The 144,179-nt window shown below is 39.2% G+C and overlaps 1 protein-coding gene across 1 annotated transcript; it reads left to right on the top strand.

Moving 5' to 3' along the window:
• Positions 1–48,421: 48,421 nt before the first annotated feature.
• On the top strand, positions 48,422–128,008 carry LOC105943777 (synaptonemal complex protein 3-like). Its single transcript, XM_045139935.1, has 7 exons — positions 48,422–48,438; positions 49,881–50,011; positions 50,632–50,761; positions 58,235–58,334; positions 63,729–63,827; positions 65,385–65,489; positions 127,997–128,008. The coding sequence occupies exons 1-7, from the start codon at positions 48,422–48,424 to the stop codon at positions 128,006–128,008; spliced, it is 594 nt and encodes a 197-aa protein (XP_044995870.1).
• The last annotated feature ends 16,171 nt before the right edge of the window (positions 128,009–144,179 follow it).

Below are 144,179 nucleotides of genomic sequence, written 5' to 3'. Positions count from 1 at the left end.
GGAGATGTTAAAAAAGAATAATTATCCAATATGACCTCATAGATTTGTAAATTCTTCTTTATGAAGAAGCAATTAATGAAATATAAAGCAATATAGACAAACCATTTTGTATTTTAAGCTCTTTATTTTTTTACCAGAATGGGTCCTACTCTAGCCCAGTCTGGCCTGGAGTTCACTCTAGTCCCAGGCTGACCTCAAATTCGCAGTTATCCTCCTATGTCTGCCTCCCAAATGCTGGGATCAAAGGTTTATACCTTCACGCTCTGCTAACCTGTGATTTCAAAACCACCAATTTGTTACCATGGGATATATGTTATAATCATGGAAAATGTTATTAAAAATTTTTTTAAAAAATTTAAAAAAACCCACCAATTTGCTTTGTTTATTGCAACAAGGTCCCAGGATGCCATCCAGGGTGACAATACTTTCTCCTTCAGTATCCAGAGTGTTGGTATTTCAAGTGTTTGCCACATGTACAGCTCATTGCTACTATAGCTATAGTTCTTTTCCCATGTGTGTTCTTTCTACTCTTTGTATGTTCATCTGGATTCTTTCAGTTCTCTGTATATGTGTAGTGGGCAGTGTATCTAACACAAGATGGCAACTCCACATAGTATAATGTAGTGCAGCACCTTTCAACGACAAAGGAATGAAGGAGTGACAGGAGGGGCTTGTGCCTGTAGCATTTTTGTTTACTTGCTTCATATGTCTCATATTCCCAGGGACACCACTCCCTCTTTATTTAGATTATTCTGTGTCATAAATAGTGTTTCCTGGACCCTGGAAGTTGAACCTTATTTTCAAGAAAATTGGTTTGCAAAATTTTGATGATGTGAACAAAATAATAACCATTCAAGCTGAATAACAAGGCAACCTCTGGAATCCCACTACCCTTCAGGAGCATCAGGGACCAAGGAGGCAAGACCCAACTACAGTTCAGGAAATAACCCCAGGTTAATCTCTAGAAGGGCACCTTCAAGACAGTTCCTATTTTCCTTTTCTATATTTTCTTTGCCCTTTTGGCCCCTTCTGTCATCTTTATTTCTATCTTCCTATATTATTGAGATGAGGTGTTATAATACAGGTGTTCTTGAACTTGCCCTCATCCTCCTGCCTCAGGTTGATGAAAGTGGAGCCAACTGCTACTTTTTTGGACCATGAGATATAAATTCTCAAGAAGATAAAAAATTGACATCAGGTAAGAATAGCCATTTATTCATTAATTATATGCAGCACAAAGGGGAAGGAGACCAACACAGAGAAAAATCAACTCCTACCAAATCAGAGAGGCAGAGCCTCAGAGGCCCCCAACACCTCAGCACTGAAGCAGACCAAAAATGAACCCAACATGGCTCAGGGAAATTTTGCGGAAAAGGGGGCGGAAAGAATGTCAGAGTCACATGTTGGGTCATGATATGCAGAGACATTTATCATACCAATAACTGTGGACTAACTCCACAATGCACGACCCATTTACATCAACAAGGAGGGTCCATTTGGAGGGGGTAGATCATGGATGAACCTAAACAATGGTACCAAACTGCCTGTATTTACTGAAAAGAAAACTAATAAATTAAATTTTTTTAAAAAAGAATGCAATATAAAGGAAACTGGACAGGCAAGGTTAAGTAAATACAGTACAACTCAAGGGGCAAAAAGGAGGAAGTGATATGAAAAGTACAACAAATCACACCAAATCACAAAGAACCTAACTTCCAGGTAATGGACAGTGACAAAACCTAGATTTGAAGAACCATCCCAACCCGTAATCACTCACATCATTTCCAACAGGAAAAAAAGAAAAAAAGAAAAGAAAAACAGTAAGGAAAGTAAGAGACAAGGTGATTCATACTGAAGTGGGTCACCTGACTGAAACACTGGTTGCATTCCGGGCATTCACAGGGCATCTCCCACATGGGGAATGCACTGGTGCTCACAGAGGTTTGGCCCTTAGAACGATGCTTTCCCACACTTGAGGCGAATGGGAACTTGCTCTCGTGCATGGATTTTCAGGTTAAGAACATGAGCACATGGGCAAAACAATTACAACAAAGAGGTTTCTCGGTGGAAGTTTTCTGCATGTGGGCTGTTGGGCTGAGAGACAACTTCTGGTTGGAGCTCTTGGGTGTGTCTCCTGGGTAGGTACTCAGCCCCCAGGCTCACTGCAATCAGCCAGCAGCTCCTCTGGGGGTTCTTCACCAGAAGGTTCCAGCTGTTCATACCCTTTGGAAAAATTGGGATCTACAAATGAAACAGAAAATGGAAATCTACTAATCAGTGTTTTTTTTGTGTGTGCTAAGGCATATTATTGATTTCCTCACATAACATCAAAAACTGAGAGAAATGGAAATGATGGATGTTTTGTGAAGCAATGGGAGAGAGGGAGGGAGTGAATGAGGGAGTCAAAGAGGGAGAGAGCAGGAAGAGGAGAGAAGAGAGAAAGAGAGAGAGAGAGAGAGAGAGAGAGAGAGAGAGAGAGAGAGAAAGATATTTATTCCCAGAGGGATGGTGCAAGATCCCAAGTGGCACTGCTACCATCTTTTCCCTGATGCAGGCTGACTCTTCTTCATGTTTGTATGGGGGTTGGAGGGCATTCCTTGAACCCTCACCTACCTGTGTTGGAGTCCAGTGGTTGTGCTATGTGTATGAAATTCAGCAGTAATTCCATTTAGGGCTATACCTACCTCTGGGGACACTCTGCCATGAGGCTTTGGTATTGCATGTCCTTGTTCCATAGAGGATGGTGAGAAAGTGTTTACGTTACCACATTCTGCCTCACTCAGGATGTAGTTATGGACATGGGACTTCTCCATATCTCCCTCATCCTCATTTAGGCTTGTGTCAACAGGATACGCATACAAATGCAGTCTGGTTTCCTTAGTAACTCCAAGAACATGAGACACTAAAGCAAAGAGCCCATTGTGACCAAATCAATGATATTCTCCTCTGATCAGTGGTGCTGGTAGTATCCCAACCAGAACTGAGGTCAATGAACTGAAAAGGGTTTCATGGAAAAAATTCATCTACCTGAGAAGAAATTCACCAAGGAAATCTACCCATATGGTTGGTAAATGGAGGCTGGGTGTCTCTCCTATTGATTGACAAAACTCAGGATGGAGGAGGCTAAGTGAAGAGAGATCAAGGAGAGAGAGAGAGAGGGAAAGCATGCACATGCACTGGGAAACTGCTTACTAAAATAATTTCTGCAAGAGTTGCTCAAATTCAAATGGCAACCGGATTGGATTGGTAACCAGCTAACATTAGCTCTACTTATTAGTTTCAGCTGAAGTCAAGGGTGGAGTTCTTGAAAAACAAGGCATTTAACTATCAGATAATGTTTCTGCCTGACAACCTGAAAAACATCCAGATAATGCTACAAGCACACTATCAATGCATTTGCTCATCCCCATTCCCTGACCAGAAGCCACTTAAAGAGGACAGGTTCCATTAGGCTTAACATTTTAGGCTGATGTCCAACATGGCAGGGATGGCATGATGACATTATCTTATTTTTTATTCAGTCTAGGCCCCAACAAATAGAAAAGGTGCCTCCAGTTATGGAGTGTCTTCCCTCAAAAGTAATCCAATCTAACAAACTCCTTCACACACATGCCCAGACATGGGTCACCTAGACAAGTCCAGATCTAATCAAGTTGAAAATCTATTACATGTGCATCTCTTGACAACTTGACATACCAACATATCACTTTAAGGCCATAAGCATCCATCCTCTGGCCCCACAGTCTCATGGCCATCTCATGATGCTAAAATGTATTCAGTCTAACATCAATTGTTCCCAAAGTAATTAACAATCCCAATGGTATTCTGAAATATAACATCTAAATTCCATTCTGAGACTCTACTGAATTGCATAACTGAGATAACCTATAAAATAATCAGGTTAAGTGCTTCTGATATACAATTGCACAGTAAACATTCAAAATCCAAACAAGAAGAATTGGGTCATAGAACCAAAAAAAATGAGACCAAAATAAGACTGCACTTGTATCCTACACCCCCAGCACATGTAATTCTACACAGTGGTCCCAACAACCCAACCAGACTTTAAGCTCCAACGATTGTGGCTGGAGCTGATTTTCTGCCTTGTGTACCACTAAATGTCCAGAGTCTATCAAGGGTCTTGCATCAGCACATGTGCTTACAATGTTAGCTGAATTAATGAGGGACAAGCTGACATTGGGGCAGAGATTGTAAGACCTGGATCTGTTCTAGTTGGGCTTACATAGAACAGTATTATTTTGTAACATGGAGACTTCTCCCAAATTTCCTTTTTGTTACTTTGATGTCACAGTAGTACTCAGCATTACCACTGTTGTATTGTGTATTCAGGATGAAGAAAGAGGATCTTGCCCATGGCTGGAGTACATCTTTCACTAGGGTGAGGGAAGCTGGAATAGAGAGCATAGGAAAAAATGTAGGAGGACTCCAAATGAACAGACATGTAGGGTCACATGTGTTACATGGTTCAGCTGTCTTTGTATATTGGATGAGCTCCTTCTAGAACTCACTTTGTCCTTTCAGGGACAGAGGGTCTCCATAAGTATCTGCAGCACTCACCTGGAGAGCTTGAGAAACAAACACCCATGGTGTTGCTTCGTTGGGAGTGCCATATCTTCTGAATACACTGTAAGAGGCTGTTCTCTGATAGGAATAAATGAGATATCCATTGCCCTCAACACTTTTAAGGCATCAAAGCATGTCCAAGGGGTTAAAGAGAGAGTGTTTAAGTATTCCGTGTGAGTGAGGTTTTTATGTACTAAAAGAAACAGCGGATCTTAGTATCGACGTCACAGTTCAAAAGTTAGTGGGCAATTCAGCCCTCACCAGAGGATTCAAGCACTCACAAGAGACTTTCCCATATAACACTCTTGGTGAAAAGCCCCAGGAGTAAGGCAATTACATTTACCAGTCCCCAATGACCTTCTGTTCAAAGATTATTATTATTATTTTAAATTTTCTTTACTTTTTATTTATTTGAGAGTGATATACAGAGAGGAAGAGGAAGAGGAAGAGAGAGAGAGAGAGAGAGAGAGAGAGAGAGAGAGAGAGAGAGAGAGAGAGGGAGGTAGAGAGAGAAAATGGGCGATCTAGGGCCTCCAGCCACTGCAAACAAACTCCAGATGCATGCACTCCCTTGTGCATCTGGCTAACGTGGGTCCTGAGTAATAGAATCTCGAACTGATGTCCTTACGCTTTACAGGCAAGCACTTAAACGCTAAGCCATCTCTCCAGCCCCAAATATTATTATTTTTATGCCTCTGCCTAGAACTATTTTCTCCTTCTTCCCCTAACCTTTTCTCTTCTTGATCTCAAGTATCTACTGTCCCAAGGAATTGGAGCCTCCTAGAGGGGATATATGGTTGATGGGTGCTATAGCCACTTTCCTCTTGACAGTATTTAGTACACATTCCTGCTGCTGTTGTCAACCTGATGTTGGTTGTGGGTGATGTCCATCCTCTGCCCATGGCATCATTTCCCCTGCTACAATGAAGCTTACCCTTAAGTCTATAAGCTAATATAAATTATTTCCCCACAAGCTGCTTTTGGTCAGGTGTTTTGTCCCTCAAACTTGAAACTAAGTAAAATAGTATAATTGTTAGAAGCAAGACTTCTGCTTTTGGCCTGCTAGAGCTGATTTGTGAGGGGAATGTGGAAGGATTTGAAACCTTGGCCCAACAGATACCTTGTAGTGCTGTTACATATGGACTGATGGACTATTCTGGTCAGAGTGGAAATACCTGAATGCAGTAGGACCTAAGGACTGTGCAGCTTGTATTATAAGAGAAAGAAAGAACTTTCTTTGCCTGAACTAAGATAGAAGCAGTTTGTGTATGATGGTAGCTGTTATGCCAATGTCCTGAAAACTTATGTAGCCTTGCTGTTGCAGTCAGGTTCTCATTGCTGGCAGAAATCACCTGACCAAGAGAATCTTGTGAGAAAAAATGTTTATTTTGGCTTACAGACTTGAGGAGAATCTCCAAATTTTCAGGGAAAATGATGCCATGAGTAGAGGGTGGACATCACCACCTGGCCAATATAAGCTGGACAATAGCAACAGGGGAGTGTGCCAAACAATGGCAAGGGGAAATTGGCTATAATACCCATAAGCTGGCAAACAACAGTACACTGCCTCCAAGAGACATTAATTTTAAAATCTTCATCAGCTTGGAACCTAGCATCCAGAACACCTAACTTTGTGGGGGACTCCTAAATAAAACCACCACATTTTGCCACTGACCCCTATAAACAGATATGATATATCATATGAAATACAGTGCATCCAGTCTAATTTTAAATGTCCTCATAGTTTTTATCAATCCCAATGATGTTCAAATATCCCCATAATCCAAGGTCTTTTAACTGATCCATAATACCCCCCCCCACAAAAAAAAACCCAACAATGGCACAGAGCAAACACTCAACTGCAAAAGATTGCATTGGGTATAGCAAAGAAATATTCAACCAATACAAGATTTTAAACAACAAGGGGAAACATGAAACTCCGTAGTTCCAAGTCCAATGACTCTAGTCAGTGACAAGTATCCAAGTTCCAACCAGCAACAAGTCTCTGGAGTTCCAATTACATTTCTCCAGCTAGGCTGTTCATAGTCCTAGACAACTTCATCTGGGGCCAGCAGCTATCCTTAGCAGCCACCTCATTGTCCCAGCATCTCCACTGGGTCTCCAGTGCCACCCACTCTCTATTCTCTTGGCTCCATCATGTCTCCATGCAGGCGTACAGCAAACCTGCTTTACACTGCCTATGGCCATTTACAAAACACAAGACCATATTGCAAATTCAATGGCTCACTCTATCCTGCATTTCTTATACTCCACAATACCAGGTAGGGTGTGAATTTGTTAATCCAGGGAGAATAAATAAAACTTTGAAGAAAAGGACACTCTTTGAGCACTCAGGCTCCTTCAAAAGAGTCTACATTCTTGATCTTGCCCCAGGAAAGCTCAGCTGGGCCCAACCAGAAATGTTGTAATCTCCCAATTGCAGCTGAAATGGCAGCAATTTTGATCTAAAGATTACTTTTTGTACCATATCCCTCTGCTCACACCAGTCCATTTGTATGCAATGCAATCCTGCACAAATTTTCAGGACATGGGTATAGCAGCAAGTCTCTCACAAACTGCTTCTAGCCCAGTCCAGGAAAGCTCTTTCTCACACTCATAAGCCAAACCTCACAGTCCATAGTTCTTACTGCATTCAGGTATGTCAACTCTGACCAGCATAATTCATCAAGCTGTACTTACAGCACTGCAAGGCATCTCTTAGGCCAAGGTTTCAAATCCTTTCACATTACTCTTGAAAATCAGCTCCAAAAGAATAAAGCCACACATTAAGTTGTCTAACAGCAATTCCACTCCTCGGTGCCACTTTACTGTTGCAGTCAGGTTCACATTGATAGTAGAAATCACATGAGCAGATTGTAGAGGAAAAAGTTTATTTTGGGCTTATAGACTCATGGGAAAGCTCCATGATGGCAGGGGAAAATGATGTCATGAGAAGAGGTTGTATATTATCCCCTGGAACAGACTAAAAGACAATTTTGGGCCAAAACTACTGCCCAATCAGTTTTCAGTTGTTTGTGAGAGTATATACTTTGAGGCTGGGACACCTGACCAGCATTGGGATAGCAAGTTGAATGCTGACTCACTTGAAAGCAGAGGACCTTAATACTGAAGGAATGTCCTGTTCTTCAAAGTCTGCTTTATGCCTCCCTCCACCCAAATTAACAAGTTTGTAGCTCACCTGGTCCTATGGAGTATAACTAATGCAGGAAAGAGAGGGTCACTGAATTTGCAACATGGTTTGTACTTTGGAAATGGCCATGGGTAATGTGAATCAGGCTTGTTGGGTTACCTGTGTGGAGGCCCAGTGGAGCCTTTAGAATGAACAGTGGGCTACAGTGGAGACCAAATATAGATGTCAGGACTATGAAATGGCTGCCAAGGATAGCTAATGGTACAGGATGCCACTGGTCTATGATTAGCCAAGCTGGAGGGGTAGAATTAAGCTCCAAATCTTGCCCCTCTTCAGCCTTGGGGGTTGTCACTAGATAGAGTTGTCAGACTTGGAGCTACACAGTTTCATGTTTGCCCTGTTTGTTTTAAATCTTCTATTGCTTCAATCTTCCTTTGTGGTGCCCAATGCCATATTTTGCAGTATGAATGTTTATTCTATGCTATTATAGTTCTTCTGTTTTGATATTATGGCTCAGTTAAAAGACCTTGGATTATGAGGATGATGGAATATCTTTAGGATTCATAAAATTAAGGGAACTTTTAAAGTAGGACTGAATGTATTGCATTTTACATCATGGAAGGTTGTCAGTTTATGGGATCCATGGTTGAAATATGCTGGTTTGATGCAGGTGTCCCCCATAAACTTAGGTGTTCCCAAAGTTAGGTCCCCAGCTGGCAGCAATTTTTAAATTGGATCCTTCTGGAGGCAATATACTGTTGGGGACAGACTTAAGTGTTATAGCCAGGTTCCTCTCACCAATGTTTGTTGCTATTGTCCACCTGATGTTGGCCAGCAGGAGTCATCCACCATCTGGCCATCATTTCTCATGACATCATTTTCTCCTGCCATCATGGACCTTCCCCTTGTGTCTGTAGTCCAAAATAAACCCTGTACTCCCACAAGTTGTTCTGGATGAGGTGTTTCTTGCCATTAATGCAAAACTAATTGCAACAAAGTATAAAGGGAAATATTTTATCTTCCTGGCCTTAAGGATATCATCATGTTTTCAGATACCCAGTGAGAGCTGAAAGTGGACTCCCAAAGCTCTACTCCACATGGAGGGCTCCCAAATAAAGCATATACCTCTGTTGTCAGAAACAGATAAACCAGAATCCAAATGCTGTACTTGTCCCTGGCTCTATTGACCTGTAAGAATTCTGTGTGTTGAGCCATTTCTGATTTGTAGAGGTTCATGCAGCACAGAAGGCCTCATTCCTTGCAGCCTGCAAAATCAGAGTTCAGATCATAATACATGGAGAGAGAAAGAGAGAGAGAGAGAGAGAGAGAGAGAGAGAGAGAGAGAGAGAGAGATTCCTATAGTAATACAGATATCTCCGTTGACAGCCATGCAACAAATGTTAACAAATAGGAGGCAACTTGATCCAATGAGCCCCTCCATACCCTTTTCTGTCTGGTGAATTGGAGGACTTTGAGTTTCTTTGTGAGATTCCTTGAACTTAGTGAGACACATTATTTTCAGAGTGAATGTGACAGCTCAGTTGTACTGTAGATTTTCACTCATTCTAGGATGGGGGAGTCAGTAAGACACTAGGAGACTAGTTGTTGCAATGAGGATACTGTCTCATTGGAATATTTATGTCTACACAAGAGGCATTTGCTGAGGATCATGGAGCATAGAGGGCCGTGGAACTTGCAGGGTGACAAACTCCAGGTGGACTGCAGAAGCACTACTCTGGGTAGAGGATTCTCAAGTAATATAGTTATGTCCCTAGGCCAATGCTGAACCAAACAGGAATTGCCTTGATAGAATAAATCTTTTCCTAAGACCTCCTCCATGAACAATGTGGGAGTTACTTTTGGTGGTTGTCAGAGAGGAGTGAACCAGGGCTCTTTTTTGTTAAGATCAGAGCTGGGAGTGTGGTTACTGAAGTCCCATCCTATTTATAAATTCAAGGTGAGTGTTTGTGGGAAAGATGAAGAACTTCCAAGCTACATAGGACCTGAAATACCCACATTCATGTTCCCCTGTTTTCCAATATGCACTAGAAAAATAAAATGGTTGGTAAAAATGGTACCCCATCCCAAGGGTACTCTGCAATTTGGGTCCATTTCTCTTACTTTGCCCTTAGAGGAGATAAGGCCTGGGCTTTTCAAGGTGAATGAAAAGAGCCTGAGGGTAAACTGAGGGAAGAAGTATATGCCCCTATATGTTACTTGGACCCTTGATTCTCCCCCAGATGGGGAAGCATAAGAATAACTGGCAATTATCTACCAGGGGAGTGCCAGTGTTAGCTCTACATACTGCTCAGCTTGCGAACAATGAAGGAGCAGGGGCAAGAGCTGATGCTGCTGTGTTGCTCCTGGGATCTTCAGGCAATGGATGGCTGTGATCATGGGCTAAGGACATTCTGGAGCTCCAGTGAAGCTTTCCTATTAGCCAACAGCCGAGATGCTAGTATACTTACAGACTCCACCACCTCCACATCTGTAGATATAATGCCATTCCACTCCAATACAGCAGAAACCCAAAACAGAGCACACACTGAAGATCCTACAAGAGTCACTACTGGATTCCTCATTAATGAAATAAATAATTTCACCCTCAGATGGTAAACCATAATGCCCCCCCCCAAAAAAAGGATGCAAGAGAACAGGTGAGATAACTCAAAAAGGATTGCCTAGCCCCACAATGGAAGTCTCTAAAGTCTCTAGAGGATCCATCAGAAATAGAATCCCAAAATGAAGGCACAATAAGTTTACTAAATAAATTCATTGAGACCATGGCCAAATAAATGATGGAAATGGAAGCAAATCATAAAGAAACTAACAGTTGCATAAATTATATGCAACCTATTGTAACAAACTGCTTTCATCACTTGGCTTACCATTGTTGAATAAAACCGGAGAGATCTCAAAAGAGAAAAATATGAATTAAATGTAAGTCAACACATACAGGATCTCAATAAACAGCTGATTAAGCTTAATGAAGACTCAGTCGAATGCAAGATAGAATACCAAGAAGCATCAATAAAATACAAACAACCTGAAATTGGAAATCCACAAAGGGATGGATATGATGCAGAAAAATGCAACAGAAAACAAATTTCAAGTAGAGCTTTTAAAAGCTTCTCTAAAACAGGTGTGTTACATGCACACAATGGAGTTCTATTCAGTGGTAAATAAAAATGAAATTTGCAGGGAAATGCATGATCTGGAAAGGATTATACTAAGTGAGGTAACTCAGGCCTACAAAGCCAAACTTCTCATGTTCTCTCTTATATGTGGATCCTAGCTACAAATGTACAGACTTCTGTGTGATCTGGAACCAAAAATCAGTAGCAGAGGCCCATAAGCTATAAAAAGGCTAGAAGGGAGGGAGGAGAGGGAAGGTCTTAAGAGGCTGGTATTGTATATACATAAGAAGAAGAACAGATTACAAGGAGGGGAAAGGCCTAAGAGAGGTCAGGGGAAGAGATTGTTTAAAAGAAAGATGGGGGGGGGGGACCAATCAAAATTCAAGATATTCTGAATAAGACATATGAAAATATACTTTTTAAATTAATGGCACATCCAGAAGCCATAGATTGTTACTAGAAAATTTTCAGTGCCTGGAATGGGATACCTCCCAGTGAGTCATTGGCCATGGAGGTCTACGTTGCCTCCAAGACATTACAGGCTGTTGTAAAGACCCTTGGTTCCCCATGAGAAAGAGATGGTAAGACCCTGTTGCTGAAGATGTCACATGCCTGAGTGGCAAAGTCACTGAAAAATCAAGATGGTGCTGAGCAGAAAACTTTCTCCCTGTAGCCCAGTCAACTGAAAGCTGGAAAAAGCTGCAATGTATGAAGTCTTATGGGAGACAGAAGTCATCAGTGGTGAAAACAGTGGACAATGGAAACCTCAAGTTTGGCCAGACAAGCCACATTTCTGAATGAGTGCAATAGTGGCATGTCTGTTCTGGGGGAAGCCAGCTGCTCTCCAATTGGACTGAAGGCCCACTCTATGAAAGGGAATACATTCCTGGCACTGAAAACCTAATCAAAAACCTATGGCAGGAGAGGTCATAAGCCTTAGGGCTCTTGTCTGGATAAATGTATATATTACTCTCACCAAATTGCCCTGAAATCACTACACTTAATGTTTATACTCATATATTAATGTTACTCTCACTTCTGGTTAGGAAAGTTTTTCTTTTCAGATGGCGATGACCACTGGGATGGCCCACAAGGCAATAGAGTGCTGAGAGGAAGCGATGGAGGAGTATCCACCACTGAAACATCTCACACCCCCCAAGGCTCAGTGTCCATTGCAGAAGAGGTGGAGGAAAGAACGTAAGAGCCAAAGGAAGGGTACCACTTCCTACATACAACTGTCCAGGCAGAATTTGGCCTCGATAACCAAGACCTCACAGTGCCTAGCAATGCCCACACAAGACCCTCATAATAGGAGAAAAAGATGATGACATCAAATTAAAAGAGAGACTAATGCACAGAGGGGGGAGGATATGACAGAGAGCAGAGCTATGTAGGAGAAAGTGGGGCAGGAGAGGGAAGAGAAATACCATGGTTTGTTGTCTGTAAGTATAGTAGTTCATACACACACACACACACACACACACTAAAGGGCATGAAATGACTTAAGTAAGGCCAGGGGAAGAGATTGAGTAAAAGAAGCATAGGAAGAAGTCCAATCAAAATTCAAGATATTCTGAATAAGACATATAAAAACTTACTTTTTTGGATAATGGCACATTCAGAAGCCATAGATTATTGCTAGAAAATACTTTCCAGTGAGTAGTTGGCCAGGGAGTCCCCTCTTGCCTCCAAAACACTACAGGCTATTGCCAAGGCCCTTCATTTCCCACAAAAAACAGGTGGTAAGCCCCTATACATCAAGACACTTCACATGCCTGGGCAGCAAGGTCACTGAAAAATAAAGCTGGGGCTGAGTTGAATATCTCCTCCCTGTAGACCAACCAACTGAAAGCTGGAAAAAGATGCACTGCATGTAGCCCTATGGTAGACAGAAGTAATCAGCTGTGAAAACAATGGACACTGCAAGCCTCAAGTTGGGCCAGCCAAGCCAAATAACCTAATGGTTGCAATAGTGGCTTGTATACTATAGGGGAAAACAACTGCTCTCTAATTAGAGTGGAGGCCTGCTCTATGAAAGGGAGCTCATCCCTGGTACTGAAAACCTAATCAAAAGCCTATGGCAGAGGAGGTCATGAGATTTAGGAGTATAAAGCCTGCTCTTGTCTGGTTAAATGCATATGTTATTGTCACCAAACTGCCCAGTAAGCACTACGCTTAATGTTCATATTCATATATTAATCCTACTCTCACTGTTGGTTAGAGATGCTTCTCACTTCAGAAGGTGGTGACCAGTGTGATGACTCAAAAGGCTACATAGTGCTGAGAAGAAGTGACAGAGTTGTGTCCAGCACTGAAACATCTCTATCACACCCTCCAATGCTCAGGATCCATTGCAAAAGAGGTAGTGGAAAGAATGTAAGAGCCAAAGGAAAGGTGGGACTTCTTACAATGCAACTGTCCAGTCATAAATTGGCCTCAATATCCATGACCTCGCCGTGCCTAGCAATACCTTCACAAGAACCTCATAACAGGAGTAAAAGTCAAATTGCATCAAAATAAAAGAGAGACTAAGGAAGAGAGGGAGGGGGATATGATGGAGAGTGGAATTGTGAAGGGAAAAGTGGAGAAAGGGAGGAAATTGTCATGGTTTATTGTCTGTAAGTATGGAAGTTGTCAATAATAAAATTATACATTAAAAAAAGAGTATAAAAATTTAAACAGATAGTTTGTGAGGAAAAAGTTGCATCTTAGCTGTAAATGAAAACTGTGTTTGTGCCAATTAAGTAAATACAGAAAAGAAAACAAAAAAATAATTTTCATTAAATATTCCCTAACTACTTGATCTGGGGCAGACTCTTGAGTAGTCTATAACGAGGAGTTATATGGTCAGTGTGGTATTAAGAGATATAAGCAAGAAATTAAGTCAATATGTTCAGTGACCTAAGAAGTAAAAGGTGAGTTCAAGAACAGTGATTATGTTGTGGGTACTTAGGGATGTGAAAGGTGGCCATGGAATGGACTTCATATTTGAGTGCCATTGTTACCACGTTTAGAGAGTGAGTTATTAGATAAAGGAAAAGGAGAAGCTATAGTATTAACAGCACTTCTGGACCACATTCAGCTGTAAGGTAAAATGTCCACATGGAGAAGTCAGGAAGACAGTAAGCTCTGCCATCTCTGAATGCCTCTTATATTCAGATATCCTTTTAATATGCTCCAATGATAAAGCCCATCAGCTCCTTCACTAACATTACTTGTTTCGTGGATCTTTGTCATTCTTCCTTAAGACAATGAAAGCGTTCTTGGTTTGAAGGCAGGAAGTCCTCAGGGAGATAAGCAATATGAGACCTCTCACTGTTACAGTATCACAATGCAAGGACATGGGGTGAGGAGGACAGACTCTCCTAGGAAGGTAAAATATGTCAACTGATAGTATGACCTTTGCTCCCATCATGGCTTTTCTTTATGAGCTCTAGGCTTCCTGAGAGTGTCTGGGTGGAAGGACTGTAGGATACAGGAGGTTTAGATATCTTGACACTTAATCAGCAACTATGGATCCCACAAATCTCCAGGAAGAATCATATGCTCATGCGATATGGAGTAGGGTAGTAGAATTGTTTTACTGCTTTATTCCAGAGCATACTGCCAGTGCCTGAGTGAGGGATCCCATAACTTCTCCTCAGATCCACTTGTGCATGACTAAAACCCAGCACAGAAGAAGCACTTAGTAGCTACCAAATAAATAGACATATGAACTAATCACTCAGATGAATTATATGAAAAGAAAGACATGTGTGAGCATTCTTATTTCTGCAGTGGCTACTATCTGGATCTTGATTAAAACCAATGTGAGAGTGTCCTGTGTAAGCAAGTCATAAAGACACACAAACTGACAAGTTATTCTCTTCTCCAGTGCAAATAATTGAAACCAATTTTATGTTTTAAAGTCTGTTCTGTGAGTAGCTGATGAACTCTGATTTCTCCCCCTAAAGCTATTATTTTATTGGGACAAAAAACAAGGCTTTCTAAGCATGTCTATGAAGTACAGATATTGAACATGGTAACAATAGTAGTGTTATTCCTGAAAACCATAGTACTCTCTACTTCATTGGGTCTATTGAGTAGAATGTCATCCAAAATTAAAGGACACAATGAAGCCCAAATTGCTACTTCTAACAAGGTGACATAATTCTATGGCTTAAAACCATAACTCTCCTTGTGTGCACTGAAAGCCTTTTGGATAGAGGAAGACACACCTACCCCAACAGTGTTTTAAGATTCTTTTTGCTGTTTTGTTCTTTTATTATTAGTAGTACTTATGTACATAGTGTGTATACAGCCATGTAGGTACGATTGTCAGCCTCCTCCCTGTTGTCCCTCTCCAGAGTGATTCTCCTTGTTGACAAATGTAGGTTGTGCATTGTGGAGGTAACCATCAGTTACCATATTGTCCAGTCCTCTAGATGCTTATTAGGTTTGTCAGCATATCAGGCAGATTCAGGTTAGGAGCCACATATGAGTGAGTTCACTAAGAATAATCTGTTCCAAGTTCTACCATTTTTCTTCAAATTTTATTGTGTTAATTTTCCTTACTGCTGTGTAGAATTCCATAATGTAGATATAACCCATTGTGGTTATCCATTAGTCTAATGATAGGCATGTGGGCTGATTCCAGCTCTTAGCTATTATAAATTGAGCAACTATAAACATGGTTGGGCAAATCTCTCTGAACAGCGGCATGGAGCTTTTAGGGTAAATGCTCAGTGAGGGAATAACTGGGTATGTTGGTAACTATACTCAAGCTTTTTAGGAGTCTCCAAATTCCTCTAAATGGTTGTTGTACCATCTCACATTCCCACCAACAGTGAATGAGAGTACCTATTTCTCCACAACCTCGCCTCACCAGCATTTGTTTTCATTAGATATTTTAATGCTTTTTCTACTTACTCAGGTAAGGTATACCCTCATAGTTATTTTAATTTGAATTTATCTGATGATTAGGGATATTGAATATTTTCTTAAGTGTGTGTTTGCCATTTGTATTTCTTCCTCTGAGAACTCGGTGTACAGTACTCTGCCCTATTTTGTGAGTTGCTTGTTTGACTTTTTATTGTGTAGATTTTTGTGTTCTTTGTAGATTCTAGAAATTATGTCTCTGTCAGTTGTATAGCCAGCAAATTTTTTTTTCCCATTCTGGGATAATCTATTGGCCCTGCTTCTTTTGTTTATCTGTGAAAAGAAAAAAAAAAGACATTTAAGATTCATGATATCCCAATACTTAAGTGATTCTTTAAGTTCTTGAGATACTGGGGTTTTGTTCTTTAAAGGCCTTAATTAAAGTCAGGTATGGAGTACAGCACACTTAGGAGGAAACAATGAACCTCCTGGAACAATGTAAAAGTTGTTCTATGACTAATTTTTCTAAATAGTGGCATTTACAGCAAACTATGACTCTTTAACATGAATCCTTACAGAAAAACAACCGAAGTCAGAAAGAGTTCAATTGGGGAGAGCAAAGTCTAAGTATTGGAGAGAAATGAAAAGGAAAATTCAAAATAAATGATTAAAGGATAGCCATTTATCTACTGGATCAGAGAAGGAAAAGCACACATGTAAGGAACCTGGAAAAAACAAGCAATACTCAAATACTAGTTAACACAAGAAAGCACAGGTAGAACTGGAACCACACACACACAAAAAGGCAAACATAAATACAAACCTTTCAATATCTCTTAATATCAACGGCCTCAATGCCCCAACCAAAAGACATAGGTTTGCAGACTGGGTTAAAAAGAAGGATCCTACAATTTGTTGTCTCCAAGAAACTCACCTTTCTACAAAGTATGGACATTATCTTAGGGTGAAAGGTTGGAAAACGGTGTTTCAAGCAAATGGGCTAAGGAAACAAGCAGAGGTTGCTATCCTAATATCTGACAAGATAGACTTCAGTCCAATGTTAATCAAGAAAGATAAGGAAGATCAGTTTATATTGATTAAGGGCACACTCCAACAGGAGGACATTACCATCCTAAACTTATATGCACCTAACAGGGGGCTCCCAAATTCATCAAACAAACACTATTAGAACTATGGTCACAGATAACACCAAACACAGTGGTAGTGGGTGACTTCAACACACCACTCTCATCAATTGGCAGGTCATCCTGGGAAAAAATAAACAGAGAGGCATCTGGACTAAATGAGGTCATAGAAGGAATGGACCTAAGAGATGTATACAGGACATTTCATCCAAATGCTGTAGAATATACATTCTTTTCAGTAGCGCATGAAACATTCTCTAAAATAGACTGTATATTAGGACACAAAGCAAATGTTAACAAATTCAGGAAAATAGAAATAATTCCTTGCATTTTATCTGACCACAATGGAATTAAACTACAAATCAATAGCAAGAAAGGCTATAGAGCATAAACAAAATCATGGAAACTATACAATACGCTACTAAATGATGAATGGGTCAATGAAGAAATCAAGAAGGAAATCAAAAAGTTTATACAGTCAAACAATAATGAGAACACAACATACCAAAATCTCTGGGACACAATGAAGGCATTTCTAAGAGGTAAATTTATAGCTTTAAGTGCCTATGTTAAGAAATTAGAAAGGTCGCAAGTAAACGACCTAATGCTTCACCTTAAAGCCTTGGAAAAACAAGAACAAGGCAAACCAAAAATCAGTAGACGGGAAGAAATAATAAAGATTAGGGCAGAAATTAATGAAATACAAACCCAAAAAAAAAAAATCTAAAGAATTAATGAAACCCAGAGTTGGTTCTTTGAAAGGATAAACAAGATTGATAAACCCTTAGCAAATCTGACCAAAAGAAAGAGAGAAGGGACACAAATTAACAAAATTAGAGATGAAAAATGTAACATCACAACAGATACCAGAGAAATTCAAAAAATCATAGGGACATACTATCAAAGCGTATACTCCACAAAGTATGAAAATCTGAAAGAAAACAAAGACTTCCTTGATTTATATGACCTACATAAATTAAAGCAAGATCAGATTAATCACTTAAATAGACCTATAACAAGCATGGAGATCTGAACAGTTATCAAAAGTCTCCCAACTAAAAAATTTCCAGACCCAGATGGATTCACTGCTGAATTTTACCAGTCTTTCAAGGAAGAGCTAACACCATTGCTTCTTAAGCTTTTCCATAAAATAGAAAAAGAAGGAATTCTACCAAACTCCTTCTATGAAGCCAGCATCACCCTGATACCAAAAGCAGGCAAATATATAACAAACAAAATGAAATTTACACACCAATCTCCCTCATGAACATAGATGCAAAAATTCTCAACAAAATATTGGCAAGCAGAATACAAGAATATATCAGAAAGATCATTCACCCTGACCAAATAGACTTTATCCCAGAGATGCAGGGATGGTTCAATATACACAAATCAGGGCTGGAAAGATGGCTTAGTGGTTAAGAGCTTGCCTGTGAAGCCTAAGGACCCCGGTTCAAGGCTCAATTCCCCAGGACCCATGTTAGCCAGATGCACAAGGGGGCACATGCGTCTGGATTTCATTTGCAAGGCTGGAAGCCTTGGCACGCCCATTCTCTCTCTCTCTCTCTCTCTCTCTCTCTCTCTCCCTCTCTCTCTCTGCCTTGTTCTCTGTCTGTTGCTCTCAAATAAATAAACAAAAATAAACCAAAAAATTTAAATATATATATATGCAAATTGATAAATGCAATACATTATATAAATGGATTGAAGGACAAACATCACATGATCATCTAATGAGATGGAGAGAAAGCATTTGACAAAATCCAATATCCCTTCATGATAAAAGTCCTACAGAGACTGGGACTAGAAGGAACATACCTCAATATAATAAAGGCTATTTATGACAAGCCTACAGCCAACATATTATTAAATGGGGAAAAAGTGGAAGCTTTTCCACTAAAATCACGAACAAGACAAGGGTTTCCACTGTCCCCACTCTTATTTAATATAGTTCTGGAAGTCTTAGCCATAGCAATAAGGCAAGAGACACACATAAAAGGGATACAAATTGGAAAAGAAGAGATCAAGTTATCATTATTTACAGATGACATGATTCTATACATAAAGGATCCTAAAGATTCTATTAGCAAACTGTTAGAGCTGATCAAAACCTACAGTCATGTAGCAGGATACAAAATAAATATACAGAAATCAGTAGCCTTCATCTATGGTAACAACAAACACACAGAGGATGAAATCAGAGAATCACTCCCATTCACAATTGCATCAAAAAATAGTAAATAAATAAATAAATAAATAAATAAATAAATAAATAAAGTACCTTGGAATAAACCTAAGCAAGGAAGTGAAGAATCTCTACAATGAGAACTTTGAAACACTCAAGCGAGAAATTGCAGAAGACTAGGAAGTGGAAAAACATCCCTAGTTCCTGGATTGGAAGAATCAATATTGTGAAACTGGCAATCTTACCAAAAGCAATCTACACATTTAATGCAATCCCCATTAAAACTCCAAAGGCATTCTTTATGGAAATAGAAAAAAACAATCCAAAAATTCATTTGGAATCACAAAAAACCTTGAATAGCGAAAATAATACTGAGCAACAAAAATAAGGCTGGTGGTATCACCATACCTGATTTTAACCAATACTATAGAGCCATAGTAACAAAAACAGCGTGGTACTGGCACAAAAACAGACATGTAGATCAGTGGAACAGAACAGAGGACCCAGATGTAAGTCCAGGTAGCTATAGTCATCTGATATTCGATAAAAATGCCAAAAATAAACATTGGAGAAAATATAGCCTCTTCAACAAATGATGTTGGGAAAACTGGATATATATCTGCAGAAGGATGAAAATAGATTCTTCTCTCTGTCCATGCACAAGAATTAAATTCAAATGGGTTAAAGACCTTAACATCAGAGGGGAAACTCTAAAACCGCTAGAGGAAAAAGTAGGGTAAACCCTTCAACATATTGGTCTTGGCAAAGTCTTTTTGAATACAACCCCAATTGCTCAGGCAATAAAACCACAGATTAACCACTGGGACCTCATGAAATTACAAAGATTTTGCACTGCAAAGGACACTGTAAATAAAGCAAAGTGGCAACCTACAGAATGGGAAAAAAAATCATCGCCAGCTATATATCTGATAGAGGATTAATATCTAGGATATATAAAGAACTCAAAAAGTTAAATAATAAGAAATCAAATAAGCCAATTAAAAAATGGGCTATGGAACTAAATAAAGAGTTCTCAAAGGAAGAAATACGGATGGCATATAAGCATCTAAAAAATGTTCTACATCCCTAGTCATAAGGTAAATGCAGATTAAAACTACATTGAGATTTCATCTCACTCCCGTTATATTGGCTACCATCATGAAAATAAATAATCATAAATGCTAGTGGGGATGTGGAAAAAGAGGAACCCTTCTACACTGTTGGTGGGAATGCAATCTGGTCCAGACATTGTGGAAATAAGTGTGGAGGTTCTTAAAACAGCTAAAGATTGATCTACCATATGACCCAGCTATAGCACTCCTAGGCATATATCCTAAGGAGTCATCTCATTTCCTTAGAAGTATGTGCTCAACCATGTTTATTGCTGCTCAATTTATAATAGCTGGGAAATGGAACCAGCCTAGATGTCCCTCGACTGATGAGTGGATAATGAAGATATGACACATTTATACAATGGACTCCTACTCAGCAGTAAAGAAAAATGAAGTTATGAAATTTGCAGAAAAATGGATGGATCTGGGAAAGATTATACTAAGTGAGGTAACCCAGGCCCACAAAGCCAAGTGCCACATGTTCTCCCTCATATGTGGATCCTAGCTACAGGGCTTCTGCGTGAGAAGGAAAAAACTAAGTAGCTGAGGCCAGTAAGTTAAAAAGGAGATATAAAGGGAAGAGAAAGGAAGAGAGAAGGGTACTTAATAGGTTGGTATTGTGTATATATAAGTAGAATTATTGAGATGGAGAAGGGATATGACGGAGAATGGAATTTGAAAGGGGAAAGTTGGGGGAGGGAGGGTATTACCATGGGATATTTTTTTATAATTATGGAAAATGTTAATTAAATAAAAGAAGTTCAGGATATCACTAGTGCTTGACTGCACATACATTATAGGTTCCTGATGACTCTACTTGAGGTGAATAATTATGGAATTGTTTGATGAAAGGGAATAACAAAATTTTGATGAATTCTGTGAAACTGTACCTTTCTTGAAGTTTTCTTGCATGACGTGATCAGAAAATAAAAGTCTGAGGCTAACAGCTGTAGCAATAGAGAAGCAGAGAAGTATGGAAGCAGGTAAGAACAGAAAACAAAAAAACAGACATAAAATAGAAAAAGAAAAAAACAAAAAAAAGAGAAAAAGAAAAAAAATAGAAACAGAGAAGGAGAGGGAAAGGGAAAGATGGAAAAACTCAGCTTCCTTCAGCATTAGCCTGTCTGCTTGCACCAGAACTTGACTTTGAGTCATTATTGCGCTGTTCCTTTTCACACCTCTCTTCGGAGACCCTCCTTCAAGCCAGGGCTGGACCCTGCCATCCTATATCATGGAAAGTTCCTCCTGCTTTTTCTTGCGGTGTTAGCAGAGATTCTGGTCTTATATTAAGGTCTTGATCCATTTGGACTTGATTTTTATGCATGGAGAGATGAATGGATCAATTTTCATTCTCCTACATGTGGTTATCCAGTTTGTCCAGCACCATCCATTTATTGAAGATGTTGCCTTTTGCTCCAGTCCACATCATTACAGCCTTTGCCAAATATCAAGTATCTGAAATTACTTGACCCAAATTTCAGGTCCTCAATTCTGTTCCATTGATGTATAGCCCTCTTTTTATGGCTTTGTAATATTGCTTTAGATCAGGTATGGTGATGCCTCCAGAAGTGTTTCTTTTGTTAAGGATATGCTTGGATACCTGAGGCCTGCTATCATTCCATATAAATTTTGAGATCATATTTTTCTATCTCTGTGAAGAACAATATTTGGATTTTGATTGGCATTTCATTAAATCTGCATATTGCTTTTGGTATGATTGCCGTTTTCACAGTATCAGTTATGCCTATCTTGGTGCATGGGAGCTCTTTCCATTTTCTCAAGTCCTCAATTTCTTTCTTGAGTGTTTTTATGCTTTCATTGTATAGGTGTTGCTCATTCTTGGTTAATGTTATCGCAAGGTTTTGTCATTTGTTGCTATTGAAAATTGTACAGTGTTGCTTATTTCTTTCTCTGTATCTTTGTCTTTTGCATGTAGAAAGGCTACTGATTATGTGCATTGATTTTGCAGCCTGATACTTTGCTGAAGGAATTAGTCAACTTTAAGTGTCTTGAGATGGAAGTTCTCAGCTCTCTTATGTATGGAATCATGTGACCTGCAAATAGGGCTAACATAACTTCTTCCTTTCCAATTTGTATCACTTTTATTTCTTTCTCCTCTCTTATTGATTGAGCTAGGACTCCCAGTACTTTGTTCAAGAGCAGAGGAGAGATTGGACACCCATGTCTTGTACCTGATCTCAGTGGGAATTCTTTCAGTCTCTCCACATTTTAAATTATTTGATCTTTAGGAGCTTTATATATAGTCTTTATTATGTTGATATATAAACCTACCATGCCGATTCTCTCCAATGTTTTGATCATGCAGTGATGTTGTGTTTTGTCAAAGGTCTTTTCTGCATCTAGACAAATGATCATGAGGTTTTTGTTTTTTAACTTACTTATGTGGTGTATTCCAGTGATAGATTTCCATATGTTGTTCCACCCCTACATTCCTGGGGTAAAGCCTACTTAATCAAAATTGGTAATGCTCTTGATGTGTTGTTGGATTCACATGTGGATCTCCATGGTGGTGAGAAAGCTTAGGGAGGGGAAATTGCTAGCCTGCTGGCCTGGTTCCACTCCCTGGGAGGGTGAGGGGCCAGCAGAGATTGGGACCACACTTGCACATGGAGCTCTATGGTGGCAGGAAATCCTGGGCTGCGGGGAACAATAGTCTCTTGGCCTGGTTCCACTTAGCCTGGGGTTAGTGCACGAGGAACCTGTGGGTGGGACTGTAGCTAGGGTGGCTGCTTAAGGGGATTGGGGGACTGGTGGGATACCTGAGTGTGTGGAAATCAGCAGATACCCTACTTTGCTCCTCTGTACCCTCCCACTGGAGGTCTGCTGGAATCTGCAAACCCTAAAATCCCCAATGAACCCTAAATGTCTTGCCTTTCCTTACCCTCAAGGTGAGGCATTGTTAGGCAGATGCCATCTTTACCAGAAGTCTGACTCAGGTCAGATCAATTTTATTTTTGGCTCTCTGCCTTGTGGCCTTCATGCTCTTGGTTGTTTGTAGAATTGATTTACTGATATGCTTTTGCACTCCTACACTTAGACCCTCTGTGTGCATGTTATATTTTTTTCGAATTTAATTCATTATTAAAGTAAACTTGGGCTGGAGAGATGGCTTAGCAGTTAAATGCTTGCCTGTGAAGCCTAAGGAATCTGGTTGGAGACTCGATTCCCCAGGGCCCAAGTCAGCCAGATGCACAATGTGGGACATGCATCTGGAGTTCGTTTGCCATGGCTGGAGGGCTGGCGTGCCCATTCTGTCTGTCTGTCCTTCTCTCTCTCTCTCTCCCTCCCTCCCTTCCTCCCTCTTTCTCTTTCTGTCTGTTGCTCTCAAATAAATAAAAATAAACAAAAATATTTTAAAAATAAACTATGTACCCTTCTAGCACATTGTAGAATTCAGCTCTGCTTTTAAAATTAATAAGTATATTTTATTTTTTATTTATTCATTTGAGTAAAAGAAAGATAAAAAGAGAGATAGATGATGGATAGATAGATAGATATGAAGGTAGATGATAGAGAATGGGCATACCAGGGCCTCCAGCCACTGCAAGTGAACTCCATATGCATGTGATCTGACTTACATGAGTCCAGAGAAAATAAACCTGGGTCTTTTGGCTTTTCAGAAAAATGCATTTACAGCTGAGATATCTCTCCAGCCTTACAAACATATTTTTATTCATTTATTTGAATACACAGAGAGACAGAGAGAAGAAAGGCAGAAACAGAGAATAGGCATGCCAGGGCCTCCAGCTGCTGCAGACAAACTCCAAATGCATGTGTCACTGTGTATCTGGGTTTATTTGGGTACTAGGGAATTGTACCATATCCTTGGGCTTTGTAGGCAAGCCTCTAGCCATCATCTCAGCTTTTTAAGCTACAAGCAGATTCAGCACAATCAGGGATCCCTATGTTACTGCTTCATGACATAGTCTCCGCTAAGAGTTCTCAGGGGCCTTGACAATTGCAGAAGGACCTGAGGGTATGCCTATGGTCTCCATAAACCACAACTATGACATTTTTGCTTTCCTTGGAAACCCTGAATTTTTCATTTATTTATGTGTCTGTTTTAGTGCCAGTACTGTGCTCTTTTTATTACTATGGCTATGTAGTATAACTTAAAATCAAGTATGGTGATAACTCTGGCAGTATTCTTTTTTACCTGTAGGTAATTTTGGCTATCTGGTTTCTTCATTGCTTCCATATGAATTTTATCATTATTTTTCTCTTTCTCTGAGTAATGATACTGAAATTTTTATTGTGATTGCACTGAATATGTATGAAGAAGAATAGGGGATGCAGGCTTAAGTCCATGTATTGAAAACCATCTGATATTTGACAGAGACGCCAAAAATACAAATACCCAATAGAGAAAAGGCAGCATTTTCAACAAATGGTGGTGGTAGAATTATATATCTGCATTCCAAATAATTAAACTAGACTCTTATCTCTCACCCTGCACAAAAATCTACTCTAAATGAAAGAGTGAAATTAACAAGAGACCTGAAACTTTGAAATGGATAGAAAAAACAAGTAGGAAGTATACTTCAGGATATAAATATAGGGAAGAAATTTCTTAAAAGTATTCTCATTACTCAACAAATAAGACAAACAATCAACAAATGGGAACTCAAGAATCTACAAAACCATTTACAACAAAGAAATCCATCAACTTAGTGAAGAGGAAGCCTATAGAATGGGAGAAAGTTTTTGCAAGTTATTCATCTGAGAGAGGATTAATACTTAGAATATATATATATATATATATATATATATATATATATATATATATATATATGCATATATATATATATATATTCTCATAAAGGTAAACATTAATAAAAGGAACAAACTAATTAAAACATCTTATGAACAGATATCACTAGAAAATGCTATGTAAGCTCCTGGGAGGTAATGGTCACCAACAATATGAATAAGCTGGAGACTCCTGCAATCTATAAAATCAACCAGCTTAGCAAGAAATACATGCCTGTGCAAGTGACATGCAGCCAGCCTGGAAAGATAGCTTAAAGGTTTAAGGCATTGCCTGCGAAGCCTAAAGTCCCAAGTTAGAGTCTCTAGGTCCCACATAAGCCGGATGCGCATGGTGGTGCATGTGTCTGGAGTTCATTTGCATTGGCTGGAAGCCCTGGTGTGCCCATTCTCTCTCTCTGTATCTAATAAAAATAAATTTTAAAAAATAATGACACACAGCCAAGATGGATAACCAGCTGTTCTCAGAATAGACATGAATTCCATTCACAGGAAAGAACTTATGTCTGGTATTGGGAACCAAGTCAAAATCCCATGGATATAAACTCATTGACTCTAGAGAGAACTTTCATAGATATGAAACTCCTAGACTCAAGAAAAAACCTCCATTGCTCTTTGGCCAAGAAGAGTGAGCATTCATATCAAAATGTCTCTCAAATAAGTATGTTTATCCCCTTATTAAATTGGATCACCAAGTTGCTCTCACTTTTGAAGGGAAAATCTGTTTTATCTTACAGATGATAGAGAATATTGGGGAGATTCAGATTCTATCAATACAAGAAGAAAATATAGCTGACTGTTTATCATATGATATGTCACTTCTGCTACATTAGTTGACAGCCGAGGTGGCATTGCAGTGGAAGTGGAAATTTTAACATGAATACTGCTCTCTTTGCTACCTTGACAACCAGTTCTAGGGACATGGTGACAGATACTGTATTTACTCAAAACTCAACAAATCAAAAATCCACACTCTACAGAGAACTCAACAATAAATCAGATTTCTAATGCCTTTTCCAAGGGTCAGGATACATTGTGGAAGAGGAAGTTGAAAGATTTGAAAAACTACAGGGTGGGTCAGAATATTCTGAGGTATAGTACCACCCCAATAGAAACTGATTGAGGCCTTCAGAACCCCACAGTGAATATCAATGATGCCACTGAGGTGGGCCCTTAGCTGAATGGGGATGAGGGAGAGGAGATATGAGTATGACCTTGAAATTAATTAATCAGTTCATTAATTAGTAATGAAATTGGGTATGGAACTAAATAGAGTTCTCCAAATTTCAGTGCCAGGATTTGGATACTTTCCAGTAAGTTCTTGGTCAGGGAGACCACACATTTATGGACACATTTTTCTGTGTGTGATTGATTTATGTTTCCATGTACCTGCTTTGTGATGTCTTAATTATTGTTTTTAAAGTATAAATCTTCAAGTCAGGTGAAGTGGCCCAGACCTTTGACCTCAGCTTTGGGGTTGCCCACTTGAATTATTGCTAAAGACTCCACATGCTTGGGCTGCAGGTCACTGAGAAATCAAGCTGGAGCTGAGATGGAGGCCTCCTTCTGGTTGACTAGCTGTCACAGTGCTGGAAAGAGCTATGTAGCATGTAGCCTTTGGGGAGAGAGAAGTCACCAATGGTGTTGACTTACAGTGGACCCTAAAGCCTAATGTTGTTGTCCAGAAGTGGGCCTACAAGTTTATGGCTGACAAGCTAGGCCAAATATGTTAACTGGTATAATAGTAGCATGTGTACTATGGGGAAAACCAACTGCTCTCTGATTGGACTGGAGGTCAGCTCCATTGGAGGTAGTTAAGCCCTGGTACAAAACCTATTAAAAGCTTATGGTTGGGAATGTGTAGGGTGGAAACTACTGTTATTCTCTGCCTAAATGCATACACTATGTTCACCAAACTATTCTTTATATGGTTATGCTTATGCCCATATATTAATTCTGCTCTCACTTTTGAGTGAGAAGCTTCTCTTTTCACATGGTGGTGACCACTGTTGTGAATCAAAGCTCACAACAGTGCTGAGAAGTAACAGTGGCATGTTCAAGATTAAGTGAGACATCTCCATCACATCCTTTAAGGCTCCAGGGCCTATTGAGAAAAAAGGTGACAGAAAGAATGTAAAATCCAAAGGAAGGGTAGAACTGCTTATAATGCCGTATTTCAGATACAAAATATCTTTGATATCATTACCACATAATGCCCGGCACTACCTACACAAGATTGTCATAATAAAAAAAAAAAAGTCATCAGAATAAAAGGGTTACTGTTGCAGTACGGTTCACATTGCTGTTAGAAATCACCCAACCAAGAGCAGATTCTGGGAAAAAGAGATTTATTTTGGCTTATAGGCTCGAGGGGAAGCTTCATGATGGCAGGGGAAAACGACGGCATGAGCAGAGGGTGGACATCACCCCCTGGCCAACATAAGGTGGACTACAGTAACAGGAGGGTGTGCCAAACACTGGCAAGGGGAAACTGGCTTTAATACCCATAAGCTGGCCCCCAACAATACACTCCCTCCAGGAGGCATTAATTCCCAACTCTCCATCAGCTGGGAACCTAGCATTCAGAACACCTAAGTTTATGGGGGACACCTGAATCAAACCACCACATTCCACCCCTGGCCCCCATAAACTGATATCCATATATGATGTAAAATACAATGCATTCAGTCTGACTTTAAAAGTCCCCATAGTTTTTATCAATTCCAATGATGTTCATACATCCCCATAGTCCAAGATCTTTTAACTGAGCCATAATACCAAAAAAAACAACCTCAAAAAACCCATAATGGCACAGAATAAATATTCACACTGCAAAAGATGGCATTGGGCATAGCAAAGAAACATTCCACCAATACAAGATTTAAAACAACCAGGGCAAATATCAAACTCTGTAGCTTCAATTCCAGCAACTCTAGCCAGTGACAAATCTCCAAGTCCGATAATTCTAACCAGCAACAAGTCTCTGGCATTCCAATTCCGCCCCTCCAGCTAGGCTACTCACAGTCCTGGGAAACTTCATTGGGGCCGGCAGTTCCTCAGCAGCCATCTCATGGTCCTGGCATCTCCACTGGGTCTCCACTGCAAGCCACGTTTCATCCTCATGGCCCCATGGGGTCTCTATGCAGGCAACCAGCAAACCCACTTCTCACTGCCCATGGCCATTTCCAAAACACAAGACTGTGTTGCAAACTCAATGACCCTCTTTCCAGCATTTCTTATTGTGGTGGTTTGATTCAGGAGTCCCCGATAAACTTAGGTGTTCTGAATGCTAGGTTCCCAGCTGATGGGTATTTGGGAATTAATGCCTCCTGGAGCGAGTGTATTGTTGGGGGACGGGCTTATGGGCTTTATAGCCAGTTTCCCCATGCCAGTGTTTGGCACACCCTCCTGTTGCTGTAGTCCACCTTATGTTGGCCAGGGGGTGATGTCCACCCTCTGCTCATGCTGTCATTTTCCCCTGCCATCATGGAGCTTCCCTTCGAGCCTGTAAGCCAAAATAAATCTCTTTTTCCCAGAAGCTGCTCTTGGTTGGGTGATTTCTAACAGCAATGCGAACCGGACTGCAACAATACCGGGAGTGGGGTTGCTGCTAAACACCTGACTGTGTGGCTTCAGCCTTTTTGGAGCTGATTTTCAAGAGGAATGTGGAAGGAGTTGAAACCTTGGCCTAAGAGATGCCTTGCAGTGCTGTAGGTACAGCTTGATGGACTATTCTGGTCAGAGCTTAAAGACCTGAAGGCAGTAAGAACTATGGACTGTGAAGTTTGGCTTATGAGGGTGAGAAAGAGCTTTGCCTGGACTGGGCTAGCAGTTTGTGTGAGAAGCTTGCTCTTATGCCCATGTGCTGAGAAGTTGTGCAGGGTTGCTTTGAGTAGAAATGAACTGGTGTGTGCAGAGGGATATAGTACAGAAAGAAAAATCTTTGGGTGAACTGCTGCCCGTTCAGCTGCAACTGATAGATTACAACCTTTGAGACTGTGCTTGCTGACCTGCGCAGGGGCAACAAGACGAATGTAGACTCTTTTGAAGGGGCCTGAGTGCTCAAGAAGTGTCCTGTTCTTCAAAGTCTGCTTTATTCCCCCCTGGATTAACAAATTGGCACCCTACCTGGTATCGTGGAGTATAAGAAATGCTGGAAAGAGGGTCATTGAGTTTGCAACATGGTCTTGTGGTTTGGAAATGGCCATGGGCAGTGTGAAGCAGGTTTGCTGGTTGCCTGCATAGAGACCCCATGGGGCCATGAGGATGAACCGTGGCTTGCAGTAGAGACCCAGTGGAGATGTCGGGACCATGAGATGGCTGCCGAGGAGCTGCCGGCCCCGATGAAGTTCCCAGGACTGTGAGTAGCCTAGCTGGAGGGGCGGAATTGGAATGCGAGAGACTTGTTGCTGGTTAGAATTATCGGACTTGGAGATTTGTCACTGGCTAGAGTTGCTGGACTTGAAGCTACAGAGTTTGATATTTGCCCTGGTTGTTTTAAATCTTGTATTGGTTGAATGTTTCTTTGCTATGCCCAATGCCATCTTTTGCAGTGTGAATATTTATTCTGTGCCATTATGGGTTTTTTGAGTTTTTTTTTTTTTTTTTTGGTATTATGGCTCAGTTAAAAGATCTTGGACTATGGGGATGTATGAACATCTTTGGGATTGATAAAAACTATGGGGATTTTTAAAGTCAGACTGAATGCATTGTATTTTACATCATGTATGGATATCAGTTTATGGGGGCCAGGGGCGGAATGTGGTGATTTGATTCAGATGTCCCCCATAAACTTAGGTGTTCTGAATGCTAGGTTCCCAGCTGATGGGTATTTGGGAATTCATGCCTCCTGGAGGGAGTGTATTGTTGGGGGCGGGCTTATGGGCTTTATAGCCAGTTTCCCCTTGCCAGTGTTTGGCACACCCTCCTGTTGCTGTGTTCCACCTTATGTTGGCCAGAGGGTGATGTCCACCCTCTGCTCATGCCGTCGTTTTCCCCTGCCATCGTGGAGCTTCCCTTCGAGCCTGTAAGCCAAAATAAATCTCTTTTTCCCAGAAGCTGCTCTTGGTTGGGTGATTTCTACCAGCAATGTGAACCGGACTGCAACACTTATATTCCATGATACCAGGTAGGGTGTCAATTTGTTAATCCAGGGGGGAATAAAGCTGACTTTGAAGAACAGGACACTCCTTGAGCACTCAGGCCCTTTCAAAAGAGTCGACATTCTTCTTGTTGCCCCAGCGCAGGTCAGCTGGCCCAGTCTCAAAGGTTGTCATCTCTCAGTTGCAGCTGAACGGGCAACAGTTCACCCAAAGATTTTTCTTTCTGTGCCATATTCCTCTGCTCACACCAGTTCATTTCTACGCAAAGCAACCCTGCACAACTTCTCAGGACATGGGCATAAGAGCAAGCTTCTCACACAAACTGCTAGCCCAGTCCAGGCACAGCTCTTTCTCACCCTCATAAGCCAAAAATCACAGTCCATAGTTCTTACTGCCTTCAGGTCTTTCAGCTCTGATCAGGATAGACCATCAAGCTGTACTTAGAGCACTGCAAAGCATCTCTTAGGCCAAAGTTTCAACTTCTTCCACTTTCCTCTTGAAAATCAGCTCCAAAAAGGCTGAAGCCACAGTCAGGTGTCTAGCAGCAACCCCACTTCTGGTACCACTTTACTGTTGCAGTCCAGTTCGCATTGCTGTTAGAAATCACCCAACCAAGAGCAGATTCTGGGAAAAAGAGATTTATTTTGGCTTACAGGCTCGAGGGGAAGTTTCATGATGACAGGGGAAATCGATGGCATGAGCAGAGGGTGGACATCACCCCCTGGCCAACATAAGGTGGACTACAGCAACAGGAGGGTGTGCCATACACTGGCAAGGGGAAACTGGCTTTAAAACCCATAAGCTCGCCCCCAACAATACACTCCCTCCAGGAGGTGTTAATTCCCAACTCTCCATCAGCTGGGAACCTAGCATTCAGAACACCTAAGTTTATGGGGGACACCTGAATCAAACCACCACAGTTACTAATTGGAAAGGAGAAGGAATTAAGTGGAGGGTGGACTTAGGAGTGGGAAGATGAGGGTTATTGAAGGGTATTATCACTATTTACTGTCTATACTTATGGAAGTTGTCAATAAACAGTTAGAAATGAAATACAACCGAAAAATATCATCCTAACAGAATATGAGGGAATTTTGGGATAACTTAAAACAACAAAACATCCAGATCACAGATATACCAGAAAGGGATGAATTTTGGGTGAAAGGCGCAGAGAACATATTCAACAAAATTATTGGGGAAAATTTACCCACTCTAGCAAAAGAGAAACCCATTAAGCTGCAGGAAGCTCACAGTATACCAAACAGTCAGGACTAAAGAAGAAACTCTTCAAGGCATATCATACTTTGAAAAGCAGTCATTGTTGGTGGATCTTGGAGTCCAGCCCTAATACTTGTGTTGAGCACAGCTTGAGCTCTGGCAATTTTTCACATGCTGGTATTGTGTTTGCTTGCTATATTTGTTTTGCTCTTCTTGGATCTATGGTATAATCAGACTATTTTGCCATTGATGGAACTTCCTGTGTACATAAACCCCTTTCCTCCTATAAGCTGTGTCCATTTGGCTGTTTGTCCCAGCAGTGAAGAACTAACCACAAAAGTAATTTGGTACCACAGAAGTCTGTGTGGTGTTACTGAGATGAATCTAATCATGTAGATTTTTATATTTTGGAACCAGCATGCTGGAGGAATGTGGATGGACTTGGTACTCAAGACTGCAGAAACACTACAAAGCAGTAAGCCACATTTTATGGGCTATTATAATGATAGTTTTAAAATATTAAATGCAGAGAGATCTATATGCATGGCTTAAGAACATCAAAGGGAAAGAAATACAGCAGAGAACTTTGTAGGAACTGGGATACTGGCATAAAATCAGACTGAATTATTCTGCTCAAGCCCTATGATCTTTATCAATGTTGAATTTATAAGTAATACACAGTACTGGACATTCCCCAATACTCATGTAAGCCAAATGCACAAGTGGTGCATACATTCTGGAGTTCATTTGCAGCAGCTGGTAGCCCTGGAAAGCCCATTCTTCCTCTCTCTGTCTCTTTCTCTGACCCTTTATGTCTCTATCCCTCCCTCTCTCTCTCTCTCAAATAATTGAATAAATAATAGTTAAAAGCAATGGACTGATGCTTATTTGAAGGTATAATTTAAAGTTTTAAAAATATAAGTTTAAAGTTATAGGCACAGAGACTGGTTTTTAACAATTGTTAAAAATATAACCATCATTAAGTGTGGACCAACTTCATTGCTTTGAAACAATTCAAGACCTGTCTGAGATTGAAACCTACCCAGGAAAATATGAATGAGTAGTAATGTAACTCTTTTACAAGGAAGTGAGTTACAGGAAAAATTCTACAGAAGCATCCTGATTTTCAAGGCTGAATTCTGGTGGTTCTTTGTTTGCTTGATGCCTTGTTTTCTCTCTGCTGTAATCTATGGAATAACAAGCTCCTTCTGCCCTTGATGGAATTGCCCCTTTATTTTGGAAGCCTGAGAGAAACCCCTTTCTCCCATAAGCTGTGTCTGGTTGGATGCTTGTCCCAGGAGCAAGGAGATGGCTGCAAAAAGACAGAATGTCAATATGTTGCATATCTTTACATTCAACTCTCTCTGTAACTCAGGTGTATATTAACTACATGATGATTCTCATTCAGCATCCAGAATAGCTGACATGACAGGGCTACAACACCAGGCCCACAAAAATTTGGGTTTTTATTTCTTTCAGAAAAGTTATCATGGTTTACAGCATTCCTTGAACATGATGGCCTGCTGTCTCTGCCTCTCTCTGCAGTAGTGGTTTATATACATCAGTCATCACAAACAGTATTGTTTAATTTTTATTTTGTTAATTACAGATCTAATATTTGTTGTCTCTATAATACTTCCTTTCTTGTTGCTTGTTAACTTTTAGTTTTGAGGTAATAGCTTATTTAATTTACCTTTTTTTTTCTTTTATTGAAAACTTCTATGATTGTAAACAATATCCCATGGTAATTCCCTCTCTCCCTTCACTTTCCCCTTTGAAACTCCACTCTGCATCATATATTCTCTCCCCCTCTCAATCAGTCTCTTTTATTTTGATGTCATCATCTTTTCCTCCTATTATGATGGTCTTGTGTAGGTCATGTCAGGCACTTTGAGGTCAAGAATATCCAGGCTGTTTTTTATGTGGAGGAACACTTTATAAGGAGTCCTCCCCTTCCTTTGGCTCTTAATTCTTTCTGCCACATATTCTGAAATGGACCCATTTGCTGAAGAGGCTGTGTTTTCTCCATGAGTATTTTTGACAATTTTTTGGTCAAATATCAAGTGGCTATATGACCCAGACTTACATCTGGGTTGTCTATTTGTTACATTGATCAACATGTCTGCTTTTGTGCCAGTACCATGCTGTTTTGTTACTATGGCTTTGTAGTATAGGTTAACATCAGATATGGTGATACCACCAGGCTTATTTTTGTTTCTTAAAGTTGTTTTATATATTTGAGGTTTTTTGTGTTTTTGTGTTTTTATATATTTGAGGTTTTATTTGAGCAAGAGAGAGGAAACTAGAAAGAGAATGGGCTTTCCAGGTCTACCAGCTACTGAAAAACAACTCCAGATGTATACACCACTTGTGCACTTGGCTTACATGGTCACTGGGGAATTAAACCTGGGTCCTTAAGCTTTTCAGGGTAGCACATTAACCAGTAATCCATCTCTACAGTCCATTCCATTACTTTTAAATCCAACCTTGATTAAGTTCTTGGGCCTTGAACAGAGGAACACAGCATGCCTTTGTCAGTATCTCACTTCCAGAAAATTTCTCTAATGCCTTTCTTTCCCTTCGAAGTTCTTAAGCCAAGCCTACAATTCTCTCATCCTTTATATTTTCAAACTCTCACCAGAATAGCCCGTAAAATGTGGCTATCTACTCTGTAAGGTTTCTGCAGACTTGAGTACCAAGTTCACCAACATTCCTCCAGCATACAGGTTCCAAAATATCAAAATCTACATGATTAGATTCATCTCAATATCTCCAACCATAATTGTGTGGTACCAAATTACTGTTGTGGTTAGTTCCTCATTGCTGGGACAAAGACCTCATACTCAGTCCCTACCAGTGTGGCTCTTATAGCAGGCTCTCACATGTACCACAGGCTGGTGAAGACCAGGGGGGGTATGCAGAACACTGTTCATCCTATCTCCTGCTGCCAGTACTCCAGCCATTGATCCTAGGTTGCTGTGCAAACCTCTTGCTAGGGATAGCTAGAGGACACATGAACCTCAGGTTCTTTGTTCAAAGAACCATATCTTCATATTTTCAAGTGTTAAATTTGTTTTCTTAGTTCACAAACCATTGCTTTCTGCTCTGATCTTAATTATTTCTTTCTGTCTGTAGCTCTTAGTGTTGGTTTGTTCTTGCATTTCCAATGCCTTTATATGGATGGTTAAGTTATTAATTTGAGATTTCTCTGTCTTTTTTATGACAGTGTTCAGTGCTATAAAATTTCCCCTTAGAACTAACTTTATTGTGTCCCATAAGTTTTGGTATATTGTGTTTCACTATCATTAACTTCTAGGAATTTAACAATTTCTTCTTTTTTTTTGATTTTTTTCTGTGACCCATGTATTGTTTAATAGTGTGTTGTTCAGTCTCCATGAACTGGTGTTTTTTCAGTTGTTTCTTCTGTTGTTAATTTCTAGCTATAATGGTTATGATCAGATATGATGCCAGAAGTTTCCTGAATTTAGGGAAAAGGTTTCACTCTGGAAGGACTTCCTCCTTTAGTTGATCCTTCCTGGAAGCAACCTCCGAGACCCACCAGAAAGGGATTTCTCTGGATTACTAAACAGATCAAGTTGACAACACCTTAACTATCACACTTAGTTTTCATTATTTAGAGTTTTAACTATGATGTGCCTTGGAGAGCGTTTTCTTTAGTGCTGTCAGTTTGGTGTGCTGTGAGCTTCCTGCACCTTAACAGGTTTCACTTTTGCAAAATTGGACTATTCAATAATTTGTTGAATATGTTCTCTGTGTATTTCATCTAAATTTCTTCCCCTTCTGTTATATCCATGATCACAATGTTTGGTTGTTTTAGTTTATCCCCCAATTCCTTCATTCTGTTACAATGAGATTTTGAACTAGTCAGTGTTTTGGTATTCTATTTCAGAGGGTTCCTATTTGTTTTCTTTGCAGAGCTAAGCAATCGTATTTGAAATACCTCAAGTATTATCTTGCATTCTTTTTTGGGGGGGGTTACCCATCTTGTGGTAAATTTTTTGTTTTATTAAGCAGGAATGCAATCATGGCTCTTGTAAGAACTTTAGTGTGTGCTCTGTTTTGGGTTTCTAATGTACTGAAGTGGGATGGCCTTATATCTATAGAAGTGGAGCTTGTAGAGTCTGAAAGTGTACTAGCAGCTCTGGGCTGGTTGCTGATATTAAAGTTGCCTTGGAGCTCCAAAATCTCTTCATCCCCAAATCACAGCCACCCATTGCCTATGAAGCTCAGGAGTAATTTTGCAGCATCAGTGTTTGCTCCTGTTCCAGTTTGTGGAGGTCACACTGGTACTCCCCTGGAATGTACTTGCAAGTTAGTCCTGTTCTTCCCCATATGTGGCAGGAGCAAGGGGCCAAGGAACATATAGGAACATATAGGTTTTTCCTCAGTTTACCCTCAAGGTTTTGCCCTTCACCATGAAAACCTCAGGCCCTGCCTCCTTCAAGAACAAAGGAAAATAAATGGACTCAAATTGCAGACTACTCCTGGAATAGGAGACCATTCTTACCAATCAGTCTTTTTTAGTGCAGAGTAGAAAATAGGGGAAAAAAAACCTGGGTGATTTTAGGTCCTATGTAGCTTGGAGCTTCTTCAGCCTTCCTATACTCACCTTTAATTTGTAAATAGGATGGTACTTAAATAACCCCACTCTCAGCTCTGGCTTTAACCAAAAAGAGCCCTGGTCCACTACTCTCTGAGAACCACCAAAAGTAACTCCCACACTGTTCATGGAGGAGGTCTTGGGAAAGGACTCATTCTAACAATTGAATTTCTGTTTGCTACAGCACTGACCATAGGTACATAACTATATTACTTGAGAGTTCTATACCTGGAGTTGTGCTTCTGCAGACTACTTGGAGGTTTTCACCATGCAGGTTCCAGAGTTCTCTATGCTCCATTATTCTCAGAACATACCTGTTATATAGACATAAGGGACATTACCCTCATTGCAACAACTAGCCTTCTAGTGTGTTAGTGACTAGAATGGTTTAACTGTATTATTTGTCACCTCCCGGTCCTAGAGTGAGTGGACATCTACAGTCCAAGTGAGCTTCCACATTCGCTCTGAAAATAATGGGTGTCCCACTAAGATCATGGAATCTCACAAAAATCCTCTAACTCTACCAAATTACCAGATAGATAAAGGTATAGAGGGGCTCATTGGAATAGGTAGATCCCCATTTGTTGACATTTGTTGCATGACCATCAACAGGGGTCTATTTATATTTCTGGAGGACTCAATCCTTCTAATGTAATCTGTATGTATTAAATCTGAACTCTGACTTTGCTGTCTGCAAGGAATGTTGCCTTCTGGCTGTATGAACCTTCAGACATTAGAAATGGCTCAACATACAGAATTCTTACAGGTCAATAGAGACAAAGGCTTGCATTAGCATTTGAATACTAGTTGATCTAGTGCTGACAACAGAGGTATATGATTTATTTGGGAGCCCTACACATGAAGTAGTGCTTCAGGAGTCCACTTTCATCTCTCATAGGGTGTCTGAAAGAATGACAGTAATGAAAGAATGACTAAGGCTAGGAAGATAATATTTTCCCCTTGACAGTTTCTTGAAACCTCCTTTGCATTGTTGGCAGGAAACACCTGATCAAGAACAGCTTGTGGGAGGAAAGGGTTTATTTTTCCCTACAGACACAAGGGGAAGGTCCATGACTGCAGAAGCAAATGATGGCATGAGAAATGATGGCCAGAGTGTGTATAGCACCTGCTAGCCAACATCAGGTGGACAAGCACAGCAAACATTGGTGATGAAACCTGCTATAACACTCAAAAGTCTGCCCCCAACAATGCATCACCTGCTGGACCATCCAATTTACAAATTGCTACCAGCTGGGAAGCTAGCTTTTAGAGCATCTAAGTTTCTGGGTGACACCTGCATCAAACCACCATGTTACATCCCTGGATTCCATAAACTGAAAACCTTCCACAATGTAAACTGCAATATACTCAATCAAACTTTAAAAGTACCCTTAGATTTATCAACCCCCCCCAACAGATGCATCATACCCATAGTCCAAGGTCTTTAACTGAGCCATAATATCAAAAAAGAAAAATCATAATACCACAGAATAAACATTCACACTGAAAAATATGGTGTTGTGCATCACAAAGAAAGACTGAACCAACAAAAGATTGAAAGAAAACAGGGCAAACATAAAAATCTGTGCCTCCATGTCTGACAGCTCTAACAAGTGGCAAGTCTCCAAGGCTGAAAATTCTGAAGAGAGCATGTCTCTGGAGATTCAATTCTACCTGCCTATCAAGGACACTTTCATCCCAGTGGCATCCTGTACCAGCAGCTCTCCATGGCTGCCATCCTATATTCCTGGCACCTACATTTGGTTTCCACTGAAACCCACTGTTCATCGTCAAGGCTACATTTGGTCTCCACATATGTAATCCAACAGTCCTACTTCACATTGCCCATCGCCATTTCCAAAATGCATATTCTTCTGCTCACACCAGTCTGATTCTATGCAAAGCAAGACTGCACATGTTTTCATGACACAGGCATAATAGCAAGCCTCTCACACAACCTGCTTCTAGCTTAGTACAGGCAAAGAAAGCTCTTTCTTCCCCTTATAATCTAAATTTCACAGTCCTTAGTTCAGACTTCATTCAGGTCTTTAAACCCTGACCAGAGTAATCCATCAAGGTGTACTTACAGCACTGCAAGGTGTGTTTCAGGCCAAGGTTTCAATTCCTTCCATATTCCTCTTGCAAATAAGCTCCAAAAAGTCAAAACCCACTGTCATGTTTCCAGCAACAATAATCCCATCAAATAGGACCAATTTTACTGTTGCAGTTATCTTCAAGTTGATGGCCAAAAGCTTCTGTCAAAGACCAGGTTGTGGGAAGAAACTGTTTATTTTGGTTTAAAGATTTGAGTAGAAGTTCCATGATGGAAGGGAAAAACTATGGAATGAGGAGATGGTAAACATTACCTTCTGGCCAAAACCAGGTGGAAAATAGCAACAGGAGAAAGCATGCTAAACACTGGCAAGGGGAATCTGGCTGTAGTACCCTTAAGACCACTTCCAACCATATATCCCCCTCTGTTCTGACTCAATTTCAAAACTGCCAACAATTGGAGGCATTTAGGACACCTAAGTTTATGTGGGACACCTGAATTAAGCCATCATACTTGTAAATTACAGTATAGTCATTATCACCCTTTAGCAGAAGTCAGATGCTCTTGGATTTCCAAAGATGCACAGGTGACTGAAAGAACAATACTATTTAATATAGGAGGTTCTAGGACAAGTGTCAGTCATCCTAGTAGAGTGCCACATTGGCTTCCTGGGCCTTTTGGTATTTAAAACCATTTTATAAGGTATTTGGGGCTTAATGGATTCTGTCAAAAATTCTGACTCAAGGAAAGTGCTGATGGTCAATGCAACAACCACATTAAAGATAGTGTTTTCCCAATAATGCATCTTCATTTCTGTGGTCGAAATTTCTGGAGTCTCACTAATGTTGAAATAACCCCCTTGTCCAGTGTGTCATAGGGGATTCTGTTGTAACAATTTTGAAATGTTCCTGGAGCTTAAAGGACACCCTTGCTCTTAGGGTGACTCTAAGATCTGGAAGTGGATTGCAGAAACCCCTCTTAAATTTAAATGATACTTTGATAATATAACTATACCTTTGGAAGTAATGCTGTAAAAGAGGATTCCAGATCCTGACTGAGAATGATATACATGAGATCTCCACCTCTTGGGACCATGTGTAAAAGTATTCTTGTAAGGGGTGGGTGTTCTTGACCAGAGATGAGCTAGTTGCTAGTAAATTGCAGAAAGCATACTCTAGATGAAAAGGTTCCATGCAAAAGTACATAGGATACAGCTACCCGACCCCAGATTCCTGAAACATTATCTTAAAGCCCCTGCAGAGGCTGGTAGTCAAAGACGGGTAAGATTCTCTCAAGTTAGGTCAACCTAAGACCGATGACGGGTAAGGCCTAAATTTCATAGCGGACAACCTAAGACAGACAGTCTTTCTGCCCTGAGGCCCAGAAGGGCCAGGTTCATAAAAAATAAAAAGGGGAAGGAATTATCTGAAGCCATTTGGCTGACCTTATATCCGTAGCTCTGGGCCATTTGACAGCAAGACTTTAGCACCTACATGTAAGCAAAATTATACACATTCAGTGTTACTGATAAGAGCTGGCCATTCCTTAAGATTTATGTTTGTATTGCTGAGATCAAAGAGTTTGTTTGTTTCCCAACCTTGGGATAATCTGTTGTACTGAGAAGTGATTGAAGTACAAAAACTCTATAACAGAAAGGAGTTTTTTAATAGAAATGTATGTGAAGCTCATGGAATTTTTGTCCATGGAAAAACTTTGTAAAAAGAAAAAGACCCATTTGGTTACCAGTGAGAGACCTAAATAATCTGGGTCTCTCCAGCTGCTTGCTCAGCCACCTTCCCCATCCCCATCCAGCTTTTCCCAATGTTTCCTCTGGAGCTTACATTTGGGCCTCACCTTCCCCTAATAATTCCAGTATAGATGTGGGGTACATTCATCCTTCCTTATGTACTTTTAACACAACTGAACCCAGTGCTCAACGCTGCCCACCTTCTGGAATGGTTTATGTTTGTGGAGGTGGGATGGCCTATAACTTTCTGCCCACCAATTGGATGGGCCTTTGTGCCCCAGCCACCTTAATCCCAAATGTAAATATCATTCCTGGAAGCCAGACTCCCTGGCTGAGGTAGTCCTACAAAACAGGAGGGGACTAGACCTACTAATGGCCAAAAAGGGAGGCAGATGCTTGTTTTTACAGGAAAAATGCTGCTTTTATGCCAATAAATCAGGAATCGTCCAGGACAAGATTAAGAGGCTCCAGGAAGACTTGGAGAGGAGGCATTTGTTTCTGCCCAAATATTTCTTTTTAGACTGTAGTCTATCCTTCTGCTCACACCAGTCTGATTCTATGTAAGGCAAAGCTACACAAGTTTTCAGGGCATGGATATAACAATAAACCTCTCATACAAACTGCTTCTAGCTGAGTCCAGACAAAGAAAATTCTTTCTTCCCCTTATAATGCAAATCTCAAAGTCCTTAGTTCCTACTACAATCAGGTCTTTCAACTCTGACCAGAATAATCCATCAAGCTGTACTTTCAGCACTGCAAGTTATGTGTTGGGCCAAAGTTTCAAATCCTTCCACATTCCCCTCATAAATCAGCTTCTGAAGGCCAAAAGCCACAATCATGTTTCTAGCAGCAACACCCCCAAACATAGTACCAATTTATGGTTGCAGTTACACTCAAGTTGATTGCTGAAAATACATGAAAACTAGCAACTTGTGGGAAGAAAGTGTTTATTTTGGCTTAAAGACTTGAGGAGAGGCTCCATGATGGCAGAGGAAAATGAAGGCATGAGCAGATGGTGGACATCACCTCCTGGCCAAAACTAAGTGGAAAACAGCAACAGGAGGGCATGTCAAACACGGGCAAAGGGGAAGCTGTCTGTAATACCCATAAGCCCTTCCACACCCATATAACCCCTCTAGGATTTCTCAATTTCCAAACTTACAACAGCTGGGAGCCTCGCATTTTGCAAACCTAAGTTTATGTGGGACACCTGAATGAAATAACCAAATCTAGCCAAGATAGTGTACTCATCATCACCCCTTAGCAGAAAGCTGATGCTCTTGTGTTGCCATAGATGTACAGGTGACTGAAAGAATAATACTACTTACTATAGGAGCTTCTATGATAAGTGTCAGTAATCTTAGTAGAGAGACACATTGGCATCCTGGGACTTGTGTGAGTTAAAGCCATTTTATTAGGTATTTGGGGCATAGAGGATTCTGTCAAGCATTCAGTCTCCAAATAAGTACTGAGGGTCAATGTAACAGCCACAGAAAAGGTAGAGTTCATCCCTATTGTTGAGATTTCCTGAGTCTCACTCTTGTTGAAATTACCCTTTTGTCCAGCATGTCTTGGGGAATTCTGTTGTGACCATTTTGAAATATTCCTGGAGCTTTAAGGGTATCCTTGCCTTCAAGGTGAATCTAAGGTCTGGAAGTAGATGGCAGAATCCTCTCTACAGATGAAAGCATACTTTAATAATGTAATTTCTCCTCTGTGAGGAACGCTGTACACAAAGGGTACCAGATCCTCATTGGGAATGATCCACTTGAGATCTCCATATCTTGCATCCATGAATAGGAGCAATTTCATGGGGAGAGTGTTGGCCGGGGTGGGGGGAGGGGGCTAGTTTCTTGTAGGGTGAAAATTCAAAGACTACAGACTGAATTTCAGAAGCCATACTCTAGATGAATAGGTCCCTTACAACTGGGCCTCTATTGGGATAGCTGTACTAATGGGTTTTTGTGCAGATCTGATTATATGCTTCCATCTTTGGAGACTGTGTGTGCAGGAGCTATTCCAAGGAATTCTGGAGCAAAGCAGGTAGGATAGCTTTCTGAGTCTAGATAGTAACTGAAACTGGGTGACACAAGGCCCACCACACATAGACAAGTCCCTTGCCATCAAGCTATGTCCCGGTTGAGGGTCTTGCAATAAAGAGGGAGCGAACTGATGGGAAAGAGTCCTGCTCTACCTATGAGAACCTGTATCTGAGATTTGGAGGATGTTGAGCATCATTTTGATGTTCTAGAGTCTAAAGTAGCACACTATGCTTTCAGAGGCAAGAAGATTTGACTGTGGACTACACAAACACCAGGACAAGTTATAATGACTTAAGTAATGAATCTTCATCACTGTGGTCATTTTGGCATGAAGTAAATGCATCCTGTAGCCCTGAGGCCTGCATTTCCTCTGAATTAGGTGTTCTATACCAAGATCATGTGCCATTTCCATGAGAACAAGCATTCACATTGTTTATAGGGTGAAAAGTAAAATTTCTTTGAGTGGAATGAAGAAGCTTCACTCAAGGTGAATGTATGTATTTTATTTTTATTTACTTATTTGCAAGCCGAGAGAGATAAGGAATAGAGACAGGAAGAGAGAATGAGAATGCTAAGGATTGCTGCTACTGCAAATGAAGCCTAGATGCATATGACCCTGTGTATATCTAGATTTTCATAGTTACTGGGGAATCGAACTCATGTTGTAAGGCTGTGCATTCAAGTGCCTTAACCACTGATCCATCTCGTCAGCCCCTCACTCCAGATAAAGATGCCCCTTAATTATAGAGCTGGACCTCTGTGGAGAATGCTGCCATATCTGAGTACTCACTTGGAATGGTTCAATTGATTTTTCCATCTGAGGACTGTATGTCAGAGCCATTTTCATAAGTTACAGAGCAGAGAAATCCAATTTACTTTCTGAGTCAACATGGAAGAGTAGCTCTAGTCCCACAATCCCACAAAAAATAGGTCATAATGGAGCTATAATGCTGCTTAGGTTATTGCAACAAACAGGGTAGGACTTGTCAGAATAAGCCTCTCTCCACACTTCCACATCAATATCCAGAGACTAAGGGTAGGGCTTTTCTGATGTTTTTGGAGCTCAGGGACACTGCCCCACTTTCAGATCTAAGGTAAAATCTCAAAGTGGACTGCAAATAGCATACTTCATGGAGATGGTCCCCGAAAAATTCAGCATCAGCTCTGTGATCAGCCTAGCACAAGATGGTGCCCAGACAGTAGGAACAAATGACTTCCCTATTGACCTCAGGCAGCCTTTGCATAGGAGCCAACTTTGGACATAATAAGAATAGAGAAGGCTATGGATATGAATTATAGAGTAGAAGGAAATCCTGAATGTGGAATGTGGAAGCTACACTGTAGAGATATGATCAATAAACCTGTTGATACCTCTATAACACAGTAGTCTGAATTGACTCAATGGGCTATTCAGACAAATTTACATCTGGGGACTTGGAAGAATTAAATATATTGTGTGAGGCTCTAATGTAGAAGTTACCAACATGCATTCAGAATAGAGGTGAGAGCTGAGTGTATGCTGTAACAGCTACCCCCCCCCACATTCAGGGACCTCCAATACTGCATCTCCACCCCAGTGGCATCTTGACACCAAAAGGGTTCTATTTGTTTTAAGGAGTCAGCTATTTCCCACTAACTCCAGGTATCCCTTCATAGGAATCATTTTCAGACTTTCTGGGTCTAAGAGGGCCAGTTCAACAATTGAGTCAAGATGGGATCTTCAGCTTGGTCACTCCAGCCCCATCTCCAAGGGCAAGCCCCAATACTTGTATTATAACCACTCCAGGGCCCTGTGCTAATTGGGGATAAGCTCTCTATGGCCTTCTTGCGTAACCATCCTGGGCAAGGGGAATGTAGTAGGGACATTTTGGGAGGTTCTCGGAATTTAGCACTAGCTGAGAGCTGAAGGGCTGAAGGTGCCCCACTCCAGAGTATGTAGCAGTACATCCTCTAATTCAGGGAAACAAAGTCCCAATTAATGTGATGAACCCCTTTCCTGCTTGAGGTCCATGTTTGGCTGCATGGGAGAAATTTTCAGAGGTTATGCATCACAGGGCCAGGTCACATTGTAAATATCTATGGGTAATGGCAGAGTGTCATTGCCTGCTAGCATTTCTAAAAGACTCCATGGGAGAGATGGTAGTAGCATCTCCTCAAAACTACCTTGTGACTCCGCCTCCATTTAGGCAAGACATACCTGAGCACAGGGAGGTGGTCCTGGGAAGAGACAGAATGATTTTCCATCTGGGATTCATGATTTCTGAGATTTGGGATATGGGCTACTTTCAATGAACTACTGGCTTCAGAGCAGATGTAGCCTATACAGGAATGGGCCAAAGTTTCCTGACTCTCTAAAAGGCCTGAGTCAGTGGTTCCCTTCCTTTCTCTGTTTGCCTGATTTGTTGACTATTATCTTCAAGTGTCTAGACACATTCTGCCCTCTACAGGAACCATGAGCCACTCGTGGTTTTTGAGCACTTGGAATGTGACCAACATTACAAGAAAATGGCTGTGTGTGTAAAAATGTGCAACTTCTGAAGAAGGCTATCTTTCAAGAGAAAAATGGCTTGAACATGTCATGGCTAGTTCTTATATGGAGCTTGGGCTTAAATATTGGCAGTTTATATATGTTAGAATAAATATCACATGCTATTAAAATGTAGCATACCTCTGTCTTCTCTTTTATTCTTTCTTTCTTTTTTTTTAAATTTATTTATTTATTTATTTGAGAGTGACAGACACAGAGAGAAAGACAGATAGAGGAAGAGAGAGAGATTGGGCGTGCCAGGGCTTCCAGCCACTGCAAACGAACTCCAGATGCGTGCGCCCCCTTGTGCATCTGGTTAATGTGGGACCTGGGGAACCGAGCCTCGAACCAGGGTCCTTAGGCTTCACAGGCAAGCGCTTAACCGCTAAGCCATCTCTCCAGCCCTCTTTTATTCTTTCTATTGGCTCAAGAGACTCCCAGGGCTTTGTGTAAAACTGGGACTGTTGGGATCAAGAAGAAGAGTAATGGTGTGAGGAGGAAGGGGAGAATAGTTCTGGACAGAGGAATGAAAACAATAATCTTTAAACAGAAGACCAATGGGAACCAGTAAATGTAAGTGCCTTACTCCTAGGGCATTTCACCAAGAGTGTTATGTGGGAAAATCTCTTGGGAGTCTTTGAATCCTCTGGTGAGGACTGAATTGCCCACCATGTTTTGAGCTATCAGGTGGACACCAAGACCTCCCATTTCCTCTACGACATGAAAACCTCATTCACATGGAATGCCCTAAAACATTCTCTCTTTAGTGCCTGTCATATGTTTTGATCCCTTACAAGGGCTGAGGGCAATGTGTGTTTCATTCATTCCCATGAAAGAAGAGCCTCCCACACTGTAGTCAGAATACATGGCACCCACAACTGAACAAAGTCATGGATGCCATTTTTTCTCAGGCTCTCCAAGTGAGTTCTGCAGATGTGTGTAGAGACCCTCTGCCCTAGAAAGGACAAAGCAAGTTCTGGAAGGAGCTCATCCAGTATAGAAATGCAGCTGTACTATGTAGCAAGTGTGACCCTGCATGTCTTTTCATTTGTGGGTCTCCTACATTGTGTCTTAGTCTCGCTTTCCCAGTTATCCATCCCCCTAGTGAGAGATTTGCTCAAGCCATTTGTAGGATCTTTGCCTTCATCGCACAGGCTCAGCATGAACACATCAGCATTTGATTAAGCTGATTAGTACCATGACATCAATGTAACAAAATAGAAATCAGGAAGAATGCTCCATGTTACAAAATGAAACTGTTACATGAATGCCCAACTAGAACAGACCAAGTCTTACAATTTCTGTCCCTATTTCAACTTGATACTGATTAATTCAGCTAATATTGTGAGTACCTGTGCTGACACAAAACCCTAGCTAGACTCATAAAATTCAGTGATACAAGAGGCAAAAAAAAAAAAAAAAAGGAGTGCCAGCCAGCAGGAGAGCTTACTGTTTGGTTGGTGGTTGAGAACACTGTTTGGACCTGCATGTGCTGGGGGCATAGGCTACTAATGCAGTTTTATTTTGGCCTCATTTTCTTTTCTTTACTTATTTTTGTTATATGGCCCAGTTTCTCCCATTTGGATTTGGTATGTTTACTATGCCATTGTGAGTTGGAAGCATTTAACCTACTTATTTCATATACTCTCACATTAGCAATTCAATGAAGTCTCAGAATGGAGTTTAGATGTTAGTTTTCTGGATATGGTTGGGATTGGTAAGGACTCTAGATACATTTTTGTTACACTAAATACATTTTTGCATCATGAGTTGGCTGTGAGATGATGGAGCCAAATAATGGATGCTTATGGCCTAGAAGTGGCATATTTGGATGTCAAATTGTTAAGAGGTGAACAAGTGATAGATTGTCACCTTGATTATATCTGGACTTGTCTAGGTAACCCATGTTTGGGCACATGTGTGAACGAGTTTGTTAGATTGTGTTACTTTTGGGGAAAGATCCTCCTTAACTGTATGTGGCACCATTTTCATTGGCTTGGACCCTAGTCAGAACGAAAGCTAATATCAGCTGAGTGCCATTACTTGTGACTCTGTACTTCTTGACTACAGATTTGAGGAGAACTATTATCCAGCTCTACCTCCATGCTGTCCCGGCCATGTTGCACTTCAGCCTAAAATTTCAAGCCTACTGAAACCTTCCCCCATTATGGTGTTTCTGGTCAGTTCATGGGGATGAGTAAATGAACTAATAGTGTGCTATAAATGTTATCTGTTTATTTTTTTTTTTTTTTATTTTTTTAGGTTGTGAGGCAGACATTATCTGATAGTTAAATTCCTTGTGTGTAAAGTATTCCAGACTCGACTTCAGCGGAAACTAATAGTTGCAGACAATGTTAGCTGATTATTACCAATCCAATCCAGTTGCCATTTGAATTTAAGTAACACTTGCTGAAATTATTCTAGTAAGAACTTTCCCAGAGTCTGTGGATTTTCTCATGGGGAAGCTTCATGATGGAAGTGTGAAGCATGGCATAAGTGGAGGCTGGTCATTAACTATGCCAAAACAGGTGGAAAACACCAAGAGGAAAATTTGCTGAATCTGGCAAAGGGCCTCTGTCTTTAACACACCTAAGTTGATCCCCAACAATAAGCCTACTGCAGGATGGCTCAAACTCCCAAATTGCCATTAGCTGGGACCAAGTGTTCCAGGCACATCAGTTTATGGAAGTGGGTGTGGGACAGGTATGAAATTCAATGCATTACACTATTCTACATGAAATCACTAGTTCCACAAGTTTCACAGGAGAATTATGCTAATCCCTGAAGACCTAATACATGGAATACTGCATATATTCACAGAATAGGAAATGAATAAAATGAGAAAAAAAAAAACAATCCTGGGCTACAAGAGGGCCTACACCTACTAAATTCTTTATAAAGAAGTAAGGGTTATCTCATTTGTCTGGTGCTAACTCCCTTTCCTTGGAGAATGTGCTTTTCTTTTTCAGATAGATGTAGATCCTAAGGAGAGAGCCACCCTATCATACCTCAAAGGGCCCCTGCTGAAACTAAGAACAATTGACGAAACAAACAAGGGTGCTTTTTTCTTGGTGATCTGGGTACCAGCACAAGGGTGAAGGAGATCAACACAGAGAAAAATCAACTCTTACCAAATCAGAGATCCAGAGACCCAGAGGCCCCTATCACCTCATCACCTTAGCAGATCAAAAATGAACCCAACATGCCTCAGGGAAATTTTGCAGAAGAGAAAGAATGTCAGAGACACACATTGGGTCATGATATGCAGAGACATTTATCCTACCCATAACTGTGTGCTAACTCCAGAATGATGGCCCATATACTTCAACAAGGAGGGGCCAAGAGGAAGGGGTAGGTAATGGATGAGCCTAAAAATGGTACCAAATTGACTGTATTTGCTGAGTACAAAACTAATTAATTAAAAAATTCCCTGTATCTGATCATTTTATTACATCAAAAAAAGATAATGGCCACTATCCTTGATATACCCTAATGCTTGACTAATGAACAGACTTCAACACTGAAACAGGAAAGGACCTTAGGATGTTCAAGTGTATGTAGTGCAGGTATAAAACATAGTTTGAAATCGGCAAATCCTTTAAAATAAGCTATCATAGAAATAGGAATAAGGAAAAATGTACAGTTCGAGAGAGATTGCTTAGGTGTTAAACAGCTTTCCTGCAAAGCCTAAAGACCCATGTTTGCTCTCTCCTGATGCTACCTAAGCCAGATGCAGGAACGTGATGCAACTGCAAGTTTGCACACGTTCAGTAGGTGGCCTAAGCATCTGGAGTTTGATTGCCATGGCTGAGGCCCTGGGCCTCAATTCCCCCCCCTTTCTCTCTCTCTCTCTCTCTCTCTCTCTCTCTCTCTCTCTCTCTCTCTCTCTCTCTCTCTCTCTCTGTTTTTCTCAAGAATTGAAAAATGAAAATGAAACAGCCTTGCACTAATGTGTTTCTTAGCATAGTAGCTGTTCTGATACAGACACAGGCTGTCCAAGGGTCACACTTTGCACCTGCCTAGTTGCTCCTCATAGCTCATGCACGCATGTGCAGGGCAGGAGCCAATCAGCGAGGTTCCCGGCTGAGGAGGGGGAGGAGCAACTGGCTTCTTCCGCTCTCTTGTAATTTCCGTTGCATCAGGAACACTGCCATGGCGGCTGAAGACCGGTAACACTGCTTCTTCACTCATTGGGGTTTTGTTCCGGAGGAAGCTCAGGACACAGGCAACTCCTCACCCTGACCCTGACACTGACACTGTCACTGACCCATAAACAAACCATTCCTCCTGGACTTGGCTTGGGCCTGTGCCAGGAAAATGATGATGGTGAACCCTGATGACGGCAGGGCCTGAACAGAATGGGGACCCATGCTAACCGGTCAGAAAGGGTCTAGAGGGTTTGGGGGGCAGTGGGACAATGGAGTCCCACTGTGGAAGGTTGAAGGCGAGAGTGGCAACTTTCCCAGTGAACTTGGCTGGTTCCTGTGATAGGAAAGTGTGGTGCCGGACCTGGTGATGGCAGGGTGTGAACAGCCTAGGGGCCTGTGGGGAAGTGGGCCTGATGGGTCCAACGGTTTTACTGGAGGGAGTGGGCACGGGGTAGGAAGTGGGTGAGGGTTCTCTTAGGACATTGTGCAAGGTTTAAGGTCAAAGTAGCTGTGGCATTTCACCACACTTCTCCTGAGGTCCTGTACACATCTGCAGCTCCAAGAATCTGAGGACCTATGGGGTTTACACCCATATACTATTGAAGCTAGTATGACATTATTCTTATGCAACCAGGGTAGACCATCATAGTAATGAACTACATACTGTACATTGACATGTGATGAAATGATCATGAAAGTTATGGTTAGATTTAAATAGTATTCAAAGACATAATTGCTTAATCATGTAAAAACAACTTGAAAGTATAAAAATTAAATATATTAGCAATAATGTAAAGATGATAATTTCATAAGCTAATAATTACTAGATTGTTTATAATATTAAAACATAATTGCAATTGTAAATGAATCTATATTGATACTTTATGTATAACATTGGTATATATTTGAATATAAACATATAAACTATGTATATATAAAAAATATATAAAATATATATAAAAATGTGATGTGCATATATATAAATGTATTGTGTGAGTCCAGAACAAATGGACTTCATAGATATAAATTTTCACGATCCTCATTATAGAAAACATGCATTTGCTTATATATCATACATACATTTATATGTCTTTATGTAAATAATACACATTTTATCATTCTTATATGCTTTGCATATGATTATATTCAAAATATATACTATCTTTAATAACATATGCCTATATTATAAGACAATATGTAATGAAATGAATTATATATGGGAACATATACATATACTTTGTTCACATCTTCTTCCTTTTTCATTTGGAAATAAAAGGGATTGTTAGTTTGGGGTTCAATAACAGAAATAAGAAAACTGATCAACTGTTATTCACCCAAAATCATTTCTATTTGATGTTACCATATACTTTAAATCTTGTGCAAATCTTACTGTTTTATTTAAGTGATGTCTTTGAGAGCAGATAATTTGACAGTTGTGTTTTCCTGTATGTGTTGTGAATCAGAAACCATCACAATATGGTTCCCCATGGGAGAAAGCATCCTGTGAAATCTGTGAAGCCACCAATGGAGGATCCAGCCGTCACAATCTGTGCCTTAGATGAAGAAGATGGAAACCTGAATGTTCTCACTAAAGGTATGAAGTATCCAACGTTGGACATGGAAGGTGTATTGTAGCTCATTTGTTTTTCAATTAGTCATATAAAATACAAAAATGCTTTACATACGTTTACATGTAATTTGTTTCTTTTTAAAAAAAATTTATTTAATTAGTTTTGTAATCAGAGAATGCAGTCAATTTGGTACCATTATTAGGCACATCCATTACCTACACCCTCACCTTGGACCCTCCTTGTTGAAGTATATGGGTCATTCATTCTGGAGTTAGCCCGCAGTTATGGGTAGGATAAATGTCTGCATATCATGACCCAACATGTAATTTGTTTCTTATGGGATTTTCATACTCCTGGAGCAGAGTTCTAGAAACACACATAGTGTCTCTTGTCATTGAAGGCCAGCATAAGGATGAATTATACTTAATATAATATGATCATCCCTCAGTGAAACTTGAAGAATTGGTCTTATAAAATGCCACAAATTATCCCTTGAATTCATTTAGACTTCAAAAGACTGTATTTCTATATTTGCTTTTAAAACAAAGGTTGAAAATGTCTGATAGGAATGAACATTAAGATCCTATCATTTCAAAATTTACAAAACCAAGATACTTATTTTAAATGTATTCCTTTGTGATAGGCAATCCAGAAAATAGTTCAGATTTAGATAAGCTTTGCAAGAAAGTGCCTGATTCGGTGGAAGGTGAGGATACAATATCTGAGGAACATCAAAAGCAACAGCCTTCTACAGGAATATTTGAAGATATAAGGTAACATATGCAAAAAATATTTTCCTGTTCTATAATGACATTCAAACATGTTTCAGGAGGTGTATACCAATATTTCCAGGACTGGAGTGATGGAAGTAGGAATGTTAGACTTTGAGGTCATTCATTCTCAACTGCATAGCTTTCTTGAGACAGGTGAAGGATACTTGACTCTGTCTCAGAAATGCAAAAAAGAAAAAATTACTTCACTTGGCAAACAAGTAATGAGTGTAGATTATTTCACATGGGGTACTTCTTCCAAATCAAGTATTACACATTATAAACAAGTAAAGTAGCAACAAGAAAGATTTCTTATTGGTTGAGGCACTTACCTGCCATGCCCAAAGACCTAGGTTCCATTCTCCAGTACCCATTTCAAGTCAGATGCACAAGGTGACACAGGTGTCTGGAATTCTGTTGCAGTTGTTAGAAGTCCTGGCATGACTACTCTCGATACATGATACTTTGTACACCTGACTCTCTGTGGGTACTGGACCATCAAACCTAGGCCATAAAACATTAAAAGCAAGCAATTCTAACCTCTGATTAACTCTCAAACACTAAAGTTCAAGGTATTAAATTATTCTTTGGAAGCCTAAAATATCAGCAATTTATTCTTTCACACCGTTGTAGGACAGAATTTCAAAGCAATTGTAGGATTTCTTTATTGCAGAGGCTCAGGGGGATAATTTGCTCTGTGTGTCCCAACTCAAATGAATCCTGGCAGTTACCAATGTTCCCTGGCTAATAGAAGTATCTTTCTGCTTTCTGACACTTCTTCACACATGGTCATCTTCCCTGTAAATATGGTTGTCCTGGTGAACATCTGTACATGGACTTCTAAGTTTTGCACTGATATGAATCACAGTCATCCCCTGGACATGCTAAGCCAGCATTTTACTGGTCATCTATTGTTAGAGGCCAATGTGATCTTCTTTTGAATAAACCAGCAGTTGGACTTAAGTGCTGTCCAAATCCAATGTGATTGATTAGATCTGGAAAAATAACATTTACCAATATGGTTCTCTCTAGCCAGATTTCACATCATGGCACAGTTCAACCATTAGAAATGTCAGATTTCCCTCAAGTAATACCTGGATTTAGAGCAATACTTCAAAATCCTGGTGCCTTTAGTGTAGCAATGATAGATGGATCCTAAGCTTTATGGGTAGATTTATTGATCCCTGAATGGCCATTAGAATCTTGGAAAATAAGATCAAAAGTGAAGATCTCATATTTCTCTATATCCAGACTTTACCATAAAGCTGTAATAATCATTACAATGTATTAAATTGTTACACTAGTCATGCGGACTGATAGACAATTGTAAGTAAATAAATATAAATGAATAAATAAAGGCAGAGAAAAAGGGTGAGAGAGAGAGACAGAGAGCGAATCGGCACAACAGGATCTCTAGACACTGCAAAGACATTCTAGACGCATACACATTCTTGTGCATCTTGCTTCCGTGGGACATGGAGAATTGAACTTGGAACCTTAGGGATGACAGGCTAGGACCTTAAACCCATCTCTCCAGCCCCATGTGCAACTTTGAGTGTGGGAGAGAGTGAGGGAGAAAGAGAGAAATAGAGAAAGGGCACACTAGGGCCTCCTGCCACTACAAATGAACTGCAGTCTCATGTTACATTTTGTGAATCTGACTTAATGTGGGTACTGGGCCATCAAACCTCCTCCACAAAGCATTACAAACAAGCACTTCTAACTTCTGATTCACTTTTAAAACACTAAAGTTTAAGTTATTAAGCTGTTTTGTGAGTGTAAAGCTTCAGTGAATATTTATTCTTTCATTATAATGTCATAGTCATAACACTATACCAGCACACTGATGGATATTACAGTGGAGAAAACGCCCTCACAATACCTGCCTGAAAATATCACAACAAAATAATGCAGATGAGTAGCTTAAACTTTGATAAATTGATTTTCCTATATGTCTGATGCTAGAAGTCAAAGACAATGTTAGAATTGGTTTCTGATGAGCCTTTTCTTACTGAACTGTTGATATTAATCTTCTCACTGTGTCTGCCCACATAGCCTTCCTGTGCTCATAGTTAGAAAACCATAAAAAATAAACTTGTGCTTTAGGAATGGATCCGCAGTTAAGGCATTTTTCTGTGAAGCCAAATGGCCCAATTGTTATTCCTCAGGAGTCACATAACCCAGATATACAAGGTGACCAAAGAGTTTGGATTTCATTTTAAGTGGCTGAAGACCTGGGCAAGCCCATTCTCTCTATCTGCTTTCTCTCGCTCTCCTTCTCTCAAATAAATAAAACAATAAATGTTACTGAAAAAATAAAAAGAGAATGATCTGTGCTATCTCTTAGTCCTACAAAGATATCAGTCTTGTTTAGGGTCTTATCTATATTTACTCATGTAAACTTTGTGCACCTTCCTCTTCAGCCTGTCTTTAAGTAGTTGCATTGCAATGTGAGGTTTCAGTATGTCCATTCCTTGGTAGCACAGATAAGTATTGAAGACTCAAGAGAAGATTCTTCTTACGGACATACATGTCAAAATCATAATGAGATATCATTTCCCACATTGGGATGTTATTAGGGAAGTAAAGATTAAACTCACCATGCCATTACATAGAATGTCCTACAGACTAGAGTCAGCATGTGAGACAATAACAGATGATGCAACTTAGATGTATCTTAAAAGTGTTTTGTTAATGGATGGAAGTCAACCAGGAAAAGGTTACATAATTTAGATTTTATTTATATAAAATATTCACAATAGACACATATATACTGAAAGTTTATTGTTTTTGTGGAACTAGAGAAAATAGCTGACTACAAAGTGAGTTTGAAAAGTTGTGCAGTATATTCTTGAGGTGGTGAAAATGAAATTGGTTAGTAGTGATTGTTGTACATTTCTGTTTGTATATGAAAGTCAACTTCATTGAACATGAAATGAGTAAATGTTACTGAAAGTGAGCAATACCTTGGTAAAATTATTCTATGAAAAGGAAAATCCTTAGATATACAATGGAAGGTGTGGTTACCATGTACTTACTAATATAACTTCTTTACAGAGCTGAAATACAGGATGCTATGGATAAATTTGAAGGTATGTTATTGGAGAAATTTGTAGTAAACGAAAATTTTTTAAATTCATATAGTCATTTGCATAAAGGGAAATGGCATTGCACTATGTGGTTTTCTTTTAATGCTTGGATCTGGTTTCTAAGGATTTTACATAAATAATTAGCAGCAAAAAATTCCCTACATAGCCGGACGTGGTGGTGCACCCCTTTAATCCCAGCAATCTGGAGCCAGAGGTAGGAGGATTGCCGTGAGTACTAGGCCACCCTGAGACTACATAGTGAATTCCAGGTCAGCCTGGGCTAGAGTGAGACCCTACCTCGAAAAACAAAACCAAAAAAAAAAAAATTCCCTACATAACCTTGTCTATGAAACTAATAGGAAAAATGATGCTTTCATATGTGTAAATGTCAATGCATCTTAGAATAAAATATGATGGGAAAACTTTGTTTTCACAGACTTTATTTTTTTGAGGTAGGGTCTCACTGTAGTTCAGGCTGACATAGAATTCACTATGTAGTCTCAGGGTGGCCTCAAAATCAAAGCAATCATCCTACCTCTGCCTCCCAAGTGCTAGGATTAAAGGTGTGTGCCACCATGCCCAAATATGGATGTATTTCTTTGTTAGTAATCTTCCTTAATTTTTTCCCTATGCAGGACAATGCATAATTGATGTCCCTAGGATAAGTCTTTCTTCCATGTTTTTATACTAAGAAGTTACATAATTGAGAGGAAATGACAACTTTACAAACCAGTATTAGATGTATAATCAGAGCCAAAAAGACGATGACGTTTTAAATACGGAATCAGTTCTATGGATTAGTTAGTACACAGCAGACATTTTTTGCTTTTTGTTCACTTGCTTATGTGTTATTGAGACACATTCTCACTCCACATCTGAGGCTGAAATAGATCCTCCAGTGCAGTCCAGGTTGGTTTTAATCTCATGATCTCCTAGCTCAGCATCGTTGGTTCTGGAATTGCAGGCATGAGCCACTTTGGTGGTTGAGGGACTGATAGTCTTTTAAAAATAATTTCTTTTTTCCTTTGTAGAAATTACCCATTTGATCAGCTCATTCTAGAGATTTTTGGAGGACAAAAAGTGCATTTAAATTTTATTTTCATTGAGCAATTTAGACTAGGAACCTATTACATTTTGGTCATACTTGCATCAGGTTACAATATTCTGTCCCTTCTCCCCAGTCCCCGTTTCACTGAGGGACCTGTTCATGGGGTTATTCGTAATCACTGTGGGATAATTAAGGCACCAGGCAATCTCTGAGGGAGGGAAAATGCCTGAGAGTTTACTTTTTTGTTAGTAAAGATGCCGAAGGGATAACTGTTCAAAGACTACTACAGTTTCATTTTAGTTGCTGAAAGGTATCATACAAAGTTTTATATTTAGCAAAAATAATTTTGAATACTTGAAAATTTAATCCCACATTTTATTCCTTTTTATTGTGTGCATTTCCACATGTACATATATTTTGATCTTATTAACCTTCCCATTAACGCTGTAACTCCCCACACTAACACCTTGTTCCCAACAACTCGTTTTCCTAATGCCATGTCAGTTTAGAGTGTGGAGGGCAGCTCCCAGAATGGCCTTAGGCTTGCTTGCTTGAACAGAGCTGGCAGCATGGCATAGTACTCATGGTTACACCTCTGAAAAATGTGACTCTCCCACTCCGTGCAGAATCCACTAGCTGCCAGTGGCTACTCAGTGAGCCTGTCCTTGATCCTTGCTGGAATATTAAAGGGATCAGTCTTGTGCAGGAAATGATGGGTGCTTTGGATTCATGAGTTTATTAGCCATGCAGCCTGTAGACGCCAGAATTCCATGGCACTTCTCCTTGCATGCTAGCTCTTCAATTCTTCCATCCACCTCTAGTGCAAAACTAACTGAGCCTTAGTATTAGATGGGTTTGATTACCTGTTTAGGGTTGTGCACTCAGCAGTCACTTATTCTTAACCCTGTCACCAGCTATACATCTCTGCATTAGGTTTGCCTGCCCATTGCAATAATAAACTGAGATCAAGGGTGACCTCACAATGAATCTATTGGTACAAACACAGACATTTTGAAGGCAGATTGACAAGCTGTCCATTAAATAGTATGAATTTTTGAACTGCTGTACTTACTGCTCAAAGAGTCCTTTAAAATGCTCTATGATAGCAGGGCATGATGGCACGTGCCTTTAATCCCAGCACTAGGAAGGATCTATGAGAACAATTTGATTTGTTCCAAATTAATTTTCTACTTACATGAACTAAGATGTTTTCCTGACTTGTTGTGTGTGTGTTTTTTTAAAGTTTGAAACCTTACAATTGACTGTATTTTTTACAATTTTTTTCACATTATTAGATTTAACACTGTATTTCCAAGGTTCTTACATTTTTATCTCTATCTATCTATCTATCTATCTACCTACCTACCTACCTACCTATCAGTATATACATGTATACAAATATATGAATTAATTATATTTATTATTTGTTACATTTATATTATATAATATAGATATATATACTCTATTATATTTATTATTTATTTATTATATTTATATTTAAAATTAATTTTATTTATTTATGAGAGACAGAAAAATAGAGAATGAGTTGGCCAGCTCCTCAAGCAACTGGAAGTGAATTACAAATGGATCCATCCCCTTGTGCATCTGGGTTATGTGGGTTCTGGGGAATTGAACTTGGGTCCTTTGGATTTGCAGGCAAATGACTTAACTATTATTATTGTTAATCTAGTAATATCATTATTACACCAGCACTGACTATTTTTAAATAGAATATTTTGTGTCCTTTATAAAATTTATTATAAAAATAATTCAGCTGAATGTATCTTCTCATTGGAGCATATTTTATAAGGTTAGACATAATTGCCTAGTATTCCAGGATTTCCAAGTGGTGAAATTAAGGTTTATCAATGTTCTGTTTTGTTTGTTTGTTTTTGTTAGTTATCACTTCTTTCTTTTATATAGGTTTGGACATAGGATCTTGCTGTAGTTGAGGCTGACCTGGAATTCATAATGTAGTCCCAGTTTGGCCTTGAACTCATGACAATCTTCTTCTGCTTCCCAAGTCCTGGGATGTAAGGCATATGCCACCATACTCAACGTCAGTTTTTTTTTTTTGTTTGTTTGTTTTTTGTCAAACATGAATTTATAACTTATCTGCACTTAGGAAACACATAGTTAAGATCAGGTCAGGTATTTCTTATTCAAAATTTTTGGGACCAGATCATTATTAGATTTCAGAATTGTCTGCAAGTGGAAAAGTGCATAGTCCCCATTGTTTGAGCTCTCCTAGTTGTATGATCTGAACTTTGAGGTGCTTCTTAATATCAAAAATTTGGTATGCAGTGTTAATGCCATCATAATGTCACTGATATTCTTTAATGAACTTTTCTCAAACTGATTTTTTCTTGCATATGAAGTTACAACTGAATTTTCTTCAACATATACTTGAATGATTATTTATTTTGAATGTAGCTGACATAAACAAGACTCTCCTTGCACAAAAACGAAGAAGAGAAACATGTGTCAATACTTTTTCTGAATGCAGTGTCCAGGAAGCAGAGCAACTTTGGAAGTCTAAACAAGACCAAATGTAAGGAGGGTAGTTTGAGACCCTTGATTGTTTCATTTCTTAGCATATATCGGCACAGTTATAAAATTTGTATCACGTCCTGTCTATTGCAGTCTGTAGTAAAATGTTGTGCTTCATTCTTCTGTAAGCACATGCTCCTGGACCTTCTTTCCTTCACTCAATTGCAGTATATGTTTTATAATTTAGTGGAGATTAACTTGTGTTCTTTGGAAATACTTCTAGAGTTACTATTGAAAGGAAAGATATGCTCATTTTAGAAATATACTATTTGAGAAATGGTGGCTGTCCTTGAAATGGTGAGCAGTATGATAGTTAACTATATGGACAGCGTACAAAAGTGTAAGTTCGTTATCATAAGTAGGTTATTCACTTAGCTTACATAACCACTTCTTCAGAATAACATCTGGATTATGTCAAAACTGGGAAAACTTAGCCAAATATTTCAACTGATAAATTTCTAATGTATTATTCAGAACCTGCATTCAGTAGGAAAATTTGAAAAAAAATGTTTTTGACATTTTACATTATTTTTTTCCTGAGCAATGGTGTATATGTTAAAAATCCCTCAGTTTCCAAATGGTAAAACATAGGTGCAGACATTTCTGCCTGTTTCTATGAGAAAAATAATTATAGTAACTCCATATTTCATTTTACTTCTAGGTTCCCATGAAAATATTTAAATGCTAATATTTCCTTTCTTTTTATTGTGTAAGAATGATAATTCAATATTGATATGAATAATATTTATATCAGTACTAAAAGTGGTATTATCTGTCATTGTTTTATAGGAAGAAATATAAAGAGGAGAATACTCAGAAGTTTAAAGATATCTGTCAGCAGTGGGATTCGCATATGCACCAAATCAGTGAAGCTGATGAAAATCTAATTGTTGGTATCACAGGCTGTTTATTACCTCTCTGTTGTAGATGAGACTCATGTCATCTCAGGTAGAAATAGAGAAACTAGAGTTGAATTAGGCTCATGGAAATAAGTCAGGCCTCATTACGCATTGGTATATTTTTCTAGGTCTACTGGACCATATAAACCAAAGAAATGTAGATGTATACCATACTGACAAAACTATTTAGCTTTTTGTATTTGTTGGGATTCTTGCAGTTTAAAACAACATAAACGTTTAGAAGGATACAGGAAGAGTTGTACACTTAACAAATCAGGATATGTAAGTTTTACACACACTTGACTGGTTGTAAAGTACAGTTCCTTTTATTTTGGGTTGTGTGTGTTTGTGTTTTAATTTGATTTTCTTTCTTTTTAAATTTTTTGTTTATTTTTATTTATTTATTTGAAAGTGACAGAGAGAGAAAGAGGCAGATAGATAGATAGATAGATAGATAGAGAGAGAGAGAGAGAGAGAGAGAGATATGAATGGGCGCACCAGGGCCTCCAGCCACTGCAAACCAACTCCAGACGCATGCACCCCCTTGTGAATCTGGCTAACGTGGGTCCTGGGGAATCAAGCCTCGAACCGGGGTCCTTAGACTTCACAGGCAAGCACTTAACCGCTAAGCCATCTCTCCAACCCGTCTTTCTTTCTTTCTTGATTTCTTTCTTACTTGTGCTCTTGCTTATTTACTTGCTACTTTCCTTTTTCCTTTCTTTTCTCTATGTTCCTGCATTGTTTGTATTCTTCATGAAATTTCAGAGGATGGGGGCTGAAGTCCTCAGGACCATTTACAAGTTAGTCAGGTACATGACAACTAGGACACAGTGCCTATTTAGAATATGATCTACTCCTTTTATAAAAGAAAAATATTGCAAAATGGTTATTTACCCATGAGTTTTCACTCTTGTGTCCCCTCTTCCCCACACCCATTCCATTGAAGGCCCTCCTCTCTGGGGTTATTATTAATCACATGTGTCACAACTTTTCAGTCACTCACTCTGGGGTGGGAACAATATCTCAAATTGTACATTTCCCACCATTTGGCACTGACATTTCTTTCTACCTCCACTTCTGAAGTTTTAGTTGACCCTTGGAGGATGTTACAGTTATCTTCTCATTACTGACACAAAAGACCTAATCAGATGCAGCTTGTAGGAAGTAGGAATTTATTTTGGCTTAGAATCTCAAGGGACAGTTCCATGATGACAGGAGAAAGGATGGCATGAGCAGTGCCTGGATAGCACCTATACCAAATCAGGTGGAACCCCTCAGCATGTGAGACAAGTTTTTTTTTTTTAATTTATTTTGAGAGTGACAGACACACAGAGAAAGACAGATAGAGGGAGAGAGAGAGAGAATGGGTGCGCCAGGGCTTCCAGCCTCTGCAAACGAACTCCAGACGCATGCGCCCCCTTGTGCATCTGGTGAGCCAAGTTTTGGCATGGTGAGCTGGCTGTAACTAAGCCTGTCCCCAATGACACACCTAAAGCATAGCTTCACCTATCAAATTGCCATCATCTGGGATAAACCTTAATACAAACACCACATTCCACCCTTTTGCCCCTTAAGTTGACCATCATCCATAATATCAAATGAAATGCATGCAGTTCAACTTTAAAAGATTCCATAATTTTTGTCAATAACAACAGTGTTCAAATATCCTGTTAGTATGTACAATCAATGCAACATAAGAACACAGAATAAAAATCACAATGGAAAATATGGGTATAGATATAGCAAGTAAAGCTGGAAACATGAAAAGATCTAAAACAGACTAAGCAAATGTTGAAAACTGTAGGTCCATGACCAACATCTCTAAGCAGTTATGGCATCTCTGGAGTTCCAATTCTGTCCCTTCAGCTAGGCCACTCTTAGAACAGAGTAAAATGTGAAAGGAAGCTGGCACTAACACCTCTGGGCTTGCACTTGAAAACTCATCTCCTCCAGTGAAGCTCCAAATGCCATCTGCTAGGAATTAAGCATTCAGCTCACATGAGTATGTGCGGGACACCCATATACTCAAACTGGCACAGTAGGTACACAGTAGGTCCTTTATTCTTGAGTTTTTCACAGCCCTTAATTTTCTGATTTGATAGGTTTTGAGTCTCTTCATTCTCTACTACCATCATTCTGGAGGAAGTTCTCAAGTTACTCTTGAGAGCAGCACTCATATTTAGCCTGCCATTTGCACTGTAATACTTCCTGGTATACGTGGTAGAGATGACTTTTGTCATGCCAGGCAGCTGGCTTTCTTCTTTTGTCATTCTCATGGGTCTTAGTTTTCCTTGGTATTCACTGACATCTTTAAAAAACACACATTTTGTAACCATGAGTGAGAACAGCATGAATCAAGGGAAATAATCAGACATTTAGAAGACATTTTAAGAGGCATAACCACTCTTTTCAGACAAATAAGAGTAAGTGAGCACTTCGTCTAGTACCATGCCCTGTATAGTATCTCACACAGCACATTCCAGCACTAGGAGAGCTAGCCATCAGGCATGTGGCTTCCACCTCAGTTCTACATTGCTGTCTCAATGTTTTGTTACCAAAACCTGTTTACTTCACTGTATAATAGCTTTTGCATTTCATGCATTTACCATGGTTGAGTGTTTTTTCTTATTCCCAGGGCTTTTGGATGTATATCTTGCAGTGTTTTCACTAGTCTTTCCTCTACCTGTTTGAATTTCAGTTCTTTTTATTGAGTTCCCTGGACCATTCATGGGTGATTGATTTACAGGATCACTGAAGAAGGTCCACATTTATTCTTCCATATGTGATTATCCCATTTCTACAGCACCAACTGTTTAAAATGCTGACTTTTCTTCACTGTACATTTGGGCGGTCTCTTGTCAAAATCAGGTTTTTTAAATAGAAGCTATAACAGGAGAATTTATGTGATTTTATTGATCCATGTGTCTTTTTATTGCCAGTACCATGCAGTTTTTACACTTATGACATGCTTTTATAAAGTTTGTTATGTTTTTAAAAAGTCATTTTATTTATTATTTATTTGAAAGAGAGAGAGGGAAAAAGAGGCAGGGGAGATAGTGAAGTAGAGAGTGAGAAAGAGAGAATGGGCAAACCAGGGCCTGGAGCCACTAAAGAGGAACTGTAGATGGATGCACCTTCATGTGATTACTAGGGAATTGAAGCTTGGTTCTTTGGCTTTGCAGGCAAGCGTCTTAACTGATAATCATCTCTCCAGGTATAAAGTTTGTTACTTTTTGATTTTTTTGAGGGACAGACTTACTCTAGCTCAGTCTAACCTGGAGTGCACTCTGTTGTCCAAGCCTGAAATGAAATTTTCAATCATTCTCCTACCTTTGCTTCACAAGTGTTAGGACTAATCAATAGTGTGCATGACAATATCTGGCTTGTTCATGTATCTTGATATAAAGTATGGTAAATGTGTTAATCAGTTGCATTCTTATTGCCAAAGTCATATTTGGCTACTTGAGGCCTTTTAATCATCCATATGAAGGGTGAGAGATTTTTTTGTTTTCTGAGAGAGTGAAAGAGACTGAGAAAGAATTGTTGCACCAAGGCCTTCAGCCAAAGCTGACAAACTCCAGATGCATGTAGCCTCGTGTACGCATGTGCAACATTGCCTGCTTGTGTCACTGTGCTTCTGGCTTATGTGGCACTTGAGGTCCTATTGTGAGTTCTTATGCTTAACAGGTAAGTGCCTTAACCCTCAAGCCTTCTCTCTATCCCAAGGCCTTTTCTTTGTTTTAGTGAGCAATGTTTCTTGAATTGTGTATTAAGTTCACCTTCTAGTTTACCTTTCCTTTTCCATAGTGATTCAATAATTTATGAAATATATGTTGAATTGCTCATATCAAATAATTCTGTCATTGGCAGACCATGGCAGTATTGGAAATATCCTCTTGGAGATGCACAAGAACAGCATTCCAAGAAGCTTCTGAATAAGTTCTTGCTATATGAACTTGGAGTTCAAAAGAGAGCAATGGGAAAAACATAGTTGGGAGTTCTCAGCACACAGGCCATTTCTAAACCATGAACACTGGATGAAATCATGAAGGGAAGTGTTGTAATTGAAAATGAAAATTCTAAAGAAAGAGTCCTGTAGTACTTCTCTACCTAGAGGGCTAGGACAGGAGTCAAGCAAAAAAAAAAAAAAAAAAAAAGATGCAGAACAAGTGGCCTCATAAGTATAAAATTAAAATAAATGAATCTACATAGAGGAAACAAATTTAAAAACAAAGTTTTAGTACAATGTAAGACTGTAGATATGAGGGTATTAGAAATAAAAAAAAGCTTTAATTGGGCCATGTGCTGCTTATAGTGCAGGTAGGTGAATTTTTTCTCCTTGGAATGTTATTTGTGTCCTGAATGAGAATACTTTGGTTTAAAAAATGAGTGGATATCTGATTAGAATGAGGATAAGACAGAATAGGAAAGAAAACACCAATATAACCCAAGGTGAAAAGGAAAAAGAGTTTTGTTTTACTTGCAAAATAGCTTTTTTGTGTACTGACAGGATTAATGTATAGGAATAGGTGTGGTTATCTAAGTACTCAATGGTCCTTGAGATTGGAGTATAGGATTTTTGCCATAAGCTGGGCAATTGCTATATCACTGAGTTGCATATCCTGCCCATTATTACTTTTTATTTTGAGATGAGCTCTCACTAATTTGCAATGGCTGTCATTTATACTTATTCTGTTACCATGTGAAGACTTGGTGCCCTGGCATTCCTCTCCAACTTCACAATGGCTCAGTGCACCCTCTAATATTAAAGGTCTGTGCCAACTGGACTGGTTGGAGGGTCAAATATACATTAACAGAGCAAGTTAGATAACTGCTGAATTCTTGAGAGGGGATATATGAAGAAACAGGAGTTCAGGAAAACATGCATAGTCCACCCTTATCTGCCTCAGAGAAAGCAGTGCAGAGACACCCTAGAGGTGGGTGATAGATATGATCACAGGACATTGAACTTCTTGGATGACTTCTATGTATTTAGTTATCACATGATTAAAGAACTGCCACTGTGTAGAGTAGCTAGAGTTGGGTTTTGAATTATGGGATTAAGCCAATTAAATATGAGAGAAAGGTGGGATTTATATGTGTGTATAAAGGAATAATTACAGTGGGTTTCTATAACCTTTGAGCTGAGAAAGAACAAATGGCTTGAAATTTAGTTATAATTATTGTTAACCAAAGTGTTAAATGTATTAACTTTAAAATTATTCTTTTTAAGTTTAAGAAGGAATTATTTTGGGCTATTTGAAAACTTTTATGGCTGAGGATGTAGCTTAGTGGGAGAGGTTTTGAAAATTATAAAAGGTGATGATGAGAACAAAGAAAACTGTTTACCAAATTTTTAGACAATTTTTCTATTATATTTGCAGAAAGACATCCAAAAAGACAAAATAATTTTGAGAGAACTTAAGACATTACAGAAGAAGAGACTGATGAAGATGAAGCAGATGTTTTCACAGCATAAGAAGGTATTATGTTGTCCCCAGACACATAAATATTCTTAGGTTGCCATTTAGGATAGGAATTGCTGTGTAATACTTAAGTGCTCCTTATCTTCAATATTTCACATTTAGTTGTTTCTGGATTCTATAAGCATTCTCCCTACCACAAGTCTGTCTTTCAGGTCTACTTCTTCACCCTAGGTCATGTTTTGCCTGTACCATTACGCATTCTTGTAAGCCATTGAGTAATATGACCACTTAACTCTCCTCTCTGCTGCACATCCTGCCCTTCCTAAGTCACCCATGTTATCTTTCCAAACCATCTTTTTCCTTAAAATCGAACAGAAGCTCCACCATTCAATTTTTTTAGGTATTTGACATCCACTATGACATGAGTTTGCATTTAAGCTTCATTTACTTGGCCTGTGCCTTCATTCCACCTGGCCACACCTTTGTTTTTTTAATTTGACTGCGCACTTCTGCATTTTGGTTTTCTTCTTCTCCAACACTATGTCTATATTCATGCCTCCTGACTGACATAGTATTCTTTTGCCAACTTTTCCCTATTTTGAACTCTATACCACAGAAACTTGTCACAGAATATTTCTGTGTTGTTGGTTTACATGCCTCTTTTCACCAACATCAAAGCTATAGTTCTATATTACTGCCTTGTCAGTTTCTCCACCACATTGAAAAAAAATTCCTTTTCAGAGTTTGTACCTTGGAGGTCAATGTGCTAATTATGTTTTGACTGAATGATGATGATTTAGAACACATTGTAGTGGGATGTAATGGTACATTACCTTTATACCTGTACAGGGGAGCCATATGCTGGAGCATGCCAATTTGGAAACTAGTCTGAGTTTCATGGTAACGTCCTGTCTTAAAAAAAAAAATGGAGACCTCTCTATCTCTCTCTACCCCTCTCTCCCTAATAAACAGAAATAGAAAAAAAAGAATTTAAATACTAAAATGTTAATTTCTGTTTTCCATAAATTGGAAAGGAACACTTATTAGAAGTCATTTTATTCACTTTAGTAAATTTATGACATATTTACTATTCTGGCTGAGAAGTTGATTATATAACTGCATGCTTGAGTATATTGTGAGAAATATTCAAAGTGATCTATATGATGGGATCTTGAAGTCTTTATAGCTTTCCAGCTTCTTTCCCCTTTTTCATGCAGGGACTTACCATGGTGGTCTGTCTGATCTCAAGCACTTTGTCCTCTTCCCTGAGCATTCTGACTGCCTGGGAGCTGAAAAAACATTCCCAACTTCATTTATGCTCCATGACACTGCCATTGGTGGTTGGCCACTTTACAAATTTATTCCTTTATCTAATAAAATTTCATTGCTGCCCAATGCCTTTCTCTCCATGAAAGGAGGAATGATGGTCCTCATCTTTTATTTAAAGAGATAAATTGTGGAATAAATATTCAGCATCATTTGAAAATGTGTTGATTCTTACTTTGGAAAATGAAATGTTAATAGATGCTACTTTTGGAAATTGTTTTGTTTTTAAATTTAGGACCTGAGGTGAAAGATAATTGTTTATAACTGAAGTAACCTTTTGTGTTTTAGTGTTTGGAAGATGTGGAGAAGAAGGAAGAAAATGCAGTTCGTACCTTACTCTGTGAATTTATGAAAGAAGCTTCTTTGATGGCAGAAAGAAGGATTATAGGAGATGTAAGTTATATTTCAAATTACAAGGATATGGATTAATGCCTACTTGTTCATATTTTATTTTCTGAAACATGCAAATCAGTTAATGTTTATCTATTATGTCCTTCCTATAACAGCTCCATTAAAATATTGGAAATGCCAAGAATTCCATTATGTACTGATGACTACTTGAGGAAAGTATTTGAAATCTGAGTGATATAATTCCAACATCAACTCAAAAAGCATGCCTTTATCATAGAAATTCGCTTTGAAACAAGAACTTGTATCATTGGCTTCTGTAAGATGAAGGCCACCCTTGCTGTTAACTCCCTAATAAAATATCAATAGTCATGTGGCTTGTAGTTTTTCCTATGTATCAAGCTTTCAGCCCTTCTATTGTAATGAGGAATTTTCCCCTCAAAAGCCATGAATACACATTTAACAACAAATAAGATTTAAGTTTCATTGTGGATTCAGCATATCTTTTATAATCCCAAAATATACAAAATAAAATTAGAGAAGGTGATATTGGGCATTGTCTTCTTCTGTGTTTGCTTCTTTGACACACAATTTTCTGTGTTTGCTTCTTTGACTGCATCGGAATGGCACCAGACCTTTAAAGCTTGTGATCCAGTGATTTCCTGTTATACCTTGAGAATTTGTACTTCTAAACTTTTCTCTGGAGTTTATGCTACTTGTTTTATGATCACAATGTGAGGGTCCATTACATGGTTAGAGGGACAATTCTCGTGGATGAACATAGATCTGGATCTTCCAGAGCACATATATTTCCTATGTGGGATTTCATCTCAAGGTTTCTTGAGAAAATGAGGCATACTCTTTCAACCTGGTAATAGTGTGAATGGAGAGTACAATGCAAATATATATATTATATATAAATATATATATAATATATATATGTTTAATTTGACAACTGAAAATTGACTGTAAGTTTAAAGTGGGGACATAAGTAAGGAAATGGCAGGTAGAAGAAAAATACAGCACATGTATAACAGGAGACTAGGAAGGATGCTTATATGATTCAAAGACTACCTCTTGTTCTGATCAGTTATCAGGGAATGACAGATGGTGTGTGCCTGAAATAAAGAGTTTTATTGCTACTGAAGACCGAAGACCAATGCTCAGTATGTTCATATAATAAAGTTCTCAATCTAATGACATAACCATGTTAAGTAAATACAAAAAGTATGCAGGATTTAATAGTTTTGCTTTCAATGTAATTATTTAATATATCAAATTCCATTTTCATGACATATATATTCTTAATTCTTTCCAAATGGAAATTTGGGAATTTCTTTACACAATCACTTTTCTCAGACACTTCCAAAATTACAAGTATGTAGCTAAACACACATGAACACACAAAACAAGATACATAACATTTTAGATATTGTACTATACAAATTAATATATGATGTTGTAATAATATATTACTGGAGATATGCATATAATCCACCATGTATACAATTTGCACAATAGTTTTGGAGAGGTTACTTCAAAATTTATTATTTCTTTATTTGTAAAATAGAACAGGCTTAAGGGGAATTTTCCTCTCATAGAATTTTTCATAGTTTCCTTGCTCCATATGTAAAGAGAAAATGTTTTCCTCAAATAGACATCTAGATTTAATTTAGGCTATGATATTTCTCAGCGTGTTTAATTTTAATCACAATGCATTCATGGAAAATGAAGCAATAGATACAAAGAGCATTGCAGTTAATTCTAGTTTAATTCTTAACTATGGTCATTTAAATTTTTTTTTGTTCAGTTTTATTTATTTATTTGAGAGAAACAGACAAAGAGAGAGGGGGGCAGGTAGAAAGAGAGAGAGAGAATGGGCACGCCAGGGCTTCCAGCCACTACAAATGAACTCCAGATGTGTGTGCCCCCTTGTGCATCTGGCTAATGGACCAAGCCTTGAACCAGGGTCCTTAGGCTTCACAAGCAAGTGCTTAACCACTAAGCCATCTCTCTAGTCCAACTATGGCCATTTTTATACAGCAGGGTAGACAAATTATTCTCAATATATGGTGAATAATTATGTCTAACAATAAAAAATTTTATAATGTTGGAAATAAAAAGAGGCGTGACAAGAAAAAATATGCAAGAGGAAACAGAAATTATATACTCTTCTCTTTACTGTCCTTGTCACCAACTTCCATTGACTACTGTTGGCATTGCTGACTGTCCCATGCCTCTTCCTCCCAGCCCAAAAGTCCTAGTCTCACTGCTCAGTGCTCAAATGAGTCAAAAGCAGGTGGTGCCTTTTTGGCAAGCATAAGAAGTGCGTGGGGGTGAGGGCCAATCAAAATTCAAGCTATTATGAATAAGACATATGAAAACCTGTTTTGAACAATGGCACATCCAGAAGCCACAGATTGTTACTAGAAAATTTTTTGTGCCAAGGATGGGATAGCTTCCAGTGAGTTTTTGGCCAAGGAGGTCCCTGTTGCTTCCAAACCAGTATAGGCTATTTCCAAGGCCCTTGGTTTCCAGTGAGAAAGAGATGCTAAGACCCTACTGCAGAACACTTCACATGCCTGAGTGGCAAAGTCACTGAGAAATCAAGGTGGTGCTGAGAAGATAACCTTCTCCCTGTAGATGAGCCAACTAAAAGCTGGAAAAAGCTGCATTGTGTACATCCTTATGGGAGATAGAAATCATCAACTGTGAAAACAATGGACACTTGAGGCCTCAAATTTGGCCAGACAGGCCAAATGACTGAATGAGCACAATAGTGATATGTCTGCTCTGGGGGAAACTAACTGCTCTCAAATTGGACTGAAGGCCAGCTCTATGGGAGGGAATGCATTCCTGGTATTGAAAACCTAATCCAAAGCCTATGGCAGGGAAAGTCATGAGCCTTAAGAGTATATAGCCTGTTCTTGTCTGGATAAATGCATTTATTACACTCACCAAATTGCCCTGAAAGCACTCTACCTAATGTTCATACTCATATATTAGTGCTACTCTCACTTCCAGTGAGAGAAGCTTCCCTTTTCAGATGGCAATGACCACTGGGATGACCCAAAAAGCAACATAGTGCTGAGAAGAAGGGGCAAAGGAGTGTCCAGCACTAAAACATCTCACATCCTCCAAGGCTCAGGGTCCATTGCAGAAGAGGAGGCAGAAAGAATGTAAGAACAAAAGGAAATGTGCCATTCCTTACATAGAACTGTCCAGACAGAAATTAGCCTCAATATTCATGACACCACAGTGCCTAGCAATACTTACACAAAACCTTCATAATAGGACTAGAAGATGATGACATTAAATTAAAAGAGAGACTAATGGAGAGAGGGAGGGGATATGATGAAGAGCAGAATTATGAAGGGGAAAGTGGTGGAGGGTAGGGAAATAATCATGGTTTATTGTCTGTAAGTATAGAAGTTATCAATAAAAATATATAAAACCAGGCTGGAGAGATGGCTAAGCGGTTAAGCGCTTGCCTGTGAAGCCTAAGGACCCTGATTCGAGGCTCGACTCCCCAGGACCCACATTAGCCAGATGCACAAGGGGGCACATGCGTCTGGAGTTTGTTTGCAATGGCTAGAAGTCCTGGCATGCCCATTCTCTCTCTCTCTCTCTCTCTCTCCCCCTTCTTTCTCTCTCTGTCCGTTGCTCTCAAATACATAAACAAAAAAATTTATATATATATATATATATATATATATATATATATATATATATGTATATATATATATATATATGAAACCAATAATCAATAATCCTACACAATCATTAGGGTTTTATGTAATATATACATGATAATTTTTTTATCTACAAGCAACAAAATCTACCCCTGATTTTCCTCTACAGAGGTATGAACAGAGTGGAATTTAAAATATCAAGACTTAATTTTCAGCTCCATGTGTTTTCAGACTTAAATTATTTAATTTTTCATTCCCAGAAGCATCATAAAGCACACAATATCCTGCTTAAATTGCTTGTAAAAGATTAACTTTCCCCTCAAAACTCTTTTTGTGTTACCTGGCACAAAGTAAGCACTATGTAACTAGTGCTTCTTGTCATAGCTGATTCCGTATACAGCTCTTTATAGTGATGGACTTAATACTAAAAACAGTTTCATTTCATCACTTTCTTGGCATACCCACTTAAATATAAGATACTAAACATTCCATAAAGCCTGTTTGTATGTGGACATTGATCACATAATTGTATATTTATTACACTTTGATTTAGAGAGTAGTTCCTGCTGTTTTTCTAACTAAAAGAACAAAAATAAGTTCTTTTGATAAGCTTACTTCTTTTGTGTTTATGTAGGACTGAGGAAGAAATTTAGGAATCTCACCTTGCTGGGCAAGCAGGCTACAGCTGAGCTAGAATCCCAGTCTTGGGAAACCCATTTTTTAAATAAATATTTATCTTTTCCTTTATTATAACTGTAAGTAGTGCAACCTGGAACTACTAATCAAACGGCAGGAGAGAGTAATGCAACCTTTTACAAGTTGAAGGCCAATGAATAAAATGGTAGATACAGAGTGCATTAAGCAGTGTGCTCACAGTATATAATAAGAGGGAATTTGGCGGGGTGTGGAGATGTATGTACACTTGTAATTGCAACATACATGTAGCTTGATTGAGGGTGAGATAAATCTCAGCTCTATAGTGAGGTTGAGACCAGCCTGAGCTAAAAACTGCCATGTCCTCTCAAGAAGTAAATAATAAAGTAAAATGAAATAAAACAAAAGCTATGGGCTGGAGAGATGGCTTAGCAGTTAAGTGCTTGCCTGTGAAGCCTAAGGAACCCAGTTTGAGGCTCGATTCCCCAGGACCCACGTTAGCCAGATGCACAAGGGGACGCACACGTCTGGAGTTTGTTTGCAGTGGCTGGAGGCCATGGCGGGCCCATTCTCTCTCTGTCTCTATCTGCCTCTTTCTCTGTCTTTTACTTTCACATAGATCAATAAAAATAAAACAAAAAAGTTTTGTTTTTTTTTAAAAAATGGTATGATGCATTAAGTACAAAATGTTAATCTAGTAAAACACTGTGGTATAAATTAGTTGTGAGCATCAATACAGAAATATAATATTATTATTTAACAAACATTACTCAAAGAAAAAAATGGTTTCCTTGTGCCTTCCACTGCCCATTTATATTTTTCATGGTCTAGATTCAATACTATTTAGATAGCCTCTTAAAGATGTTCATAAATTTTCATTCATTTACAGAAGAAATTCTTCTCTTCATCTTTAAAAGGCTTATTTTATCAATATATCACATTCCTGAATAATGGTAAAAATTCAAATATTTACCTAAATTTCTATAACTACCCTGCAATTTATCAACTTGACTACAAGATGTGTATCTAATAAACACTACACATCAGTAGCCTAAGAATGCATGCCAGTGCCTTAGAAAAACAAGCTCAAACCTATAAATAGTAAATTCAAAGAAATAAATAAAGTTCAGGGCAGTTAGTAATGAAATGGAGAGTACAGAAACAATATAAAAAAAGATCAAAGGTGGACAAATCCTAGTGAAAGAAAGCAAAAGAGAGGTGAGACACAAAATATTAAAAATATACATGAAAAATTGGGTTTGGGACAGCAGGGGGAAGTAAGGGTGATGGTGTTGGGGACACAAAGCTAGATACAAATGGCAATGGTACCTTAAAATTTTATATCCTAAAGACAACATGATTGAACCTTTATCAGGTCTTAGAGGAAACACCTGAATCACAGGGCCCTGGGGAAGGTATGATGATGACTAACTTTAATCTTCTCTCTCTCTCTTTCTCCTTCCATCCCTCCCTCGCTCTTCTCTCTTTCTCTTTTATATTATCCATGCATTTTTTTCCTTTTCCTTGGTCCTGGCCTGTAATTCCCAGTACCAGCATGAGGTAAACATCCACAATGAGCTGTTGATCAGAGAGACCTACAAAGTTTCCCAAAAGAAGGCAGGTTTTTGTCAGAGTACTTGATGACCAACCAAATGTTAATGGTGAGTCCCTACTACCGAAGACATTATATGCTGTTGGTACAGAACATGGAGTGACATGGCTGGAATCTGGAAGATAGTCAGAACCCAGACAATTAGGTCACCTTAGGCCAGAAAGTGCTACATGAGAAAGTAGGCAAAAATGACCAACATCTGTCCAAGCAACTTGTGCTCTAAGCTACTTAGCAGCAAATACCTTGACATGATGCTCATGCAAATGCAGTAGTGGCACAACTCCTTTTGATTTGGCTAATGCATCTGCTCAGTGGAATGGAACCCATAGCTGGTTCTGGGAAACAAGTCATAACTATATCCAAAAACCAAGCCTGTTCTCTATTATCAAGCTTCCACCAAACTTGAGCTACAAGAGGGCCTAAACCTATTAAATTCTGTTTAAAATAATAATGGTTATCCCATTTATCTGGTGCTGAGACTTCACTCTCTGTTGGAGAATTTGCTTCTCATATTCAGATGAATGCAGATCCTGAGGAGAGAATCAGTTCATAGCACCTCACTAGGTGAGGTGAAACCCTAGAGTAATTGGGGAAACGAGCAAGATTCGTGCTTACTTGGTGAACCTGATACCAGCACAAGGGTGAAAGAGAGAGACACAGAAAACACTCAACTCCTAACAAACCAGATACCCAGAGACACAGAGCCTCCCAAGACCTCATCACTGAAACAGACCTAAAACAAACCCAACATGGCTCAAGGAAATTTGCAGAAGAGGGGAAAAATGATTGTTAGAGCCAAGTGTTGGAACATTGTGCATAGAGACATTGCCTCTTCCCCATAACTGATAGTTAACCCCACAATGCATGACCTAAATTATGCAACGAGGAAGGTCCCTTCAGAGGAGGAAGGCAGGGAGGAGGCTAACATAACTAATAATAATAATATAATGAAATATTTGATTTTCAATACCAATAAAAAAGTGGAGGTTACTGCAAGTTCTAATGAAAACCAGATTATCATTAAATTTTGAAACATTGTATTTAAAAATATAGAAATCTATAGCAAACAGAAACTTCAGAGACAAATATGTCATACTAGAATTAAGTCAAGTAATACATGGCAGAAACCAGTCCATTATGATCACTGCAATTGAAATAGTAAAAGAAAAAGTTTCCAAAAGAAGACAAATCCAGAACTAAATGGAATTCCTGCCATATTCTTCCAAATCGTCAAAGATTTTAGTCCTGACAATATTTTTGAGGAAAGAAGCACAATACAGAATCTACATTTAAATCCAAGTTTTTGGGTTCATTGGGGAGTGGTTAAGGCCCTTGCCTGCAAAGCTTCAGGACCTGGGTTCAATTCCCAGGTACACACATAAATCACATGCACAAGATGGTGGATGTGTCTGGAATTTGTACTAGCTAGTGGCTCTGGTGTGTCCATTCTCTCCATCTCCCTCTCTCTCTACTTCTCCTTCACCCCTCTCTGTCTCATAAATACATATGTGAATAAAAATATTAAAAGTCTCTCTGATCAAAAGTAAGTGATAGCCACATGGTGGTACTAGGAGTTACAGGTCAGTGCCCACTAAGAAAAGGAAGAAAAAGAAAACTAATATAAAAGAATTAGAGAGAGAGAGAGGCTGTAGAAGATTAAGGTCAGTCTTCATCATACACTCTCCAGTGTCTTGTGGCTCAGGTGTTCTCTCTAAGGGCATGGTGAAGGTTCAGCCATTTTATCTGCCATTAAGGAAGAAGAATTTTATGGTAACATTGCCGTTTGGGTCTAGATTTGTGTTTCCCACCCCCTCCATTGCCCTCCCCTCCCTCCACATCCATCCTATTGTCTAGTCCACGAGATGCTTGCTGGGTATGTAACATCCTTGTTGTCAGGATTAAGGGAGTGGGTGAGACAGCACACAGCCTAAGGGACAGACAGAGGATCTAGTTGTTATAATACCTACTCTTAGATAAATACTCTGTACTATTTTTCATTAAAAGTGTACATTGTTTAGTTAAATTTTAGAAACTATCTATATTGGTTATACTCGGCCTACTTGAATACTCTCATAGCAGGCAAAACCAACACCTAGGGTCACTTTTGTAGATACTCTGAGAGCCTTGAGAGCCACACCTAGAACCTTAAGCTCCTACCCTGAAGATATATAACATCAGATTGATTGATACATCTCATAATACCCATCTAACTAGAAAATAAAATCATAAATAATTCAGGGTGCAAATATATATACATTATAATACAAGAAATATCAAAAAATCAAGATAATATAAATCTACCAAAAAGCATTAATGAATCAGAAATGTGGTCCAGTTGGAATGAGTTAGAGGAAATGCCTGAGAAAAATTTCAAAAGAATGATTATGAATACGTTCAAAGAACTCAAAGAAGAAATCAAAGGAAGCAAAGAAGACACAGGGCACCAAATTAATGAAATAAAGATGTCTATAGTAGATATAAATAAAGAAATAGTAATAATAAAGAAAAAACAGTTAGAATTACTAGCAATAAAGAACCCAGTTAATGAAATAAAAAACTGTAGAAAATGTCACTAGTAGAATGGATGAAGGAGAGGGCAGAATATCTAAGCTAGAAGACCAGGTGGTAGATCTAATACAGTCCAAAAAAGAGAAAGACAAACTAATAGAAAAGCATGAGAGGGAATTTGAAGATATTTGGGACACTATGAAAAGATCAAACATAGGAATTCAGGGCATAGTAGAAGGAGAAGAATTTCACTCCAAAGGCATAGTAGGCATCTTCAACAAAATCATAGAAAAAAACTTCCCCCAAATTGGGAAAGAGGTACCAATGCAGATGCAGGAATCCTTTAGAACACCAGCCAGAGAAAACCTGAAAATAACCTCTCCTCTCCATATTATAATCAAATTACCAAACACACAAACCAAAGAAAAAAGAAAAAGCAGCCACAGAGAAAAATCAAGTTATCTACAAAGGCAAGCCTATCATGGTTAGAGCAGATTACTCAACACAAACTTTAAAAGCCAGAAGGGCTTGGAGTGATGTATTCCAAATTCTGAAAGATAACAACTGTCAACCAAGGTTACTTTATCCTGCAAAGCCACCTATTCAAATAAACGTAGAAATAAGGAGATTCCAAGACAAAACCAGCTCTACAGAAAATACATGAAAGAATCTTCCATGCTGAAGAAAAAGAAAAGCACACATATAAGGAACTGGGAAAAAAACAAACAATACTCAAATACTAGTTAACACAAGAGAGCAAAGGTAATACCAGAAGTACTACAAAAAATGGCAAAAATGAATATGCACCTTTCAATAATAAATATTAATGGCCTCAATACCCCAACAAAAAGGCATAGGTTTGCAGACTGGGTTATACAGAAGGATCCTTCAATTTGTTGCCTCCTAGAAACCCACCTTTCTACAAAGGATGGGCACTATCTTAGGGTGAAAGGTTGGAAAATGGTGATTCAAGCAAATGGAGCTAGAAAACAAGCAGGGATTGCTATCCTAATATCTGACAAGGTAGACTAGAGTCCAACATTATTTAAGAAAGATAAGGAAGGCCACTTTATATTGATTAAAGGCACCCTCCAACAGGAGGACATTACAGTCCTAAACATATATGCACCTAACATGGGGGCCCTCAAATTCATCAAACAAACACTATTAGAGCTAAGGTCACAGATAACACCAAACACAGTGGTAGTGGGTGACTTCAAAACCCCACTCTCATCAATTGACATGTTATCCTGGGAAAAAATAAGCAGAGAGGCATCTGGACTAAATGAGGTCATACAAGGAAAGGACCTAACAGATATCTACAGGATATTTCATCCAAAGGCTGCAGAATATACATTCTTTTCAGCAGCACATGGAACATTCTCTAAAATAGACCATATATTAGGACACAAAGCAAATCTTAACAAATTCAGGAAAATTGAAATAATTCCTTGCATTCTATCTGACCACAATGGAATTGAACAACAAATCAATAGCAACAAAGGCTATACAGCATACACAAAATCATGTAAATTAAACAACACACTACTAAATGATGAATAGATCAAGAAAGAAATCAAAAAAATTATAGAGTCAAATGATAATGAGAACACAACATACCAAAATCTCTGGGACACAATGAAGGCAGTCCTAAGAGGTAAATTTATAGCTTTAAGTGCCTATATTAAGAAATTAGAAAGCTAGCAAGTAAATGACCTAAAGCTTCAACTTAAAGCCTTGGAAAAAGAACAAGGCAAACCAAAAATCATTCGACGGGAAGAAATAATCCAGATTAAGTCAGAAATTAATAAAATAGAAACAAAAAAATCCAAACAATAAATGAAATAAAGAGTTGTTTCTTTGAAGGATAAACAAGATTGATAAATCCTTAGCAAATCTGACCAAAATACAGAAGAGGCAGGAATAGATGGTAAGACCCTATTGCTGAAGATTCCATATACTTGGGCTGCAAGGCCACTGAGAAATCCTGCTGGATCTGAGCTAATAAGCTCCTACATGTAGACCAGCTTACAGAAAGCTGGAGGAAACCATTCTGCATGCAGTTTAATGGGAGAAAGAGAAATCACCCGTGAAGATACTCAACAGTGGACATTGCAAGCCTTATATTTGGCCAGCCAGGCCAAATGAGCTAACAGGTGCAATAGTGGCACGTCTGTTATGGGGGAAACCAACTTCCCTCTTATTGGACTGGAGGCCAGCTCCATGAGAGGAAATACATCCCTGATACTGAAAACTTAAAACAGGGGTAGTTATGAGTCCTAGGGATGTAATGTCTGCTGTTGTCTGGCTAAATGTATATACTATGCTTATCATACTGCCCAGTAAGCACTTCTTTTAATGTTCACACCCTTATATTAAGGCTACTCTCACTTTTGGTAGAGAATCTTCTCTTTTCAGATGGCAGTGACCTTGGGACGACTCAGAAGGTATCATGGTGATGGAAAGAAGTGACTGCAGTGCTCAGTACTGCAATATCTCTATCACACTTTCCAAGGCTCAGGGCCTAATGTAGAAGAGGTGGCAGAAATAATGTAGGAGCCAAAGGAAGGGCAGGACTCCATACAACATGCTCCCTCCAGACACAAAATTGCCTGGATATCCATGGCCTCACAGTGCCTCACACTACCTGCATAAGACCATCACAAGAGGAAGAAACGATCATGGCATCAAATGTAAAAGAGAGACTGATTGAGATGGGCAGGGGTTATGATGGAGAATGGAGTTTCAAAGGGGAAAGTGGGGGGAGAGAGGATATTACCATGGGATATATTTTATAATCATGGAAGTTGTTAATATAAAAAAAATTTAAAAAAGAAAAATTAGCTGGGTGCAGTGGCTTATGCCTTTAATCCCAGCACTTGGGAGGCAGAAATAAGAGGATCACTGTGAGTTAAAGTCCACCCTGAGAATTCATATTTAATTCCAGGTGAGTCTGGGCCAGAGTAAGACCGTACCTAGAAAAACAAAAACCAAATCAAAACAAAATTTGGCCTGGCATGGTGGCGCACGCCTTTAATCCCAGAACTTAGGAGGCAGAGGTAGGAAGGTTGCTGTGAGTTCGAGGCCACCCTGAGAATGTATAGTGAGATCTTTCCTTGAAAAACAAAACAAAACAAAACAAAAAATGTTGGTAGAGGACAGGAAGACAATTTGCACTTTGGCAGAGCCTTCCAGACACTGAATTTTCTTATTTACTTATTTATTTATTTGAGATAGATCAAGAATGAGTGCACCAGGGCCTCTAGCCACTGCAAACGAACTCCAGGCACATGTGCCACCGTGTGCATCTGACTCACGTATGACTTGGAGAATTGAACCTGGCTCCTTAGGCTTCACAGGCAAACGCCTTAACCACTAAGCCATCATTCCTGCCCCGAATTTTCTAAGAATAAGGGTGAACAGGACATTTCAGCTCAAACCCTAGTCCTGGGCTGGCCTCTGCTCCTCCCTTGCTGGATGGCACACCAGGTTAGAATTGCTTCCCTGAAGTGAACAAGTAAGGAACAACTGGGGCTGGCCTGTCAATTAGAAGCTACTGACGATGAGCAAAGGCTGGTGGCACACTCCCTCCCAGTATGTCAGTTCTGCCTGACTGGTTTCTTGAAGAGGAACAAAAAGTAGACATTATGTTAAGTTCTTTGTTGGCTTTGTTTCCTTTTCTTTTCCAGTAGCTGCATATACTGGTTGCCTGTCTGGCTTCTCTGCTCCTTGTCACTGCCCCTCAGTAGAGGGGACAGTTGCCCCACATGTCTGCTGAGCTGGAACCCGAGGCTGGCAGGGAGGCCGCAGCCCAAAAGCACAGGGGCATCCGGGGGTAACATTATCCTGCCAGAGCTGAACAAGAAACTGAGTGTTTAGAATAACTTCAAGAAAAGTCGTGGGTGTCAAGGGAATGAGAAGCCACAGTGAGGTAATGGATGGCTATATTCAGATGACAGATTATCAGCTGCCACTGCTGCTTCCTGCCCAGAATTCGATGAAACTTCTTTCTAGTCACTCACCGAGCCTCCTGGGTTCTGTGAGCATGAGTGGCATGGGACTCAGAGTTCTGCCTGGAGAGCTGATGTAACCCAGAGATGGGAACTATTTTTTCACACTTAAAAAAACCTTTTTTTCAAAGACTTAAAAAAATTATTTATTTTTATTAACAACTTTCATTATTATAAACTAAAATTATTTTCAAATATTTTTTGGCTGGAGAGATGGCTTAGTGGTTAAGCATTTGCCTGTGAAGCCTAAGGACCCTGGTTTGAGGCTCAGTTCCCCAGGACCCACGTTAGTCACATGCACAAGCAGGCATAGGCATCTGGGGTTCATTTGCAGTTGCTGGAGGCCCTGGCGTGCCCATTCTCTCTCTCTCTCTCTCTCTATCTGCCTCTTTCTCTCTATGTCTGTCACTCTCAAATAAATAAATAAAAATGAACAAAATTAAACATATATATATATATATATATATATATATATATATATATATATATACATAATTTAGTTGAGAGTGACAGAGGTAGAGAATGAGAGAGAGAGAATAGGTGCACCAGGGCCTCCAGCCACTGCAAATGAACTCCATATGCCTGCACCCCCTTGTGCATCTGGCTTACATGTGTCCTAGAGAATCGAACTGGGATCCTTTCATTTTGCAGGCAAGCACCTTAACCACTAAGCCATCTCTCCAGCCCTTTTCCATGTCTTTGTTTGTTTGTGTTTGTTTAATTTCTCAGACAAGGTCTCATGTAGCCTAACCTAGCTTCAAACATGCTATGTAGCTGAGCATAACCTTGAATTTCTGATCCTCCCAAGTGCTTGGATTATAAGAGTGTACTACCACACTGAGTTTATACAGTGCTGGGGACTGAACCCAAAGCTTTGTGCATACTAGGCAAGCACTCTATTAACTGATCTACACATTTCCAGTCCCTAGAAACTACTTCTTCTTGTTTTTTTTTTCTGTTTTAAGTTTTTAAAAAATATTTTATTTATTTACTTATTTGAGAGGGGGGGGGAGGGAGGGAGAGAGAGGCAGATCAAAAGATTGGGCATGCCAGGGCCTCCAGGCACTGCAAATGAACTCCGGATACATGTTCCACCCTGTGCATCCAACTTTATGTGAGTACTGAGGAATTGAACCTGGGTCCTTAGGCTTTGCAGACAAGCACTTTAAGCCATCTCTCCAGCACCCCCGCATTTTTTCTTTTTGAGGTATGGTCTCAATCTGGCCCAGAATGACCTGGAAGTCACTCAAAAGGCCAGGCTGGATGCAAACTTATGGTGATTCTTCTACCTCAGCCTGGCAGGAGCCAGTTCTTGATGGGGAAGATAGTGGATAAGAACCAACAGGAAGGATTATTATTACTAAGCTTTTGCTATTTTTTACCAAAAAAAAGTGCTAATAGATTTTCATGCATTATCCCATTTAAACCTCAAAATCACCCTATGAGAAATATGCTATTTTTACTTCATTTTCTAGAATAGGAAAGGGTGGCAAGTAAAGTGCAGTGGTCACAGTGACAGAGCTGGGTACCAAAGCCTCCCTCTCTACCTTCCATTCCCCACTACCCACCCTCTCTCTCTTTTGTTTGTTTTTGTTTTTGGAGATAGGGCCTCACTGTAGCTCAGGCTGACCTGGAATTTACTATGTAGTCTCAGGGTGGCCTTGAACTCACAGAGATTTTCCTACCTCTGCCCCCTGAGTGCTGGGTTTAAAGGCCAAATGAGCCAACGGGTGCAATAGTGGCACATCTGTCATGGTGGAAACAAACTGCCTTCCAATTGGACTGGAGGCCCATTCCATGGGAGGGAATACATCCCTGATACTGAAAACTTAAAACAGAGTAGTCATGAGCCCTAGGGGTGTAACGTCTGCTGTTGTCTGGCTAAATGTATATACTATGTGTATCATACTGCCCAGTAAGCACTTCTCTTAATGTTCACACCCTTATATTAAGGCTACTCTCACTTTTGGTAGAGAATCTTCTCTTTTCAGATGGCAGTGACCTTGGGATGACTCAGAAGGGACCATAGTTCTGGCAAGAAGCGACTGGAGTACTGAGTAACATCTCAATCACACCTTCCAAGACTCAGGGTCTAATGCAGAAGAGGTGGCAGAAAGAATGTAAGAGCCAAAGTAAGGGTAGGATTCCTTACAACGTGCTCCCTTCAGACATAAAATGACCTGGATAAACATGACCTCATAGTGCCTGACACTACCTACACAAGACCATCATAAGAGGAGGAAAAGATCGTGACATCAAAATAAAAGAGAGACTGATTGAGATGGGGAGGGGATATTATGGAGAATGGAATTTCAAAGGGGAAAGTGGTGGGGGAGGGAGGGTATTACGTGGGATATTTTTTTAATCATGGAAAATGTTAATAAAATTTGAGAAAAAAAGTAATTGGATGAATGCCACAGATCGTAACATTTTCACTGAAAGCCCACATATTGGGTTTTCAATAATATTGGATAGGGATGTCCACTCTTGTTAGAATAGGAAAGATGAATAATTTTCCTATGTAGTGTATATTTAACTTGAAATGGGGCCATGCAATCTAGTGTCCTGGGTATTTGATCATCATTTGTTCAGAAAATCTCAAGTCCAGGAGAAATACTCCAATTAGACATTTCGATGCAGCAGTTAAAGCCTCTGCTTTTCAAAGTACCACACATGTTAATTTTAGTAGGAGCAAATAATCGATGCGTCTATCTCTTCTCTCCCTTAAACTACCTTCCTCCTCCCCATTCCCAACATTGGAATTTCTGTCTTTTTTGCCACCAGTGTGTTAACATGCTTCTCACACTTGTAGAGTATTTGGGGACTGCAAAAATGGGAAGAAATAGCAAGTGTAGGCTAGAAGAGCACAGTGAACATTTTGCAGAGGAGACATTGCTTATAGGAAACTCAGGAATAATGAGGCTGGTAAAGCTGCAGCCTGGCTGGCTCCCTCCTGACAAAAATAAGTCAACATGGGAAAAGCATAATGTGAAATGTAATGAAATATCCTTTTGCATAACTTAAACTCCCAAAACCATGAGAAACAATGCACTGCTGTTATATAACATTTTAATCTACTACTTCTGGGAAACATTTTTTTTTTTTATTAAGAATAGACACTTGTCAACATTTTTAAGTGAGGCATTGTTCTGTAAAGTTTAATTAAAGATGACTTTAAATTAAATGGCAACTAGTCTTTATATATATTTGATCATAGGAGCCTAAAATCATAAGTCACAAAAAATGTATGCCAAGAACAAATTGAAAACTCAGTTCACACACTGAGATGTTTGCAAATCTTGAAAATAAACACAATTAGTACACAAAATTATGCCTAAGGACAAATGAAAAATATAACACAATAGAGAATAGATAAATGATAGGAAGCCTATGAGTGACATTGAATGGTCAGTGAATAAAACCATACTCAGCCACATTAGTAAGTAGAAAGCCAGCAATTAAAATAATTGACATATAATGTTCTAAACACAAAGAAGTGGCAAATGTCTGAGGTGATGTATATGCTAATTACTGTCATTTGGAGAGGATCATTGTGGATACCTATTAAAATGTCACACCATACCCCATAAACATGCATAATTACTATGTGGGTCAGTCTGAAATAAAATACATTTAAAATTATAAAAATAAACAATAATCTGGCCGGTAGAAAATCTAAATTTGCACATGAAGCTCATGTATTTTCATTGTGTAGCACTAGGACATAAAAAAAGGGATATGATAAACCAAACCACTTTTCAGCAGAAGCCAACTTGTGCAGAAAACTAGATGTTCACCTTCCATTCCTTGCCTCCCATGCCTGTCAGTCACTGTACCCAATCCTCCTAATTCACACATAACTTTATTACAGAGAAATACTGACTTTATTGAGATTTGGAATTTTACCTGATAGCATACGTATTGAAGAGGAAGTCAGCTCTTTTTAAACATTGGTTATTTATTTATTTATTTATTTATTTATTTATTTATTTATTTCAGAGTGAGAGGGGCAGAAAGAGATAGAGAGAGGCAGGGAGGGATAGAATGGGCACACCAAAGTCTCTAGCCACTGCAAATGAACCCCAGATGCATGTACCACCTACTGAATCTTTCTTTTTGTGGGTACTGGGGAATCAAAGGAATCAAACCTGCATCCTTAGGCTTTGCAGGCAAGGGTCTTAACTGATGAACCATCTCTCCAGCCTGGAAATCAACTTTAATAGTAGAAAAAAAAATCAAAGTTTTCTTACATATCTTATTTGTAGACTAAGAATTGTATGTGTTCGAAGCTCATTATTCTATCTCCTTAACAGTTTTCCTTTGCATAATAAAGTTTTTAATTTTCAAAAAGTCCAGTTTTCAAAATCTTTCCATTATAGTTTGAGTACTGGCTATTCTTATTTAAAACTCTGCTTAGATGTAGGTCTTGACGATTTCCTTCTACATTTTAAAGTCACAGTCTTATGACTTCACATTTCAAATGTTAGTCTATGAGACACTTTGAACTAGTTCTGGTATGAGATACAAGTTTTAGGTCAGTTCCAGTGTTCCCTATGGATGACTACTAAGTGACCAGTACTTTTATTGAAAAGACCATATTCCCCCTATCTAACTACTCCCACATGTTTTCAAGTCATTCAGGCATATTCTTATCACTCCATTTGTGGTTTGCTATTCTATTCTATTTTATGTGACTACTAGCTCGATATTTCACCTCTTCATGACTGCAGCATTATATTACTTATTAACACACCAGACAGAATTCCCTAACCATTGTATTTTTATTTTTCATTTTAAGATTCCTTTATCTTCTCTAGTTGGCATAATTACTGTTTAAATTTAATAAAACTGGTCTATGTCTATAAAGATTATTGCTAGATTTAAGCATTATTTGTGTTAAAACCATGTCTTCATGTGGAGAGGATTGAGTCTTTACTGTATTATCACAACCTATGACCACCATGTTTCCTCCAACATATTTAGATCTTTCTGAGAGTGGTATGCTATTATTCAGCATATGAGTATTGCACAAGCTTTGTTAAAGTTAATACTAAGCACTTACATTTTTAGCAACTGCAAATGATACTACACTATAATGTCAGTATTCATGTTAATGATAATTAAAATTTTAAGTAAAAAAATAAAGAATATTGGGAATCAACAAATTTTCCATAAACAAATCAACTGAATAAATACTATAAATAGCAAATAAGTTTGGATTTAGCTATTTCCTCAGGAGAGCTAAGAAAAGACTAAGAGCATTACAAGTTGTGCATAAGCACCTCAAATATCCCCTGACAAGTGAAGCTTCAGGCATGGCCAAGTACTGTCCACCCAGTATCTCTTCTCATTTATTCAGGGTGACTTTCAAAAAGAAAATTGATTCACATAGGTTACCTGGGATATTCCTACCACTATGACGTTTTTTTTTTTCTGCTCTCAGGACATATCATTTCAACATGAAACCATTCCTCCAAAAGACTAATGACCACATCTTTAACCTATACAGTTATTCTATGGCTAAATATTTTTTCAAGAATCTTAGTATCAAAAGGTTATTCATGACTCATCAAAATTATTGGTGCTGGTGATCCTGGACATTCAATTCAATTTTTCATGCTGAGTTTTTGGTAATTTCCAGGAATAAGCCAATTTGCCAGGTGTAGCAGACAGCTTCAGGTTCTCTGAGATAAACTTCCAGACCAGGCACAGTTAAGGAGGAAGGGATTTATTGAAGTTTACATATTCAGAGAAAGTTCCATAATGGCAGAAGAAGCTGGCCTGATTTGACAGTCCAAGCAGAGAGAGAGAGAGAGAAGCACAAGTCAAAAGCGACTTAACACAGCACACTTCAGGAAATCCAGCTAGTCACACTTTGCATATTTTAGATTGAAATTTCAAACCCACCACCAGGTGGCCGCAGATGAAAACTACAAAACGATAAGACACTGAATATACTGGGACCTATGTATTCAAACTACACCACCAGGATTCAGTGGATTCCCCAAAGGATGACAGAGGGCAGAGTTTAATACAGAAACGTTACTTGTCACCTCCCCTATCTTTCTGTGTGGGTAACAGGACTATCACAGCAGTCAAGCTCTAGAGTTCATCCTTAGAATGTGAATATGGGTTCACTGTCAAGTCAAAAGGGGAAAAAAATCTTCATTCCACTACTTGGATGACTACTCTTATAAACTGGAGAAGAAGGCATACTTTACAAAGTAACCATTTGCCACTTCTCACATTTTACAAAAGGACAAATGCCTAATGTATTCAAAACTGCAACTACGGGGTTAATGTGCTAGGATTTTTGGCATTTCGTTAGCTTTCTCTTGCTTTTTCTTGTGCAAAAACTATAAACAATAATAGTGAAAGGCCATGACTATTCCAACTGCCTGAGAGATGGCTCTCTGAACATGGTAAGCACTACTGCACATCAGAACCAAGGTTTATCTCATAGGTTCTCCAAGACTCTTCCCCTGAAACAGGATGATGCCTGGCTTTGACAACGGAAAGGAGAAGATGACACAGCTCAAGCATTAGTACACTATGCTTCAAGAACAAGTAAATTAAATAATTCGTCCAGGCAATCACTGTGGCTTATCTAATGGTATAAAAATACTCACCATGTCTATAATAAAAGGACAAACATGTGAAGACTTAGGTTCTCTGTATTTTCTCTCTTACCTTAACTGCTTACAAGATATTTTACTATCCAAGTCTTTTGATAACTCTCTTAGTAACTCTATAATGCAATTTATAAGCATTTGTAATACAGAAGAAATGTAGAATTGAACCTGTTTAAAATCCTAGCAGTAACTAGGTATGCCAAACACAACCAACAAGAACTTGATAGTGGCATGATTTATGAACAGGTAATCCTAATTACATCCATAAGACTATAAAGGTAATTCATATTTTACTCTTTTGATAGGATGTCACATTTGTTTACATTCCCATGATTTGTCATCAGTGTTAAAATACAGTTCACTAATATTGCCATGTTTAGCACAGCATGCTTAATCAATTTAGTTAGGTTTCTACTAAGTCAGGGTTAGAATTACTGGGAAAAGTGAGTCTTAATAAAATTACGATATGCTAAAGAGTTTTGTTTCTTGTCAAATTTTATCTGGTACATGAAAGCCAAAACAATGTTGCTTAGCACTATTCCCTAGGAAACTGGATAGGTCATATGGAGCAGAATATATAGAAGGGAAAGAAGCATTATAGACTTAGACATGTTTAGGTTTTCCTTCTAGAAAAGGTACACAGTACCCACCTACTCTAAATTTCTTAATTATGCGAAGCTTACATTAGTTATCCAAAAGCGATATGAACATGCCACTGAGTTTATAGGAGGGCTTCTGTTTGCTCAGATTAAACCTACCAAAATTTCTCCTATTTCTCTAGTTGTAGAGCTAAGAATCAAAGACCAATTAAGGACTCATTAGCCTAAGACCTCAGGAGAAAGTTATAATGAATAAACATTCAGTCCAACATAACCAGTATAATATAATTGAGATAATCACTACAGTATTTTATAACATGTCTTGGGAGGCCACCAGGATAGGGAAAGAAAAGACCCTGGATTTGACTCTGGCCCCAATATTTGCTTTATGAGAAAGCCATCCTGAAAACCTGAGAGAGAAGGTGCCTAGAAGATGCCCATAATTATGGGAAGTCAGATATTTTAGGATTGTCTCTGAGGAGTCCCCTAAGGACGCTCTGTCTTATATGCCAAGGCAAATAATTAAGAGCTGATTATTGCCAAAGACAGAGAATTCCAAAGCACCAATGACACAAACGGACTGAAAGAGTCCTGAGGTTCCTGCTGCAGCTCTCTTGGTGCAAACTTGCATCACATTCCATGAGCCATGGGACATTGTAACCACCTTGACCATGACCATCAGCAGGACAACAAAGGCAGGTGCATGATGATTAAGAGTATCCCAGAGGACTCAGCATGACTCAGACTGTGACCACCAGCTTGTACACAAGGAAAGCTTAGTGACAAACACCATGGCCACAAGGTGGAATGCAGAGAGGAGCACCATGACACTACCATGACCATCAAGTAGAGATACACAGAATAGCTGCAGGAGTACCACCATGACCATCACCAGTAAGAACTATGGCAGCAACATTAACATCAGAGCGACCATCAACAGGGTCAGAGAGGACTACAGCTTAACCCCCACTATCACCACTAAGAAACAAAACACCCTCAGCTTATAGGTCCAGGGGAAGTTACAAAATGTCAGAAGAGATTGACCCCATTCACAGGACCATTCAGACAGAGAAAGAGAGAAAAACCACAAGCCACACCAGCACCATTAGCAAGCACACTTAGAAACTCCAGGCACAGCTCAGGCACTTTGCATATCCAAATATACCCTCACACCTTAGAGTTAAACCATAGGACCCACCCACAGTGACAGCTCCTTGATCCAGGTGGGTGCATATCTAAATTACAATCATTAATAACATCCTGAATATATTGGAGGCCATCAATACATCCAATGGCATTGGTGTTGTTGACAAAGCAATATAGAGGCAATAATGGGAGGTTAAAGAAAGGTTAATAGACAGCTCCTATGAACACAAAAGCATTTGCACTCGTTCATGTGCAGATCAGATACATCCTGAAACAGCTGCCATGTAGGTGTCATTCAACATTCACAAGAATACCGTGGGCAGAGATGACCATTGTCTCCTTTGGTGAACAGCACAGGTTTATGCAAATGGGCATACTATTTCTGAGTAGGGTGTGGGTACATTTGATGTAAACTGATGTAATCTTTGATTGTCCATGTCATAGGATCCACCAAACTGAAGACTGTTCAGGGAACTATAATATCTTTCTACAATGACTATGGCTGAATCGATGAATATATTCTTTTTCAGTTCAGACGTAGTGACTGGTGATGTGCCTTTGAAAATTGTCCAAAAAATAACTGCGCTTGTGGAGGAAGATGAAGCATCTCATACATTGAAAGCAATCCATGTAAGGCCACGTTCATGGAGAGTATCTTATTCCAGTGGGATTTTGGCCGTGTTTGTTAGATTAACACAAATACTCATGACAGCACATGATGAAAGTTGACATTCCTCTACTCTGCACAGGGAAGATGGGATGATCTAATATGTGGATTCAGGGGCTTTTGTTACTATGCCTGTTCGTCACTTCTTTTTCCCTCTGTTTACTTGCTTCTGCTCTACCACAAATCCCTAGGTAACACCACTATCTATCCCTTCATATACCTCTCAAAATTCAGTCCCTTCAAATATTGCCCTTTTATAGTTCAGGATAAATAATTCTCTCTGTAGGGATTTACAAGATGTTTCTCTCTTTTTCTTTTTTCTTCGTTCTTTTTTTTTTTTTTCATGTAGGATCCCACTGCAGCTCAGACTGACCTGGAATTCACTTTGTAGTCTCAGTGTGGTCTTGAATTCATGGCAAACCTCCTACCTTTGCCTTCAGAGTGCTGAGATTAAAGATGTGCACCACCATGCCCAGATATGCAAGATTTTTTTTTCTAATTTTAGTTTCAGCAAGAATTCCATCCTACTTACATGTAGGTAGACTTTAAATTTACCCTATGTAGTTTTTTATTCCTAGAAAGGAAGGCCCTTGTACTTCTCACCTTAGAAATTGAAAGCTGTGTATGCTTCAAACAGAGGTGTTGGCCTCACATTTTAAATACTCTTACTTTTATTTATTGTTATATTTATTTGACAGAGGGGGAGAGAGAGAGAGAGAGAGAGAGAGAGAGAGAGAGAGAGAGAGAGAGAGAGAGAGAGAGAGGGAGAGAGAGAAAGAGAATAGGCCTCTTGCCACTGCAAACAAAGTCCAGATGCATATGAAACCTTGTGTATCTGGCTCATGTGGCTACTGAGGTATCTAACCTTCATCCTTTGGCTTCACAGGAAAATGCCTTAAACACAAAGTCACCTCCCAGCCCTTAAATACACTTTGACAATCCATTTGCAGGCACCCTTATACTGTCATCCCTGGCCTATGTTGTATATGTCATTTGAAATATGTGAACTAAGGGTGACAGAAGTTCCTTAAGATTTCCTCTATAGCAAGGCTTCTTTCCTGCACTTAATGAGATTTGGTCACTGTGTCAGGAATCATATTGTCAAAGCCTCCATAGAAATGTGACAGGCCAATTCACTTCATGACACCTGTTTGGAATGTGAACTTTTGACAGTTATCCACACTCCTCATATGGACTTTTACTTTAGTTGATGTAACGCTACTTCTCTTACAGGTGAAGCATAGATTAGAACGTTTTGAACATCATTGAGACACCAGACCTCGAAACCTGACTCAATACTAGGTGTGTCACTTGTGTAGTACAGGATGCTGTTAATATTAGTGGAGAAACGCCCTTTTCCCTATGCCTTGTTACTAAATGTATGATTCATATTTTTAGAGTAGCATAAAATAATAACTGTAGGTATTGTTCAATTGCCTTGAGTTACCAGAACTTCAGAATTTGAGAAGTGCCCTTGGAATTGGAAATGAGGTACACTATAGAAACGAATAAGACATTTTTAAAGCCCTGATCACACAATGTGCAAATGCAATCACTAATGTCTCTTGATATTTTTCATTCATACAGGCATTTAATTTTTTTTAAGAATCTTTTTTTTTTAAATTTATTTATTTATTTATTTATTTGAGAGCGACAGGCACAGATAGAAAGACAGAGAGAGGGAGAGAGAGAGAATGGGCGCTCCAGGGCTTCCAGCCTCTGCAAACGAACTCCAGACACGTGCGCCCCCTTGTGCATCTGGCTAACGTGGGACCTGGGGAACCGAGCCTCGAACTGGGGTCCTTAGGCTTCACAGGCAAGCGCTTAACCGCTAAGCCATCTCTCCAGCCCTTTAAGAATCTTTTTAAAGACTTTCTTTTTTGAGATAATCGGCTCACTATGGAACTCTGGCCATCATGGAACACATAATCTTTTACATCTGCCTTCTTGGTACTATTATTATAGACTTCGTTCACCATACTGAAGTGACACCATGCAGCATGTGTTTTATGTGATTGTGTGAGTTAGCTGAGTGTCATCTGTTCCATTTCTGTTCTTCTTACTACAAGTTTCATTGCATCATTTTTTTTTTCTTACTGCTGAGTACAGTTCCATTCTGTAAATGCACCACAACTTCATTTTCCATTCACATAAGGATGGACTTCTAGGTGGATTCCAGTTTATAGTTATAATTAATTGAGCCGTTATAAACATGATTGAGCAAATGTCTCCATGTTGATTCATGGAGCATTGAGGGTAAATGCCCACTAAGGGAATAACTGGGTTGCTTGCTTGCTCTATGTTCATCCTTTTCAGGAATCTCCAAATTGATTTCCATAGTGGTTGTACATGTTTGCATCCCTACAAACAGTGGATGATGGTTCCTTTTTTCCCCACATCTTTGCCAGCATTTGTCATTGTTAGATGTTTTAATGATTGACATCCTTACTGGAGTAAGGTGGAATCTCATGGTTGTTTTAATTGGTGTTTCTCTAATGGTTCTGGATGTTGACCATTTTCTTACATGTGTGCTATTCATTTGTCATTCTTGCTTGGAGAACTTCCTATTCAGTTATCTGCCCACTTTTGGAATGGGTTGATTTTTTTACTGTTTAGTTTTTTTGATTTCTTTGCAGATTCTAGATATTCTTCCATTGATTGGGTAATGTATTAGCTCTTTTATGCTATGTTTGTCTGTGCAAAAGCTTTTTGGCATCTTGAGATCCCACTGGTTGAGTGAATGTTCATTTTCCCTGAGTACTGAGGTTTGCTTCAGGAAGTCTTTCCCACTCCTATGTCATTGAGTGTTCCTCCTATTTTTTTTTTTTTTTTTGCGTAGTAGAATATTTTCAGGTCTTTTTTTTATTATAAAAGAGTTTTATTAGATTCACTTACATATTACAGGCATGGAAGTCTAGTACAGGTTGACTGCACACTGAATTGGTTAGAATCTCATAGTTGCTTAGTGCATGAGGCTGGATACAATAGCAGACGAAATCCAGGACTGAAAGTCTGGAGGGTTGATACACAATAGGCCACTCTATGAGGCTGAAGATGCATTTACTATGTTTTAGTGTATCATGCAAAAAATCTTCATTATTTCAAAACATACATTCAAGGCCAATAAAAATTCTAATAAGATAATACAAAGCCATTAAAAATAGATATTCATAAGGGTTAGGCCTATGAGATGGCATTGAAAGTATTTAATGTTTTTTGATTCAAATAATACTGTATTATACATTTCAAATTAATTAGTTAAATACAAATCTTAGTGGTAATGGAGACATTCAATATTAACAGTGAATTTTTTTTTAAGGTCTCAAGTTCTCTAATATTATTTTAAATTAGTTTTCTATTGTGCAAGTACAGGCAGTTTGGTACCATTATTAGGCTCATCCATAACCTACCCCCTCCCCATTGGTCTAGTTGAGGTATATGGGTCGTGCATTGTGGGGTTAGCCCAATTTATTGGTATGATAAATGTCTCTGTATATCATGACCCAACATGTGGCTCTGACATTCTATCCATCCCCTCTTCCGCAAAATTTCCCTGTGCCATGTTGGGTTCATTTTTGTTCTGCTTCAGTGATGAGGTGTTGGGGGCCTCTGGGGCTCTGGCTCTCTGATTTGGTAGGCATTGATTTCAACATCTAACATATTTTTAAATAATTAATTTTGTATTCAGCAAATACAGTCAGTTTGGTACCATTATTAAGCTCATCTGTGACCTACCCCCTCCCCATTGCCCCCTCCTTGTTGAGGTATATGGGTCGTGCATTGTGGAGTTAGCCCACAGTTATGGATAAGATAAATGTCTCTGCATATCATGACCCAAAATGTGGCTCTGTCATCCTTTCCACCCCCTTTTCTGCAAAATTTCCCTGAGCCATGTTGAGTTCACTTGTGGTCTGCTTCAGTGATGAGGTGTTGGGGGCCTCTGGGGCTCTGGCTCTCTGATTTGGTAGGAGTTGATTTTTCTCTGTGTTGGACTCCTTCCCCCTTGTGCTGGTATCCGGTTCATCAGGAAAACAGTGCCCTTGCTTGTTTCACCAACTTTTCTTATCTTCACCCAGGGCCCTTTTGAGGTATGATGGGGTGGCTCTCTCCTTAGGATCTACATCTATCTGAAAAAGAGAAGCAGATTCTTCAACGGAGAGTACGTTAGCACCAGGAGAAATGAAATAACCCTTATGTTTTTTATAGAGAATTTGAGAGGTGTAGACACTCTTGTAGCCCATGATTGATGGTAGCTTGATATTGGAGAGTGGGTTTATGTTTGGATATGGTTCTGTCTTATTTCCCAGCTCCAGTTATAGGTCCCATACCACTGAGGGGATCAGTTAGACAAATCAAGAGCAGTTGGTTCCCTACCATGGCTGTGTGCCACCATTGCACTTGTGTGGGCATCACAACAGGTTATTTGCTGCTAAGTAGGTTAGATAATGAGTTGCTTAGACAGATATTGGTCATTTTCCCCCAGTCACCCATGTAGCACCTTCTGGGACTATACACACTGACTGTCTGGGGACTGACTCTCTTCTAGCTTCCAGCCATGACATTCCATTTTACGAGCCAAATGCATATGGTGTCTTCAGCAGTAGGGTCTTACCACTAAATTTTGGTGGGTCATCAAGTACTCTAACAGAAATCCATCTGTCTTTTAGGAAACCTTGTAGGTCTCTCTGATCAAAAGCTCATTGTGGATTATAGCCCCATGCTGGTACTAGGAGTTACAGGTCAGTGCCCACTAAGAAAATGAAGAAAAAGATACCTATATACAAGAGGTAGAGAGAAGAGAAATAGAGGGAGAGGGAGAGGGAGGGAAGATGTAGAAAATTAAGGTTTGCCTTGATCCTACACTCTCCAGTGTCTTGTGGTTCATGTGTTCCCTGTAAGAGCCTGGTGAAGGTTCAGCCATTTGGTCTGCCTTTTAGGAAGTAGAATTTTTTTGTACCATTGATGTTTGGGTCTAGATTTGTGCTTACGACCCCTTCGATACCCTACCTTCCCTCCCCATCCATCCTAGTGTCTAGTCCATGAGGTGTTTGCTGGGTATGTAAGGTATCTTGGGTAGATTGAAGTTACCTGCTATAGATGAGTGAGACTATGTGGCGATTTTTTTTCTCTGATTCAGTAAGTTCACTGAGAATGATCTGTTCCAGGTTCAACCAGTTTTCCTCAAATTTCTTTGTGTCATTATTTGCTGTATAGAATAGCATTGTGTAGATATACCACATCTTAGGTATCCATTCTTCTAGTGATGGACATCTGGGTTGATTCCAGCTCTTAGCTATTATGAATTGAGATTCTATAAACATGGTTGAGCAAATCTCTCTGGCCTGTGGTTTGAAGGTTTTAGGGTAGATGTCCAGTAAGGGAAAACCTCTGTCTGTTGGTATCTCTATAGTCAGCTTTTTCAGGAGTCTCCATATTGCTTTCCAAAGTGGTTGTACCAGCCTACATTCCCACCAACAGTGGATGAGTGTTTCTACTTCTTCACATCCTCACCAGCATTTATTTTCATTTGATTTTTTGATGTTTGCTATCCTTATTGGTGTAAGGTGGAATCTCATAGTTGTTTTAATTTGTATTTCCCTGATGATTAGGGATGATGAACATTTTCTTAAGTGTGTGTTTGCCATTTGTATATCTTCCTCTGTGAACTGCCTGTTCAGCTCTTTGCCCATTTTTGAGTGGGGTGTTTGATTTCTTACTGTTTAGATTTCTGAGTTCTTTGTAGATTCTAGAAATTAAGATTCTGTCAGTTGGATAAAAAGCAAATATTTTCTCCCATTCTATGGGTAATCCATTGGCTTTGCTTATTGTATGCTTATCTGTAAAGAAACTCTTCAGCTTCATGTGATCCCATTGGTTGCATGACTGTTTAAAATGGTGAGCTACTGGGATTTTGTTCAGGAAGTCTTTTTCCATTCCTATATCATGGAAAGTCCTTGCTAAATTTTCTTCCAGTAGTATTCGAGTATCTGGTCTTACATTGAGGTCTTTGATCCATTTGTATTTGGGTGTAATGCATGGTGAAATGTGTGGATCAAGTCACTTTCCTGCATATGGTTATCCAATTTTTCCAGCACCACTTGTTGAAGATGCTGTCTTTTTTCCAGCCTATATGATTCGGGGCTTTGCAAATATCAAGTAGCTATAGTTGCTTGACCCAAAGTAAGGGTCCTCAAGTCTATTCCATTGGTCTATACTCTTGTTTTATGCCAGTACTATGCTGTTTTTATTACTATGGCTTTGTAATATAGCTTTAGATCAGGTATGGTGATGCCTCCAGAGGTATTTCTTTTGCTGAGTATGTGTTTGGATATGCGAGGCCTTCTGCCTTTCCATATGAAATTTGAGATCATTTTTTCTATCTCTGTGAAGAACAAGGTAGGGATTTTAATAGGAATTGCATTAAATCTGTATATTGTTTTTGGTAGGATTGTCATCTTCACAATGTTAATTTGGTCTATCGAGGAGCATGGGAGGTCTTTCCATTTTCTCAAGTTCTCCTCAATTTCTTTTTTGAGTGTTTCTATGTTTTTGTTGTATAGATCTTTCACTTCCTTGGTTAACATTATTCCATGGTATTTTTTTTTTGTTGCTATTGAAAATGGGATTATGTCCCTTATTTATTTATCTCTATCTTTGTCATTTTCATATAGAAAGGCTACTGATTTTTGTGCATTGATTTTGTATCCTTCTTTTTTGCTATAGGAGTTAATCACCTTCAGGAGTTTTGGGATTTAGTCTCTTGGGTCTCTTACATATACAATCACGTCATGAGCAAATAAAGCTAACTTAACTTCTTCCTTTCCAAATTGTATCCCTTTTATTTCCTACTCCTGTCTTATTGATTGAGCTAGGACTTCCAGTACTATATTGAAGAATAGAGGTGAGAGAGGACAACACTGTCTTGTTCCTGATTTTAATCAGAATTCCTCCATTCTCTCTCCATTAAGTATAATTTGGGTCTTTGGAGCTTTGTATAATGCCTTTATTATGTTAAGATATGAAACAACCATGCCAATCCTCTCCAATGGTTTGCTCATGGAGTGATGTTGTATCTTGTCAAAGGCCTTTTCTGAATCTATTGAAATGATCATGTGGTTTTTATGTTTATCCTTGTTTATGTGGTGTATTATATTGACAGATTTCCATATGTTGAACCACCTCTGTGTTCCTGGGATGAATCCCACTTGGTAAAGGTGGATAATGGTTTTGATGTGTTGTTGGATTCAGTTTACAAGGATTTGTTCAGGATCTTTACATCTTAGTTCATCATGGAAATAGACCTGTAATTTTCTTTTCTTGTGGCATCTCTGCCTGGTTTTGGAATTATGGTGATACTACCATCATATAAGGAGTTGGGTAACTTTACCTGTTCTTCAAGTGTGTGGCACAGTTTGAGGAAGATTTGTTTGAGTTGTTCCCTGGTTTGATAGAATTCAGCTGAGAAGCCATCTGGTCTTGGACTTTTCTTCTTGGGGAGGTTTTTTATTACTTTGTCAAGCTCCAGTAGTGTGATGGGTTCATTGAGGTGATTAATCTGCTCTGAGTTTAGATTTGATAGATGGCATGTGTCCAGGAATTTATCCATCTCCTTGACATTATCCAGTTTTGTGGAGTAGAGGGTTTTGAAATAAGTCCTGATGATTCACCCAATTTCACTTATGTCTGCTGTGATCTCTCCTTTTTCATTTTGAATTTTGTTAATTTGAAGCCTCTCCTTTTTTTGCTTGATCAAATTGGCCAGAGGTTTGTCAATCCTGTTTATTTTTTCAAAGAGCCAGCTCTTTGTTTTGTCAATTGTCTTAATTGTTTCCTTGGTATCCAATTCATTAATTTCTGCTCTGATTTTAATTATTTCTTTCCCTCTGGAGCTCTTTGGGTTAGATTTTCCTTGTTTTTCCAGTGCCTTTAGTTGGATGGTTAGGTTATTGACTTGGGATCTTTCTGTTTTTTTATGAAGGCATTGAGTGCTGTGAATTTTCCCCTGAGAATCACCTTCATTGTGTCCCATAAGTTTTGGTATGATATGTTTTCATTGTCATTCTATTCTAGAAATTTTGCAATTTCATTTTTTATTTCATCCTCTATCCATTTATTATTTAATGGTGTGCTGTTCAGTTTCCAGGTGCCATTGGGATTCTTGGTGGGTCTTTTGTTGTTGATTTCTAGCATTATAGCATTGTGATCTGATATCATGCAGGGAATTATGTCAGTCTTCCTAAATATGTGGAGGCAGTCTTTGTGTCCCAGAATATGATCTATTTTAGGGAGTGTTCCATGGGCTGCTGAGACGAATGTGCAGTCTGTGGATTTGGGATGTAAAGTTCTGTAGATGTCCATTAGGTCTAAGTGATCTATGGTTTTGTTGAGCTCTCTTACTTCCCTGTTGAGTTTCTGTTTGGATGATCTGTCTATTACTGATAATGGTGTATTGAAGTCCCCAGCTATGATGGTGTTGGTGGTTTTTTTCTGTTTTATTGTCAAGTTCGTTTGTTTTATGATCTTTGGTGCCCCTGTGTTTGATGCATACAGATTTATGATTGTAATATCCTCTTGTTGGATCATTTCCTTGATAAGTAGGAAGTGGCCTTCTTTGTCCTTTTTGATTATTTTTGGTTTGAAGTCTATTTTATCTGATATTAATATAGCTATACCTGCTTGTTTCTTATTCCCATTTGCTTGGGATATTGTTTTCCATCCTTTCACCCTGAGGAGGTGTCTTTCTTTAGTGGTGAGGTGGGTTTCTTGAAGGCAACAGATTGAGGGGTCTAATTTTTCCATCCTGTTAGCTTGTGTCTCTTGATGGGTGAATTAAGGCCATTAATATTTAGGGTAATGACTGTGAGGAAACTAAAACTTGATCCACACATTTCACCATGCACAACACTCAAATCCAAATGGATCAAAGACCTCAACATAAGACCAGAAACTCGAAAACTACTGGAAGAAAATTTAGGAAGTACCTTCCATGATATAGGAATGGAAAAAGACTTCCTGAATAAAACCCCAGTGGCTCATGTTCTTAAACAGTCACTCAACCATTGGGATCATATGAAGCTGAAGAGTTTCTTTACAGACAAGCATATAATAAGCAAAGCCAATAGAATACCCACAGAATGGGAGAAAATATTTGCAGGTTATCCAACTGATAGAGGCCTTATCTCTAGAATTTACAAAGAACTCAAAAGTCTAAACAATAAGAAGACAAATACCCCACTCACAAAATGGGGCACAGAGTTAAACAGGCAATTCACAGAGGAAGAGATACAAATGGCAAACACACACCTAAGAAAATGTTCATCATCCCTAATCATCAGAGAAATGCAAATTAAAACAACTATGAGATTCCACCTTACCCCAATAAGGATGGCCAACATCAAAAGGTCAAATGAAAATAATTGCTGGCGAGGATGTGGAGAAGCAGGGACACTCATTCACTGTTGGTGGGAATGCAGGATGGTACAACCACTTTGGAAAGCAATATGGAGACTCCTGAAAAAGCTGACTATAGAAATACCAACAGACCCAGTTATACCATTACTGGGCATGTACCCTAAAACCTTCAAACCAACAGCCAGAGAGATTTGCTCAACCATGTTTGTAGCAGCTCAATTCGTAATAGCTAAAAGCTGGAATCAACCCAGATGTCCATCATTAGAAGAATGGATAAAAAAGATGTGGTATATCTACACAATGGAATTCTATACAGCAGTAAGAAAAAACGACATAAAGAAATTTGAGGAGAAATGGTTGAACCTGGAACAGATCATTCTCAGTGAACTTACCCAATCACAGAAAAAAAATCGACACATAGTCTCACTCATCTGCAACACCTAAACTGAATCTGCCCAAGATGCCTTACATACCCAGCAAGCACCTCATGGACTAGACAATAAGATGGATGGGAGGGCAGGGAGGGAATCAAAGGGTGGAAAACAGTAATCCGGACCCAAACGGCAATGGTACCATAAAATTCTACTTCCTAAAAGACAGACCAAATGGCTGAACCTTCACTAGACCCTTACAGGAAACACCTGAACCACAAGACACTGGAGAGGGTAGGATCAAGACTGACCTAAATCTCCTACATCTTCCCTCCCTCCCTCTCCCCCTCTCCCCTATATCTCTCTCCTCTCTAACTCTTGTATATTAGTTATCTTTTTCCTCAATTTCTTAATGACTGTGAGATTTGATTTGATCCCTGCCATATTGTGATGTTAGAAATATGTTGGTGTTTTCATGGACTTTGAAGTTTTTTATGCCTACTCTGAGTTTGGTTATTGTGATCTACTTCTTGTAGGCATTTGAGTTTGATTATTTGTTTCTTTTCTGTGGAGAATTTCCTGAAATACTCTGTGTAGGTTTGGTTTTGTGTTCATATAATTGTAAAGGTGAGTTTTGTTATGGAAAGTTTTTCTTTCACCATCTAGTATGAGGGATACTTTTGCTGTTTTTTTTTTTTCTGGATTTGGGTTGGAAGCCATAGGTTCTTAGACTTTGCAGTGTTTCTTTCCAGGCCCTTCTATCTTTAAGGGTTTCCATTGAGAAGTCTGAAGTAATTCTGATGGGGTTACCTTTGAAAGTGGTATGCTGTTTTTCCCTAACTGCTTTTAGGACTTTCTCTTTGGTGTCAGTGTTTAGAGTCTTAATGACAATATGTCTTAGAGAGTTTCTCCTTTGGTCCAATCTGTTTGGAGTTCTGTTGGCTTCTTGTATCTTGATGGGCCTTTCTTTTAAGAGACTGAGGAAGTTTTCTTCAATTATTTTATTAAATAAGTTCTCCATGCCTTTGGTCTGAATTTCTTCTCTGTCTGGTATTATATTGATCCTGATATTAGGACGTTTAAGTGTATCCCACAATGCCCTCATGTTGTGTTCACAGGAAATTTTGAATTTACTGAAATTTTTGAGGTCTTGAGCTGTTTCTTCCATCTTGTCTTCCAGCTCATAGTTTCTATCCTCCACTTGGCTGACTCTATTCTTGAGAGCTTCTAAAGAGTTTTGGACTTGTTCAATTAAGTTTGCACTTTCTGCTATTTTTCTATGTATAATTTCCATCCCTCTGTCAAGCTCCCTTTTCACATTATTTTCTGATTTTCTTGATGATTCTTGGAATTCATCCTTGCATTTTTTTATGTCTTCATTTAGCCTGTCCAGCTGATTTTTAAGGTCTTTTTTTTTTTCACTCTCCCTCAAATCTTTTAACTCTCTTTGCACTCCTTCCAATTTCTTATCTATTAGTTCTTGTTTAGTGATGGCAGCATTCACATGATTATTGGTCCTCTGTTGCTTTCCTGAAATTTCCAGCAGTAGGTTGGTCAGGGTTGCATTGCTCATAGCTTCATTTGATGTTCTGATCCTAATGACTCTTCTATGTTTTGATTAGATATATTTATTGTAGGACTGGGTGATCTAACTGGATTTTCTTGCATTTGTTTTTTCATGTTATTTCTTTTACACTGTGGTCTGCCCATGACAGTGTATGGGCATGTAGGTGGGTGGATCAGCCTGGGCTCAAGCACAATGGGAATCTGAGGCAGCCTGGGGTGGTTGCCAAGCAGCCTGGGCTTTGGCTCTCACTTGTCAAAGCTGCCTATGTGCCTGGCAGGGGGCCAAATTTGCCTGAATTCTCAAGTGGTAATGTGCCAACGCTGCCTGTGTCGAGCTAGGAGGGGCAGTGAAGTACCAAGCACTGAAGCAGCCCAAACTCTGGCTGAGAACACTGGGGCCTGGAAGCAGTCTGTACTCCCCTGCCACAGGACAATGGCTGATGGCTGGTATGGCAGATAGGTAGGGGATGGCACCTGAGCTGGTGCATGTGAGAGACACAGTCTGAGCTTGTGTGGCAGTAGCTGTGAGACTGGGCTCACTGAACGTGCAGCGGCAGAAGCAGTATGCGAGCGAGTGGGCGAAGCAGTTTAGACTTCCACATGCAGGGATTGATCTGCGAGCAGCTGTGCTGTGGATACAGGGAGGGGTGGGCTACCCGCTCCTGAGGGAATCAGGGATTCCCTGTTATTTCCAGGAGTCGTTGAACACGTGGTGGCCAGAGCAATAAGTTGGTGAGTGTGTGGAGCAGTCTAAGCTTCCACACACAGGGATAGATTGGTGTGCAGCAGCAGCAGCAGCGGACACGGTGGCTATTTGGACTTGATTTTTGTGTATGAAGGAATGAGTGTGTCCAGTTTCATTTTTCTACATATGGTCAACCAATTTCTCCAACACCATATGGTGAAGATTGGAGAAGATAGTATCAGACATACTATAATGGGACCAAGTTAGAATAAGGCAAGTCCAAGCCTTTTTATTTACTTCCTAACAGCTACCCTTACCAAACTTTGCTTACTATATGTTCCTTCCACATGGTAGAGGTCACTTGACCTCTGTGCTCACCAGAGCCTGGCATTGCTGGCATATGAATGATGACACAATTGCAGGTCAGACAGGAATTCCTGAGCCTTGTCCTTCCACTAGGTATCCTCAAGTTACCCTTAGGGCAGACAGGTGTTACATATTGTACTATACCTCTTCTCTACTCAGAACTAAAGGCTAGCACCATGTTCTGAAACCTTGATCCATAACAAAGCTTTCTGTTCCGTTTAGTGTAAGTAACTCCATCCTGCAGAAGTCTACGTGAATAGACAATCCTGACAGGAAAGCCTGACAGGAGGATAAATGTATACCCTGTGTGTGCCCTGTCTGTGCGACTGACCTGACAGACCCTGGATCATATACCCTCATATAGACTATTCACATATAAAGGAGAAAATAAGATTTAATTTAAAAATATTTGTTCATTTGGAGTGTGTGTGTGTGTGTGTGTGTGTGTGTGTGTGTATGTGTGTGTCTATATACCAGGGCCACTTGCTGGTGAAATGAATGCCAGACACTGACATCACTAATGTAGGTGGCATATTGGGATATGTGTCTCAGGGTAAAGGTGCTTGCTTGAAAAGCCTGGCAGCCTAGATTTGATTCCCCTGTGACCACATGAGGCCAGATGCAAAACATGGCCCATGCATCATTTGATATTTGGATAATGAAACATAATGCCCTACTTGTAAAACATGGAAACATAAAATATTATAAATAACTTTATATATAAAGATACCTGACCATTTTTTGACAAAAATAATTTAGATATATCAAGACATGCCACAAAATGAGTACCACAAAGTCTTTCATTAAAAAAAAAAATCCTTTCTTAGAATTCAAAGTTTAAAAACCCTACAAAATAGGTGGAGGTGGAGAAAAATTTGTTCACAGGAATTAACATACTTCAGGGATTGAGCAAAAGACAGTTGTTGTTGAGGGGAAATTAAGATTGTGACAAAAAGAGGGAAGAAAAAGATGTAACACCACCTGTCTGATGCAGAAGAACTGGAATTCAAAATGTGTTCCAGTGTCATCCAGTCAGCTGTCTTGATCTGCAACAACCAGGTGTGCCTACCCCTTCCTGAGCCCAGACCAAGCAGCTCTCTTTCACTGTCACCTGAGTCTGAAGAAAAATCCCACCATAATAAGACCATCAATATATTTTTACTAGGTGGGCAAAGCCTCTTGGCTTTTCACCTTTCCTGAACTTCCAGGTTTGTGCTCTGGTAAGATCCCCTCATCTCGGCCTGCTGGTCTGATATGTGGGAATACTTTAGTTCTATTCCCAAGTGTGCTTCCTACCCACTCCAGCCTGCCATATGGCAAGAACTCTCTGTCTTTTTCTTCTCTTTTCCTCTCTAAATCTAAGATCGTCTTTTTCAATATTACACACTGGGGATGGAGAGAAAGCTTAGCAGTTAAGGTGCATGACTGTGAAGCCTAAGGACTCATGTTCCACACTCCAGGGCCCATATAAGGCAGACACATGATGCAACATAAGGTGCCACATACTCCCAAGATGGCACATCCATCTGGACCTTGTTTACAGTATCTGGAGACCCTGGTGCAAAAAAATGTCTCTCTCTCTCTCTCTCTCTCTCACTCATAAAAGTATAATTCACTAGACACAGATCTCAGGTTACCTAAAGTCATTTCTGTGCTTTACACTTGCAATGAGTCCCCAAATTCCAAAACTGTGTGACATTCTGGCAACGAGGATATCAGTGTATTGCCTACATCCTGAGAACTGGGAGATCTTGAGAAATGTTGAAATAGAAGTACTGGATTGGTGAGTTTGGTGGTGGAAAATCAGAATAGCAGGGGTAGAAAATAAGTTTGGCACAGGAGGTAATGTGAACAAGTTTCAAATCTATGGACAGAGACTGCAGCCACTTGATTTGAAATGGGTAAAAAAAAAAAAAATTACTGCCATTCATAATGAGCAGCTGCTCTGCATTGTAACAAGTGGAAAGATGCCCTGAACTAAATCATCCAGGTGTAGTAAGTAATGAGAAATCTTTTGAAAGTAAAAGACTGTAGGGAAGAATGCTGAAGGAGTTTTCTGCTCACCAGTCTTCATGATCAGGCTTCAAGCCTGTAGTAGAGAGCCTCAGTTGCTGGGAAGAACTTCTAAACCATACATAAATTATGGGAATAAGGGATTTATTGGAGTTTACACATAGAGGGGAAGTTCCATAATGGCAAATGAACCTGGCCCATGCTTACAAGGCCAGGTAGAGAGAGAGAGAGAAAAAAAAAAAAAAGCAAACACCACCATCACAAGCAAGTACACTTCAGGAACTCCATACTGGCAGAACTCCAGCGCTCTGTATGAGTTTCCTTGGAAAAAGATCTGCCCCCAAACAAACCTTAGGATTGTACCCTAGGATTGGTCCACAGTGACATCCCTTTCATCCAGGTGTCTGGGAATCTAAGTTACAAGGTTGAATAAAACTCCCTTATGTATTGGGGAACATCAATTCAAAGTACTAGAAAAAGACTCATAATCATCTCACATGAAAAATTGCATTTACTCAAACTTTAAATAAGGTTTCCCAACTTTAAGACTATTTCATTGTCCCAATTTTCACCTGATATTTAAGACTATAGCTTTCCTGAAAGTCTTATAAAATCAAAACCTGTTACATACATCCAATACATAATGTCACAGAGTACACAGTTCCACTGCAATAAGGCATAACAAAGAGATACTGGACTAATGTCAAGTCAATACCTATCAAGTAAACATCAGTTATCTGCAGTTAAATTCTGATATCCATATCCAGTGATGAAGGTGTCTGCATTTTCCAATTTCACCTTGCTAGCAGGACTGAGTAACCTGGTGGAAACTTTAATCCTGTGCCAACATGACTCCCTGGCAGATCTTTTACAATCCTGGCACATCCAATCCATCCTACTGCAAAGCAAAGTCAACATTTATAACTAAGGACAATGGCTTCACAGACCCATCTCAGGGGCCTCTCATGATTCAACATCAGACAATGGCCTCACAGGTCTCTATACAGGACCATCACTCTGTTTCACATGCTTTCGCTCAGTAGAGGCTTCTGGAACCAAGTTGTACAGCCAATGACCTGCTTCCAATACATCAATAATTTTATTCAATTATATGTTTCGATCATCTTCAAAACATCATAGTATGTACTATATACCCTTGAAATATTGAGTTAATGTATAGAAACTAGAAAAAGTTTTCTTTTTATTTCCCAGGTAGGGCCATAATTCATATTCAGGTTTCTTTACCAATCTGTTTTAAATCACAATCAAGATTTAAAAAGTTAACAAAATGAAACTTTCACTGTCATTTTCAGACTCCTTGTTAAATTTGGAGAACTCACTTGCAAGCTGATTCAGATTCTTGACACAAAACACTTACAGAAAAAAAAATTGTGAATATAAGTTTTAATCATAAATATATGTTTGCTGGTGCATATACATGTACATATTTGTATCTAAGAGAACCTCTGATCAACTAAAAATTTATCATCTCCAGAAGTTATATTGAAAGTGTACGATTTTATATTATAACTAATTATTACAATTGCAATTTAAAAATGCATTTGACTCAATCAGTTATTAATTATAAGGATTTCCATGGCCATTATTCTCAATAGTTTCCTTATTATCTGCACATATGGTAGAATGTTTTTCTTATATCAAGTAAAAATTCAAAATGTCTTTGATTTTGAAATCCAAATTGCTACCACATGTTGTATGTTGTTAAATATCTGTGGATATTTGACTTATAATAATAAAATCACTTAATTATCTCAATGTTTTATTGATTTTTCTCATGTTAATGATTTCCATTGAACTATATATATATATGTGTGTTTATATATTTATGTATATAAAAATATATCTTATATACATAATCATCTAACTAGCACATTTAGCATCTATTATCTATATCTATCTATCACCTGCCTGTCATCTATCTATCATCACCATCACTTATCTAAAATCTAGCATCGATCATTTGATACTCTATTATGTGTTAAAAACACTAATACATTGTAGTGATTATTACAGCTTTACAATAAAGTCTGGAAATAGGGAAATATGAGATCTTCACCTTTGGTTTGATTTTTCAAGATTCTATTGGCTATTCGGGGATCATTAAATCTGCACATAAAGCTTAGGATCCATCTGTCATTGCTACACAAAAGGCACCAGGAATTTGAAGCTATTGCTCTAAATCCAGGTATTACTTGAGGAAGTTCTAACATTTTTCATGGTTTAATTGTGCCATAATGTGAAATCTGTGTAGTAGGAACCATATTTGTAAATGTTATTTTTTTCAGTTGTAATCAATCACATTGGATTTGTATAGCTCATAAATACAACAGCTGGTGTCTTCATAAGAAGGTCCCATGGGCCTCAGAAAATAGCTTAGTAGTAGAATGCTTGCTTAGCATATCCAGGGGATGATTGTGATTCACATCAGTGCAAAAATTAGAAGTCCATGTACAGGTGTTCACCAGAACAAGCATGCTCACAGGGAAGATGGCCATGTGTGAAGAAGTGTCAGAAAACAGAGAGACACAGGATTCATAGACAAGTGCCCTAACTGCTAAGCCATATCTATAGCCCCAAATAAATCTTAAATATTTTTTAATTTAATTTATTAGTTTTCTTTTCAGCAAATACAGGCACTTTGGTACCATTGTTTAGGCTCATCCATGATCTACAACCTCCCATTAGACCCTCCTGTTGATGGAAATGGGTCGTGCATTGTGGAGTTAGCCCACAGTTATTGGTATGATAAATGTCTCTGCATATCATGACCCAACATGTGACTCTGACATTCTTTCCGCCCCCTCTTCCGCAAAATTTCCCTGAGCCATGTTGGGTTCATTTTTGGTCTGCTTCAGTGATGAGGTGTTTGGAGCCTCTGAGGCTCTGGCCCTCTGATTTGGTAGGAGTTGATTTTTCTCTGTGTTGGTCTCCTTCCTCTTTGTGCTGGTATCCGGTTCATCAGGAAAATATCACCTTGCTTGTTTCGCCAATGTCCTTAGTTTCAGTTGGGCCCCTTTTGAGGTATGTTGGGGCAGCTCTCTCCTTAGGATCTGCATCTATCTGAAAAAGAGAAGCAGATTCTCCAACGGAGAGTAAGTTAGCACCCGGAAAATTAAGATAACACTTTTTTGATAGAGAGTTTGATAGGTGTAGGCCCTCTTGTACCCCATTGTTGATGGTAGCTTGATATTGGAGAGTGGGCTTATGTTTGGGTATGGTTCTGACTTGTTTCGCAGCTCCAGCTATGTGTCTCGTACCACTGAGGGGATCAGTTAGCCAAATCAAGAGCAGTTGGTTCCCCACCATGACTGTGTGCCACTATTGCACTTGTGTGGGCATCACATCAGGTTATTTGTTGCTAATTAGGTTAGATCATGAGTTTCTTGGACAGATATTGGTCATTACCCCCAGTCGCCCATGTAGCACCTTCTGGCACTAGACACGCTGACTGTCTGGGGACTGACTCTCTCCTGGCTTCCAGCCATGCCATTCCATTTTGCGTATCACCTGCATATGGAGTCTTCAGCAATAGGGTCTTATCACTGGCCTTTGGTGGGTCATCAAGTACTCTGACAGAAGTCTGTCATTGTTTTGGGAAACCTTGTAGGTTTCTCTGATCAAAAGCTCATTGTGGATGGTAGCCCCAAGCTGTGGATGGTAGCCCCAAGCTGGTTAGTGGGGGTTACAGGTCAGTGCCGACTAATAAATTGAGGAAAAACATAACTAATATACAAGAGTTAGAGAGGAGGGGGGGGGAGGGTTAGAGGGAGGGAGGGAAGATGTCGAAGATTTAGGTTAGTCTTGATCCTACCCTCGCCAGTGTCTTGTGGTTCAGGTGTTTCCTGTAAGGGTCTAGTGAAGGTTCAGCCATTTGGTCTGACTTTTAGGAAGTAGAATTTTATGGTACCAATGCCGTTTGGGTCCAGATTACTGTTTTCCACCCTTTGATGACCTCCCCGCCCTCCCCATCCATCCTATTGTCTAGTCCATGAGGTGCTTGCTGGGTGTGTAAGGTATCTTGGGTAGATTCAGGTTAGGTGTTGTAGATGAGTGAGACTATGTGTCGATTTTTTTTTCTGTGATTGCGTAAGTTCACTGAGAATGATCTGTTCCAGGTTCATCCATTTTTCCTCAAATTTCTTTGTGTAGTTTTTTCTTACTGCTGTATAGAATTGCATTGTGTAGATATACCACATCTTTGTTATCCATTCTTCTAATGATGGACATCTGGGTTGATTCCAACTTTTAGCTATTACGAATTGAGCTGCTACAAACATGGTTGAGCAAATCTCTCTGGCCTGTGGTTTGAAGGTTTTAGGGTAGATGCCCAGTAAAGGTATAACTGGGTCTGTTGGTATTTCTAGGATTTTTGTTTTTGCATATGTTACCTTATACCTTCAAATATTCCTGTAGAAGGCTGTTGCCTTTGACATTCCTCAAATACTATATCCTCACCTTCCACTGAATCAGGCTCTTTCTTGCAAAGCTTATCAACTCTGAACTATTTTATGGATTGGCTATGAAAATGGAACACATTTAAAGTAAGTCCCTTATTTTTGCAAATTTTAATGGTAGGGTCTTAATTTTCATTTATTTCAGACATTTTCACCCTATGGTTTAAAAGGAAATATAAAAATGTGATCTTTTGAAGTGTAAATGAATTCAAGTGATAATTCATGGCATTTTACAGGACCAATTCTTCAAGTCTCACTGAGAGATGATCATATTAAATTATGTATAATTTAGCCTTATGCTGGGTCTTAAATCACAAGAGACACTATGTGTGTTTCTAGAACTTTGCTCCAGGCTTATGAAGATCCCATAAGAAACAAAGTACATGCAAACCTTTGCAAAGCGTTTTTGTATTTTAGGTGACTAAGTGAAAAACAGATGAACTACAGGACACCCTCCATATCCGACATTGGGTATTTCACACCTTTAGTGAGAACAGTTGGATCTCCATCTTCTTCATGGAGAGCACAGAGTGTGAAGGCTGGATCCTCCTTTAGTGGCTTCACAGATTTCACAGGACCCTTTCTTCCATGGGGAACCATACTGAGATGGTTTCTGATTCACAACACGTGTAGGAAATCATATCTGTCAATGTATCTGGACTCAAAGACATCACTTAAATAACATGATAAAATTTATACAACATTTAAGTATGAAGTACTTGGCCATTCTGAAGCTTCCCCATGAAAAATTTCACAAACTCTGGGAAAATGCTTATAAAAAAATATTCTCAGGAAGTGCTGCTTAAATTCAAATGGCAACTGGACTGAACTGGTATCCAGCTAACAATATCTCTAACTATTTATTTTAGCTGAAGTCAAGGGTGGAATACTTTAAAAACAAGGCATTTAACTATCAGAAAATACTTCTGCCTGACAACCTCAAAAAAAGCAGATACTATTTATAACCCACTATTAGTTCATTTACTCATCCTCATGAACTGACCAGAAACAACTTAAGGAGGAAAGGTTTCACTAGGTTTGACATTTTAGGCTGAAGTCTAACATGGCAGGGTCGGCATGGAGGCAGGTTTAGATAATAGTTATCCTTGTATTGCAGTCAGGAAGTACAGAGTCACAAGCAATACCACTCAGCTGACATTATCTTTTTTTTTAATCTGGCTAGGGTCCAAGCCAATGAATATGGTGCCACATGTAGCTAAGGAGGGTCCTCCCAAGTAAGTAATGCAATCTAACAAAATCCTTCACACATATGAGCAGACATGGGACACCTAGATAAGTCCAGATATAATCAGGGTAACAATCTATCATTTTTTCACTCCTTAACAACTTGATATCCAAACATATCATTTTTAGGCCATAAGCATCCATCATTTGGCCCCATAGTCTCAATACCAACTCATGATGAAAAAAAAAAATCAGTCTAACATCAAATGTTCCCAGAGTTCTTAACAAATCCAACCATATTCAGAAATCTAACATCTAAATTCCATTCTGAGATTCCATTGGATTGCTAACCTGAGATAGCCTGTAAAATAAGCAGGTTAAGTGCCTACAACTTCACAGCAAAGTACCAAATTCAAATTGGAGGAATTGGGCCATAGAACAAAAAACAAAAAATAGACCAAAATGAAAATGCATTTTGTAGCCTATGCACCCAGCACATGCAAGTCTACACAGTGGTCTCAACCACCAAGCAGACTGTGAGTTCCAATGGTAGCTGGAGCTCCTTTTTTGCCTTGTGTACCACTAAATTTCCTGAGTCTAGCTAGGGTCTTGTATAAGCACAGGTGCTCACAATGTTAGCTGAATTAATGAGTGTCAAGTTGAAATAGGGTCAGAAATTTTAAGACCTGGTCTATTGTATTTGGGTATACATGGAGCAGTTTTATTTTGTAACATGGAGAACTTTCCCAGATTTTTATTTTGTTACTTTGATGTCACTGTACTAATCAACTTAATCAAATGCTGATGTGTTCCTGGTGAGCCTGTGGGATGAAGGGAGAGGATCCAGCCTATTGTTGGAGCAAATCTTTCACTAGGGTGAGGAGAAGCTGGGAAAGTGAGCATAGAAAACAATGTAGAAGAACCACAAATGAAGGCACATGCAGCATCACATGTGCTACATGGTCCATCTGCCTTTCTGTACTGGGTGAGCTCCTTCTAGAACTTACTTTGTTCTTTCAGGGGCAGAGGGTCTATACCCACATATGCAGCACTCACCTGGAGAGCCTGAGGGAAAAAAAATAGCACCCATGGTTTTGCTGAGTTATGGGTGTCATGTGTTATGACTACACTCTGAGAGGCTGTTCTCTCATGAGAATGAATGAGACACATATTGCCCTCAGCATTTATAAGGGATGTAAACAAGTCCAAGGGTCTAAGGAGAGAGTATTTTAGGGTATTCCATGTGAATGAGGTTTTCATGTCTTAAAATAAACACAAGGTCTTGGTATCCACCTGACAGCTCAAAGCTTATTGGCAATGCAGTCCTCACCAGAGGATTGAAACACTCACAAGAGATTTTCCCATATAACACTCTTGGAGAAAAGCCCCAGGGGTAAGGCAATTACATTGACCAGTTCACAATAACCTTCTATTCAAAGACTATTATTTTCATCCCTCTGCCCAAAACTTCTCTCCCCTTCCACCCTCACATGACTCTACTTCTTGATCCCAAGGGTTTTCTATCCCAAATAGACACAAAGTCCTGGGAGTCTCTTGAGCCAACAGAAAGAATCAAAGAGAAGACAGAGGTAAGTTTCACTGGAATAGCATGTGATATGTATTTCAATATATCAAAATTGCCAGAATTTCATCCCAATATCCATACAAGAACTAGCAGTGGCATGATCAATCTAGTCTTCCCTTAAACAGAGCTTTCTTCAGAAGTTTCACATTTTGACATCCATACTAATTTTCTAGTAATGATGGTCACATTCCAAGTTCTCAATAGTCAGGAGTGGCTCATGGTTCTAGTGCCAGGTAGAATGTGCCTAGACCCTTGAAGATAATAGTCAACAAACCAGGAAAGCAGAGAAAGGAAGGGAGCCTCTTACTTAGGCCTTTTAGGGAGTCAGGAAACTTTGGCCCACTCCTGTATATGCTACATCTGCTCTGAAGCCAGTAGCTCATTCAAAGTGGCCCATATCCCAAATCTCAGATATCATGAATCTCAGATGGAAAGTCATGCTGTCTCCTCCCAGGACGACCTCCCTGTGCTCAGGTATGGCCTCCCTGAAGGGAGGATGAGTCACAGGGTGGTTTTGAAGAGATACTACTACCTTCTATCCCATGGAGGTTTTTCGATATGCTACCAAGCAATGAGACCCTTTGCCATTTCCCATGAAAATTCAGAAACTAGGTTATTCCTCTGAATCTGACCTTCCAAACATTTCTCCCATGCAGCCAAACATAGAACTCTAGCAGAAAAGGTGATAGTCACAGTAGTTGGGACTCAATTTGGTTCCCTAAATTAGAAGATTCACTGCTACATTATTTGTTGAATCTGTCTGGTATGGGGAACCCTCAGCTCTCAGTGTTAAATTCCAAGAACCTCAAACAATGGTGCTGCATCCCCCTTGTCCCAGGATGCTGATGCAGGATGGCCACAGACAGCATATTTCCAATATCCACAGGGCCCTGGAGTGGTTACAACATAATTTCTGGGGCCTACGAATGTGAGTGACCCAGCCTAAGATCCCATCTTGAGTCAAATGTTGACCTTGTCCTCTTCCATCTAGAAACTCTGAAAATTAATCCTATGAAGAGATACATGGAGTTAGAGGAAAATAACAGGCTCCTTACAACCTTTTGGTGTCAAGCTGACTCGGGGGGAAGGTGTAGTATTTGAGGACCTTGTATGTGGAGGGGAGCTGCTACAGCCTACACTCAGTTCTTACCTCTACTCTGAATGCATGTTGGGGACTTCACACAATATCTTTAATTCCTCAAAGTCCTCAGATATAAGTCTGTCTGAGTGACCCATTGAGTCAATTCAGACTACTGTGTTATAGAGTCATCAACAGATTTAAAGATCATCTCTCTAGAGTCGGGCTTCCATAGTCCACACTCAGGCATTTCTTCTATCCTATAAGCCATATCCTTAGCCTTCTCTGTTCTTGAAATCTCCAAAGGTGGTTCCTATGAAGAGCCTTCCTGAGGTCAATTGAGGAAGCCATTTACTACAACTGTCAATTCCCAATTTTGTGCTAGGCTGATCACAGAGCTGATGCTGTATTATTTAGGGACCATCTCCCTGAAGTGTGCTATTTGCAGTCCACTCTGAGATTTCACCTTAGATCTAAAAGTGGGGCAGGGCCCCTGAGATCCAACAACATCAAAAAAGGCCTACCCTTAGTCTCTGAATGCTGATGTGGAAGTGTGGAGAGAGGCTTATTGTGGGACCAGAGCTACTCTTCCATGTTGACTCAGAAGTGGCTTGGATGTTTCTGCTGTGGAACTTATGCAAATGTATCTGATATACAGTCTTCAGATGGAGAACTCCAGTGAAAAGTGAGTATACAGTTTGGGCAGCATTCACCACAGAGACCAAGCTCTATTTTTAAGTGGCATCTTCAGCTTGAATGATAGGCTTCCTAGATGGCTCAGTACTAAGGCACTTGCATGTATAGCCTTACAGCATGGGTTTGATTCCCCAGTACCTATACAAATCCAGGTATACAAAGGGGCACATAAATCTAATATTCATTTGCAGTAGCTAGCATCTCTAGCATTCTCATTCTCTCTGCCTGTCTCTCTTCACTCTCTATCTCCCTCTGCTTTCAAATAAGTAAATAAAAATAAAATATATACATTCACCTTGAGTGAAGCTTCTGCATTCCACTCACAGATCTTTTACTTTTCACCCTACAAACAGTATGGCTGTTTTTGCTCAAGTAAATGGCAAATGATCTTGGTACAGAACACGTAAGTCAGAGGAAATACAGGCCTCAGGGCTACATGATGCATTCACTTCATGCCAAACTGACCACAGTGCTGAAGATGCATTATTTGGGTGAGTGTAACTTGTCCTGCTTTTGTGTAGTCCACAATGAACTCTTCTTGCCACTGAAAGTATGGTGTGTTACTACTGTCAAGACTCTAGAACATCACAAAGAGGCTTAACATCCTCCAAGTGTTGGGGGAAGATTCTCATAGGTAGACAAGAACTCATTCCCACCAGTTTGACCCCTGTTTATTGCAAGGCCCTCAACTGGGTAAAAGACTAATGGCAAGGGACTTCTCTACATTGGTTGGGGCTTTTGCCACCACTTCCAGTTTTCATCTAGATTCATAGATCTATCATACATACTTGGTGCTAGAATCTCTGAGACTAGCTCCTACACATGGTCTCCAAAGATGGTAGTATATAATCATATCACTACCACAATCCATTTAGTACAGCTATTCCCATACTCCTTCAATTGTTTGAGAGATTATGTACTTTGTGATTGGGAGAGCTGTTCAACAGTGGGTTGGCAGGAGGAATGCAGACACTTGAAAGCAGGGGACCTGAATGCTGAAGGAATGTCCTCTTCTTCAAAGTCTGCATTATGCACCTCTACCCCACCTTGACTAACAAGTTCGTAGCCCACCTGATATTATGGAGTATAACTAATGCAGGAAAGAGAGGGTCACTAAATTTGCAACATTGTTTTATTTTGGAAATGGCCAAGGGCAGTGTGAAGCAGGCTTCTTGGATTACATGTGTAGAGGCCCAATGGAACCTTTAGGATGAATAGTGGGTTGCAATGGAGACCAAGTATAGATGCCAGGAGTATGGGATGGCTGCCAAAGAGAGCTACTGGTACAGGATGCCACTGGACTGAGAGGTGCCTAGATGGATGGGTGGAATTGAACCTTCCAGAGACTTGTCACTCTTCAGAATTATCAGTGTTGGGGACTTGTCACTCATTAGAGCTATCAGACATGGATGTACAGGCAGGACTAAAGAAAACACTCTCCAAGTCACATCAGAGTAAAACTCTAAACAATGAAAACAAGAGTACTAAAAGCAGAAAGAGGGAAATGTTTTTTCAATTGAAACCCTGAATGCCAGACAGGTTTGTATTAGAGTCCTTCAAACTCTCTCTCTCTCTCTCTCTCTCTCTCTCTCTCTAGATAGATAGATAGATAGATAGATAGATAGATAGATAGATAGATAGAATTCCAACCCAAACTACTATACCCAGAAAAAGTATCCATCATAATTTAATGAGAAAGAACAACTTTCTATGATGAAAGCCAGCTCTATGGTTATATAAACACAAACTTCATGGAATATTCCACACAGAAGAGTCAACCAACCAACCTCAATAGCAATAACCAAAACTAGAGGAGACACAAAATGTACAAATCTAAAGAAAGCACGAAATCCTAGAATGCCTTAACCATGTCAGAGATAAAGTAGAATCTCACAATTATAACTTTAAATATTAATGGTCTTAACTCACCCATCAAAATGCACAAGTAACAGGGTAGTTGAAAATCAGTGACTCTATCTGCTGTCTTCTAGAAACTGAACTTGCTTTGAGGATAGATATCTCCTGAAGGTGAAAGAATGGAAAATTATTTTCCAAGGAAATGAAAATAAGAAAAATATTGGTGTGTCTATACTATTATTTGACCAAATTGACTTCAAACTAAAGGTAATCATAAAGGACAAAGAAGGGCCGATAGATAACTCAAGGCCCAGACAATAGGGATGGAAGTGTTTGGGAGGAGAGGAGGGGAAAACAAACACAAAATTAAATTTAAAATGAGCTGATAATACAGAAACCTTTATCCTTGGAAGTAGCCTAAAAGGTATAATTCTCAAAAGTTTTTTTATTGAATTCCTGTATTTGTTGACTCACCTTTAATTTTTTCTCCTTTGAGATCTTTCTGGTTTTCTTCAACATTGTTAAAATGAGTCATGAAAGATGTTTGTTGCAATAGATTATTCTGTTGCTTTTAATTTGTGCAATTGTTGTTTGTTGCTTCCAGTTAAGCCATTCATTTGGTTAAGGTTCCATTGAGGTTATTTAATAAGCATATTGTGCTTTCATTTTGTGATTCTATTTATGATATGCCTTCTATTTTTTTTATTGGAAACTTACATTATGGGGCTAGGCTATCTTCTTTGAGATGACTCAGCTGTTGAGATATATATATATATACCATATATGTATATGGTATTACAGTTTACCTGTCTCAGGGGACGATTCTTGTTTTATTAAGGAGGAATCCAATAGTGGCTCTTGTGGGATCTTTAGTGTGTGCTCTGTTTTGGGTTTCTACTAGATTGGAGTGGGATGGTCTTACATCCACAGATATGGAGGTTGTAGAGTCTCCAAGTGTATTAGCAGCTCTGGGCTGGGGGCTGATAGTAAAGTTGCACTGGAGTTCCAGAATCTCTTCAGCTCATGATCACAGCCATCCATTGCCTGTGAAGCTCAGGAGCTACATAGCAGCATGAGTGCTTTCCCTGCCCCCCACTTTACTCAACCTGGCAAGTTTGTAGAGGACACAATAGTACTCCACAGGCAGGTGCTTGCCAGTTATTCCTCTGCTGCCCCACCCAGGGCAGGAGCAAGGGGCCAAGGAGCATATAGGTGGTTCCTCAGTTTACCCTCAAGATCTTGCCATTCTTCTTGAAAATCCCAGGCTCTCTCTCGACCAAGGACAAATGAAAATAAATGGACCCAAATTGAAGACTACCATTCTTACCAATCAGTCTTTTTTAGTGCAGAATGGAAAACAGAGGAACATGAATCTGGGTGATTTTAGGTCCTATGTAGCTTGAAGTTTGTTCAGCCTTCCTACAAACACTCACCTTAAATTTCTAAGTAGGATGGGGCTTTGGTAACCACACTCTCAGCTCCAACCTTAACGAAAAGATCCTTGGTCCACTCCTCTCAGAAAACCACCAAAAGTAACTCCCACACTGTTCATGGAGGGGGTCTTGGGAAAGGACTCATTCTAACAATTGAGTTCCTGTTTGTCATAGCACTGACCATAGGTACATAACTATATTACTTGAGAGTACCTGGAGTGGTGCTTCTTCAGCCCACTTGGAGGTTTTAACCCTGCAAATTCCATGGCCCTCTGTGCTCCATGATCCTCAGCAAATACCACTTATGTAGACATCCAGATTCCAAGGGACAGGGTCCTCATTGCAAAACTAGATTCTTAGAGACCAGAAGGGAATAATTGTATTATTTTTTCACTCTCCCATCCTAGAGTGAGTGAAAATCTACAGTCCAACTAAGCTGTCACATTCACTCTGAAAATAAGGTGTGTCACACTAAGATCAGGGAACCTCACATAAAAGGCTCTAAGTTCCTCAAATCACCAGATAGAGAATGGTATTTAGTGGCTCATTGGAACAAGTCACTCCCCCCCATTTCTCTCTCTCTCTCTCCCTCCCTCTCTCTCTCTCTCTCTCTCTCTCTCTCTCTCATGCACTATACTTTTCATGGCCTGAAGTTAGATTTTGCAGCCAGCAAGAAATGTAGCCTTCTGTGTTAGATGAACCTCCAGAAATCAGAAATGGTTCAACACACCGAATTCAATAGTGTCAGTGGCTCACTATAGCATTTGGATGCTGGTTGATCTAGTGATGACAACAGAAGGATATATTTTATGTCTGAAGCCTCCACGTGGAGAAGAGCTTCTGGAGACCACTTCCAGCTCTCACTGGGTATCTGAAAACATGATGGTATCCTATAAGGCCAGGAAGATAAAATATTCCCCTTGGCAGTTTCTTGCAATTACCTTTTTGTTACTGGCAGGAAACACCTGAGTAAGGACAGCTTGGTGGAGGAAAGGGTTTATTTTGGCCTACAGAGCCAAGGGAAGGTCCATGGTGGTAGGAGAAAATGATGGCATGGGTAACAATGGCCAGATGCTGGATGACTCCTGCTGGCCAACATCAGGTGGACAACAGCAGCAAACATTGGTGACAGGAATCTGGCTATGACACTCATAAGTCTGCCCCCAATGATACATCACCTCCAGGAGGATCTAATTCACAAATTGCTACAAGCTTAGGACTTAGCTTTGAGAACATTTAAGTTTATGGGGGACACCTGTATCAAGCCACCATATTTTACCCCTGGCTCAATGCTGATCAGCTGGCCCAATCTCAAAATATATAATCTCTCAAGCAATTGAAGCTGAATGGGCAGTAATTATGGCCCAAAGATTTTCTTTCAGTCTGTGCCATATCCTTATGATCACACAAGTCTGATTCTATAAAGGCAAGCCTACACAGGTTTTCAGTACATGGGTATAACAGAAAGTCTCTCACACAAATTGCTTTTAGCTTTGTCCACAGAAAAGAAAACTCTTTATTTCCATTATAAGCCAAATCTCACAGTCCTTAATTCCTACTTCCTTTAGATCTTTCAACTCCAGCCACAATAATCCATCAAGGTATACTTATAGCACTGCAAGGCATCTGCCAGGCCAAAGTTTCAAATCCTTCCACATTTATCTAACAAATCAGCTACATAGGAAACATTTTTGGAAATTCAGGACCAGAAGACCAGGTCAGTTTCTGAATCTCTATGGGCAATGGCAGAGGGTGTCATTGCCTGATAGCATATCCAAAAGACTCCACGGGAGAGATGGTAGTAGCAACTTTTCAAATTCACTTTGTGACTCACTCTTTTCTCAGAGAGGATGTAACTGAGCACAGGGAGGTGGTCCTTTGAAAAGATAGCATGACTTCCCATCTGAGATTCAGAGTTTCTGGGATTTGGGTTGTGGGCCATTTTTAATAAGCTGTTTTCTTCAGAGCAGATGTATGCTATACACGAGTAGACCAAATATTCCTGACTATCTAAAAGGCCTGAGTGAGAATTTTCCCTTAGTTTCTCTGGTTTCCTGTTTTGGGTGACTATTACTTTCAAGGGTCTATATGCATTCTGCCCTTTCACAGGAGCCATGAGCCACTCCTGTCTGTTGAGCACATGGAATGTGACCAGCATAACTAGAAAATGGCTGTGAGTGTGGATCTTCTGAAGAAGGCTATATCTGAAGGAAAGAGTGGCTTGAGAATGTCATTGCTAGTTGGTTTTTTTTTGTTTGTTTGTTTGTTTTTTTTTGAGTTTTGTTGAAATTCTGTTAGTGTGAACATGTTAGAGTAATTATAACCCGGTATTATAATGGAGCACACCTCTTTATAACACTGATACCAGTGGGGGTTGGAAATGTTAAAGCTTCACATGTGGCTTTCATCCAGTGGCTGCTGGTTAGTGGAAGTGAAACTAGTATTTCTTATGGGTTTAGACTTTGAAGTGATGACTTCTAACTTTTCTCCAGACCAACATGGATGACATCCTCATGAATGAACTCATGCTGCTGGATACATTCCTTCTGCCACTAAATATGCTTTCTGGGTCAGTCACACCTCACATAATTGAACCTGGGCAGGAGTCCCTTTGCAACCCACAGGCATAGCATCAGGCAGGGAAGTTCAGTGTTCATGGTGATTGCCCGTACTTTCGGGACCTTGGTAAGACACAGGTTTGCTTTCTTCACTTTGTTTCTTTATGTTGGCTCAAGAGGCTCACGGGGCTTTGTGTGAAGTTTGGACAGTGGACCATTGGGATCAAGAAGAAGAGTTAAGGGTAGAGGAGACAGGAGAAAAAATTCTGGGCAGAGCAATTAAAATAATAATATTTGAACAGAAGGTCTTTGGGAACTGGCAAATGTAATCGCATTACTCTTGTGGCTTTTAACCAAGAGTGCTATATGGGAAACTCTCTTGTGAATGCTTGAATACTCTGGTGAGGACTATATTGCCCACTAAGTTTTGAGATATGATGTGGATACCAAGACCCACTGCTTCTTTTAGGACATAAATACCTCATTCACATGGAATACCCTAAAGCATTCTCTCTTTAGCCCCTTGGACATGGTTCCATCACTTACAAGTGCTAAGGTCAATGTGTATTTCATTCATTCCCATGAGAGTACAGCCTCTCAGAGTGTAGTCAGAAGACATGGCACACACAACAATCATAATCATTGGTGCTTGTTTCTCAAGATCTCCAGGGAAATACTGCAGATGCTGGTGGAGACCTTCTGCACCTGAAAGGACAAAGTGAATTCTAAAAGGAGCTAGTCCAGTATAGAAAGGCTTATGGACCATGTAACACATGTGACCCTGTATGTTCCTTCACTTGTGGTTCTCCTAAAATGTTTCCTATGCCATTATCGGATAGTTAAATGCCTTGTTTTTCAAATACTCCACACTCGACTTCAGCTGAAACTAATAGGTAGAGATAATGTGATCTGTTTACCGTTTCAATCCAGTTGCCATTTGAATTTGAGCAGATCTTGCTGAAATTATTTTAGTAAGAAGTTTCCCAGTGCATATGAGATTTCTCTTTCTTTCTCTCTCACTGTCTCTCTCCTTCCTTTATTTCTCTTTTCTCAGCCTCCTCCATCCTACATTAGTGTGAGCTCTTTCCAGAAATGATATTTGAATTTGTTTATACAGAAAACACACATTATAGATTATAGAACATTGTCTTACTCTTGCCATGATCTTAGATTTGATTTTCTGGACCTGGGCAGATCTTTTACTCACCATTACTATGAATATGGACTGATCTCAATCCAGTGCACTGTATGTGTAAGTAATAAACACATACACAGTGGAATTCCTATGCAGCTCAGACCCCACTCCAGTACTCAAGAGCTTGCCCAGTTATTCTACAGCTCATCAATACCATAAAGGAAATGTACACACTCTACCTGTTTCAGTCTCTTCAGCATACTTTCTTGAGCAATGTGGAAGTGAACAATGGTGACAATAACATGACTTGAATGCCAACCCAATCCACCCAAAATCATTGGAATCTATACAGCTGTGGCATCTTTTGAGGATTTCATATGGTCTCCTTCCAACATGTGGATCGTGTCAGAAAGGCAACGTAAACTGGATAGCTCCATGACAAATAATAGACAGCATCCATACACAAATACTTTGATAATGGAATTTATAACTTTTGACACAAATTATATGGAAAGTACTGATGTGAAGTCCCTGACCTGCAGGAATATTCCAATAAAGAGGACTGTCACTTTATCTTTTTGTTGTTGTTGTTTCTTTCTTTTTGCTGTTCAGAATGATGTGAGTCAGCCGGGCGTGGTGGCGCACGCCTTTAATCCCAGCACTCGGGAGGCAGAGGTAGGAGGATCGCTGAGAGTTCGAGCCCACCCTGAGACTACAGAGTGAATTTCAGGTCATCCTGAGCCAGAGTGAGACCCTACCTTGAAAAAAAAAAAAAAGATGTGAGTGATTATGGTTCAGGATGGTTCTTTAAGTCTAGATTTTGTCACTGTCCATTACCTGGAAGTTAGGTTTTTCTTTGTGATTTGGGGTGCTTTGTTGTTCGTTTCATATCACTTCCTCCTCTTTGCACCTTAAGTTGTACATTACTGACTTAACCTTGCCCATCCAGTTTCCTTTATATTTCATTCTAAGTAGTAAGTAAATGGGTATTCCTATTTCATGTCCATTTTGATCTTCTTGAACATTTATCTTATGTTCCAACAACATAGTGATTTGGTCATCTTTCATCAACCCAAGGCAGGAGGATGAGGACAAGTTCAAGAACACCTTGTCTCAATAAAACAGGAAGATAGAAAAAAAATGAAAGAAGGAACCAAAAGAGAAAAGGAAAGGGAAAAGAAAAAGAAAATATAAAAAGGAAATTAGGAATTTTCTTGAAGGTATCCTTCTACAGATTGGCCTGGAGCCATTTCCTGAACTGGAGTCATGCCTTGCTTCCTTGGTCCCTGATGCTCCTGAAGATAGTAGGATTCCAGCTTGAATGTTTATTGATTTGTTCATATCATCAAATTTTGCAAACCAATTTTCTTGAAAATAAGGTGCTATAGTGGTACCAAAAAAGCATAGTTATGGCATAGAATAACCTAAATATAGAAGGAGTGGTGCCCCTTGGAAATATGAGAGAGTATGAAGCAAGTAAATGAAAATGCCAGAGACAACAGCCCTCATGTCACTCCTGTACTCTCTTATTGTTCAAAGATGCTGCACTTCATTATACTACAGGAAGTGGCCATCTTGTGCTAGACATATTGTCTTCTACACATCTATGGAGATTAAGAAAGAAACCAGATGAACATACAAAGAGTAGGAAGGGCAGACATAGGGAAAGAACTATCGATATAGTAGCAATGAGCTGGACATGTGAGCAAACACTTGAAATACCAACACTCTGGATAGTGAAGCATAAAGTATTGTCACCCTGTATGGCACCCTGGGACCTTGTTGCAAGAAACAAAGAAAAACAGTGGATTTTGAAATCACAGGTGAACCAAGTGTTGTGGTGCACAATTTTGGTCCCAAAATTTGGAAGGCCAAGGTAGGAGAATCAGTGTGAGTTGAGGTCAGCCAGAGACCACAAAGTGAACTCTATGCCAGACTGGGCTAGAGTGAGACATAACCTAAAAAAAATCCAAGATGATTTGTCTATATTACTTTATATTTCATTATTTACTTCTTTATAAATAGAGGTTACAAACCTATGACGTAATATTACATAATTATTTTATTACATTTCTATATAAATTTTAAAAACTAAGCATACTAAACACTTACCTGGACAAGACACTTTGCAAAACTTGGTCCAAATAGAGATGGCAGTTTATAAATAGAAGATATCAAGAGATGCTCAAGTCTATGCAGATGATGTGATCATTGATGACCAATCAGGCTACATAGAGTATCACTTCTATATACCCAAGGAGATGTCTCACATGGCAGAAATAATATTTCTGCGATAGGAAGAATCTCATTTGTCTGCTTTAAACCAGTGAAGGGTTTTCCGAGGTTTAGACATGTGCAGACCTTGTGGCCACTTTGTGCAAGAAGGCAAATCATCCTACTCAAGATGCTTGCAACTAAAACTTTGCATAGGCTTGAAGAGATGTCTCAGCACTTAAAGGGGCTTGATCATAAGGTCCAACAGCCAGGTTTGATTTCCCAGTACCCATGTAGACCTGATGCACAAAATAGCACATATATCTGGAGTTTGGATGCAGTGGAGTTTGGCCCTGGCAGGCCTATAGTCTTTCTGTCTCTCTTTCACTGTCTATCTCAAATGAGTAAATAAATAATAAATAAGTAAATAACCACATAAAAGACTCTTCTTGGCATTTCAGTCAATCTTCAAGAAGGAAATCAAGATAAGGGTCAACACAGTTTGTCATGGTTACCTTATTCATGCTGGGCCCAGGCACCTGACCTGCTTCTGATGGTTGGAAAGTTGTTTATTTGGGCTCATAGTCTCAAGGAGAAGCTTCTTGATGGCAGGGTGAAGTGTGGCATAAGCAGAGGCTGGACATCATCTGTGCCACAGCAGGTGGAAAATGCCAGGAGGACAATGAGCTGAGTTCTGGCAAAGGCATCTGGCTTTAAAACACTGAAGTCCATCCCCAACAACACTCCTCCTGCTGCAAGACTCCAACTCCCAAATTGCCATCAGCTGGGACCAAGAATTCAAAGCCCCTCAGTTTATAGGTTGGGGTGAGGAGCAGGCATATGAGTCAATCCACTACACTATTCTACATGAAATCACTAATTCCAGGCAGTTCCACTAGAGGATTCAGCTAAAACTTTAGGATCTAATACATCCAACAAGGCATAGACTCAGAGAAGAAGAAATGAAGGAAACAAGAAAAAAATTGCCTGTATCTGATAATGGCATCACATAAAAGGCAATTAATGGCCACTATACTTAATGTACACCAATGCTTAAATGACAAACAGATTTCAACACTAGAACAGGAAAAAGAACATATGATGGTTGAGTGTATGTAGTCCAGGTATGCAAAAATAGGTTGCAATTGACCAATACTTTAACATAAATTATCATATAAATAGGATTAAGGAAAAATGTAAAATTATTTCCATGAACACTAAAAAAGGTTTTATTAGAATCTATCACCCATAGTTAATAAAATCTGCCCCTAAAGTCATCATTTTAAGTATGGGGAGCAACCAAGGCATTGCTCTCAAAGCAAAGTGCAAATGCATAATGCCCATCAGGTTCACTAGTTTTTTTTTGTTTGTTTGTTTTGTTTTTTTTTAAATTTTTATTAACATTTTCCATGATTATAAAATATATCCCATGGTAATTCCATCCCTCCCCACCCCCACACTTTCCCATTTGAAATTCCATTCTCCATCATATTACCTCCCCATTACAATCATTGTAATTACATATATACAATATCAACCTATTAAGTATCCTCCTCCCTTCCTTTCTCTACCGTTTATGTCTCCTTTTTAACTTACTGGCCTCTGCTACTAAGTATTTTCATTCTCACGCAGAAGCCCAGTCATCTGTAGCTAGGATCCACATATGAGAGAGAACATGTGGCGCTTGGTTTTCTGGGCCTGGGTTACCTCACTTAGTATAATACTTTCCAGGTCCATCCATTTTTCTGCAAATTTCATAACTTCATTTTTCTTTACCGCTGAGTAGAACTCCATTGTATAAATGTGCCACATCTTCATTATCCACTCATCTGTTTCGGGACATCTAGGCTGGTTCCATTTCCCAGCTATTATAAATTGAGCAGCAATAAACATGGTTGAGCACGTACTTCTAAGGAAATGAGATGAGTCCTTTGGATATATAAAGCAAAGCATTAGGTCGTTTACTTGCGACCTTTCTAATTTCTTAATATAGGCATTTAAGGCTATAAATTTACCTCTTAGAACTGCCTTCATTGTGTCCCAGAGATTTTGGTATGTTGTGTTCTCATTATCATTTGACTCTATAAATTTTTTGATTTCCTTTTTGATTTCTTCATTGACCCATTCATCATTTAGTGGTGTATTGTTTAGTTTCCATGATTTTGTGTATGCTCTATAGCCTTTCTTGCTACTGCTTTGTAGTTTAATTCCATTGTGGTAAGATAGAATGCAAGGAATTATTTCAATTTTCCTGAATTAGTTAAGATTTGCTTTGTGTCCTAATATATGGTCTATTTTAGAGAATGTTCCATGTGCTGCTGAAAGGAATGTATATTCTGCAGCCTTTGGATGAAATGTCCTGTATATATCTGTTAAGTCCATTCCTTCTATGACCTCATTTAGTCCAGATGCCTCTCTATTTATTCTTTCCCGGGATGACCTGTCAATTGATGAGAGTGGGGTGTTAAAGTCACCCACCACCACTGTGTTTGGTGTTATCTGTGACCTTAGTTCTAATAGTGTTTGTTTGACGAATTTGGGAGCCCCCATGTTAGGTGCACATATGTTTAGGATTGTAATGTCCTCCTGTTGGAGTGTGCCCTTAATCAATATAAAGTGACCTTCCTTATCTTTCTTGACTAACGTCGGACTAAAGTCTACCCTGTCTGATATTAGGATAGCAACCCCTGCTTGTTTTCTAGGCCCATTTGCTTGAAACACCGTTTTCCAACCTTTCACCCTAAGATAATGTCTATCCTTTGTAGAAAGGTGAGTTTCTTGGAGACAACAAATTGTAGGATCCTGCTTTTTAACCCAGTCTGCAAATCTATGTCTTTTCGTTGGGGCATTGAGGCCATTGATATTAATAGATATTATTGAAAGGTGTGTATTTATGTTTGCCATGTGTGTGTGTGTGTGTGTGTGTGTGTGTGTGTGTGTGTTTCTGGTTCTACCTGCGCTCTCTTCTGTTAACTAGTATTTGAGTATTGCTTGTTTTTTCTAGGTTCCTTATATGTGTGCTTTTCCTTTTCTTCAGCATGGAGGATTCTATCAAGTATTTTCTGTAGAGCTGGTTTTGTCTTCAAATACTCCTTTAACCTGCTTTTGTCATGGAATGTCTTTATTTCTCCATCTATTTGAATGGATAACTTTGCAGGATAAAGTAACCTTGGTTGACAGTTGTTATGTTTCAGAACTTGGAATATATCACTCCAAGCCCTTCTGGCTTTAAAAGTTTGTGTTGAATAATCTGCTGTAATCCTGATGGGCTTGCTTTTGTAGGTAACTTGATTTTTTTCTCTAACTGCTTTCAATATTTTTTCTTTGGTTTATGTGTTTGGAAGTTTGATTATAATATGGCGAGGAGAGGTTCTTTCTGGATTTTGTCTGGCTGGGGTTCTAAAGGCTTCCTGTATCTGCATTGGCACCTCTTTCCCAATTTGGGGGAAATTTTCTTCTATGATTTTGTTGAAGACGCCTACTATGCCTCTGGAGTGGAGTTCTTCTCCTTCTACTATGCCCTGAATTCTTATATTGGATCTTTTCATAGTGTCCCGAATATCTTGAAATTCCTACTCATACTTTTCTATAAGTTTGTCTTTCTCTTTGTTGGACTGCATTAGGTCTGCCACCTGGTCTTCTAGCTTAGATATTCTGTCCTCTCCCTCATCCATCCTACTGGTGAGATTTTCTACAGAGTTTTTTATTTCATTAACTGTGTTCTTCATTGCTAGTAATTCTGACTGGTTTTTCTTTATTATTTCTATTTCCTTATTTATGTCTTGTATTGCCTTCTTTATTTCATTAAATTGGTGTCCTGCATCTTCTTTGATTCCTTTGATTTCCTCTTTGATTTCCTCTTTGATTTCTTCTTTGATTGTTTTGATGTGTTCTTCGACCTCTTTGAACATATTTATAATCATTCTTTTGAACTCTTTCTCAGGCATTTCCTCTAACTCTTTCTCACTGGAGGACATTTCTGATGCATTAATACTTTTAGGTGGATTTATATCGTCTTGCTTTTTAGTGTTTCTTGTGTTATAATGTATATATTTTTGCATTTTGGATTAAGTTAATGCTTGGATTTTCTAGGTAGCTGTGTATTCTTAGCTGTATCAATTGATTTGATGTAATATATTTTCAGGGTAGGACCTTAAGGTGTTAGGTGTGGCTCTTAAGACTCTCAGAGTATCTACAAAGATGTTCTTAGGGGTTGAGTTTCCCTGCTATAGGAGTATTCAAGCAGGCTGAGTGGAATAAAATACAGGTAGATTCTAAAATTTAACTAAACACTGTACACATTCAATCAAAAACAGCCCTGAGTATGTATGCAAGAGTAGTTATTATGATGACCAGATCCTCTATCAACAAAGAGGTTAAGATTTCTGGTCTGTTGAGGGATCCAAGTCAGCTTGCGACCAAGTGAGACCCTTCCCTGGTGCAATCCCAGTTATCTTGGATGATTTTGGTCTCAGTCAAGTTGCTGCCTGGGTCGTCGGGCTGCTGTTCTGATTTCTGGAGCTGGGCACTTGGTTTTCCTGCGGGGCAAATCGAGCCGCTGCTGCTGCCTCTGCTGCTGCTGTAGCTGCCACTGCTGGAGCCACCACTGCTGCTGAAGCTGCTGCTGCTGTGTCCACTGCCGCTGCTCCCCCTGAAGCTGCTGCTGCCGAGTCTGCCGCTGCTGCCACTCCTCGGTCTGCTGCTGCTGGGGCCGCTGTTACTGGTGCTGGAGCCACTGATGTTGCTGCTGAACTTTGCTCCTGCTTGGGTCCCGTGTCAGCACAAGTTGGCGTGACCGAGTCCCGGGACACTGCTCTGTTCGCTGGAGCTGGGCTCAGGCGGTGGGGGAGGGGAGGGAGCCGCAGCTGCTCTGGTTCTCTTGCTGCTCCAAGTGTTCTTCTACCTCGCGGTCTGCTCCTCCGGTGCTCGCTGCTGCTCTCCCCTCAAGTTTCCCGAGTTGTGGAAAGCACCGGTGTGAGGGAAAGCTCCAGCACCTGGCTTTTCCTGCGGCTCGAGCCGAGTCTGGAGGCTTTCTGGTGCTCCGCGGCCGCGGCGGCTGGCCGAACTGCCAGAGCTGCTTTTCCCGCCTGTGCAGGCTCGGGATGCTCTGGAACTCTTCTACTTCTCTGCTGCCGCTTCAATTTCCTATACACCTCACTTTTTAGTAAAAGTGTGTATTTTGCTGAGTTTTTTTGGTCTTTTTCCCCCCTAGGCTGCTTTGGCGTGGTACCTACGCCGCCATCTTAACTGGAAGCAGGTTCACTAGTTTTTAAACATTGTATTCTATCTCAGGGGGAAAAAGTGGTACTGGAAATAGAAGCCTTAATTTTGGCAGTGTTCAATCACAAAAGTACATGGTTATATTTAAGAACCTTGCTGAACTCAGAAAACAGGATGTGAATGACTAATGCAAAAACAATTTTCTTTTATCTGTGAATGAGGACTAGAAAGCAAGATGTCGTAGGCAGGGAGAATGAGGGAAAAGCAAGTGGGATGGGACCTAAGTCAGAAAGAGAATATCGTCAAAGTGCTCATTTATAAAGTGGGGACTGGTTGATCTTGTGCTTCATGCATTAGACATTCTCTTTGTCTTTTACAGATTAATTGACATTTGAAATAGAAACTGTAGTAAAGTGCCAGGTGTAGAGACTACCAAAAGCTGTCAGCATCTTTAATATTCGGACATGACACTGCCACCATCTACCAACAAGATGGACAGGCATTCCAAACTATCTTTGGCTCCACGCAGTCTGAATAATACCCACCCCTACCCCATACCCATAATGGGACTTAACTTCACACATCTCAGTAAACATCTGCAGGCTGACCCACAAGGAATACAAAAATTGAAGGATTGGTGGAGGTCATCTATGCTTTGACATGGTGATATAAAATAGCCATGTGCAGTTCTAGAGAGATTGTTTAATGGTTAAGGTGCTTGTCTGCAAAGCCTAAGGCCTCTCTCTCTCTCTCTCTCTCTCTCTCTCTCTCTCTCTCTCTCTCTCTCTCTCTCTCTCCAGATCCCATGTAAGCCAGATGCAGAAAGATGAGTGACAAGTGCAAGGTCACACATGGCCACTAGGTGGCACAAGGCTCTGGAATTCAATTGCAGTGGCTGAGGCCCCGCCCCGCCAATTCTCTCTCTGTCTCTTGTTCTCTTTCTCTTTCTCTCTCAAAAAAAGTAAAAGTAAAAATAAAACAGCCATGTACAAATGTGTTCTGTGTCATTGCTGGGCATTCCGAGACAGACACAAGTGGTCCGAGTGTCAGAGGTCAGACCTGCCTAGTTGCTCCTCATACCTATTGCGCATGCACAGGGCAGGAGCCAATCAGCAAAGTGCATGGCTGAGGAGGGGGAGGAGCAACCGGCTTCTTCCGTTCTCTTGTGAATTCCGTTACCTCAGGAGGCTGTCATGGCGGCGGAAGACCCGTAAGACTGCTTCTTCACACATTGGGGTTTTGTTCTGGAAAACGGGGCTTTGTCCAAGGGGAACCCAGGACCCAGGCTGCTCCTCACCCAACCCTGACACTGATCCTTTCCCTGACCCGTGAACAAAACCTTTCCTCCTGGACTTGTCTGGGGCCTGTGACAGGAAAAGGGAGGTGGTGACCCCGCGTGACGGCAGGGCCTGACCAGCGTGGGGACCCGTGGGAAGCGGTCAGGATGGGTCCAGTGGTTTCCAGGGGGAGTTGGGCAGTGGGGTCCCTCTCAGGACACTGTGGAAGGTTGAAGGCCGGAGTGGCACCTTTCCCGCTGGGCTTGTCTGGGGCCTGTGACAGGAAAACGGAGGTGGTGAACCCGGATGAGGGCAGGGCCTGAACAGCGTGGGGACTGGTAGGAAACGAGTCCAGTGGTTTTCGGGGAAAGGAGTGGTAGAGGGAGGGGGAGGGGGTGAGGGCCCCTCTCAGGACACTGTGGAAGGTTTAAGGAAGGAGTGACTGTGGAGTTTCCCCACACGTCTCCTGAGATCCTCTACAAATCCATAGTTTCAGGAAGTTGAGGACACCTGCTAGATTTACCTCCATATGCTGTTGAGCTAGTATGACGTGATTTTTATGAGTCCAAGGTTAGAGTTAGGTATTAATATATTCTAATATATGGTGTATATTAACATATAATTATGTAAATGTAATAGTTGTCTTCATATTTAAATGTCAATATATAATTATACAAACATGTGATATAATTTTGTAATATGAAAATATAATAATGTTTAAGTATATTGACATATAATTTGGTTGTATAAATAATAATTATCCAAATACAATATTCAAGTATGTTATATGATTATTCTAAGTCACAGATTATACATAAATACATATCATAATATTTGAATAATGTTTATCAATGTAAATTACATTGCATAAGTACATCAATAATCATAACACATATATAATATATTAACATTAATTATATATTATTTATCAATATATACTGATTTTAATATAGAGTATTAATTGTAATTATATAGTTACTATATATTACATTCATGTATAAATGTACATAGATTCTGTAAATTATTCATTTATGAATGTAACAATATATTTATATATAATTAATATGTATTCATAACAGTGATTAGTCATAAGTATTCTATCATAATATATTTTTATATTGTATACTATAATCATGATAATGCTATATCATAATATACTGGTATAATAACTAATATATAATATATCAATATATATTAATTAAGGCTTATACTAACACATCTGGCTTTGTTTTTTGTACTATGTGTATATTTGATATTTTTATTTATTTGCACATATTAATGTGCATGGGAGTATAGGCCATGGTGTCTTCCTGCTGCACAAGAATATCAGACGAATTGTTTGGCCATTTTTTTGTATCTGGCTTTAAGTGGGAATTGAGAAATTGACCTAAGTATGCATCCTTAGCAAGCCCATGTCTTTAACTACTAAGCATTTTCCCCAGCCCCATATTTTGTGCTTTTAAAACCTTGTTTTTGTATAGGCCAATCTGACCTGGAACTCCCCATGTAGCTTGGGCTAGCCTTGTATTTAACAATTCTCACTTCCAAAATGCTGCTATTAGAGACCTGAGCCACCGTGCCTACCGTTCCTCTTCCCCACTCCCTTTTAAGGTTTTGAGGATGAAAGCCAGGTCCACTTGCCTTCTAGGCCTATACTGTACTCCATTTCCAGGCCTGTAAAACTTTATGTTTTTGATTTCTGACTGTGACCAGATTTTTGGCATGCTTGTGATCTGTCCTTATAGCCATCAAAATGGTACTTTGAGGCTGAGATATAGATTTATATATTTACTCAAATTTATCAAGTAGCTGACAGAAATGGGGCCATAATTCCGGTGCCTCAGTGGGTAAGTGCAATCACATTTAGAGTCAGGGTATAAGCTATCAATTTTATGTTGCCTTTTTAGATTAAGAAATGACAAATTGCTAACTTTTGGTTCCAGAACATGAGAAGGAAACAATTAGCCTTTATGCACCCAACTTCATTCTTTTTTTGACCCTGTTTACTATTTAATTTTATCACCTCATTTAAATAAGTGTTTGTATTCAGACGGGTAAAGAGATTTGTTTTTGGTTTTGTGTTTTGAATCAGAAAACATCTAAACATGTCTTCCTGTGGAAGAAAATGTTCTAGGAAATCTATGATGTCACCAGATGAGAAGCAGCGCTTAGAAACCTGTGACTTTAATGAAGAAGATCAAGATCAAGTTCTCAATATTGTCATGGAGCCTGAGGAGCCCAAGAGGCTGGAGGACAGTGAAGAGAATGAGGAGCCCGAGGAGCTGGTGGAGAGTGAGGAGCCGGAGGAGATGGAGGAGCTGGTGGTCGAGGAGCCAAAAGAAACCGAGGAGCTGGAGGAGAGTGAGGAGACAGAGGAGATGGAGATGCTGGAGGAGAGTGAGGAGCCGGATGAGCTGGAGATCGAGGAGCCGGAGGAGACCAAGGAGGTGGAGGAAGCTGAAGAGCTGGAGGAAACCAAGGAGCTGGAGGGGAACGAGGAGACGGAATTTGTGGAGCTGGAGGAGACCAATAACATGGAGGAGATGGAGGAGACCTGGGAGCTGAAGGAGACTGAAGAGCCAGGGGAGCCAGAGGAGACTGGGGAGACTGCAATTAATGGTACGAAATATCTAGTGTTGGGCCTGAATGGTGTCTTGTAGTTCATTGGCTCTTTTTTTAACCTGGTCACCTAAATGGAGTAAAACTTTGTTAAACAATTTCATGTACATTGTTTCTCATATGGTCTTCATAAACCTATATCAAGTTCTAGAAACACATATATTCTCTGTTACCTTTGCAGTACAAATATGTGGAAAGAGTTTAAAACCTTTTCCCTATAAAATGGTTATGAACTGTGATTTAATTTTGTCTAAATGCTAACAAAAATATTGCCATACACACACACACACACACACAGAATTAAATTTAAAAAATCTTACATAGGCATAACATTGAAAGAACTGAAAATAGATATACTATTCTGTTAAAATTTACCAAAATAATTATGTTCAAATGTGTATTTATATTGTCATTACAGAAAAGAGACTACAACTTCATAAATCTTTGAACAGCTTATCTTCTGCAGAAGTAGTTGGAGATATGGGGTAATATGTTCAACAATATGTTTTTATTTCAAAAATAGTGTGAAGCAACTGGCAAAGTCCTGCACGCTGAGTACTCAGGATGGGGTGAGAGGTTGGTGGAGGCAGTACGACTAGGAATCTAATGTCGGTTCTCAGCAGCAGGCTTGTGGCCAGTCTGGAATGCTTGAGACACTGTCTCAAAAAAAAAAAAAAAACCCACAAAAGAAAACCAAAAAATGAGAAAATTTTATACTTTATCTAACAACCATTGTATATAAATTATTCAACACATAATATTTCTCTTAAACTAGGCATTATATATTCTAAATACTTAATTTAAAGGCTTCTTTGGTAGTTCTAGCTATCAAACTCTGGGCTTTGTGCATTCTGGACCAGTGTTACCCCACTGACCTGCATTGCTGCCTGTAACACTTTTTATGCAATTTCTTCACAGAATTGAAGAGCAAAATATGATGGATAAATTAGGAGGTATGTGTTTGGAGATATTTATATTTAGACAAAATGTTAAAAATAATTGTATTACAGGAAATGTTAATATATGTAATATAGGACTAATTTAGTGCCTTGCTCTCCTTTATAGGATTTTGAATGAACATTTTTGATTTAACACATATTTTCTTACTTAACAGTTTCTGTGAGGGGATAAAAATGATGCTTTTAGACATGTGTGAATTTAATGGTGTTTAAAAAAAATAAGACTTGAGAACTTCTTGCACTTGTTTGCATTCACAAATGTGTCTCTGTGTATACCACAGCTTCATCCACTGCACTGACTTTCTAGTACACTTGTGTGCCTTTCGTGGTGGAGGATAGTGTAATATAACCATTATTATTTTATACTAATAAATTATGTGCTTGAAAAGGAAAGACAACATTACTAGCAAGTAAAAAAGTTATAACCACATTTACAGTGACCTAAAGTTTTCAAGAATGTTAAGATGTATAAGTTACAGGAGCTCTTTTAGGAGAAGTTTATTTGTTTCCATGATTAATCAGAAATTTTAACATGACATCATGTTGTGACTTTGTCATGTTCCCACCATATTATCCTCTTTATACCTTTTTCTTTAGCCGCCATTACACTGAAGGCCCCTCCTTTTTCCAGGTAGTTCTTGCTTTGTTGTTGTGTTGTCTCATTCCTTTCCTCGTCCTCCTTCCTCTATGTCAAAATGTTTATGAGTTCAGGACTGGAGAGATGGCTTAGCTGTTAAGCACTTGCCTGTGAAGCCTAAGGACCCCAGTTAGAGGCTCGATTCCCCAGGACCCACATAAGTCAGATGCACAAGGTGGCACATGCATCTGGAGTTTGTTTGCAGTGGCTGGAGGCCCTCGTGGACCCATTCTCTCTCTCTCTTTCCCCCTGCCCCTTTCTTTCTGTCTGTCTGTCACTCCCAAATACATAAAAATAAAGAAAAAAAATTTAATGTTTATGAGTTTAGAACACTGCAGCTCTTCTCAGGCTATTTATAATCTCCATAGAGTCATGGATGCACCAGTCAATTCATGTCAAGAGGGCTGTACCCCACAATATATCTTCTTACCCTGCAGATCTTAAGGCTTTCAAACAAAAATCTAATGCCTTTATCTCCTGGGTGCTCTGTCTACTGATATGTGTGATCTCATCCCATCCACTTTAGGAGACAAAACTGCTTAATAAAATTTAATATCAGGCCCTTTATAGGGATTACTGATACAATAAAATCTTCTTTGAAATGTTTCTTCAACATGGTAGTGACAAAGTACTTGTTTTAGAATTCTAGAAACTAAAAGCATAAAATATTTCTATAATACCACTTCCTCATGGCTACTACCATTTGTGGTAGAAAAGTACATGTTTAGCACACATTCTGAAGTATTAAAATTTTTATAAACTCTTATATTCCAAGGTGAAAAGTATCCTATGAAATACTCTGGAAGTATTTTTAAATGTTCTTAAATAAGTTATACTGATGTTTGCGTGACCTAAGATATTTCTCTGTCTTTGACCTTTATTTTTATTAGTAAAATGTACATTTCAAAGTAACACTACTACAAATAATATTTTTTAGTATTTGATTTAAATGTCCCTTGTGGATTCTGCTTTATAATCTTAATTGTTTATGTTTATTATTATTAACAAGATGTTTCTTTTGGATACATCATGTGTTGGCACCCTCTTTTCCCTTGTCCCTGACCCCATCCCATTGGGAAAGCTTCTCAGTGGGGTTTCAGGTATTCCCCATGAGGTTGTAGGTTATGCATTGTGGGAGCAGTAGTCAGTTATTTTGGGGGGAAGGGAATGCCTCTTAGCATGCTGTCTCAACCTGTGGCTCTTGCTGCCTTTTGGCCCCTTCTGCAAAATTCCCTGAGTCACGGAGGTTGAGTTTTAAATCTACTTCAGTGCTGGAGAGATGGCTTAGCAGTTAGTTTGCCTGCAAAGCCAAAGCCACAGGATCTCAATTCAATTCTCCAGGACCCATGCAAGCCAGATACACAAGGTGGCACATGCGTCTGGAGTTTGTGTGCAGTGGCTGGAGGTCCTGGAGTGCCCATTCTCTCCCCCTCTCTCTCTATCTCTATCGCTCTCTCTCTCTCTCTCTCACACACACACACATAAGGAAATAAATAAATAAATAAAATTTAAATCTACTTCGTTGATGAGCTCTCAAGTGCCTCTGAATCTCTACTTTGGGTATGTCTCCTACAACCTGGCACTGATTATCAGGAGCAGCATGGAAGCAGCACTCTTGCTCCTCTCCCCATTCCTCTGTGGATTCATCATTGGCTTGTCTAAAGTGTGAGGCTAGTTTATCTCCTTTAGTCTTGTTACTTTCTGAGAAAGAAGAACAGATTCTTCAATGGAGAGTAAAGTCAGCATAGTTTAAATGGGATAAGCATTATTAATCTAGAGAGAATTTGATGTATGTAACCCCTCTTTTAGCCAAAGACTAGTGAGAGCCTGACACTGGAGAACATAATCTTTGTCTCCACATGATTGAGATCTGGTCTCTAATTCCAGATATGGGTTCCTTTACACTAAGCATATCTCTTAGCCAATCAGAAAGCTATTGGTTACCCACTTAGGCTGTGTGTACACTGTGTCAGGGTGTTTGCTTCTGAGTAGCTTAGTCCCTGGTTGCTCAGACTGTTGGCCATTTCCCCCTAGTAACTCATGTAGTACTTTCCAGCACTAGACAGACTGTCTGGGGACTGGCTTTCTTCTAGATTCCAGTCAGGTCTCTCTGTGCTCTGTATCAGCAGAATATGTTTTTTTCAGCAATTGGGTCTTAGCTTTTGCCTCAGGCAAGTAATCAAGTGCTTTCATAAAAAGTTGTCTTGATTTGGGGACCTTGTATGTCTCTCTGATCAACAATTCAATGTGGGTAGCAGCCAACCTCTGGTACTGGGAGTTACAGGTCCAAGACAGAAAAAAAAAAAGAAGCTTTTAAGCTTAGGCTTCATTGCACCCTCACTAGAGCCCTACATTTCAGGTGCTCCCCCATTACTCCTTTTGAGGGTTATATCTTTTAGGCTATCTCTAAAGATAAAGGTTTCTGTGGTATCAGCTCAGTCTGGACTTAATTTTGTTTTTGTTTCGTCCCTCCCCCCAAAACCCTTCCATACCTGTTTTCTGGACCTTGAGTTACCTATCAGGTATGACAGCAACTCACATGCAGGTCCAGGTTAGGAACCACAGATAAGTGACACCATGTGGCGTTTGTCTTTCTGTGATTGTGTGAGTTAGCTGAGTATGGTCGGTTCCAAGTCTGTCAATTTTTCTACAAATTTCATTGTATCACTTTTTCTTACTGCCAAGTAGAATTCTACTGTGTAAATGTACAACTTCATTATCCATTCATCCAATGATTCTGCTTAAAGAGTTCGTTTTTCATTTTCTATAATGAGAACAATAATGCAGGTGAGTGTCCTTTTAAACTAAGAATGTTTTTTTTTTTAAATTTAGAAATATGGAGCCTTTATCATAGTGTTACCTCTTGAAGAAATTAGTCTGTCCTTAACTCTTTTTTTGGCTTTTGTTTCATTTCACCATCTCTATGTTAAAAAATTTTGCAGAAGATGGGGGAAAAAAAGGTTATTAGAGCCACAAGTTGGGCCATTATGCACAGAGACATTGCCTCTCCCCAGCAAGTGACTGCTGCTCTCACAATGCATAGCCCACAATCCCCACAGGGATAACCTGCTACCCAAATGAGGAGAGCCCCTTTGGAAAAGGGGCAGAGGAGTGAAAGGATGGAACACCTGTTGTTTCCGTACTGAGTATGTCTATAACTAATAAAAAAGGAAAAAAAAATCAATTTGGAAAACAAGACTTTTATATGTCATTGAGCTTGTTGAATTAATACAGTTGTGATTACTTGAATATGTAGGAAGACTATAATTTTATTCACATTAAATTTAATGCATATTTATTTTCTATGAAGCTGGCCTTAACAAGGCTGATCTTGAAAAGAGGAAAGGAATGGAAATGTGTACTAAAGCTTCCATCAAAGAGAGTAACCACAATATCCAGCAAGTTTGGAGATCACAAGAGCAAATGTAAGGTCAATATTTTTAGAGCCACATGTGTATCATTTTTGGTATATATTTGTGCAAGTTGATTGTGTAAATACTACCCTCTTCTAGTTGTTGGAGTGTCTAACAAAGGCAGTTGCCTTAATTTTTCTCTAAGCAACTAGTTTTACTACCACCTGACCTCATACAATTGAGATCAATGAGTTACTAGTTGGCAAAGATTATTTTTTTCTCTATAGTTAGCAATTGAGGTGGGCTGTCCTTTTGGAAAGTATTTGATTTCTTGCAGCTGATTTTTTTGTTTATTTTTATTTATTTGTTTGAGAGCAACAGACAGAAAGAGAAAGAGGCAGATAGTTAGAGAGAGAATGGGCGCACCAGGGCCTAGAGCCACTGAAAAAGAACTCCAGATGTGTGCACCCCCTTGTGCATCTGGCTAACGTGGGTCCTGGGGAATTGAGCCTTGAACCGGGGTCCTTAGGCTTCACAGGCAAGTGTTTAACTGGTAAGCCATCTCTCCAGCCCGGAAAGTATTTGATTTCTTTCAAGAAATAAAAAACTGAACAAAAAGTATGTCACAGAAACTTAATTTTATGGAAGTTAGCTGTTTTGACAAGATAGAAAAAGTTCATTTTCGTATTGTAAATAACTTCATTAACTTAAATATGCTTTTTATTAAGTCTTAGCTATGCCAAAATGAAGGAGAAGGTAAATGAAATTTTTCTACATGGAAATCATATATTTACCAAAAAACAACCTGTGTTCACTCTAAAAAAGGAAAAAACTGCTAGATATGAAATAATTTTTATAAAATCAAAGAACATATATGCGCACATATACATATATGATAAAATATCATTATTTAAGAGGTGAAACATGTGACAACCCTTTTCTATTAGTTTGTCAGGGAAAATTATTTCTGGAATCTGTATAATTGTAATTTTACTTCTCATTTTTCTATCAGAATATTTAATCTACAAATATAGCCTTCCTTTTCATAGTACAAAATATTAAAATTTAATTTTCTTTTAAATATTTTATTCATATTGGTGTGAAATGTGAACATTTATTACTATATTTTACAGGAAGAAGCTTAGTAATGAATATTCTCAGAAGTTTATGACTGTTTTTCAGCAGTGGGTTTCGGACATGAAGGAATTACAGGCACAACATGATGACCTACGTGTTGGTATCACTGTGAGCTTTATAATTATCTGTTATAACCAAGAATCAGGTAGGAGTAGAGAAGCTACAATTGTGTGAAGCACATAGAACAGAATTAGGCTTGCTTACCCATTATAGGCTCTATGTTCTAGTCCTTCTGAACTGTAAGGCATGTAGGTACATACTTTGTTCTCAAAAACTATTTGGATCTTATTATTAATTGGGATCCCTAAAATTATAAGTAACAGAAACTCATCAAAGGATAAAAGAAAGATTACATTTTTCTGAAAAGAAATCAGGGGTAGGTTATCTTTTGGCCCAGTTGAGTGGGGATAGTGAAAGGTCATATGTGTGGTGTCATCAGGAATATGTTATTAATTCTTTGTGATCTTAATATATTAAATATTTTTTCAGTCTTAGACTTACTAAAGATGTACTAACTGGAGTTGACTGAGACAAATTCTCTCAATAGCTCCAGCAGAAAATTTCTAAAGAGGAATATCCCTGAACTAGTTTGGACCAGTTGCCCTTTCTGAATCAATCACCATAATCACAATATGGTTTATCATTTCCTCCTCCCTCATTCTCCCCCCCCATCCTCTCCCCTTCCCTTTCCTCTCTCCCTTCCCTTTCCTTTCATTTCCTTTTTTTCTTTGCTTCCCCCTCTCTCTGTTCCTCCCTTCCTCTCCTTTCTTCCTTTCTTTCCTTCTCTCTGTCTCTCCACTATGTATCTATATCTCTCTATCTATCATTTAGTTTCTTCCTGTCTTGGGAAGATGCAAGATAGAACAAGGGAGATGCTAAGATAGTATCCTTCACAATATACTTAACCTTAATGTTTAGACATGTGTATGACTCTAAACAGATGTGAAATGGAAGGCAAGCCCAGTCCTAATATATGGCATTTACTATTTTTTATAATTTTTAATCATTTTATAGGAGTAAAACATTATTTCTAAAGTTTGAAGTCCTAGTCATGGAAATCAATTTTGAGGTTAGATGGTCAACTTAGATACAGAAATGTTTAATTTGAAATATACATGAACTTTCATGGGGAATAGACCATAGCTATATGAGAATGGAGTTGAGAAGAGAGCTATGACTTACTGATACAGTATTGAGAATTCTCATATTAAAGGCAGTTTTTAAACCATAAAAACTAGATTAAATCTCCAAGGAGTGGACTGTAAATATAAATTAAAATCTACAAACCTACCCTTGGAGCACTTCAATGTTGAGAGTTCTAAGGAGTGAGAGGGAATTAGTAAAGCAGATTGAGAACAAGTTGTTTAATAGGTAGAAAATAAATTACCCTAAGGGAAGAACATTTTAAAAGAATAAATGGACATTAATTGTTACGTATGATGCTTATTGGCCCAATAAGGTACATTTGGCAATGGGAAGCATTGGTGTCCCAAATCAGAATTAAGTGGATAGAAAAGTAAGAGCAAACCTCACCTGAATGCACACAAGACAAAACAAGAAAGAAATGACTGTGGTAGGGTTAGGGGGAAAAGGAATAGAAGATTTTGTTTTATTTTTTTTCAGATAGAAAGATAACATGTTTGTTTACTGACAGAACCAACCTATAAGGAAAAAATATATATATTTCCTTATTTCTTTGTACTTTAATGCTAAGAATTAGAACCTAGGGGAGTTTAGGCAAGTGCTTCAGTGAACTATGTCCCCAGTTCTCTTTGTATATTAAGATAGAGTCTAATGAGATGGTCCAGAATTGCTGTTAATTTGTGATCATTCTGCTTAAGACTCATGAGATGCTGGTATCATAGTCTGAGACATGAGGCTTAACCTGAGGGGTAATTTTTAAAAGCCAGATAAAGGAGAATTAATTGTTAGCTTCTTGAGATTAAGTGGCACATTTGAATGCTTTGGAGTAAATAAAGAATAAATGCAGTACATGCTCATAAACAGGCAATTGAATATGTAAACATAGACAGATACAGGTTGGTGATAGATGTGATGGAAGGCTATATTTTCTCTTGCTTTCTCCTTTATTTGTAGTGAAATAAGGTCATCATATGGTGAAATTTGTCATAGATAGAGTTCTATAGATAAGTTTTCCAAGCTTCATATTCTGCCAAGAAAACATGAGGGAGGTACGGGGTATGTGTATGTGCACATATGTATGTATGTGTGTATGTATGTATGCATGATTATTTGTACAATTCAAGGTAGGAAAGAGGAAAATGAGGATAAGACGAGTATTGATAGCAGTGAAAAGCAGGTAGTATCAATGGATTTTTCGTCCTGATAGTTACTTATGTGTAATACTGAAGACAGTAAGATACAGTGGAAAGGGAGGAGTTTTTGAATGCACAATTTATGGAGAAACAATATGTATAGTGGTTAGAGTCTGCATTCTAGAAAATAATTATTTAGGTCTAAACTCTAGTCTAAGAAGTAGCTACTTATGAAGTGATGGACAGAGAATTTACTGGCATACCTTAGTTTCCACATCTTTGAAAGTAACATATCTCACATAGTCATTGGGAGGGTTATCAGAGTTCAGTTAGAATAAATTTAAATTCACTTAAGGGTGTTCAGAATTTTTATGTGGTGTTATCAATACTATAAAGAGATTGTTTATAGAAATGGTAAATCTTAGAGTACAGATACTTAAGTGAATAGATAGAGAACAAAAAAAACTTTGGTAGATAGTATGTTTAAAAATGTGGAAGCGGTAAAGAAAAATGAAGTTATGAAATTTGCAGAAAAATGGATGGACCTGGAAAGGATTATACTAAGTGAGGTATCCCAGGCCCAGAAAGCCAAGCGCCACATGTTCTCTCTCATATGTGGATCCTAGCTACAGATGACTGGGCTTCTGCGTGAGAATGAAAATACTTAGTAGCAGAGGCCAGTAAGTTAAAAAGGAGACATAAAGGGAAGAGAAAGGAAGGGAGGAGGGTACTTAATAGGTTGATATTGTATATATGTAATTACAATGATTGTAATGGGGAGGTAATATGATGGAGAATGGAATTTCAAAGGAGAAAGTGGGGGGAGAGGGAGGGAAAGACCATGGGATATTTTTTATATAATCATGGAAAATGCTAATAAAAATTAAAAAAAAAAAGATTTTTTTTAAAGTGGCACATAAGTCGGGCGTGGTGGTGCACACCTTTAATCCCAGCACTCGGGAGGCAGAGCTAAGAGGATCGCTGTGAGTTCAAGGCCACCCTGAGACTCCATAGTGAATTCCAGGTCAGCCTGGGCTAGAGTGAGACCCTACCTCGAAAAACCAAAAATAAATAAATAAATAAAAATTTAAAAAAATGTGGAAGAAGGGCTGGAGAGATGGCTTAGCAGTTAAGGTGTTTTCCTGCCAAGCCATATTACCTTGGTTCATCACTAGTACCTATATAAGTCAGATGCACAAGGTAGCACGTGTATCAGGAGTTCATTTGCAGTGGCTGGAGGCTCTGGTGTGCCCGTTCTCTCTCTCTCTTTCTCTCTCCATGGCTTTCTCTTTCAAATAAAAAGATAAAACAAATTTTTTTAATGTGGAAGAACATGTTATTCGAATATCATCTCTGTAGACATTGGCATAATAAGCTATGTCATGAGCATGAACTCCTCTTACTCAGTGTCACATGCTGCACTCCTGCAACACCAGATACGTAGGAGTTTGAGGAAGAAGGTTACAAATCCCAACTAGCCTGTGCCAACACAGTGCGACTGGGTACCAAAAAGAATTGTTAGCAAATTATAGGATTGTATATTAGATATAAAAACAGATATTATATTACTTTTCCATATTACTTACTAAGGCACAATATTAAAACAGTCTATTGGGACTGAAGAGTTGGCTCAGTGATCAAAGTATGTGCTTGTAAAACCTGAAAATCCAGGTTTGATTCCACAGTACCCATGTAAAGCCAGATGTCCAAAGTGGTGCAAACATCTGGAGTTCATTTGCAGCAGCTGAAGCTCAGATGTACCTATTCTCTCTCTCTCTTTCTCTCTCTCTGTTTACAAATAAAATATTTTAAAAATAATCTGTTATAAAATTAATCTTTTGGGGCTGGAGAGATGGCTTAGTGGTTAAGCGCTTGCTTGTGAAGCCTAAGGACCCCGGTTCGAGGCTCGGTTCCCCAGGTCCCACGTTAGCCAGATGCACAAGGGGGCGCACGCGTCTGGAGTTCGTTTGCAGAGGCTGGAAGCCCTGGCGCACCCATTCTCCCTCTCTGCCTCTATCTGTCTTTCTCTCTGTCTGTCACTCTCAAATAAATAAATAAATAAAAATTTAAAAAAAATTAATCTTTTGGGGATATGGATAGATAGCTCAGTGGGTATAGTGCTTGGATTCATAGGTTCATATCACTAGAATCCACATAAAATTCAGGTATGCTGGCACATGCCTGTAACCACAACACTGGGGACATAGAGGCAGGAAGATCCGTAGGACTTGATCATCCATTAAACAAAGCAAGCTTGTTAGCTCTGGATTCAGTGAGAGACCTTGTTTCAAAACAATAAGGTGGAGAGCCTGACATAAACCTCTGGCCTTCACATGGACCCACACACATGTATCCACCTACATTAGAACACAACACACACATATGCAGGCCGTATACACTTACACACAAAAAGTTCCTCTCAAGTTTAATATAACATTATTTTGCAGCTTAAGAGCTGACTCAGTGGCTAAAGGTATTTGCTTGCAAAGCCAGTTGGCCTGAGTTCAGTTCTTTAGTGCCAATGTAAAGGCAGATGCACCAAGTGGCACATGTTCCTGGAGTTTGTTTGCAGTGGCCCTAGGCCCTAGTGTGCCCATTTTCATTCTCTTTCTCTTCTTCGATTTTTGTTTTTTTCTTTCAAGGTAAGGTCTCACTGTAGCCCAGCTCACCTTGAATTCACTGTGTACTCTCAGGCTGGCCTTGAACTCACATAGATCGTCCTACCTCAGCCTCCTGAGTGCTGAGATTAAAGGTGTGTGCTACCACATCCAGCTCGCTCCCTTGCTCTCTCTCTCTCTCTCTTTCTGTCTTCTTGCCTTACAAATAAATTTTAAAAAAGCTTTAATTATAAAGATTCCCTTAGTAGTAGATTGTTGTACCATGCATGAAGCCAACAGCAACAGCAAACTTAACTCTTATTACAATTTTCCTTTTATATTTATAGGCTGCTTATTGGCAACAAGAAAAGGTTTCTCGACAAGCTAAAAATGTTGAGAACTACAAACTGAACCAAATTACACAGAAACATGAGAAGCTCTTAAAGGTAGGTTTTAAATGGGAACATAAGGTGCTTTTAGAACACTGCATTTTGATTTTTAATTTTAAACATTAACTACTTTCTACTTTGAGTTAAGTATTTCTGACTAAAGTGATAAATTAGAATATTTCTATTTCATATTTTTTTTTTTAAGATAGGGTCTCACTCTAGCCCAGGTTGTCCTGGAATTCACTATGTAGTCTCAAGGTGTCCTCAAATTCATGGCCATTCTGAGATTATAAACACTCACCACCACATCCAGCTTTTTTATTGTAATCTTGTTCTTTTTCCAACTCATTTGGAATCATTGCTCATTTTCTTCTTTATAATGAAAGGGAGATACATTTTCATTTGTGTTATAAAGCTTTTTGTTACTTTGGTTTATATATTCATCTCACTGGACATAAAGCTTGTAATTATGTGTTATTATTTTTTTTCAGTACTTAACAAATAGTAAAGATTTTAAAACTACACTGGTCTAGACTGCCACTATTGGGGAGGCTGAGGCTGAAAGATGGGGAATTGGAGGCTGGCCTAGGCTACATAATGAGATACTTTCATAAAAATGAACAAAAAGGCTAAAATGTAAAGTTTTGTTTTTCCTAACTTGGAAAAAATATCATAATGCAACTTACGTTGCTTTCTCTTCTCATTGCATGTCACATTGACTTACTGTCTTCATAAATTGAATATAACAGGTGTTTGCAAAGATTACTGGAAATTTTGACAATTATATTTACCAGTTTGTTCTCCTTTAATTTCTACATATTTATTTACCTTTTTTTTTTCACTTTGGAGACAGAGTCTCCCTACATTGCCCAAGTTGGCCTCAACTTTTCTATCTTCCTAACTGAGTTTCTAGAATAACTAGGAGTTCTATGACACCATGCCCAGGATTCTTTCTCCATCTTTACTTTAACAACAATCCATTAAACTATTAGTATAAGCTAAGTATGCTCCATTTGTACTTTTAAAATTATCTTTGATTCACATGTGAAATAGTTTACTTCTTACAGTATTGGTTTCATTGTGCATGTATTGCTTCTAATGTTTAATAATAAATATTATTTGGATATTCAAAGCTATTACTTTTGAAAAATAATTTTACAACTTGGAATCTTAGATGAAAACTTTTATGATTAGACTAGCTTTTGTATTTTAGAGTTTGGAAGTCTTGGGCAAGAAAAATGATGATCTACTTACTGAGATACAAAGTGAAATTGAAAAAGAAATGACTGCATTACAAAAGAAATTGTAATGGATATTAGAAAGAAATTTCTACAAAGTAAAAACAACACAGACTATTGGAAGCACTGAAATATATTTGCTAAATATCTGTACTACTTAATAGATGCTATTGTGGAACTCGTTTGCTAAGGCACTTGAACCTAAGAAATATGTGATTCCATATTTAAAGCATGTATTTAAAAATTCTAATTTAAATCAAAACTTCTTCAGTCACTAGCTTGTTAAAGTATAAGGCAGACCTCTTTCTCTTTTCTGTTAATTTCCAAGTAAAGTATAAGCAGTTACATTGGTTGCTGCTATTCCTACGTATCAAATATTTAGTCTTTTATTTGTTAGTGTGAACTGTTTCTCAATGCTAATTAACATTTAAGAATAAATAAAGATGATTGAACTTTTGGTTGTCTCATCAGCATATGTCTGATCATTCAAAATAGGTAAATTGCAGAATTATAAACAGTTATTTTTGACTGGTTTTATTTCAATTTTGAGGCAGGCTTCCATCGTGTGGCCCAGATTGGGCTCGAATTCCTGAGATAATGTGATCCTCACATCTCAGGCTCTGAAGTAGCTATGGTTGTTTTAATATATTTATTTATTTGCAACTAGAGTGAGAAGAGAGACAGAGAATGGACATACCATGGCCTATAGGCACTGAAATAAACGACAGACACATGTGCTCCTTATGCACTTGGCTTACATGGTTCCTGGGGAGTTGAACCTGGGACCTGTGGCTTTGCAGGCAAAAACCTTAACTGCTAAGTCATGTCTCCAGCCTTCAGCTGTGATTTTTTAAGTTTTTAATTTTCTGAATTAGGTATAGCACCTCCCTAAAAATTAAACATGTTTAGCCTGCTTTTGTTGTAGAATGTCCTTATTTATCTGTGTATTTGAATTGATAGCTTTGCAGGATATTTGAAGATAAAACCAACACTACAGAAAATACATGAAAGAATCCTGTATGCTGAAGAGAAAGAAAAGCACATATATAAGGAACCTGGATAAAAAACAAACAATATTTAAGTACTAGTTAATACAAGAGAGCAAAGGTAAAACAAAAAGAACTAGAAAAAAATGGCAAAAATAAATACACACCTTTCAATAATAACACTTTTTTTTCCTTTTTTATTAATTAGTTTTGTACTCAGTGAATACAGTCAATTTGGTACCATTGTTAGGCTCATCCATGTCCTTCTCCCTCCCCCTGACCCCTCCTTGTTGAGGTATATGGGTCATGCATTCTGGAGGTAGCCCACAGTTATGGGTAGGATAAATGTCTCTGTATATCAGGACCCAACATGTGCTCTGACATTCTTTCTGCCCCCTCTTCCACAAAATTTCCCTGAGCCATGTTGGGCTCATTTTTGGTTTGCTTCAGTGATTAGTTGTTGGGGGCTTCTGGGTCTCTGGATATCTGATTTGGTTGGAGTTGATTTTTCTCTGTGTTGATCTCCTTCACCCTTGTACTGCTACCCAGTTCACCAAGAAAATAGCACCCTTGCTAGCAGAATATAAACAGAAAGGCATCTGGATTAAATGAGGTCATAGGAGAAATGGACCTAACAGATATATATAGGACATTTCATCCAAATGCTGCAGAATATACATTCTTTTCAGCAGGACATGGAACATTCTGTAATATAGACCATATATTAGGACACAAAGCAAATCTTAAGAAATACAGGAAAATTGAAATAACTCCTTGCATTCTATCTGACCACAATGGAATCAAACTACAAATCAACAGCAAGAAAAGCTATAGAGCATACACAAAATCATAGAAACTAAACAACACCCTTCTAAATGATGAATGGGTCAATGAATACATCAAGTACAAAATAAAAAATTCATAAAGTCAAATGAAATTGAGAATACAACATACCAAAACCTATGGGACACAATGAAGGCAGTCTTAAGAGGAAAATTTATAGCTTTAAGTGCCCATATTGGGGTGGAAAACACAAATCTAGACCTAAATGGCAATGATACCATCCATAAAATTCTACTTCCGAAGAGGCAGACCAAATGGCTGAACCTTCACCAGGCCCTTAGAGGGAACATCTGAACCACAAGACACTGGAGAGGGTATGATGAAGACTAACCTTAATCTTCTACAGATTGCCTCTCTCCCTCTCCCTCTCTCTCCCCCTCCCACTCCCACCCTCTCTTTCTCTTTCTTCTCTCTAACTCTTGTATATTAGTTATCATTTTCTTCCTTTTCTTAATGGGCATTGACCTGTAATTCCCAGTACCAGCATGTGGCTATCATCCATAATGAGCTTTTGACCAGAGAGATCTACAAGGTTTCCTAAAAGAAAGACAGATTTCTGTCAGAGTACTTGATGACCCACCAAAGGTTAGTGGTAAGACCCTATTGCTGAAGACTCCATAAGCAGCTGACACGTAAAATGGAACGGCATGGCTGGAAGCCAGGAGAGAGTCAGTCCCAAGACAGTGTGTCTAGTGCCAGAAGGTGCTACGTGGGCGACTGGGGGAAATGACCAATATCTGTCCAAGAAACTCATGGTCAAACCTACTTAGCAGCAAATAACCTGTTGTGATGCCCACACAAGTGCAATAGTGGCACACAGCCATGGGGGGAACCAACTGCTCTTGATTTGGTTAACTGATCCCCTCAGTGGTATGAGACACATAGCTGGGTCTGGGAAACAAGTGAGAACCATATCCAAACATAAGTCCACTCTCCAATATTAAGCTACCATCAATCATGGGCTATTAGAGGGCCTACACCTATTAAACTCTCTATAAAAAAAGTAAGGGTTATCTCATTTGTCCTGGTGCTAACTTACTCTCCGTTGGAGAATCT

The sequence above is a fragment of the Jaculus jaculus genome, chromosome X (assembly GCF_020740685.1).
Source record: "Jaculus jaculus isolate mJacJac1 chromosome X, mJacJac1.mat.Y.cur, whole genome shotgun sequence".
NCBI lineage: Eukaryota > Metazoa > Chordata > Mammalia > Rodentia > Dipodidae > Jaculus > Jaculus jaculus.
This window is presented reverse-complemented; position numbering and strand designations above follow the sequence as displayed.

Bases quoted from the DNA above. Each gene is read 5' to 3' on its own strand.
- LOC105943777 (XM_045139935.1), top strand. The intron at 58,335-63,728 runs GTTGGTATCACA...TTATATTTGCAG, and splicing joins AAGCTGATGAAAATCTAATT to AAAGACATCCAAAAAGACAA. The intron at 63,828-65,384 runs GTATTATGTTGT...TTTGTGTTTTAG, and splicing joins TGTTTTCACAGCATAAGAAG to TGTTTGGAAGATGTGGAGAA.